At 43.4% G+C, this 144,179-nt stretch overlaps 2 protein-coding genes across 2 annotated transcripts; both read left to right on the plus strand.

Annotated features, from left to right (window-relative positions):
- The first annotated feature begins 32,348 nt into the window (after positions 1 to 32,348).
- On the plus strand, positions 32,349 to 95,507 carry LOC145342348 (uncharacterized). Its single transcript, XM_080187856.1, has 16 exons — positions 32,349 to 32,550; positions 46,139 to 46,235; positions 50,434 to 50,650; positions 64,636 to 64,778; positions 68,719 to 68,869; positions 70,247 to 70,293; positions 72,271 to 72,458; positions 75,066 to 75,152; positions 77,890 to 78,018; positions 79,787 to 79,900; positions 83,423 to 83,542; positions 85,324 to 85,645; positions 86,614 to 86,674; positions 88,311 to 88,495; positions 91,276 to 91,367; positions 93,988 to 95,507. Exons 1-16 carry the CDS (start codon positions 32,368 to 32,370, stop codon positions 94,084 to 94,086), a joined length of 2,235 nt encoding a protein of 744 aa, XP_080043982.1. The 5' UTR covers positions 32,349 to 32,367; the 3' UTR covers positions 94,087 to 95,507.
- Positions 95,508 to 123,253: 27,746 nt separating this feature from the next.
- On the plus strand, positions 123,254 to 136,942 carry ube2a (ubiquitin-conjugating enzyme E2A (RAD6 homolog)). Its single transcript, XM_080187857.1, has 6 exons — positions 123,254 to 123,435; positions 123,665 to 123,745; positions 124,144 to 124,169; positions 128,694 to 128,783; positions 130,614 to 130,702; positions 135,831 to 136,942. Exons 1-6 carry the CDS (start codon positions 123,392 to 123,394, stop codon positions 135,957 to 135,959), a joined length of 459 nt encoding a protein of 152 aa, XP_080043983.1. The 5' UTR covers positions 123,254 to 123,391; the 3' UTR covers positions 135,960 to 136,942.
- The last annotated feature ends 7,237 nt before the right edge of the window (positions 136,943 to 144,179 follow it).

The raw sequence follows: 144,179 nt of genomic DNA on the forward strand, positions 1-144,179 counted from the left end.
TTGGATAGACATATGGATAATATTGGAATAGTTTAGGTTAGAGGGTCATTAGATTGGTTCCACTGGTCGGCGCAACATCGAGGGCCAAAGGGCCTGTACTGCGCTGTAATGTTCTATGGTGGTGGGCAATTGGTTAATCCACTAATATCCCCACTCTCAATAATGGATGAGCCCAGCACATCAATGCAGAAGAGAATGCTGAAGCAGTCACAACAATCTTCAGCCATCTCAGCTTTCTGCGGAGGTCCCCAGCATCACAGATTCTAGTCTTCAGCTAATTTGATTTAATCCACATAAGAACATAAGAAATAGGAGCAGGAGTAGGCCATCTGGCCCTTCGAGCCTGCCCCGCCGTTCAATAAGATCATGGCTGATCTGTCGTGGCTCAGTTCCACATTCCTGCCCTCTCCCCATAACCCTTAATCCCCTCTCTTATCAAAAACCCATCAACCCGCTTCTTAAAAATATTTAGCGAGGCAGCCTCCACCACTTCAACGGGCAGAGAATTCCAGAGATTCACCACCCTTTGAGTGAAGAAATTCTTCCTCAACTCCGTTCTAAACCGCCCCCCCTTTTATCTTGAGGCTGTGTCCCCTAGTCCTACCGTCCTTTCTGAGCGGGAAGAGTCTCTCCACCTCTATCCTATCCATCCCATTCATCATCTTATACATCTCAATGAGACCTCCCCTCATTCTTCTAAACTCTAACGAGTACAAGCCTAGTTTATTCAGCCTCTCCTCATAGCTCAACCCCCTCAACTCCGGCATCAGCCTAGTAAACCTCCTCATGATATCAAGAAACAGCTTGAATGCACTGGATACTGCTCTGACAATATTCCAGCATCAGGACTGAAGACTTGTGTTCCAGAACTTGCCATGCCCCTAGCCAAGCTGTTCCAGTACAGCTGCAACACTGGCATCTACCCAGCAATGTGGAAAATTGCCCAGGGATGTCCTGTACACAAAAAGCAGGATAAGCCAACCCAGTCACAACACTCTGCTCTCAATCATCAGTAAAGTGATGGGAGATGTTATCAACAGCACTAACAAGTGGTACTTACTCAGCAATAACCTGCTCACTCATACTCAGTTTCGGTTCCAGCAGTGCCACTCAGCTCCTGACCTCATTATAACCTTGGACAAAGGAATTTCAGAGGTGAGAGTGATTGCCCTTGACATCAAGGCAGCATTTGACCGAGTGTGGCATCAATGAGCCTGAGCAAAACTGGAGTCAATGGGAATCAGGGAAAACGCTTCACTGGGTATGGACTCATACCCAGTACAAATAAAGGTGGTTGTTAGAGATCAGTCACCTCAGCTCCAGGACATCACAGCAGGAGTTCCTCAGGGTTAATGACCTAGGCCCAACATCTTCAGCTGCTTCATTGATGACCTTGCCTCCATCACAAGGTCAGAAGTGAGGATATTCATAAGAACATAAGAAATAGGAGCAGGAGTAGGCTGAATGCACAATGTTCACTGCCATTCATGACTCCTCAGATATTGAAGCAGTCCATGTGTAAATGCATCAAGACCTGGACAAGATCCAGGCTTGGGCTGACAAGTGGCAAGTAACAATCACACCACGCAATGACCATCTCCAACAAGAGAGGATCTAACATCACCCCTTGACATTCAATGTCATTACCATCACTGAATTCCCCACTATCAACAAGCTGGGGATTACCATTCCCCAAAAACTGAACAGAACTAGCCACATAAATACTGTGGCTGGAAGAACAAGTCTAAAGCTTGAAAATGTGTGGCAATTAGCTCACTTTCTGACTCGCCAAAACCTGTCAACCATTTACAAGGCACATGTCAGAAGTGTGATTAAATACTCTCCACTTGCCTGGATGAGTGCGGTTCCAACAACACTCAAGAAGCTTGACATCATCCATGATAAGGCAGCCCACTTAACTGAGATCCCCTCCACAATATTGACTAATTCCACCACTGACACACACTGCCAGCAACGTGTACCATTTACAAGATGCACTACAGGAATTGAATAAGTCTCCTTAGACAACACCTTCCAAACCTAGGTCCACTACCATCTGGAAAGACAATGGGTGCAGATGCATAGGAACACCACCACTTGGAAGTTCCCCTCCAAACCACCCACCACCCTGACTTGGAAATATATCGCCATTCCTTCACTGTCATTGGGTCAAAATCCTGGAAGTCCCTCCCAAAAGCACTGTGAGTGTACCTACATCACCAGGGCTGCAGCAGTTCAAAACAGTAGCTCACCACCATCTTCTCAAGGGCAATTAGGGATGGGGGAATAAACGTTGGCCTACGTAACAAAACCCACATCCCTTGAATGCTTAAAGAAAGACTTCCCTGTATCTCAGTTTTGATGTGAAAGATGCAGTATTCAAAACAGAACAGGAGAACAGGTATTTATCCCTTAACCAACATTGCTGAGAAGAGATTACCCCATTGCTGTTCAAATATTAGGTTCCAAGTTTGCTTACAACACTTCCAAAGTACTTCCTCGGCCGTGAAGCTTTTTGAGATGACCTGAGCTCAGTGAATGGCTCTATCTCGATGCAGTTTCTTAACTAAATTAATTATTTGCCTTTAAGTCGTCTGACAGTTGAAGTTCTTTGAATAGGCTAGTTCTTCAGCAAAAATTGCTATTTAATCAATAGGGTTTGGGTTTACCCTAATGTCTCAGCAACTTGTGTCAGCTACACTGTCAGCCCTCTCAAGTTGTAAGAAACTGAATGAGGATTTAATTCCCTGTATCCCTGACCTCTTGCAGATATATGAGCTTTCTGACAGGGTGAGGAATTGTCTCTTCGGCAGGACACGATTGGCAATGGTTAGGTGAAGAATATATGGTATCAGAAGCTGAGAAGTGAATGTCTAAAGGTTGTTTTTATTGTCCAGGGACCCGAGGAAAATTTTCTGATCCAAGCTGAATACTGCTTCAAAAATGAATAACTTAATTGCTTTTTACAGGACAGCATTCAGACTTGGTGAGGCCCTAAGCTTCATAAAGCTTGGAGACCCCTTGTTAAAAGGTTACACCAAAAGGTCTCACAAAGGTGCGTACCAAAACAGGACCTTGGGTCACCACAACAAAATTAAAAACATAATTATACCTTTTAATTATTTAATAGCATGGTATTTAAAGTGAAACGTACAGATTATTTTCGAATGAATGCATTTACTGATTACGTATTTATTATTTGGCTGGCTTAATCTCTTTCATAGATTATAATACAGTATACCCTGGAAACAATACTTAAATGTCATTTTAAAATAATTTTAAGATGCATTAATATATATACAAAATGCTGACAAAATAAGTAATCAGGATCACGTTTATTAATATAAGTAATAATGAAATTGTTTGCAAAATCAGAAAACTGATATTAGATACAATTTAAAACATTTTCTTTCTTGATTTCTCAAAAGCAAAATCATGAATTATGTCCTCAAATGATATGCTACACAGCTTATCGCTTTGTATGCACGTGATACTAAGTGCAGACAGTTTGTCTTGAGACATGGTTGCTCTCAGTTCATTTTTGATTCTCTTTAGCTGTGAAAATGACCTTTCTCCTGAACAATTTGTTATCATCAGACATAAGAATAGTTGTAATATTGCTTCCACATTAGGAAAAACTAAATTAATCTTGTCTTGGGAGATGATTTGATACAGATCTTTGTGGCAAATTTGTTCTTTTCCTGGATAATTCTGCTTGACACAAGCATGGAAGTGCTTCAGTTCCCCAATCATATATTTCACCATTAACTTTTCTGGACTGAGAAAGACTTTTTGAACAAGATCTATCTTGATTTTTGAATGACCGCTTTGAGTATTCAAATGGGCCGTTGCAGTGTTGACACTCTGAAGGACCCTTAAGAATCCAGTATGAGAGTTCATCCTCAATTAAGATACCCCATTGACCTACATCATTGAGTTTTGTGAATTTTGTGGTTTCAACTGTGGATGTCGGCTCTGCAATGCTCACATTTGCATCACTTCCAGTGTTTTCCTCAGCTGAGATTCCAGACACTGTTGTCTCAATAGCAGAGGCACGAGGCTGTGTTTGTTTTGGACTTTGCTGATCATTTTGTGTTTGTGGATCCTTATCTGTTTCTGGAGTAAAGCAACTGTCAACTTTTGGTAATTTTTTGAGTTGCTCTTCAAGCTGGTGCTTCCTTTCTCTTTTCTGGTATCTGCTCTTAAATGTTCTCTTCATTGTAAACCTTCTGAAATTTTGTGAGGCCCTAAGCTGTAGCTTGTTTAGCTTATGCCTAAATCTGGCACTGATAGTACTGATGGTGTGCAGTGGATACCAAGACCCTGATCTCTGGAATTCCCTCCGTAAACCTCTCGACCACAGACCCTTCCTTTGAGGTGCTCCTTAAAACCTTCCTGTCGGGCAAAGTTTTTGTTCACCCATCCAAGTATCCCTTTATGTGGTTCGGCATCTAATTTGGTTTGGGAGATTTTACGATCGTTAAAGGCACTTTACAAATGTTAGTTGTTGCTATTGACGAACTGTGTCTGGCCTCGGCATTCCAAGTTATTGCCCCCAAGTTCTGCCGTTGTCAATCAGACTTAGTTGTGGAATTGAATCCAGGCTCCTGTGCAGTTCTGAGTGCATGTTTCACAGGATAGAAGAATCATAGAATGGAATCATAGAATCCCTACACCATTCAATCCATTGAGCCTGCACCAACAACAATCCCACCCAGGCCCTATCCACTTACCCTGCCAATCCTGCTGACACTACAGGGCAATTTATCATGGCCAATCAACCTAACCTGCACATCTTTGGACTGTGAGAGGAAACTGGAACACCTGAAGGAAACCCACACAGATATGGGGAGAACGTGCAGACTCCACACACACAGTCACTCAAGGCCAAAATTGACCCGGGTCCCTGGTGCTGGGAGGCACCAATGCTAACCACTGTGCCACCATGCCATAGGAGGTGCCATCTTTGGGATGAATTGTTAAACTGGGGCCCTATTTGCTCTTTCAGTTGGGCATAAAAAACCCCTGGCAAGGGAGTTCTCAGGGAGTGGCATGGTGGCACAGTGGTTAGCAAGGAGATATGAGAAGTAGGTTATTTAGGAGTGAAATGAAAAAAAAAGGAGAAGGAAGACTTGTGTTTATAGAGTGCATTTCATGGCCACTGGATCTTTCAAAGCACTTTATTGCAGATGAAGTTCTTTTTGAAGTGCTGTCACTGTTGTGACGGAGGAAACACAGCAGATATCCTGTGCACAGGCAGCACGGTGGCACATGGACGACATGGTGGCACAGTGGTTAGCACTGCTGCCTCACAGCGCCAGGGTTCGATTCCCAGCTTGGGTCACTGTCTGTGCGGAGTCCCCCCATGTCTGCGTGCGTTTCCTCCAGATGCTCCAGATTAGAAGGGCGAAGAGAGGGCATGAAATGGCTTTGGCTGGTAGGATTAAGGAAAATCCAAAGGCATTTTATTCCTATATTAGGAGCAAGAGAGTAGTTAGAGGGAAAATTGGTCCTCTTAGGGACAAAAGTGGGGAGTCATGTATTGAGTCGGAGGGAATGGGGGAGCTCCTGAATGAATACTTTGCGTCGGTATTCACGAGGGAGAGGGGTTCAGAATCGTGCGGTCTCTTGGAGGGAGCTGAGGATCAGTTGCAGGAGATATCTATTACGAGGGAGGAAGTGCTAGGGCTTTTAGGTAGCGTAAGGACAGATAAAGCTCCGGGGCCTGATGGTATTTATCCCAGGCTGCTTAGGGAGGTGAAAGATGAAATTGCTGGGCCTCTGGCGCAAATCTTTGTCTCTTCTTTGGACACAGGTGAGGTCCCAAAAGACTGGAGGGTAGCAAATGTGGTCCCGTTGTTCAAAAAAGGTAGTAGGGATAACCCTGGAAATTATAGACCGGTGAGTTTGACATCGGTGGTAGGGAAATTAATGGAAAAAATACTTAGGGGTAGGATGTATGAGCATTTGGAGCGTTGCGATCTGATTAGGGATACGCAACATGGCTTTGTTAGAGGGAGGTCTTGCCTTACGAATCTGGTGGAATTCTTTGAGGAGGTGACAAAAACGGTTGACGATGGGAGAGCCGTTGATGTCATCTATATGGATTTCAGTAAGGCATTTGACAAAGTCCCTCATGGTAGGCTGGTAGAAAAGGTTAAGGCGCATGGGATATGAGGTCAGGTAGCTAGGTGGATTGAGAACTGGCTGGGCAATAGGAGACAGAGGGTAGTTGAGGAGGGGACCTTTTCGGGCTGGAGGCCAGTGACCAGTGGTGTGCCGCAGGGCTCAGTACTGGGACCTCTCCTCTTTGTAGTATACATAAATGACTTGGAAGGGAGCGTAGGTGGTGTGATCAGCAAGTTTGCAGATGACACCAAGATGGCAGGGTTGGCGGGTACTGAAGTGGAATGTCAGGTGATACAACAGGATATAGATAGGTTGGTGCATTGGGCAGATAGGTGGCAGATGGAATTTAATCCTGACAAATGCGAGGTGATGCATTTTGGAAGGAATAATGCAGAGAGGAGCTATGTGATAAAAGGTAGACCGATTAGGAGTATAGACATACAGAGGGACCTAGGAGTGCAGGTTCACAAATCCATGAAGGTTGCGACACAAGTGGAGAAAGTTGTTAGGAAGGCTTATGGAATGCTAGCCTTTATAGGAAGGGGTATAGAGTATAAAAGCTGCCGTCTAATGCTTCAGTTGTATAGAATGTTGGTTAGACCGCATTTGGAGTACTGCGTCCAGTTCTGGTCACCTTACTACCGGAAGGACGTGGAGGCTCTGGAGAGGGTTCAGAGGAGGTTTACCAGGATGTTGCCTGGCATGGAGGGGCTGGGGTACGAGGAAAGGTTGGAGAAACTGGGACTTTTCTCCTTGGAAAGACGGAGGTTGAGGGGGGACATGATAGAGGTATATAAGATACTGAAGGGAATAGATAGAGTCAATAGTGAGAGACTGTTCCCTAGACTGGGTACAAATACGAGAGGTCATGATTTAAGGGTGAGGGGGGAGAGGTATAACTTGGATGTGAGAGGAAGGTTCTTTACGCAGAGAGTTGTGGGGGTATGGAACGCGCTACCAAGTAGGGTGGTGGAGGCAGGAACGTTGGACTCGTTTAAGGTTCAGTTAGACAGACACATGAGTGAAACGAGGATGGAGGGTTATGGTAGGGTCTATTAAATAAGGTCAGAACCTCGGGAGACACCGGAAATGCAGGCTTGTAAGTTAACGTTTTTGTCTTTTTATTCCGCAGGTGGAGGTCCACCTCGTTGTCAAACGAGGGGCATGCACACGGTGGGTCGTGCATGGGCTGCTCTTGGAAGTTCCGGGAGTGGCCTAGTACTTCGTGTCGGTGTGTGTGCTTGATCCTGGACCGGTAGACGGGCGCCGCAACAGCTCAGTGACTAGCACTGCTGGCTGTGCAGATGCATGGATTTGGGCCTGTGTCTGTGGGAGTTTGCGCATTCTCCCTGTGGTTGCGTGGGTTTCCTCCGGGCGCTCCGGTTTCCTCCCACACCCCAAAGATGTGCTCTTAGGCTGATTGGTTTACCAAATTGACACTATTCTCCCCTGAATCTGGCTAAGTTAGGGGTTCCATTCGTAGACACGCAGGGTAGAATAGGTGTAGGAGGATGCGGCGGCGCGGGCTCGTTGGGCCGAAGGGCATGTTTCCCGTTCTTGGTTGTTCTTTGTTCTTTGTTCTTTGTATGCTCCGGTTTCCCCTCTCAGTCCGAAAGACATGCTGGTTCGGTGTATTGGCCATGCTAAATTCTCCCTCAGTGTACCCAAACGGGTGCTGGAGTGTGGCGACTAGGGGATTTTCACAGTAACTTCATTGCAGTGTTAATGTAAGCCTACTTGTGACAGTCATAATAAATAAAAAGCAATCTTTATCACTCAGTCCACATCACTAAGAGAGGTAACCTGTTCATTATCACACTCCCGTTTGTGGGTATTACTGTCTGCATTACAACAATGACTACACTTCAAGAAAAGTACTTCTCGGCTGCAAAGCACTTTGAAACAATCCGGGGTCGTGAAAGGTGCTATATAAATATAAGTTCTCTGTTTAACTTTAATGGTTGTGTTTTTAATAAGGAGCATTTCAATTAGATTAAGAATAAGAAGATATCCACATCCATAGGAAGTCCATCAGCAACAAAGTAAGTTAACCTTTAGCATATTGACCCTGATCAGTTCAGAAATTTTGACCCGGTCCATCTCTTTCTGTCATATAATTGCTGAGTATTTTCAGCATCAATTTGGTTCTCTAGATTTTCTGTTGGTCTTTATTTTTAATCAGATTCTATGTGGTGCTCATTGTTAACAACATTCCTTTGGCCTCTTGATGAACCCAGATAAAGTACAGATGGTAATGGCTCCTGACAGCTCTCAGCACTTGCAGGTTAATGCTCACATCTCCCTACATAGATCACCTCGCTAACAGGCAGCTAATGGAGACCGTCAGTGTTAATTTACAGACCGTTTTATTACTGATGTCCTGAACTGCAGACAATGTCAGAATGGGCAGAATTATCTTAATGTATCCATTGATGAATTAGCATAAGACTGATTTTCTTCCTCACTGACGCTGGACGCAAATAATGTTAATGGGAAGTGGGCTTATCAGCATTGCTGGTGGTAGTGTTAACGGCAGAAGGATTTAAACTGTCCAGGCAGTTCTTTGGAAAGGATTCGTAACAGACTAATGAAGCTTGTTTTTATAGTGGGCCTTTTGTGACCTCAGTACGTCTCGGTGAAGTCCTTTTGAAGTGTAGTCATTTATAATGTGGGAAACACAGTAGCCAATTTGTGCTTCCTACTGCCCTCCAAAGACTCAGTCTTCCTCCAGTTCTGCCGTCTGGTATATCCTGGATTTTCATTTACCCCACCATTGGTGGCCAAGCCTTTAGCTGCGGAGGTCCCAAATTCTGGAATTCTTTCTCTAAACATTACAGCTCTCCCCACCGCTCCCAAAGTTAAGACACTATCTCCTTGAGTTAGTGTTTCATCTATCCCAATGTCCCATTTTTTGACCTCAGTGTCAGATTTTGCTTGGTTACATTCCAGTGGAGTACCTTGGGACATTTTACTATATTAAAGACGCTATATAAATGTGAGTGGTGATTGTTGCAACAGGCAGGAAGAAACCTATCCCAGTGTTATTCTTCTAGGCCTGCAAACATACAGTGTGCATCTCTGAGTAACTAGTGAAACATGGGTTGATATTTGATTCATAGAATCCCTACAGTGCAGAAGGTGGCCATTCAGCCCATTGAGCCTGCACCAACAACTCAGGCCCGGATAGGGGTTACAGGGATACTGTAACCCCATGTACTTACCCTGCTAGGCCCCTGACACTAAGGAGCAATTTACCATGGCCAATCAACCTAACCTACACATCTTTGGAGTGTGGGAGGAAACCGGAGCACTCAGAGGAAACCCACACAGACGCACAGACAGTCACCCAAGGCTGGAATTAAATCCAGGTCCCTGGTGCTGTGAGGCAGCAGTGCTAGCCACTGTGCCACCGTGCTGCCCTTAGTGAGCATAAGAAAGTACTGGTGCTGTGTTGATTTATTTTTGTGAGAATCAACCTTTCGGTGAAAGGATTATTCTTCCCAAAAAGAGATTTTATCCATACAGATACATGTCAATACAATTTAAATGTGACATTATGTAAAGTGCATAACAGATCAATTTAGTTCAATATGTATATAGCATCTTTGTGCTTTACTGCACTTACAATGCATGTTGTATAGTTCTTTTAAACCATTTTCTGATGCATCATTCTGAGAGGTTTTACACCCATCTCCAGAAGCTCAGTGTACCATGGCAGGAGGGCTTTAGACTGTGGCCTTCCGCCATTGAGTTTTTGGTGTGTCCCTCGACATGTACTTCTGAACTTTAGAATGTCCAGACTGCAACATTTGTTCATGGACTGCTCTATGCACTGGGGAAACCAGCAAGTTTTGGGCAGAACAAAGAATGTATTTCACCCAAGTAATTGTCCACTCTGTGGAAAGGTCTAGTTTGTCGAGTTGACATTAATGAGGTCACCAAGGGCAGTAAGCCTGCCAGATTTTTCTCCTTCTCCTAGTTCAAGGACTCTCAAGGTACTTGTCAGGGTCCACGGGCAGCCAGACTTGGAATAGTTAATGATCATTGATTACACTACATGGGTGCTGCCTGCACATGCTCAGGCAGCTTTGAAATATTAAGAACTCCCAAAACACTTGTCTTTTTTTATTCATTCATGGGACACGGGCATTGTTGGCTGGCCAGCATTTAATGCCCATCCCTATTTGTCCAAGGGCAGTTGAGAGTCAGTCACATTGGTGTGGCTCTGAAGTCACATGTAGGCCAGACCAGGTAAGGACGGTGGATTTCCTTCCCTAAGGGAGAATTAGAAAACAAAATGTGACACCGAGCCACGTAAGGAGATATTGGAACAAAGCTTGGTCCAAGAGGGAGATTTTAAGGAGCGCCTTAAAGGGGGAAAGTGAGGGGGAGATGTTTAGGGATGGAATTCCTGAGATTAGAGCCTTTGAAACTGAAGGCACAGCTCGCAAAGGTGGAGTGATTAAAATCAAAGATGACAAGGGCAAAGGGTGAAGTTGCCACAGTCCCAGATGATCATAGGCTGCTCTCCTCTTTGAGGGGGAGAGCTGACTGGTGGTTATTTTAACCTGAGGGCCATCATACTTTGGGCGAGGTGCAAGAAGGTGGGCCTTTGTGATCAAGAGTACACAATTAGAGGAACACTTGTGGAGTTGTGGGGCTAAAGGAGATAAAAGATTTCTCCCCCAAAAATATACTTTCCCAGAAGATCACTTGATTTTCATAAATTTCATAGTTTCAAGTTTACTTATTGGTGTCACAAGTATATGAATCCATACAGTGCAGAAGGAGGCCATTCAATCCATCTAGTCTGCCCCGACTCTCTGACAGAGTATCTTACCCAGGCCCTCTCCTCCGTCCTATCCCTGTAATCCCACACATTTACCACGACCAATCCACCTAAGCCGCACATAGAATCGTAAAAAACCTAAAGCACAAACAGGCCCTTCGGCCCACAATTTGAGCCAATCTTATCTTTACCGACTAGGCTTGCCTATAACCCTCAATCCTATTAAGTCCCCTGTACTCATCCAGAAGTCTCTTAAAAGACCCTAACGATTTTGCCTCCACCACCACCGACGGCAGCTGATTCCACTCACCCACCACCCTCTGAGTGAAAAACTTACCGCTGACATCTCCTCTGTACCTACTCCCCACCACCCTAAACCTGTGTCCTCTTGTGGCAGCCATTTCAGCCCTGGGGAAAAACCTCTGAGAGTCCACCTGATCAATACCTCTCATCATCTTATACACCTCTATCAGGTCCCCTCTCATCCTTTGTCTCTCTAAGGAGAAAAGACCGAGCTCTCTCAACCTATCCTCATAAGGCATGCCACCCAATCCAGGCAACATCCTTGTAAATCTCCTCTGCACCCTTTCAATGGCTTCCACATCCTTCCTGTAATGAGGCGACCAGAACTGAGCACAGCCCTCCAAGTGGGGTCTGACCAGGATCTTATAAAGCTGCAGCATTATCTCCCGACTCCTAAACTCAATTCCTCGATTGATGAAGGCCAGTACACCATACGCCTTCTTAACCACATCCTCTACCTGCGAAGCCAATTTGAGCGTCCTATGAACCCGGACCCCAAAATCCTTCTGATCTTCCACACTGCCAAGAGTCTTACCCTTACATCTTGGGGCTATAATATATCTATAATATAGATATATATTATTGGGGCTATAATATATATATTTATATATATCTTACCCTTACATCTTGGGTTTGAAAATAGATAAGTCCCTTGGTCCGGATGGGATTTACCCTAGGATTCTCTGGGAGGCAAGAGAAGTGATTGCAGAGCCTCTGGCTCTGATCTTCAGGTCGTCGTTGGCCTCTGGTATAGTACTGGAAGATTGGAGGTTAGCGAATGTTGTCCCATTGTTTAAGAAGGGGAACAGAGACTTCCCCGGGAATTATAGACCGGTGAGTCTCACTTCTGTTGTGGGCAAGGTTTTAGAAAAAATTATTAGGGATAGGATTTATAGTTATTTGGAGAGTAATGAATTGATTGGAGATAGTCAGCATGGTTTTGTAGCGGGTAGGTCGTGCCTTACTAACCTTATTGAGTTTTTTTGAGAAAGTGACCAAAGAGGTGGATGGGGGTAAGGCAGTTGACGTGGTATATATGGATTTTAGTAAGGCGTTTGATAAGGTTCACCATGGTAGGCTTCTGCAGAAAATGCAGATGTATGGGATTGAGGGTAATCTAGGAAATTGGATCAGGAATTGGCTAGCAGATAGGAGACAGAGGGTGGTGGTTGATGGTAAATATTCATCATGGAGTTCGGTTACGAGTGGTGTACCTCAGGGATCTGTTTTGGGGCCACTGCTGTTTGTAATTTTTATTAATGATCTGGATGAGGGTATAGTTGGGTGGTTTAGTAAATTTGCTGATGACACCAAAGTCGGAGGTGTGGTAGATTGTGAGGAAGGGTGTCATAGTTTGCAGGAAGACTTGGACAGGTTGCAGCGCTGGGCCGAGAGGTGGCGGATGGAGTTTAATGTGGAGAAGTGTGAGGTAATTCACTTTGGTAGGAATAACAGATGTGTCGAGTATAGGGCTAACGGGAGGACTTTGAATAGTGTGGATGAACAGAGGGATCTAGGTGTATGTGTACATAGATCCCTGAAAGTTGGGAATCAAGTAGATAGGGTTGTTAAGAAGGCATACGGTGTCTTGGCGTTTATTGGTAGGGGGATTGAATTTAGGAGTCGCAACGTCATGTTGCAACTGTACACAACTCTGGTGCGGCCGCACTTGGAGTACTGTGTGCAGTTCTGGTCCCCACATTACAGGAAGGATGTGGAGGCTTTGGAGAGGGTGCAGAGGAGGTTTACCAGGATGTTGCCTGGTATGGAGGGGAGGTCCTATGAGGAGAGACTGAGGGATTTGGGATTGTTTTTGCTGGAAAGAAGGCGGCTAAGAAGGGATCTTATTGAAACATATAAGATGATTAGAGGTTTAGATAGGGTGGACAGTGATAGCCTTTTTCCTCGGATGGAGAAAGCTAGCACAAGGGGGCATGGCTTTAAATTAAGGGGGGGGGTAGTTATAGGACGGATGTCAGGGGTAGGTTCTTTACCCAGAGGGTGGTGAGGGATTGGAATGCCCTGCCTGCTGCAGTTGTAAATGCGCCTAGTTCGGGGGCATTTAAGAGATCTGTGGATAGGTTTATGGACGGAAAGGGATTGGTTTAGGTTAGTGGGTCATTGTTTTTTTTTAACTGGTCGGCGCAACATCGTGGGCCGAAGGGCCTGTTCTGCACTGTAATGTTCTATGTTCTATAATATAACACATAAAACTATGTTCCATACCAGTCCAAAACTGACATTTCGGAAAATGCAATACAGTTCAAGTTCTTTTCACACACTTACGGTCACATTAACATGTGACGCTAGCTTGGCAAGACAATGGGAGCAGCTTAGATCAGAAAGGGAGAGACTGGGGAAACTTTCCCTGATTATTTCGATTGTTCTAAGGTCACCCTGCTAACGTGGGTCGATAGTAGAGGCAGCATTTCCTTATATGGAGAGGCCAGCAATTTGCTTCAGTGAAGTCTGGGCTCCTCCTCTAGAATCAGCTGTGTTGTATTTGGTGACTGTTGACATGGCAACGAGCTGTGTAACCAGCTGACTGTTCTGGGGCAGGGGGAGCTCGCTCAACTCGTTTCCATTCCCCTGTTATCCAAAAAAACACAAATAGGGGAGAAAATACAGCCCCTCCCTGTGATTCATTTCACTGACCCCCACCCCAGAACTGAAAAAAAAAAGCAGTGAGGTGAATTTAAACTTATGCAGAACCTTCCCACACTGAGAATTCCAACCTCCATTTTATAACAAAGGCACTGGACAAGGTGCAAAAACAAAAAAGGGTTTGGGAAGGATTGTAACCAGAATTGACTGCTTAGAAAAGACGGAGCTACTGGAGCGGGGCAGGTATACTGGGCTGAATGTTATCGCCCGCTGAGAGGTTCCGGAAGCCGGATCAGCGGGTGACTGGGGGCCCCTGGCCTGCTGTGTCCAGCTCTGCTCTGCTGCCTCCCCCCAAAGGCTGATGCTCCCCGGTAGAGGATGGCAGCCGCTTCCCCGAGCTCTCGCTCCAGTCTCCAGGTTGGCAGCTCGCCAGCGCCACCTCTAGCGGTGGCCACTTCTGAGACTGCAGGGCAGGCAGCTTCACTCCAAGGTGCTCTTACAGAGGAGGTAAGGGCTGACTCTAACTCTTCAAAGCCCCTCTGCCACTCTCATCAATTTTGCTTCCAATTTCCATTCTTGTGTTCATTTGGCCCATCTCTGGTATTTTCCTTTCCCTTCCTTGAGTTCTTTTTTACATTTCTGGGCATAGACTTATATCACTGACTAGCGCAGCTATTTTGATACATTTCCTCCCCCCATGTTTCTTGTAAGGATGTAATTCCACTTTCCAAGTTTCGCCATCATTGTCAAATTTGTTCTGGTCATGGAATTAACACATCAAATATATCTTCCATTTTCAAATGAGGAGCCTCTCCGTAGAATCATAGAATCCCTACAGTGCAGAAGGAGGCCATTTGGCCCATCCATTCTGCACTGACTGTCTGACAGACCATTGTACCCAGGCCTACTCCCTGCCCTATCTCCGTAACTCCACAAATTTATCCCTAATCTACACATCTTTGGACACTAAGGGACAATCTAGCATAACCGATCCATCTAACCTGCACATCTTTGGAGTGTGGGAGGAAACCAATGTATCCGGAGGAAATCCATGCAGACACGGGGAGAACATGCAAATTCCACACAGACAGTCATCCAAGGCACATCCAAGGCTTGTGTTTGGTACAGACTCAATGGGCCGAAGGGTCTCTTTCTGCACTGTAGAGTTCTATGATTCTAAGACTGGGACTGACCTGGATCCCTGGCACTCCGATGCAGCAGTGCTAACCACTGTGCCACCATGTCACCCATAAAGTAGTAGGAAGTAGTATTCCATATGGATCAACATTGTGACCATTCCATCCATGTTTTACCTTAATGGTTTGGACATGAGGACAAAAAACTCACCGATACACAGTGGCAACAATGAATACCATTTACAAGATGCACTGCAGGATCTCACTGAACTTCCTGAGGCAGCACCTTCCAAACCACGACCACTACCATCTAAAGTGACAAGAGCAGCAGATACCTGGGAACACCACCACCTGCAAGTTCCCCTCCAAGCCAATATCCCGACTTGGAAAGATATCATTGTTCTTTCACTGTTGCTGGATCAGAATCTTGGAACACTTTCCCTAACAGTACGGTGGGTGTACCTAAACCACAGGGACTGCAGTGATTCATGAAGGCAGCTAACTACCACCTTTTCATAGAATCCCTACAGTAGGGAAGGAGGCCATTCGGTCCATCAAGTCTGTACCGACCACAATCCATTCAGGCCCTATTTCCGTAATCCCTCATATTTACCCTGCTAATTCCCCTGACACTAGGGTTAACTTAGCGTGGCCAATCAACCTAACCCACACATCTTGGGCTGTGGGAGGAAAGCGGAGCACCCGGAGGAAACCCACACAGACACGGGGAAAATGTGCAAATTCGACACAGACAGTGGCTCGAGGCCGGAATTGAACTCGGGTTCCTGGCGCTGTGTGGCTGCAGTGCTAACTGCTGTGCCACTGTGCCGTCCTTTTCAAGGACAACTATGTATGGACAATAAATGCTCACAGACTATAAATGAAGAGGAAAAAAACATACAGGTTAGCAAATAAATTTAAAAGGCACTCCCATTGCTTGGAGTGTAAAATTCAAAAGTAGTGAAGCTATGTTAAAGTTGTCAAAGAACCAAGTCAGGTTGCACATAGAGTATTGTACTGTTCTTAGGCCACTGTTCTTTAAGTGCAGGATACAGTCCTGGTCTCCATACAAGATGGACATGGGAGCACTGGAGAAAGTGCAGAGCAGATTTACAAGGATTGTATGACAACTGAGAAAAAAAAGATCGGGAAAGAGTGAACAGGTTGGGGCATTCCTCTTGGGCGCCGTACTTACGCAAGGATATTTTGGCCTTGGAGGGAGTGCAGAGGAGGTTTACTAGGCTGATGCCGGAGTTGAGGGGGTTGAGCTATGAGGAGAGGCTGAATAAACTAGGCTTGTACTCGTTAGAGTTTAGAAGAATGAGGGGAGATCTCATTGAGACGTATAAGATGATGAATGGGATGGATAGGATAGAGGTGGAGAGAATCTTCCCGCTCAGAAAGGACAATAGGACTAGGGGGCACAGCCTCAAGATAAAGGGGGGGGCGGTTTAGAACGGAGTTGAGGAAGAACTTCTTTACTCAAAGGGTGGTGAATCTCTGGAATTCTCTGCCCGTTGAAGTGGTGGAGGCTGCCTCGCTAAATATTTTTAAGACGCGGGTTGATGGGTTTTTGATAAGAGAGGGGATTAAGGGTTATGGGGAGAGGGCGGGAAAGTGGAACTGAACCACGACAGATCAGCCATGATCTTATTGAATGGCGGGGCAGGCTCGAAGGGCTAGATGGCCTACTCCTGCTCCTATTTCTTATGTTCTTATGTTCTCTTGAACAGGTTGGATGGAATAGATGTGGAGAGAATTCTTCCACTTGAGGTAAAATCCAAATCAGGGGTCATAAATACACATAAAGTTATTTTGAATTCAAAAAGCAAATTAGGGGAGTTACTTTTCATCAGCTAGTGGTTGGTGTTTCATCAGAAGTAACTCTTCAAATGCAGACAATAAAAATAGAACAAAACTTACTCCAACTTATAAATCAAAGAAAGAGTTTAATAAAGAAACATTTATATATCCAATTTAATCCAATCAAAATCCAATTCAAAGCCTTATCAAGTGAGACATTCCAGGACCAAGCTGAAAGACAGATTGGCCACTTCCTGTCCTGGGATTGATCTCCATAGTCCAGGGTGATGGGAGCAGGCATTGCACCTCCTCCAAGGCTTGATCTTGTTTGCATCTTAGCCAAAAGGCTTCGATGCTGCTTTAAAAAATTGCTTCAAATGAAGCCTCAGTGTAACCTCATGACTTCAACCAAGTGCAAGATGTTAATATTGCATTTGATCTTAACCAAAAGAAACATCATTACTCCAAACTTGGGGCCACACCATGGGCCACTCCAAGCTCCCTATAATTCCAAACAGGTTCTTATTTGTAGTGAGTCAGCTATTACATCATTCTGCAATTGGTTCCATAATTGACTAGGTCAGCTGACTCTAGGACACATTACATCCAATACAAAGTTGTCACTAGTTGCATTTTAATAGTTGGAATGTTGTGGTGATTGTCCATTTAAGGGCAACATAGCAGAGTTACCTGGCTTGAAGGACAAATTGGGACTGAGAGTGGATATTATAAAGACCACAAAGGCCATGAGGAATCATTAGTAGATCCCCTCATCGGCTTCGTGGAGTAGGAGCTGCCTTATTGAGTAAATAGAGGCTTGCCTTGTGGAAGCAGCCAGCGGGGATTTTTAAGCCTGGAAGTGAAGCTTCTAGTAATTTTCCAGAGGTATTGCTTCAAAGTGGCAAGGAAAATCCTTACGCAATCTAAGTTCTTGACTAGGTTGTGGAAATGAGCCGAGCACTGAGAATGTGGACCACTTCTTAATGAAATGTTGCGTGACAGATTGGTATGTGGCCTAAATGACCTAACCATCCAAAATAAGTTGTTGGCATAACTCAATTTAGACTTTAAAAAGGCTATAGAGATAGCCTTGTCACCTGAGAATGCAGTAAAAGGGGCTCAGGAGCTACAAGGGGCACCAGGCAGCAATGTCTTCAAACTAGGGGAGGAACTTCATACAATCAGTCCTCAGTGGAGTGTGCTTGTGTCAATCAGGTGGTTAAAAGGCCCCATTTAATATAGGAATCTTAATGTTACCACCAGATAGTCAAGGAAAGGCAGTGACGATCCCAAGAGTGTTAAAATAACATACTGCAGAAAAGTATAGTTGCCAGATGACAGATTATTGCAAGCATTGTCAAAGGACACAGCCACAGCGATGTTTCAGCAGCAGGCACAGCTGCCCAGAAAGAAAGCCGAGGCTGGTACCTGAATATACCATGCAGATATCCCCCTCTTCCAGAACCAGGGACGCTACAGTTGAATCATATTGTAACAATGAAAGCTGACCCGATAATGGTGGACTTACTAGTAAATGACCATCCCTTGAAGATGGAGGTGGACATGGGAGCTTCATTCTCTGTTATCAGAGAACGGACTTACAAGCACCTTCAATAAGGCATCCATCTCCTGAGGTTAGAAGGTATCAAGGCCAAACTAGTCATGTACGTGAGGGAAGCTTTACAAGTAAAAGGCACCACAATGACCCCAGTGACTTATAGCCAGTAATCAGCTTGTTTCCCACTCATTGTTGTGTGGGGGCATGGATCAAGCCTTATGGGGAGAGATTGCCTCCAGCAGATTCAGCTAAACTGGTTAGAGATCTTCATGCTAGGAGGACTGCACTGAAGTTATCAGTAGATACCCTGGAGTTTTTCAGGAAGGCCTGAGGAAAATAGAAGAAACCCAAGACCAAAATTTATGTTGATGCTAATGCTAAATCTCGGTATTTCAGAGCCAGATCAGTCCCTTACTCCCTGCTGATGAAGGTGGAAATTGAACTAAGGTGCCTAAAAGTTTAGGTATATAAGGCTTGTGCAATTTGTAGAATGTGTTGCATTCATAATTCCTGTTCTTAAGCCGGACAAACCTGTTTATCTTTGTGGGGACCATAAACTGACATCAATTGGGTCTCCAAACTCAGTAGATACCCCATGCCCTGGACTGAAGATTTGTACACTAAGTTAACAGTTAGCAACATGTTCTCCAAGTTGGACATGAGCCATGCCTCTCTTCAACTTAAACTGGATGAGTCCTCCCAGAAATATGTGATAATCAACACGTATAATAGACTCTACGAGAATACCCATTTGCCCTTTGGAGTCATGTCAACGTGTGCCATCTTCCAAAGAGAACACTCTTCAAGGGCTATCCAAGGTAACAGTATAATTAATTGATGTCTTGATCACAGGGGCTTCTTCTAGATTGGTCAGGTGACTAATCTAGAAGAAGTGTTGCAGAGAATTTTCAGAGTGGAGTTTACTTGAAGATGGAGAAATGCACTTTCCGAGCGGCTAATGTAACCTATTCAGGCTACCAAGTAGATAGCAAGAGGTGACATTCAATAGAGGATAAGGTAAAGGCCATCAAGGCAGCACCAACTCCAAGGAATACCCTGGAGACAAAATTCTTCCTGGAGTTTGTCAGTTATTACAGAAAATCTATCCCAAATTTGTCTTCTATGCTGGCCCCTGTGCAGTCCCGGATTTAGACTTGTTGAGACCCTGAGCTGTAGCTTGTTTAGCTTATGCCTAATTCCAGCACTGCCCCTTGCATATCCTACTACAGAAATACCAGAGCTGTTTCTGGGAAACTCCAAAGGCAGAGGCTTTTTCTGAAGTTAAATGCCAATTACTTTCATCTAACTCACTGGCCCATTTTGACCCTAAGAGAGAACTTATTTTAACCAGTGATACTTCCCCGTTCAGGGTTAGTGTGGTGCTGTTACATTGCTGGAAAGGTGGGATGAAACAGCCCATCGTGATTACCTCCTTCCGGATGCAGAGCCAAGGTGTTCTGAAATTCTGAAGGAAAGATTGGTGGTCATATCTGGTGTGAAGTTCCATCAGTATATCTATGGTCAACATTTTTTTATAATTACCAACCAAAGAGGACAAAGCAATTCCCCCCATAGCCTCAGTTCAGATACTGCCCTGGGCCTTGTAATTGGCAGACTATGAATATCTTCTGGGACCCAGATAGCCCACGCTGAGTCACCTTCTGTTGCTCACAAGCCTGGCTCCTTTACCAGCACTGGAAGAAGTTGTGATGACTCTGAACTTTTTGGGGACCTTGCCACTGTTGGCAAGACAGATAAAAGCTTGGACCCAAAGAGACCTAACCTTATCCAAAATCAGGCAGATAATTCTATATGGTGGATTCCAAGCAGGATCCTCCAAAGAAATGAAACCCTACCTCACTAAGAAAGCTGAACTTAGTGTTGAGGATAGGATCATTCTTCGGGGGTTCAGAGTAATTGTTCTGCCCCCAGTGTGACATCCGAAACTGATTAATGGCTACCTGAGAGTATCAAAAATGAAAATGCTGCCTAGGAGTTATGTCTGGTGGCCCAGTCTTGACTTTGACATCACAGACTTGGTGAATCAACGTGACCTCTGCCAGGAAAATCAAAAAGTCCCTCCTTGAGCCTCCCTAAACCCATGGGAGTGGCTTGGTAGGCCCCTGAGGTTCTAATCTCTACTTTAAATTTGCCATGATGGGATTTGGATTCATGTTGGAGGATCATTAGTCCAATGCTCCCAATTACGAGTCCAGTAACGTTATCCCCCACAATGTTACACTGTAAGCCTCCCCACCCCAACCCACCCACTAGTGCAGCGTAAACACCAGCCCCACTGATTGATTTGGCTGGATGTTCTGTTCCTGTGAATTTTGTGGAGTGCTATGTAAGTTGATATCAAACATCTCAGCCTTTATTTTTCAACATTGATCCCTAAGCTTGCACAGAAAAATAAGAATTTGAAAAAATTGAGTGATTTATTACTAATTTAACTGACGCTGTAAAATGTTATGTAACTTCACTAATTCCTCTTGATAATAATCAATTCTCATGGTATGACTGTCATGTTATGTTGTGCTTTTGCTGTACCTTGTTAATTCTCAGATACTTTTGACCAGTTTGCTTACTCCAAGGTTTTACCCCACTGCCCTTATTTGCAAGGTGGCCAAAGGACAAACACAAGTAAAGGTTCAACACGTTTATTAATACTAACACTATTACCCCTTAAATTACCCACATAAAACAAAAGGATTTTTTTTCCAAAAGTACACTTTATTCATAAAAATCTCAAATAAACCATTGCAAATCTACATGTCTTTGAATTGCAAACAGTGCGAAATTAAAACTTTTTACAGTTCTACACAAATTACAGTCATAACATTTCAAAACTTAAAACTATATACACGCCTCAAAAATTACTGTGTGCTGTTATTGCTCAGCTTGGCACACAGTTACGCAGGTCGAGGGTATTCTGCAGTTCCCGGGCCTTCGGTCTGCCTCCGTTAAAAGGTCTTACAGCGTGGCCTTTCCCCATTGTGCCTTTGCAGCGGCTGCCCCAAGCTTCAGCGCGTCCCTCAGCACGTAGTCCTGGACCTTGGAATGTGCCAGTCTGCAACACTCGGTCAAAGACAGTTCTTTCAACTGGAAGATCAGCAAGTTTCGGGTGGACCAAAGTGCGTCCTTCACCGAGTTGATGACCTTCCAGCAGCGGTTGATATTTGTCTTGGTGTGCGTCCCCGGAAGCAGCCCGTAGAGCACAGAGTCCTGCGACACCGAACTGCTCAGGACGAACCTCGACAAATACCACCGCATCTCACTCCAGACTTTCGTTGCAAAGGCACATTCCACAAGGAGGTGTGCGACCATCTCATCAGCCCCGCAGCCGCTTCGAGGACAGCGTGTGGTGGTGTTGAGACCTCGAGCGTGCATGAAGGATCTGACGGGGAGTGCCCTTCTCACCACCAGCCAACCTAGATCTTGGTGCTTGTTTGTGAGTTCTGGTGATGAGGCGTTCTGCCAGATGACACTGACAGCCTGCTCAGGGAACCATCTGACAGGATCCGCCGTCTCCTTTTCTCTCAGGACCCCAAGGACGTTACGCGCTGACCACTGCTTAATCGCCATGTGGTCAAAGGTGTGTTTGCAGAAAAATTTCTCCACGAAGGACAGGTGCTGCGGTACAGTCCAACTACTCGGAGTGTTCTGCGGCAGTGTGGCCAGACCCATCCTTCGCAACACTTGGGACAGGTAGAACCTCAACATAAAACAAGAGGATACTCCAGATTCAAGTATACTACCCGCAGAGATGGTTTGGTAAACTGCTGCTTGATTCTCTGACTCCCTCTGTTCTGTCGTCACGAAGGTTAGTCTCAATGGCAGCTTCTTCCTTCCTTCCTTCTTTGGTCAGTCTTCCAGACGGTCAAGGTCATCTCTTTTGTCGAGTCTTTGCTCCTGGTGTGTCTGAAATGTGTCCCTTTATCCCCCTGCCTGCTTGCCTTTCCAGAAACTTCTCTGGCTTCTAAGAACATAAGAACATAAGAAATAGGAGCAGGAGTAGGCCATCTAGCCCTTCGAGCCTGCCCCGCCATTCAATAAGATCATGGCTGATCTGTCGTGGCTCAGTTCCACATTCCCGCCCTCTCCCCATAACCCTTAATCCCCTCTCTTATCAAAAACCCATCAACCCGCTTCTTAAAAATATTTAGCGAGGCAGCCTCCACCACTTCAACAGGCAAAGAATTCCAGAGATTCACCACCTTTGAGTGAAGAAGTTCCTCCTCAACTCCATTCTAAGCCGCCCCCCCTTTATCTTGAGGATGTGTCCCCTAGTCCTACTATCCTTTCTGAGCGGGAAGAGCCTCTCCACCTCTATCCTATCCATCCCATTCATCATCTTATACGTCTCAATGAGATCTCCCCTCATTCTTCTAAACTCTAACGAGTACAAGCCTAGTTTATTCAGCCTCTCCTCATAGCTCAACCCCCTCAACTCCGGCATCAGCCTAGTAAACCTCCTCTGCACTCCCTCCAAGGTCAAAATATCCTTGCGTAAGTGCGGCGACCGAAACTGCACACAGTACTCCAGCTGCGGCCTCACCAATGCCCTATACAGCCGCAGCAAGACCTCCCTACTTTTATATTCAATTCCCCTCGCTATGAAGGCCAGCATCCCATTCGCCTTCCTGACCACCTGCTGCACCTGCAGGCTGGGTTTTTGCGACTCATGCACAAGGACCCCCAGGTCCCTCTGCACCGTCGCATGCTGCAGTCTGGCCAATGAGATCCCAGGAGAGGGTTCCAGTACACAGTGGGTTTCTTGATGTCTGCCTGACAGGGTCCGCCCCCAGGTGTCCATCTCCATGCTGCTGCTTACATGTAACCTGTTATCAGATAAGGTAACTGCAGGAACTCTCGGTGACAGAGAGTTTGGCCCAATTTGGTCTTCTAACAATCGGCTGGTGCCTTTCAACGGGGTCCAATGATCTCCTGCTAAGTATCAGTAGAGTGCAATGACCTTTGATGGGTGATTGATGGGTCAGGCCCAGACACGTTTGTGTATTTGAACAATTGGCCCACCCGAGGTTTGACTGTGTTTGATTTTAATATGCCCAATTCTTTAATTTAGGATGTCCAATTTAATCAGCCTTAAAACTAGGCCCTGATTATATTACCACATTTCAGTAGATGGGGACTCTATGTTTAGTTATTAGTCATTCAGTCAATTAACCTATCAAACAACATTCATGTTTCGTAGTTTGTGACTTGCCTGAAGCACCTCTAGGCCTTGTGATCTTTTTTCCATCGTTCTTATCCACGAGCGATCATTTCACTCAATAGCAGCTGCTTAAGCCACTCGAGCCTTGCTGTGAGGGTGCCCCCAGCTGGACACAGGCTATCACAGATTTTATTTCTGACAGGGCTGCCGCTTCTTCTCCTTGATGTACAGAGCCCTCTTATGGCAAAAATGTTGCCTTCTATCTCGCTCCTGACTTTCCCAAGTGCTCAACGTTGGACCTTTGGCCCAACTGATCAATGCTGCTGTATATGCTCCCACAGTCCACATAATGCCACACCCACCATTCATCTAACACTGTCACTATATCCTTCTCTTTCTTTCTCCCTCATGTCACCTTCCACTAAAATGCATTGACGCTGTTTGCCTCGATTACTCGGCTCTTTTGGGTAAAGAAGTTTCCCCGATTGAATTTGTTGGTTACTGTCTTATATTTCTGACCTCTGGCTTTCGTCTCCTCAAAAAATGGAAACATTTTTCTTCTGCCTACATAACCAGTCCTTTTCTTAATACTAAACACCTCTATCAGGTCACCTTCTCTTTACGAGAGAAAAAAATCCCCAACCTGTTCAGCCTTTCCAGATAAGCATATCCATTTTGCTCTGGTCTCATCCTGGTCAATTATTTTTTGCACCTTCTTCATTGCCTCTACACCCTTTTTATTTTTCAGATACCAGAACTGTTTCCTGTACTTGACTTGTGGTCTAACCAAGGTTCGATACACATTTAGCACTTATTTTTTTCTTCTCTGCCACTAATCTCTCCACCGGAACGTTCTGCAGTCTAACTGCAGGACAGCAGCAGGAAATAAAAACACAGAGAAACGCTGGAAAAGCTCAGCAGGTCTGACAGCATCGGTGGAGAGAGAATAGAGCCAACTTTTCGAGTCTGGGTGGCCCTTCGTCTGAGCTCAGGAATAGCCTGTGAACTGTGAAAACACAGGCCACACCAATTAAAAGGGCAGCGAGGGAAATTCAGATGACAAAAAGAATACACCCACAAACCTGAAATATAAACAGAAAACGCTAAAGTACACGGCAGGTTCATCAGTATTTGAAAAGATCAAAGATGAATTAGTGCTAGTGTCTTCTCCTTTGCTCAATGCTAACTAGCAAGATACATTCCCAAGGCTACTGATCACACTCCAGCATTGACCACTGCTCATTCATAAGTTTCACATCCATTAGATTTGATCCTGTGTTTGCCTAATGGGGACATCTAGCAGGGGAGATCTTTCTTCTCACTTATATAGGTCTTCCAAGCAGGCAATGTTTGTACCCTTATTATCCCCCTTGCTGAGAAGAACAGCAAAAGCAGCATGCATGGGAGATCGAAGTTGCCCTGGTTTATATGTATCAGCTGTGACTCACTTCCTCGGTCTGTCTGGGTCAAAAGGTTGTGGGTTCAATTTCCGCTCCAGAGACTTGAGGCCAAAGTCAAGGCTGATGCTCCAGTGCAGTACTGAGAGAGTGCTACACTGTTGGAGGTACCACCTTTTGTATGAGGCATTAAAGCAAGGCCCCATGTGTGCCCTCTCAAGTGGATGTAAAGTTAAAATAAACTTTATTCATTAGTCACAAGTAGGCTTACATTAACACTGCAATGAAGTTACTGTGAAAATCCCCTCGTCGCCACGCTCTGATGCCTGTTCAGATACACTGAGGCAGAATTTAGCATGGCCAATGCACCTAACCAGCATATCTTTGGACTGTGGAGGGAAACTGGAGCACCAAGAGGAAACCCATGCAGACATGGGGAGAATGTGCAGAATCCGCACAGACAGTGACTCAAGCAGGGAATCGAATCCGTATCCCCGGTTCTCTGAGGCAGCAGAGCTAACCATTGTGCCAGCAAGCTGCCCCGAGGATCCCTATTTTAAATTTTCCCTGGTGTCCTGGCCAATATTTATTCATCAACTATCGTCACTGAACCATTCTCACAGTTGTGTTTGTGCAGGGTTGCTGTGTGAAAATTGGCTGCTGTGTTTCAGCGACCAGATTTCAAAAGTACTTCACTGGTTGTGAAGTACTTTGGAACACCGTGAGTTCATGAAAGGTATTATATGAATGCAAGTTGTTATTGCTTTCTGTGGATCAATTATCCCTGAATCGCTTCAATGAACAACTGCGGCAAATGGAAGAATGATTCTTGCTGAATTCTCTGACTGCCGTACAAGTGCAAATGCATGCAGCCAAAAAGCAGTGGTGGCCATGTTGCGACATCGGTACACTACGTAATGCAAACAGCTTTCAGGAGAAATTGACCTCCACTGAGGGAGCAATAGTAGAGGAGGGTAATCATTGTAGAACAGAGGCAGAATGAAATGAACTATAAAAGCCCAGAGTTAGTCATTAACCCAACTTCCAGGACGGGAAGAAGTGGAACCAATTGTATACTCTTACTTATTTACACTAGAGACTGTTCAGAAATATAACTCAGAAAAGTACACATTTGTTTTCCCAATTTCTCCTGCTGATTGTCCGAAGTAAGTACAACACCAGCTATTTTTAAATTCATTCATGAGATGTTGGTGTCCCTGGCTAGGCCAGCATTTATGGCCCATCCGTAATTGTCCTTGAGAAGGTGGTGGTGAACAACTGCAGTCCCTGTGTTGTAGGTACACCCACAGTGCTGTTAGGGAGGGTATTTCAAAATTTTGACCCAGTGAGAGTGATGAAATGGCGATACATTTCCAAGTCAGGATAGTGTGTGCCTTGGAGGGGAGTTTGTGGGTGGTGGAACATCCATGTGTTTGATTGTTCTTCTAGATGGTAGCGGTCATCAAGTTTGGAAGGTGTTGTCTAAGGAGCCTGGAGAGCAGAATGCACATTATTGGATAGAAATTTTAAGGCCAATCTGTTTGTCACATGATTACTACTAAAGGACATTTAAATGGAGCTATAACAACAACAATAACATTGACTTGTGCTTATAAAATAAATACAGAGTACAGCTACAATACTTGTACCAGTGTGACAATGTGGAAAATTGCCCAGGTATGTCCTTATGATTTGATTTGATTTATTATTGTCACATGTATTAACATACAGTGAAAAATATTGTTTCTTGCACGCGACACAGGCAAAACATACTGTTCATAGAGAAGGAAACAAGAGCGTGCAGAATGTAGTGTTACAGTCATAGCTAGGGTGTAGAGAAAGATCAACTTAATGCAAGGTAAGTCCATTCAAAAGTCTGACAGCAGCAGGGAAGAATGATTACTGTCCTCAAAAAGCAGGACGAATCCAACTTGGCCAATTACCTCTCATTAGTGTACTCTTGATCATCAGTAAAGTGATGGAGGGGGTCATCAACAGTGCTACCAAGCAGCATTTACTCAGTAATAACCTGCTTACCAATGCTCAGCTTGGTTCCTCAGGGTCACACAGCTCCTGACCCTATTACAATCTCACTCCAAACATGGACAAAAGAACTAAACTCAAGAGATAAATAGAAGAGTGACACCAAGGGAACATTTGATCGAGAGTATCCTAAAGGAATCCTAGCAAAACTTGAGTCAGTGGGAATCATTGGATAAATTCTTCAGTGGTTGGAAACGGTTGTGGTGACTGAAGGCCAATCATCCATTCCCAGGACATCGCTGCAGGAAATCTTCAGAGTAGCGCCTTCTTCACCTGCTTCATCAATGATCTTCCTTCCATCATAAAGTCATAAGTGGGGATACTCTTCAATCACACAATGCTCAGTATTACTCATGACTCCTCAGATACCATGTCCATATGCAGTGAGATCTGGACATTGTATTTCAAAATTGTACTCTGTCCGTGTTTCTAGGAGAAATCCCATGCTCCTGACAAGTGACCCTTTCTGTCATGTCATCATGTGACTACTCGGTCCACATGTTTAGGTGGCACAGCTGGTGGCATGAGATGTAACAGTGTGCACAAATGGAAAATGTGTGCAAACCATTTTGTATCACACAAATGAAACAAGCTAGCGATAAATAATTATTTACATCCAGTGATGTACGGCTTAAACTGTTGCAGCTGGTAAATGCTGGGCTTATCCTTACAACATTATTTTGAACAAGGGCGCTATATCTGCAATTCTCCAATCCTCTGACACCTCCCCTGAGTCTGAGGAAGACTGGAATATTAGGGCCAGTGGCCCTCACTTCCTTCATTATCCTGGGATGCATGACAACCTATCCCAGTGCCTTGTCAACTTTAAACAATCACAATTTATCCAATGTCTCCTTATCTATTTTGAACCCTTCTTGTGACAGATCTTTTCTCCTCGAAAAACTGCAGCAGGCGACGGTGCAGAGGGACCTCGGGGACCTTGTGCATGAGTTGCAAAAACCCAGCTTGCAGGTGCAGCAGGTGGTCAGGAAGGCAAATGGGATGCTGGCCTTCATCACGAGGGGGATTGAATATAAAAGTAGGGAGGTCTTGCTGCGGCTGTATAGGGCATTAGTGAGGCCGCAGCTGGAGTAGTGTGTGCAGTTTTGGGCGTCGTACTTACGCAAGGATATTTTGGCCTTGGAGGGAGTGCAGAGGAGGTTTACTAGGCTGATGCCGGAGTTGAGGGGGTTGAGCTATGAGGAGAGGCTGAATAAATTAGGCTTGTACTCGTTAGAGTTTAGAAGAATGAGGGGAGATCTCATTGAGACGTATAAGATGATGAATGGGATGGATAGGATAGAGGTGGAGAGACTCTTCCCGCTCAGAAAGGATAGTAGGACTAGGGGGCACAGCCTCAAGATAAAGGGGGGGCGGTTTAGAACGGAGTTGAGGAGGAACTTCTTCACTCAAAGGGTGGTGAATCTCTGGAATTCTCTGCCCGTTGAAGTGGTGGAGGCTGCCTCGCTAAATATTTTTAAGATGCGGGTTGATGGGTTTTTGATATGAGAGGGGATTAAGGGTTATGGGGAGAGGGCGGGAATGTGGAACTGAGCCACGACAGATCAGCCATGATCTTATTGAATGGCGGGGCAGGCTCGAAGGGCTAGATGGCCTACTCCTGCTCCTATTTCTTATGTTCTTATGTTTATGTTCTATGTCACCGCGGCCTGGGTAGCATCCGCTTCCTTGGTAAAGACAGATGCAAATAATTTGTTTAACTCTTCAGCCGCACCCCTACCTCCAGGTGTAAATCCTCTTTTTGGTCTCTAATTGAATTCTTAACAAACACAGGAGGCTGTTGGAAAGTGAAAACTTCAATTAGGTATGAACTGAACAAAATAGTCTACATTTTAAGTGTACCTACGATGAGGACCAATTGTCAGTGCCATTTGCTTTTCTAGATGGTGGTTCTGTTAGAATCTATTTAATGAATATTGAACTCCGAGTACTTGAAGGTAATAAGGTGAACTTGTGCTGGATGTTGACTTGTTAATTATAACCAATTGTATATAAGGAAGAGTCCAGCAGTACTGACTGTCTGGTGTGTTGGAGCGGATTCAGCAGACTTGAAAATAAACCTGAATAAGGTAAAGGCTAGCATTGGATTCATTCTCCTATGATAGACTTGTTCAACCTTTTCGCTCCAGCGACCAGATTTACTTAGTTTTTTTCTTACTCAATGGCCAATGAGCAGATTTTGAAAAGATAACGTTTGGCAAAATGATAGAATTCCTGAAAAAGTTAAGGTTTTAAGGAAAGAAAACAATTTCTGAATAAATGTAATGCAATGTTGTAGCAATTAATTGTGGAGTTAAAAAAGATTAAGCAATAACAATTATCAGAATGTTGGTGGGTCAGTGTATGTGGGTGGGAGAGTGTGATTGCATGCCTGCTTATGTGACAGAGTGAATGAAAAGACTGAGACTGGGCGTAAGGCAGGCTCTCACCCACACAGTAACTCTTTTTCTCACACATGCCATCACTATCTCTCTCACACACACACACTTTCTCTCACACACTTACTCACTCTCTCACACTTTTGGAAAAAAGATACAAAATTTTGAGATCATGTACCAACCAACATAAGAACAGCTTCTTCTGTATGGATCCACCCTACATTAAGTTGATCTTGCTCTACGCCCAATCTGCGACTGCAACACTACATTCTGCACTCTATCCTTTCCTTCTCTGCATACTGTATGCTTTGTATGAATAGAGTGCAAGAAACAATACTTTTCACAGTGTACCAATACATGTGACAATAATAAATCAAATCTCTCTCTCACTCACTCATAGTCACTCTCTCACACACAAAGTCTCCCTCTCTCACTTACGCATACTTACTCATTCAGCTTAAAATTATGCAACCACGTTTACTTCTTACTTCCTCCAGGAATTCTCTGATAACATTTCACAAACTTAAAGTTATTCAAGATTGGTCTAGGAAGCTATTCAGTTTAAGAGCAATTGGGGAATGGCAACAAATGCTGGCCTTGTGGCGACACCCATATCCCATCAAAGAATGTTTTAAATAATCCAACTGGATGTTACAACACTGCTGCCTCACAGCACCAGGAAGCTGAGTTCAATTCTAGCCTTGAGTCACTGTGTGGAGTTTGACATTGTGCCCGTGTCTGTGTGGGTTTCCTCCTACACTCCAAAAATGTGCAGATTAGATGGATTGGCCATGCCAAATTGTCCCTTATTGTCTCAAGATGTATCGGTTAGGTGGACTAGCCATGGGAAATGTGTGGGGTTAAAGAGATAGGATGCGGGGAGTGGGCCTGGGTAAGATGCTCTGTTAGAGAGTCAGTACAGACTCGATGGGCTGAATTGGCCTCCTTCCATCCCTCATCAATCTGCGCACAGCAAGCTCCCATAATCAGCAAGGAGGTACTGACCCTAGATTTGACACCCAGTTGCAGGACAAACATTAGTTAGTGAGGAGAACCCAGAACATTGCAACTGTGCTGAGAGGGACTGAGAGAAAAATGTGAACAGATTGAATGAGGCTGATACTGAGAAATACTTGCACCCTCAAAATGTTTTACCCCACAGGGAGTTGTCAGCCACTTTTCCTGTGTTGTTTCTGAACAGAGTTGGAAGACAGGATGTTCTCAGTTGTGACTGGATGTATTTCTGGAGATTTGTTACCAGTGGCCCCAGTCCAGCAGATTTTGATTTTTCTGGAACACTTTCAGAACTCCCGAGTAAATGTCAGTCTGGGAGTCTGTCTGGGGAACTGCAGGCACATCATTCTGTAACTGATGGACAGTAGAGAGATTGGAATGTATGACCTACACCAGAAAGATATCGACAAGTTCCTAGTTATTTAGTTGAATATCATATTACAATGTGAAGAGGATATTTTTAGAATCATAGAAAAAACTACAGCACAAACAGGCCCTTTGGCCCACAAGTTGCGCCGATCTTATCTCTTAGCTTTTATTGGTAGAGGGATTGAATTTCAGAGCCGTGAGGTCATGTTGCAACTGTACAAAACTCTGGTGCAGCCGCACCTGGAGTATTGTGTACAGTTCTGGTTGCCGCATTATAAAAAGATGTGGAGGCATTGGAAAGGGTGCAGAGGAGGTTTACCAGGATGTTGCCTGGTATGGTGGGAAGGTCTTTTGAGGAAAGGCTGAGGGACTTGAGGTTGTTTTTGTTAGAAAGAAGAAAGTTGAGAGGTGACCTAATTGAGGGATGCAAGATGATCAGAGGGTTAGATAGGGTGGATAGTGAGAGCCTTTTTCCTCGGATTGTGATGGCTAACACGAGGGGACATAGCTTTAAATTACGGGGTGGTAATTATAGGACGGATGTCAGAGGTAGGCTCTTTACTCGGAGGGTAGTAAGGACGTGGAATGCCCTGCCTGCAGCAGTTGTGGACTCGCCAACTTTAAGGGCGTTCAAATGGTCAGTGGATAGGCATATGGATAACATTGGAATAGTTTAGGTTAGAGGGTCATTGGATTGGTTCCACGGGTCAGCGCAACATTAAGGGCTGAAGGGCCTGTACTGCGCTGTAATGTTCTATGTTCTACCAACTAGGCTTACCTATAACTCTCAACCCTATTAAGTCCCCTGTACTCATCCAGAAGTCTCTTAAAAGACCCTAACAATTTTGCCTCCACCACCACTGACGGCAGCCGATTCCACTCACCCACCACCCTCTGAGTGGAAAAACTTAACCCTGACATCTCCTCTGTACCTACTCCCCAGCACCTTAAACCTGTGTCCTCTTGTGGCAGCCATTTCAACCCTGGGGAAAAGCCTCTGAGAATCCACCAGATCAATACCTCTCATCATCTTATACACCTCTACCAGGTCCCCTCTCATCCTTTGTCTCTCTAAGGAGAAAAGATAGAGCTCTCTCAAGCTATCCTCATAAGGCATGCCACCCAATCCAGGCAACATCTTTATAAATCTCCTCTGCACCCTTTCAATAGCTTCCACATCCCTCCTGTAACGAGGCAACCAGAACTGAGCACAGTTCTCCAAGTGGGGTCTGACCAGGGTCTTATAAAGCTGCAGCATTACTTCCCGACTCCTAAACTCAATCCCTCGACTGATGAAGGCCAGTACACCATACGCCTTCTTAACCACATCCTCTACCTCCGAGGCTGATTTGAGAGTCCTATGAACCCAGACCCCAAGATCCTTCTGATCTTTCACACTGCTAAAAGTCTTACCCTTAATATCCCATTTGACCTGCCAAAATGTACCACCATGAAGTCCAGAGATAGAGTCCATTTTTGTCTTGTTTCTGCCTCTAAAATGTGGTTACTTTACTTTTGATAAAAATGACTCCCCTGCCGAGTGTTTTGTAACAGTCAGCCAATGGGGCATGTGCTTTTCCTTTGGGAGAGGAGGTGCCGGATGCTTTCTCCTCCCCTCTGCTCTGCTTTTCTGATTCAGTCTCAGTCATGTCCCCGGCACAGTGGCTGCTGCTCGGATTTCTCTTTGTCGTCTCTCTCTACTGGGACGGCAGCTTGCTGCTGCCGCTGCTTCTCTGGTGGTGTCTGGGTGCTCGGGACTCTGAGCAAAGCCGGGACGAACGGGACCAGGGGCCGGATCCCCTCCAGCAGCACTTACCAGCGAGGGAAGCGGTGAGTCCACAGCGCATCCGTCTGTTGCTCAATGGCAGAGGCATCCGGGGCATGGGAGCAGCGAGCTGGAGACAGAAATACACACAATTAGGCTTATTTCCCCCTCTTTCAAAACCTCCACTGCTTAGGACTTGCCAGCCGCAGACTGTATTAATGGTTCAGAGCTTCCGTCTATTTATAGTGTTCACTGTTATCTCCTGGCAGGGTTTTTGCACGATGTGGCTATGCCGGCGTTGGACTGGCGTAAACACAGTAAAAAGTCTGACAACACCAGGTTTTAGTCCAACCTATTTATTTGATAATATACTATATTATATTATCAAATAATATAGTATATTATCAAATAAACTATATTATATTATCAAATAATATAGTATATTATCAAATAAATAGGTAGGACTAAAACCTGGTGTTGTCAGACTTTTTACAGGGTTTTTGCAAGCAGTATTGACTCTATGCCAGTCTGGATTTATATTTCAGGTTAGGGTTAAGACTGGAGTTCGTGGTGTTGGAATTGGTGCTGGTGTTAAGCCATTGGGTGCTAGGGGCTGCTGGGGATAGGAATGAGGGTTGGGGTTAGTGTTTGAGACTCGTTCTGCCTGTCTGAAGGAACGACCCACCTCCTGCCACTCTCCCCTCTTCCTTTCAGATAATGATCCTATTCCCTCTGGAATGCCCCTACTACACTCTCAGGGGGTGCATCGCAGATCCCAACCACTTGCTGCCGTTTTCAAAGAAAACTCTTGATTTATTATTGAAGTAGAGGTGCTGGTGTTGGACTGGGGTAAACACAGCAAGAAGTCTCACAATGCCAGGTTAAAGTCCAACAGGTTTATTTGGAATCAGGAGCTTTAGGAGCAAACATCTCACTCATCAGATGAAGGGACAGTGCTCTGAAAGCTCATGATTCCAAATAAACCTGTTAGACTTTAACCTGGTGTTGTGATTTATTATTGTCAGGTGTATTGGGATTTGGTGAAAAATATTGTTTCTTGCATGCTCTACAGGCAAAGTATACTGTTCATCGAGTACACAAAGCAGAAGAAAAGGAGAAGGTGCTGAATATAGTGTTACAGCCAGAGATAGGGTGTTGTGAAAGATCAGCTGAATCTCAGGTGGGTCCTTTCAAAAGTCTGATGGCAGCAGGGAAGAAGCTGTTCTTGAGTCGGTTGGCACGTGACCTCAGATCTTTGTATCTTTTTCTCGACGGCAGAGAGTATATCCAGGGTTCGTGGGATCCTTGATAACACTGGATGCTTTCGGTTTATCCCCATATTGCTAATTACCTTAAACCTGTGCCCTCTGAGCTTCAAGCCTCCCACCAATGGGAACAGCATCTCCCTATCTACTCTGTCTGGACCCCTCACGATTTTGAACATCTCTATCAAACCTCACCTCAACCTTCTATTCCAAGGAGAACAGGCCCAGCTTCTCCAATCCATCTACATAACTGAAGTGCCCCATCCCTGGAACCGTTCTGGTGAATCTTTTCTGCACTTTCTCTGATGCTTTCACATCCTTCCGAAAGGCTTAAGGAAGAATGATTTCCCCACGCTGGATGCAGTATTCCATTATTTTATGCAGGTCTAACATTAACTTCCTTACTTTTGTACTCTATGTCTCTATTAATAAAGCCTTCTTCAACGCTCTTTCCAATTGTCCTGCCACCTTCAATGATTACAAAGAACTGTATGGCACAGGAACAGGGCCTTTGGCCCACCAAGTCTGTGCCAATACAGATGTCTCTCCAATCTGATATTTTCTTGCCTCAACATGATCTATATCTCTCTATTCCCTGCATTTTCATGTATCTATCCAGATACCACTAGAACTTTGTTGTAGAATCTGCTTCTGGCAGTTACATAACAACCTCCTTTGGCACGGCGTTCCAGGCATTCACCCACCCTCTGTTTGAAAAACTTGCCCCTTACATCTCTTTTCAACTCCCCACCACCCCCCCACTCTCACTTTCAACCTACGTCCTTGACCTGTCAGCCCTGGGAAAAAGACTCAAGACTATCCACTCTATCCAAGCCCGTCATAATCTTGTAAACCTCTATTAGATCCCCCGTCATCCTCCAAAGCTCCAGTGAAAACAATCCAAGTTTGTTCAGCCTTTCTTCATAGTCCATATTCTCCAAACTAGACAACAGCCTGGTAAATCTCTTCTGCACCCTTTCCAATGCATCAATATTCTCCCGTAGTGCAGTGACCAGAACTGTACATGATACACATGTACATGTGGCATAACCAAAGTCTTATACAGCTGCAACATTTTCCCATTCTTACACTCAGCAACCCAACAGATGAAGGCCATAATGCCGTATGCCGCCTTGACCACCTTGTCCATCTGAGTTGCCACCTTCAGAGAACTGTGAATCTGCATGCCTAGGTCCCTCTGTACGCTAATATTTCTAAAGGCTCTACCATTTACTATAAGACTTTCCTTCTGCGGTAGACTTCTACAATGAATTGTGTCTATATCACGTATATCCAGCTCCTTCTCCTCCTACAGCCATCCTTTAGATTCATTCCCTTTTGCTCCTCCTTGTTCTTCCAACCAAAATTAATCACTTCTCTGTGTTAAATTTCATCCATTGCTTCTCTGCCCATTGAGCCTACCTATCTATCTTTTTGAAGTTCTACACTATCCTTAGATTCTCAGGATTCCTACAGTACAGAAGGAGGTTATTTAGCCTATCAAGCCTGCACCAACAACAATCCCGCCCAGACCATATCAACATAACTCCACTAATCCTCCTGACACTGAGGGGCAATTTAACATGGCCAATCAATTTAATCCGCACGTATTTGGACTGTAGGAGGAAACCGGAATACCCAGGGCGAACCCACACAGACATGAGGAGAACATGCAAACCCCACGTAGTCACTCAAGGCCAGAATTGAACCTGGGCCCCTGGCACTGAGGTTTCAGTACTAACCACTGTTCCACATGCATCCTTCTCACAGTTCACAATATTTCCAAATTCTGAAGTCATTCCCTGTACACGGAGGTTTAGGCCACTAATATATATCAGGGAAAGGCAGGTTTCTAATACTAACCCCCAAGGGAAGTCTTATAAATCTTCCTCTAGCCTGAAATCCAACCAATAACCACTACTCTCTGCTTCCTACCACTTGGACAATTTTATATTGATGTTGCTACTGTCCCTTTTATTCCATGAGCTCTAATCTCGCTCATAATAACACTGCTTTCCTGTTCTTTTGTTCTCAAATCCCTCTACAGCCTCTGGTTATCTGAGTGATCACCTGCAGCTTTTATGTCTCACCTGCCAATTTTCTTTCAACTGATGCTGTTTGTTCCCCTATCCTCCCTCTTTCATGCCCTATCCATAACCCTAGTCTTGCTCTTTGGAACTCCCCTAAATCCATTTTCTTGCCACTTGTATTAATCCCCCTTGGCCATCTGCCCCCTTGACAATCTGCCTCCACCCTTTATTGTTCTCATCTGCCACTTGGTGTTAATACTCTCTTGTGTTTAAAACACTTGGATATGTTCTGTGTGAATAAGGCTGACAAGTATAATAAGTACAAATTGTTCTACTTAAACGTTTTTGCCAATTACCATTCAGAGGTTAAGTGTTATGTGATTTGCCTGTTTGTGACTCTTTATTCCAGTAAATAGCAAGTGAAAGTATTGTTCAACTGGGAATTCCCATGTCGAAATTGTGTTCAGTAATTGTCACATCTCAGCTGTTTGTCTGTCTGTCTGTCAATTGCCTACTTTTCATGGCAAAATGTTAACACAGTACTTACATTTCTTTAAACAGTTCCCTTTTAAGTCTGCCAATAAGTGTCGTTTTTTTAATGGCCAGAGTAGACAGTAAAATGTCACGTTATCAATTATATCAGCTGATGGTGATATATATCAAAATGATATTTGATTGACTCAACTTTATTGCAAACATTATAATTCAGCTTGTTCATTCATTTTTCACTTTTTTAGTGCTTTATTTTTATTTTGCACTGATTTTGTCTATTTATCCTTAAAAATATTAGAAAGGACAGCAGGACTAGAGGGCACAGCCTCAAGATAAGGGGGGGGGGGCAGTTTAGATCTGAGATGAGGAGGAACTTCTTCTCTCAAAGGGTGGTGAATCTCTGGAATTCTCTGTCTGTTAAAGTGGTGGAGGCTACCTCACTAAATATATTTAAGTCACAGGGTAGATAGGTTTCTGATAGACAGGGGAATTAAGGGTTATGGGGAGAAAGCGGGAAAGTGGAACTGATCCACTTCAGATCAGCCATGATCTTATTGAATGGCGGGGCAGGCTCGAAGGGCTAGATGGCCTACTCCTGCTCCTATTTCTTATGTTCTTATATCATTCATTTAACCTGTATTGACAAAGTGTCCAGCCCTTGGTCATCTCATCAGCTTAGTTACTTTTAAAAGATGCGGGCTGGGTTTGAAAATTATCAGCATTATAGTTTTAAAGTTTATTTGTTAGTGTCACAAGGAGGCTTACATTAACACTGCAATGAGGTTACTGTGAAAATCCTCTCTTCAGATAACCAGAGGCTGTAAGAGGGATTTGAGAACAAAGGAACAGGAAAGCAGTGATGTTATGAGCAAGGTTAGAGCTCATGGAATAAAAGGGACCGTAGCAACATCAATACAAAATTGTCTGAGTGATAGGAAGCAGAGAGTAGTGGCACTTGTTTGTGTTCACTGAGGGAGAATTTAACATGGCCAATGCACCTAACCAGCACGTCTTTTGGACTGTGGGAGGAAACTGGAGCACCTGGAGGAAACCCACGCAGACACTGGGCGAATGTGCAAACTTCACAGAGACAGTGACCCAAGACGGGAATCGGACCCGGGTCCCTTGCTCTGTGAGGCAGCAGTGCTAACCACCATGCCGCCCCTATAAGAACATATGTAAACTTTCCAAGGGTAATATTCTTGTAAGTGACAAGAAGCCAGCTAGTTTATGATACGCAAAGGAGTGAGACAAGGCTATTCTTTTCCAAATCGCATCCAACGTTACATGAAGTCTTCCAAATCCACCACTTCCATACTGCGTTGTTTACCAATCCCTGTGCCTCTGGGAAGCCCCTTATATGTTGTTGAAATTGAAAATGCCCATGTGTTCCAGTCTTTCATTGTAACTCATCCTTCTGCTGTTCTAATCTAATCCTGTGATCCTTCTCTACATCACCATCACTGTGGGTCTTGTCCTTTTTTTTTGGAAGCGGGGGAGGAGCGGGGGCTGGGGGAGAGACAGACAGAGTGTCGCGGCAAAGAAGCTGAATGTACTTCCCAAGATGCAGCCTGAACGCAGCAGAACTTCCTCTGGCCTATACTGAACAAATTTAAAATTAGAATGGCTTTAGCACGCAAGCTCCCATCCAGCTTTTTGACAACAATGCAGTAATGTTTCAGTACAATTTTGGAGTGTCAGTTTAGATTATGCACTTAAATCTTGTTGTCCAGCTCAAAGTCCTAATCTTGTGATCTGAGGATGAATGTATAGCACTTGCATCCAGTAGTTCGTTCTTCTATTTGCTTGGAGGATTGATGTTTCAGCGTCTGGTCATGTTAAACATCTACTAATAACTTGGCCTGTTTCAACTTCATACTTAGCTATGAAATGTTTGGCCTCATTAGTTCTGAACAGTATCAAACACAGTCCTGTAAAGTAGGACTGCACGATTTATGTGGGCCATGTGCATCTTGCCAGTCCACACACATTCAAGGTGATTTTGTTCCGTTTACGTCTACTGTGACTACTTTGATATGATGGGAAATGTTTATACTGGGATGCCTAGTTTGGCTATGCATTTGATAGCTTCCTGAGACACTGAAGTGGGGAAAAAAAATGAGTTGTTTCCCACAACAGACCTAACAGACTAAAGATGTACAGGTTAGTTTGATTGGCCATGCTAAGTTGTCCCTTAATGTCAGGGGGATTAGCGGGGTAAATGCGTGGTGTTACAGGGATAGGGTCTGGGTGGGATTGTCGCTGCCGGCTCGATGGGCCAAATGGCCTCCTTCTGTACTGTGGGGATTTTATGATTCTAGGTCTGGAGACTCTATACAATCACACTACTTCATTTCCATTTACGGTGCAGGTGGCTACATTGTCCATGTCCTATGTAGACTCAGCAACCAAAGATTGTAAATAGCAGAAAAAGCTCACTTGAGGCACATTTTTTTAGATTAAGTTGAAATGTTTTTGGGGTGAGGAAGCACTCCAGCCCTTGTGGTGCCCATCCATCACACAATATTAATTGCACAATTCATTATCCAGTTCAGTGTTCCTTTCCACCTGCAGACACTATTGTTAATTGAAGAAATTAATGTTCAGAGATAGTAAAACTGTTGGTTAAAATATAGCAAAATCATAAAAACACAAGCAGTGAAAGAAGGCAGGAGAATCAGCATTTCAGCCAGTGGCATTCAGAGAGCTGTCACAGATACGATGAGCCAAGTGGCCTCCCTCTGCACAATACAAATGAGTTAGGAGCAGGAGTAGGCCACCCGGCCCCTCGAGCCTGCTTCGCCATTCGATATGATCATGGCTGATCTGATTGGGACTTCACCCCACATTCCTGCCAATCCTCAATAACCTTTCACCCCCTTGTTAATCAAGAATCGATCGAGCTCTGTCTTAAAGATATTCAAGAACTCTGCTTCAACCACCTTCCAAGAGAAACTTTCTCCTCATCTCTGTCTTAAATAAGTAACCCCTTATTTTTAAACAGTTCTAAGTTCCTGGGGCGGTACAGTGGTACAGTGGTGCAGTGGTAAGCACTGCTGTCTCACAGCACCAGGGACCCCAGTTCGATTCCTGGCTTGGGTCGCTGTCTGTGTGGAGACTCCACGTTCTCCCCATGTCTGCGTAGGATTCCTCTGGGTGCTCCGGTTTCCTCCCACAGTCCAAAAGACGTGCTAAATTCTCCCTCAGTGTACCTGAATAGGTGCCAGAATGTGGTGGCTAGGGGATTTTCACAGTCACTTCATTGCAGTGTTAACGTAAGCCTATTTGTGAAAAATAAATAAAAAATATTCTCTCCACATCCATCCTGTCAAGATCCCTCAGGATATTGTATATTTCAATAAAGTCGCCTTTCACTCTTAATTCCAATGAATACAAGCCCAACCTGTCCAACTTTTCCTCACAGGACAACCTGCCCATTCCTAGTATTAGTCCAGTAAACCTTCTCTGAACTGCTTCCAATGCATTTACATCTTTCTTTTAAATAAGGAGACCAATTCTGTACACAGTATTCCAGATGTGTCTCACTGCTGCCCTGTACAAATGAGGTAAAAAGTCTGACAACACCTGGTTTTAGTCCAACCAATTTATTTGATAGTAAACGCACAAGCTTTCGGGTTAGTCCCTTCGTGAGGTGAATGGAGAGTTCTGGCCTCAGACAGAGCTGTGCTTTATATGCTCTGTCTGAGGCCAGAACTCTCCATTCACCTGACGAAGGGACTAACCCGAAAGCTTGTGCATTTACTATCAAATAAATCGGTTGGACTAAAACCAGGTGTTGTCAGACTTTTTACTGTGTTTACCCCAGTCCAACACTGGCACATCCACATCATCTGTACAAATGAAGCATAACCTCCTACTTTTGTAATCAACTTCCTCTTGCAATAAACAGTAGCTTTCTATTAGCCTTCCTAATTACTTTCTGTAAATGTATTCTAGCTTTTTTGTGGTTTACAATGACTTTGTGAAACCATTGGACAAAGTAGTTTAGATGTTTATTTTGAGTTTAAACTTTTGCTGGTTTTTATTTGAAGTCTGAAGGAAGAGTTTTTTTGGTTCTGAGGTCAGTTCTCGTGTCCTTTGTCAGAACTTAGTATCAGAATGACTGGGTATGTGTAACAGTCTAGTCACTCCTATATTTCCCGTTGTTCCTGAGGCTGACTATTTAAAGTAGAATGTTGGTAACTGTCATGTTATGTCGTAATTCTATTCTCCCTTTTTTAAACAAGGGCGACACTGTAGTTAGCCCTGCTGCCTCACAGCCCCAGGATCAATTCTGCCCTCGGATTATTGTCTATGCAGAGTTTGCACGTTCTCCATGTCTGTGTGGGTTTCTTCTGGGTGCTCCGATTTCCTCCCACAGTCCAAAGTTGTGCGTGTTAGGTTAATTGGCCATGCTAAATGGACACCAGTGTCAGGGAGATTAGCAGGGTACACGTAGAGGGTTACAGGAATCATGCCTGGGTGGGATTGTTGTTGGTGCAGACTTGATGGGCTGAATGGCCTTATTCTGAACTGCAGGGATTTATGATAACAATGGATTTTACAAATGCTACCTTATTGCCCCCCAGTAGCTAAGTTACAGTAGAGATGCTTAACATTCTCAAGGCAACATGTACAACAGTTAAATTCACACTGGGGATAAACTTGTTTTTTTCCAATGTGCCTTATTTCTGTGTCTTCCCCACAGTTGTACTTGACTTGAGAAGCTGTTCCCATAATCAATTTTCCTGACTTTTTATATGCAGTAATTTAGACTTTATACATGCTATAAACTCCATTGTCGATGAGTTGGAGGGAGAGGAACCATATCAAAGGTAGTCAGTAGCATAGTATTCATTGCAACATTTTTATCAGATTAAGGCAGTCATGAAAGCTATGTACAGAAAGAGGGTGGGCCATTTTCACAAGATCTTCAGGAATGTGGGCAAAGATGGAGGCTTGTGATGAAGCAGCGAAGCTTGCTGCTAACTTCTAAGGAAGTCATCTGTAAAGATCTAACAATCTCTGTGACGTGAATGTTCTCTTTTCCGGTGTTACTTTCATGTTTGGTGCTAAGTCAAGGGGACCTCCAGATGTCCAGCAACAATGGTGCCACCAAGCAGACATTGAAATATTCTCATGGGCAGCGAATCAGGAAACACAATGCACTACCTCTTCTTTTTTACAGATTGCAAAATAAATAATTGGGATATGTACATGAGATCTTGCGGCACTGAGTTACATGCCTGTCTTGAACAGAAGTTCCGGGTTCAAATTCCACCCCAGGACTTGGTGTCCAAGGGTAGTGCGGCCAACCAAGTTGTGAATTAATCTGCAAATCCTTTCAATATATTCCGATGACAGGTGGTAACAGTGGGAGAGATTCATGATTAACCATGTGCTGGAAGGATATTGGAGCTTTGTCCATCACGATCCGTAACTCTCGACTACAACATGCTTGTAAAAGTAAATGTTGCGGCAACAACTTGAACTCCTTGAGGAACCAGTTCTGGAAGGCTGGTGTAGATTAGATTGGTGCCAACAGCACAGGTTTCGATCACCATTCTGGCTAGCTGGACTTGGGACCTGCCTCCTTGACCTACCACTGGTGGAGAACATGGTTGAACACAAAGAAATCCCACAACATTGGTTTAAAGTCCAAACAGGTTTATTTGTAGCAAACGCCGCAAGCTTTCGGGAGAGCCTGTCCCTTCGTCAGGTGGCTAGGAGTTCTGGTCGTAAAAATGACACAAAGACAAAACTTGATGCCTGTGTCGATGTGCGCGACCTATATGATCCTGATCCATATCAGGACAACATGGTTGGTCACGTCTGCCTTTGGGCAGATTCCTGAAGAAGAAGATGACTCTTGGGATTAAGGTAGAAGCTGAAATGTGAACAAGCTTCAATTTTAGTTTAAACATGCAGAATATTTTAATGTCAAAATGGAATAACTTGACATTAAAATCGTTTTTCAGGCCAAATTCTTTTTCTTGCGTATTTCTGAACTTTGCGTGCAGTAAGAACCCATGTATAACTTTCCACGCAAGATTACTTGCGTGAAAAAGCAAGTTGTCACTAATTCAATAACTGTACTTGGAGAGAACTTGAACAAGGCAATAGGGCTGTGGGCCAGGTACAGGATGGTGGGTTAGAAAAGGCACCTGGGTTTAGCATGGACAAGATGGGCCAAATGGTGGCATCCTGTGTTATAACCTTTCAGTACTGACTGTGGGTTTCCACAGAATTTAACGCACCTCCAGACTGGCTAAATTTGCTATCCGTTTCTAAAGAGAACTGACGGTGAATACCCACAGCCTCACTGCTGTTATCACCTCAATATAGGTTGTTAACCTTTTATATTGACTTTGCCTTTGGCACATCCTTCGTGTGAAAGGCTGCTGCTATTGTACTATATTCACTTGATGTTCTTTTACATTGATATTTAAACTGGAGATCTTGCCATCAGGAATGCCTATCTCTTTTCCTGAAGTGAAACTGAAAGTTGAGATTGACTATAATATTCATCTCCTTACTGTGCCTTATCTTTGAGGGGGATGATTTGAGGATAGTATGTGAAGTAACACAAGTGCAATAGAAGTATCCTGAACTGATAAAGGTAACGCCCCTTTTATACTATTCAGCTCCTTCCATTGCGTCGGATTAGTAATGAGTTTCACCTTCTGTTGTATCTAAGCTGCATCATTTATAATGTGAGATGATTCAGCAACAACATAAAGCTTCACTTTCATGTTTACAAGTAGTTATTTAGTAGAAAGGAGCCTGAGTATTGAAAAAAAAATGTTTTTGGTGAAGCTTTTTCATCTTGCATTCATCAGGATACTCACAAGAGCACAATGCAAGGGAAATCAGCTGGATGGGAAGAAAGTGCTCATTGGCAAGTGGGCTCTGGTAGAGGCCTTGCCATGGAGAATGCACCAGGGCACAGTTAACTGCCAAGTTTTTGTTTAACTTTCCTGGTACATTCTCCAAAGCAATGCCCCTCCATTATCAGTAGCCACTTGCCAACCAATCAGCACCCTCTTCTCATGTTGTATAAATGATTGTATCCTTAGAGATTTGTTATTCTTGTGATTCTGGCCTGATGAGTATAAGACAATAAGCTCCAATAGCCTGTCATTTTTTTTAAGCAGTTCACCGGTTATGTACTACCGAGGCACACCACAGTGGTTAGCACTGCTGCCTCACGGCACCAATGACCCAGGTTCAATGCTAGCCTTGGGTCACTGTCTTGTGTGGAGTTTGCACATTCTCTCTCCATGTCTACGTAACTTTCCCCTGGGTGCTCCAGTTTCCTTCCACAGCCCAAAGATGTGCAGGTTAGCTGGACTGGCCATGCTGAATTGCTTCTTCATGTCAGGGAGATTATCAGGGTAAATACGTGAGGTCACGCGGATAGGGCCTGGGTGGGATTGTTGATGCAGGCTTAATGGGCCGAATGGCCTCCTTCTGCACTGTAGAGATTCTATAATTCTATGATTCTATTCAAGTGACTATCATTTTGTGCTCTTTCGTCATCCTTGTAAATCTGTTGGATCTAATGGCCATCTGTAGATATTAGAAGTTCCACTTGATCACATTTTGTTTCACTAGAAACTTGGCGCACTCTGACCTGTTTGCAGATGTTACTTACATCTTCTGATATATTTATCTTTTAGAAGCATCCATCATGGTGTGTGGTGATGACTCAGTGATAGGATGTTGGAACTTTTCTTCCGAAGTAATCATTAAGCTGGTTTTCGCATGAGGCATTTTCCTCCTTAACTCAGCTAATACAAAGACTCAGAGACAGTATTCTTACTAAAGGCGTTCTTTTATTTTCCAAGCCTGGCTCAACACAGTGAGGGAGGGTGATTTTGGTGGTGATCCAAAACCATCTAAAAGTACATCACTTTCAGTATTACAATTATATAATTTTCAAAAGTCACTTGCCTGCCCTCTGTGCTCACAGGAAAAGGATCTGGGTGTACAGGTACACAGGTCACTGAAAGTGGCTACACAGGTGGAGAAGGTAGTCAAGAAGGCATATGGCATACTTGTCTTCATCGGCCGGGGCACTGAGTTTAAAAATTGGCAAGTCATGTTGCAGCTTTATAGAACCTTAGTTAGGCCACGCTTGGAATATAATGTTCAATTCTGGTCACCACACTACCAAAAGGATGTACCCTTTGGAGAGGGTACAGACAAGATGTACTAGGATGTTGCCTGGTATGGAGGGCATTAGCTATGAGGAGAGGTTGGAGAAACTTGGTTTGCCCTCACTAGAGCAACAGAAGTTGAGGGGAGACCTGATAGAAGTCTACAAGATTATGAGAGGCATGGACAGAATGGGTAGTCAAAGCTTTTTCCCAGGGTGGAAGAGTCAATTACTAGGGGGCATAAGATGCGAGGGGCAAGGTTTAAAGGAGATGTACGAGGCAGATTTTTTTACACAGAGAATAGTGGGTGCCTGGAACTCGTTGCCGGGGGAGCTAGTGGAAGCGGATACAATAGTGACATTTAAGGGATGTCTTGACAAGTATATGAATAGGATGGGAATAGAGGGATATGGTCCCCGGAAGGGCAGGGCATTTTAGTTCAGTTGGGCAGCATGGTTGGTGCAGGCTTGGAGGGCCGAAGGGCCTGTTCCTGTGCTGTAATTTTCTTTGTTCTTTGCTTTTTCCCTCTTTACGTGGTTAGAACGTTTCTCTTCTCTCTCCAGATTGGAGTTCTTTCTGAACTGTCAGGACTGTATTGTATTACTACAGGAATTTCTCCCAACTTTCTCTAGTTTCCAGTACATGAACAAGTTGTCATCTACTAGGATCCATTCTGGTCCAGACCTGGATAAGTACCCCAGCTACAATATCCAGGGTCAGCGTCAAACAAAAATAAACTCAAACACCAGGCAAATTGCAATTCTGGTAAAAGATCATTAACCTGTATCGTTAACTCTGATTCTCTGCGTTGCCAGCCAGATCCGCAGATTATTTCCACCATTTTCTGTTTTCGGATTGCTCGGATTTGCAGTATTCTGCTTTTGTCTCATTGCTTAATGTAACAGGTTGGACTTTTGGTGTTGAAGTGTTCTTACTGTGCGCACCCCAGTCCAACGCCGACATCTCCGTGCCTTCTGCGACACGATTTATCTCATTACCCCAGGGGGGTGTCTCAGAGGCTGAATTTGGCCATTGCTTTTGGAATTTCCTAATAACTAAGATGCAGGCAAAATATTCAACTTCAGCTACAGGGAAGCTTCCTGTAGTAATTTTTAATGTTGAATACTGAAGTTTATCGTTAAAATTGTTAAGCTTTTCAATTGTTGCAGAAGACAGAGCCTAAAAATAGGGTGTCATCCATTTACGATGGGGATGAGGAGAATTTTTTTCCCTCGAGGGTTGCGTGTGTTTGGAACTCTTTGTTGTTGTTTTAGTTAAAATGGAGTAAGATGGCAGTGATTTTATAATACTTGTTATTTGATGAATAGCAGCTTTGGGAAAACCAAGCAATTTGACTGATGAACATGACTAATCTGAGTGTGGCTTCAACTGAACGTTCTCGCCAGTCACTGATACCATTTGACTCCCTCGAATCTATCTCATGCTTTTAAATTATTCAATGGCCTTACCTGCACTGCTGTCTGGAAGAGAGTTCCAAACACATGCAACCCTCGAGGAAAAAAATTCTCCTCGTCGCCATCTTAAATGGATGACTCCCCTTTTTTAGACTCTGTCTTCCCTAGTTCTGGTCTCTCCTACAAGGGGAAACATCCTTTCAGCATCCACCCCGTCAAATCCCCTCAGGATCTTCTGTTTCAAGTAACATGCAGTATCAGAATTATAATCTCATAACAAATTTCTACACAGGAAATAAACCAACCTAACAATAATCTGGATACAGCTGATGGAAAAGTACAGAATTCAGTAGAGCCTGATTCACCCCTTCGTCAGTCCCTAAGGAAAGGTAAATATTCAAATTACTAACTTTGTATTTGTTGCAAGCGAGATGGTTTGTCATCTAATGTAAACGTGGACCTATATTCACCATCATAGGGTCAAAATCCTGGAACTCCCTCCCTCACGGGGGTGGCACAGTGGTTAGCACAAATGCCTCACAGCGCCAGGGACCCGGGTTCGATTCCCTGCTTGGGTCACTTTCGTTGCAGAGTCTGCACATTCTCTCCGTGTGGGTTTCCTCCCACAGTCCGAAAGACTTGCTGGTTAGGTGCATTGGCCGTGCTAAATTCTCCCTCAGTGTACCCAAACAGGCGTCAGAGTCTGGCAACTAGGGGATTTTCACAATAACTTCATTGCAGCGTTAATGTAAGCCTATTTGTGACACTAATCATTAAACAGCACCTACATCACAGGCTGCAGCAGAACAAGAAGGTAGCTCACTATCTTCTCAAAGGCAATTAAGGATGAGCAACAAAGGTTGACCCAAACAGTAATGCCCATTTCCTCGGAACAAAAAAAAATCCTGCCTACCTACTATTTATCTAACGTGGATTGTGAGAACCACCAGCCTTTGATGTTTTTGTGTTTTTTTTTTTAATGATCAACTTGTGTACAGTGAAACAATAGAAAATAAGTTGATGTTATGGGCTGAGGCTTCCGCATTTCTGATCTCAGTCATTTTCTGCCAATTAATATGAATGGAGATGACATCCAGGAGTCTAGATGTGAAACACTGGACTGGATCACGAGTGTATCACTGCCAGAACCTCAATTAAAAATTATGCATTCTAAAATCTGGGAGGAAACCACTGGAAGATTATTTTACCTTGATTCCCAATTTATAAATTTCTGAATCTTGCAAATTTTGAATTTGAGTTGCTGTCTGCTGGATACCGGTCTGTTGGGAGCTGGCTGTCTTGGTACTATGTATAAAATTTTGAATGTCATCTTCTCCTCACTGCTGGTGTGGGACTTGTTGTGGAAGAAAATTAACTTTGCTGTTGTAACTTAAGGGGTTAAATGCTGAGAGCTGCAGATGCTAAAAAAAATGCAGAAAAGAAAATCATGAGACTAGCAGATGCTGAAGCCTGCAGAGAGGAAAAACATGAGGCCAGCAGACACCCAAGGCCTCCAGCCCAGATAGCAAGCCACCTGGCCTTAGGAAAGAGATATACAAATAAACTACCATTCTTTTAAGCATAACCCTACATTAGAAGTAGAAATAATAAGATGTTGTAAGACCAAGGACACACAAGATAAGCCTTGGACATGTATACCTAATTTACAGGACAATGATTAAACAGTTAGCTGAGATAATAAGAATAGTAGAGTGTATTGTAATAAGTACGAAAACATGTTTATTTCACTGTATAAATATAGCGCGGGTTACTCAAAAAATCAGAGTTCAGTCTTGGTGTTGACTGGAGTGGACTCTCCGTGATATCACGCCCAATAAACTCTCCCGAAGCTTGACTCTGAAAGTCTCTGCCTGAGTTATTCTGAGTTTAAGGGTTTTCCTCGACACTTGTACAAAAATCACATCTTCAAACTTTCATGAAAACTGTACAGGGATTTGAACCATGCGTTCAAAGTGAAATAGTCCTTTTCTTCAGTGGATTAGTTCTTTTTTTAATCGGCCAACAAGATTTAACCAGGATTGACAAGAGACATAGAAGGTGTCTTCACAGGCCTAACCAATTCCGTATCTTGCTAATTTACCTGCTGTCCATGTTTGCTCTGCATTCTCTTCATTGTCTTTGTCCACACACAAGACTTTGCAAGTTTGATATGTATGCATGTATAGGCAATTCTCACTGAAACCTTGTGCACTGGCAGCGGAAATAGATTTCCAGGTGGAGAATGAGAAACATTCTATTTTCTCGTCTATTAAATATTATTAAACAACATTGCCATTTAAAAAAAATGAACAAACATTCTTCTATAAAATTAAATCCAAGCTACTTAAAGGGATTAGCTAGATGTTCTAATTAAGAGTATGCAAATCATAAAGTGTTTACGTTACGGGAGACCATTTGATCCCTGTGCCAGTATTTTATGATCTCGCCTGCCCAAGGCTTGTAAGATCCTGCCTGAGGCCAATGGAGAATGCTGCTCTGCGAGCCTCACCCATCCTGATTCCGAGGTGCCAGGCAGTAAAATTCTGGCCTTGATGTCCATGCTGATTCTCTACAAGAACAATTCACTGATCACACTTCCCTTCTCCCTGTAGATGTAATCTAGAATTAAAAGTCTAATGATGCCCATCAGACCATTGGCGATTTGTAGTAAAGACCCATCTTGTTCACTAATATCCTTTAGGAATGGAAATCTGCCGTTCTTACCTGATCTGGCTGACATGTGACTCCAGAGCCATAGCAATGTGGTTGATTCTTGACTCTTAAATACATTCTGAAGTAGCGTGGCAGCCACCCACTTCAAGGGCAGTTAGGGGTGGAAAACAAATGCTGGCCCAGCCAGCAATGTCCACATCCTGTGAATGAAACCTAACTGTAGTTCCTCATCCCTGGAACCATTCTCATCTCTCCTGCATCGTCTCTGTAGCCTTCATATCTTTTTGAAGTATGGTACTCAGTTTTGGACATACTTATCCAGTTGAGGCTGAAATAATGTTTCATAAAGATTCAACTCTGCCTCGATAATAAAAGCCAGGACCTTTTTAACCAATTTCTCAACCTTCCCTTTAACAATTGTACCCTTTATTTTATTTGCCTGTCCTCATTCTTCCAACCAAAATGTATCACTTCACACTTGTTTGCACTAAATTCCTCTGCCGTGTGTCTGTCCATCCCAGTGGCCTGTCTAAGCCCTCTTAATGTCTACATTATATTTGTCACAATTCAAAATAGCACCAACTTTTGTGTCATCTGGAAGTTTTGAAATTTGTGTCCTGCACACTCGGGTCTTGGGATCAGAAAAAGCAGTCGTCTTAGTGGGAACCCCACCGTAGACCTTCCTCCAATCTTAAAAGCTGTCTTTCATCCTGTTTCCTGTCACTTAGCCAACTTTGAGTCCGTGTTGCCATGGAGTTTTCTGACCAAGCCTATTGCGTGGCACTTGATTGTCTTTTGGATGTTCATGTACACCTTAACAACTCCGATCTCCAGTCACCTCATCAAAAAACTCAATAATTAAATGAGATTTGCCTTTTACATGTATCAGCCAGTTTTCCTTTAATTAATCCACATTTGTCAAGGTGACTGTCCCAGATCATCTTTTCTAAAAGCTTTCCCACTGCTGAGGTTAAATCAACTGGCCTATAGACTGATCTTATTCTTTTTGGACCATGGTTGTAACATTTGCAATTCTCAGCTCTCTGGTGCCAAGGAGAATTGGAGGATTATGGCAAGTCTTTCCACTATTTCTCCTCTTTCTTCCCTTGGATGCACCCGCTGTGGTGCCTTATCAATTTTGTTATTAGGCTATCTAGTATCTTCTCTAGTGTTTAGCTCATCTGGTATCTCAGCTATCAACTACTATGACTTTGACAACACCTCTTCCTTGGCAAAGACAGCTGCAAAGCAGCTCAGCCATGCCCTCCAACTCTATGTAAATCTCACTTTTTTGTCTCTAATTGGCCCTACCCCTTTTTAAATTATTCATTCCTGGGATATAGGTGACTTGGACAGGGCCAGTGTTTATTGCTAATTGCATTTGAACTGAGTGGTGTGCTAGGCCATTTCAGAAGGGATAGTTAAGAGTTACCACATCACACTCTGCCCTCAGAATGAGGCCAAAAGAGATCGAGAAAATCTAAAAGGAGGAAAAAGAATAGTCAACCACATTGCTGTAGATCTGGAGTCATACATTGACCAGACCAGGTAAAGATGACAGATTTCCTTCCTTAAGGGATATTAGTGAACCAGATGGGTTTTTACAACAATTAATATTGGTTTCATTGGACTTTTAATTCCAGATTTTTATTGAATTCAAATTTCACCATCTGCCATGGTGGGATTTGAACCCGGGTCCCCAGAGCATTACCCTGGGTCTCTAGATTACTAGTGCAGTGCTAATACCACTAGACAACCACCTCCCCTTTTACCACTGTTTTATATGCCAATGGAAGAATTTGAGAATTCCTTTAGAATAGCAGCAGGGTCAACCTTTTTGTGTGGTTTCACTCAACCATTTCCTAACTGTTGTTTTGCGAATGGATTGTCTTATTGTATTTTTATATCTTTTAGTGTTTGAATGTGGTTACTCCGAGTACATCTCGTTGTGGTACAATCCACCTGAACCTCAGGAAGCTCAGCCACTCCACCAGGTTCTGCTTGATGAGTTTAACTTGGCAGTGGATCATGTGGTCGGGATATTAAGCCAACTGGACGTCACCAGGATAGAACTTGGGTTGATTCGAATCCTTACTGTCCATGTGCAAGCTGTCAAGAAGGAAAGGAAGAGGTATGTTTTGTTTTTAATCCAATGCTTAAGAATGGAACTTTTAACTAAAATAGAGCTATCATCTAGAACAATTAACATCACCTAGAATTTAACCACTTGGTTGAATTCCTGAACATCCACAAGAAGGTAAAATATCTCTTTCAGAAATGTATTTCTCACTCTGATCGGCAGGACTCTGTCAGGAGATGAACTTTCATGGTCTTCTAAATGTTTCTAGAAGGGTGAGACAGCATTTTGGCCTTCCTCAAAAATTTATCTTACCAAACAGATGTTGACAGAGATAATATTTCTCAGGAAGTGGGAGGGATACCAAATTTATACAATTTTCTAGGTCTCAAGGCTCACACAGTCTACTAATGTAAACATTGCAACCACTGTCTTGGTCTGGTGCCAAGGAGGCCACTCGGCCAACACTAACTCTCAGAGGGGAGTACGGTAGGATGAGAGAAGAATTGGCGAATGTGGACTGGGGGAGCGCGTTGGAAGGTAGGTCTGCTGAGGAGCAGTGGAGGATCTTTAAGGAGATCTTTCTTGGTGCTCAGCAGAAATTTATTCCGATGGTCAAAAAGGACCGTAGGAAGAGAGGTAATAAGCCGTGGATAACGAAGGAGGTGAAGGAAAGTGTTAAATTAAAAGCGGAGGCGTTTAGAGTAGCTAAGAGTAGTGGGCGAGAAGAGGATTGGGAGAGGTTTAAATGTCAACAAAGATTGACAAAGAAGTTGATAAAGAAGGGTAGGAGAAACTATGAAGCTGGGCTAGCGCTTAATATAAAAAAGGATAGCAAGAGTTTTTATAAATATATAAAAAGGAAGAGGCTGGCCAGGGTGAACGTTGGTCCCTTAGAGGATGAGAAGGGGGACTTTGTGGTAGGGGATGGGGAAATGGCTGAGGTCTTGAATAACTTTTTTGTTTCGGTCTTCACGGAGGAGGACGTGAATAATTTGCCGGATGTTAGAGATGGAAAGGTGGTAGGACTGGAGAGTCTCAATGACATTACTGTTACTAGAGAGGTGGTGCCCGACAGACTGGAGGGGGCTGATTGTGGACAAGTCCCCAGGACCGGATGGAATGCATCCGAGGGTCCTGAAAGAAATGGCGGAGGTGATAGTGGATGCCTTGGTGGTTATTTTCCAGACGTCGCTGGATTCCGGGGAAGTGCCGGAAGATTGGAAAACGGCTAATGTTACGCCGTTGTTTAAGAAGGGTGCCAGGCAAAAGGCGGGGAATTATAGGCCTGTTAGTTTAACGTCTGTTGTAGGTAAAATGTTAGAATCCGTCATCAAGGAGGAAATAGCGAGGCATCTTGAGGGGAACTGCTTGATAGAGCAGACGCAGCACGGTTTCGTTAAAGGGAAGTCGTGTCTGACAAATTTACTGGAGTTCTATGAGGATGTGTCTAGGGCGGTGGATAGAGGAGAGCCGGTGGATGTGGTCTTTCTTGATTTTCAGAAGGCGTTTGACAAGGTACCTCACAAGAGGTTATTGCAGAAGGTCAGGGGGCATGGAGTTGGGGGTAGGGTGTTAGCGTGGATAGAGGACTGGTTGTCAAATAGGAGGCAGAGAGTGGGGGTCAACGGGTGCTATTCGGATTGGCGGTTGGTGACTAGTGGAGTGCCCCAGGGGTCGGTGCTGGGGCCTCAGCTATTTACCATTTATATAGATGATCTGGAGGAGGGAACCGAGCGTAGGGTGTCGAAATTTGCTGATGACACCAAAATTGGTGGAAAGGCAAATTGTGCGGAGGGTGGTGAGAGTCTACAGAAGGATCTAGATAGGCTGGGCGAATGGGCCAGGAAATGGCAAATGGAATTTAATGTTGGCAAGTGCAAGGTGGTCCACTTTGGTAGGAATAAGAACATAAGAACATAAGAAATAGGAGCAGAAGTAGGCCATCTGGCCCTTCGAGCCTGCCCCGCCATTCAATAAGATCATGGCTGATCTGTCGTGGCTCAGTTCCACTTTCCCGCCCTCTCCCCATAACCCTTAATCCCTTCTCTTATCAAAAACCCATCAACCCGCTTCTTAAAAATATTTAGCGAGGCAGCCTCCACCACTTCAACGGGCAGAGAATTCCAGAGATTCACCACCCTTTGAGTGAAGAAGTTCCTCCTCAACTCCGTTCTGAACCGCCCCCCCTTTATCTTGAGGCTGTGCCCCCTAGTCCTACTGTCTTTTTTGAGCGGGAAGAGTCTTTCCACCTCTATCCTATCCATCCCATTCATCATCTTATACGTCTCAATGAGATCTCCCCTCATTCTTCTAAACTCTAACGAGTACAAGCCTAGTTTATTCAGCCTCTCCTCATAGCTCAACCCCCTCAACTCCGGTATCAGCCTAGTAAACCTCCTCTGCACTCCCTCCAAGGCCAAAATATCCTTGCGCAGGTGCGGCGCCCAAAACTGCACACAGTACTCCAGCTGCGGCCTCACCAATGCCCTATACAGCTGCAGCAAGACCTCCCTACTTTTATATTCAATCCCCCTCGCTATGAAGGCCAGCATCCCATTCGCCTTCCTGACCACCTGCTGCACCTGCACGCTGGGTTTTTGCGACTCATGCACAAGGACCCCGAGGTCCCTCTGCACCGTCGCCTGCTGCAGTTTTTCGCCACGTAAGTAATAGTCCTTCCTACCATTCTTCCTACCAAAGTGGACCACCTCACACTTGCCAACATTAAATTCCATTTGCCATTTCCTGGCCCATTCGCCCAGCCTATCTAGATCCTTCTGCAGACTCTCCACACCCTCCGCACAATTTGCCTTTCCCCCAATCTTGGTGTCATCAGCAAATTTCGACACCCTACACTCGGTTCCCTCCTCCAGATCATCTATATAAATGGTAAATAGCTGAGGCCCCAGCACCGACCCCTGGGGCACCCCACTAGTCACCAACCGCCAATCCGAATAGCACCCATTGACCCCCACTCTCTGCCTCCTATTTGACAACCAATCCTCTATCCACGCTAACACCCTACCCCCAACTCCATGTCCTCTGACCTTCTGCAGTAACCTCTTGTGAGGTACCTTATCAAACGCCTTCTGAAAATCCAGAAAGACCACATCCACCGGCTCTCCTCTATCCACCGCCCTAGACACATCCTCATAGAACTCCAGTAAATTTGTCAGACACGACTTCCCTTTAATGAAACCGTGTTGCGTCTGCCCTATCAAGCAATTCCCTTCAAGATGCCTCGCAATTTCCTCCTTAATGACGGATTCTAACATTTTACCTACCACAGACGTTAAACTAACCGGCCTGTAATTCCCCGCCTTTTGCCTGGCACCCTTCTTAAACAACGGCGTAACATTAGCCGTTTTCCAATCCTCCGGCACTTCCCCGGAATCCAGCGACGTCTGGAAAATAACCACCAAGGCATCCACTATCACCTCCGCCATTTCTTTCAGAACCCTCGGATGCATTCCATCCGGTCCTGGGGACTTGTCCACAATCAGCCCCTCCAGTCTGTTGCGCACCACCTCTCTAGTAACAGTAATGTCATTAAGACCCTCCAGTCCTACCACCTTTCCATCGCTAACACCCGGCAAATTATTCACGTCCTCCTCCGTGAAGACAGAAACAAAAAAGTTATTCAAGACCTTAGCCATATCCCCATCCCCTACCACTAGGTCCCCTTTCTCATCCGCTAAGGGACCAACGTTCACCCTAGCCAGCCTCTTCCTTTTTATATATTTATAAAAACTCTTGCTATCCTTTTTTATATTAAGCGCTAGCCCAGCTTCATAGCTTCTTCTACCCTCCTTTATCAACTTTTTTGTCAATCTTTGTTGACATTTAAACCTCTCCCAATCCTCTTCTCGCCCACTGCTCTTAGCTACTCTAAATTCCTCCGCTTTTAATTTAACACTTTCCTTCACCTCCTTCGTTATCCACGGCTTATTACCTCTCTTCCTACTGTCCTTTTTAACCATCGGAATAAATTTCTGCTGAGCACCAAGAAAGATCTCCTTAAAGATCCTCCACTGCTCCTCAGCAGACCTACCTTCCAACGCGCTCCCCCAGTCCACATTCGCCAATTCTTCTCTCATCCTACCATACTCCCCTCTATTCAAACAAAGGACACGTGTCCGGGAACCCACTTTCTCCTCCTCCATCTGCAACAGAAACTCCACCATACAATGATCACTCTCTCCAAGAGGATCCTTCACCTCAAGGTCCCTAATTCTACCCGCCTCATTACATAGCTCCAGATCCAAGATAGCTCGCTCCCTCGTCGGCTCCAACACACACTGTTCCAGGAAACTATCCCGGCAGCATTCCAAGAACTCCTCCTCGAGCCCACCTCGTCCAACATGGGTCGACCAATCAATATGCAGATTGAAATCCCCCATAACTACTGCCGTCCCATTCCTGCACGCCGCACTTATTTGCGCGTTAACAGCCCGCCCCACCTCCAGATCATTATTCGGGGGCCTATAGACGACACCCACCAGCGTCTTCCTCCCTTTGCTGTTCCTAATCTCCACCCACAACGATTCCACTTTCTGCTCTTTGGCTCCGATATCATCCCTTGCTACCACCTTGATGCTGTCCTTAATCAGCAGAGCTACGCCACCCCCTCTTTCCTCCTGCCTATCCTTCCTAAACACTTGATAGCCCTGTACATTCATCTCCCAGTCCCTGTCACCTTGCAGCCACGTCTCTGTAATGGCCACCAGATCGTATCCATTTGTGTCGATCTGCGCCACCAGCTCATCCACTTTATTCCGAATGCTTCGTGCATTCAGATAAAGCGCTTTCATCCCAGCCTTCTTCTGGACCCTATTTGCCGTAACGCCACCACTTGGGACATCCTCAGCCTCTTCCCTTACCTGTACCCTATCCTTAACTGTAGACCTCCTAACATCACCTACCCTCACACCCTCCCCCCCCCTAATTAGTTTAAAGCCCTGTCTACAGTCCTCTTTACTCGATTCGCCAGCACTCTGGTCCCAGCACGATTCAGACCAACCCCATCCCGCCCGAACAAGTCCCACCTACCCCAATACTGGTGCCAATGCCCCATAAATTCGAACCCATTCCTCCCACACCAATCTCTGAGCCACCCATTCACTTCCTTTATCCTGTCAACCCTACGCCCGTCCGCACTCGGTTCAGGCAGTAGCCCAGAGAAGACCACCTTGTCGGTTCTACTTTTTAATTCCATTCCCAGCTTCTCATACTCCCTCCCCAGATCCTCAGTCCGCACTTTGCCTACGTCGCTGGCACCCACATGTACCACCACAACTGGGTTCTCACCCTCCCACTCCAGATTCCTCTGCAGCCCAGCTGCGACATCCTGTACCCGAGCACCAGGCAGACAACACACCCTTCTGTGCACTTTGTCATTGTGACAAAGGACAGTGTCAATACCCTTCACCCCACTATCCCCAATCACTACTACGTTCCTTTTCCCCTTCTCTTTGCCTATGTCCTGCTGCATCACTGTACCGTGTGCAGTTTGCTCACCAACCTCACCTGCCTCGTCCTCTTCCAGAGTGGAAGCAAGAACCTCAAACCTGTTATGCAGATTAAGAGGCTGAGGCCTCCGCTCCTCACCCCCCTTCCTCCTCCCAGCAGCCCCCTTTTGTTCCTGACCCTTAGATTTAGACAGTCTAGAGGGGGTGGATGTCACTTGCACCCCATTGACAATGACACCCTCTCTCCCCCTGATGAGCCTCAGTGTCTGTAGCTCAGAGGCCAGCTCATCCACCTTGAGCTGGAGCTCCTCCAGCAACCTGCACTTACTGCAGACATGGTCTCTGGGAAGGACCCTGGGGTCCACCAGTTCCCACATCATACAGGAACCGCACATCACATGTCCCTCCATTATTCAATATAATTTGTTGTGGGAAAAATTTTTTCCTTGTTTTTTGCTGTAGTAGTTTTGAAAAAAAAAAAATTTTTTTTTTTCCTTGTTCTTTCCACCTGGCCTTTTTACCTTCCAGCCCTTTTTGATATTAAGCCCTAATAGCTCACTCTGCTTCCCTCTCACTCCGCTGCCCGCTCCGACGCTGCCCGCTATCTACACCAGGCCTCCTTTTAAACTTGGCGCTGATTTAAAGCTGATGGGCCACAACTGCCTGATAATCACTCCCTCACAATTCTTAAAGCAGTAAATACAATAAGTAAATGCTTTAAACAGTTCTACAAAGAACAAAGTGCTTTAAACTTATTTTAAACAGGTTTTTAACAGGTAAAGTCTTAGCTTTCTCTCTGATGCTCCTTCCTCGTCTGCTCCAGCAAACAATGTAAGGCTTCACCGTGTGGACACTTGATAATTAAAGCTGATGGGCCACAACTGCCTGATAATCACTCCCTCACAATTCTTAAAGCAGTAAATACAATAAGTAAATGCTTTAAACAGTTCTACAAAGAACAAAGTGCTTTAAACTTATTTTAAACAGGTTTTTAACAGGTAAAGTCTTAGCTTTCTCTCTGATGCTCCTTCCTCGTCTGCTCCAGCAAACAATGTAAGGCTTCACCGTGTGGACACTTGATAATTAAAGCTGATGGGCCACAACTGCCTGATAATCACTCCCTCACAATTCTTAAAGCAGTAAATACAATAAGTAAATGCTTTAAACAGTTCTACAAAGAACAAAGTGCTTTAAACTTATTTTAAACAGGTTTTTAACAGGTAAAGTCTTAGCTTTCTCTCTGATGCTCCTTCCTCGTCTGCTCCAGCAAACAATAATGGTAGGAAGGATTATTACTTACGTGGAGAAAAACTGCAGCAGGTGACGGTGCAGAGGGACCTCGGGGTCCTTGTGCATGAGTCGCAAAAACCCAGCTTGCAGGTGCAGCAGGTGGTCAGGAAGGCGAATGGGATGCTGGCCTTCATCGCGAGGGGGATTGAATATAAAAGTAGGGAGGTCTTGCTGCGGCTGTATAGGGCATTGGTGAGGCCGCAGCTGGAGTACTGTGTGCAGTTTTGGGCGCCGTACTTACGCAAGGATATTTTGGCCTTGGAGGGAGTGCAGAGGAGGTTTACTAGGCTGATGCCGGAGTTGAGGGGGTTGAGCTATGAGGAGAGGCTGAATAAATTAGGCTTGTACTCGTTAGAGTTTAGAAGAATGAGGGGAGATCTCATTGAGACGTATAAGATGATGAATGGGATGGATAGGATAGAGGTGGAGAGACTCTTCCCGCTCAGAAAGGACAGTAGGACTAGGGGGCACAGCCTCAAGATAAAGGGGGGGTTGCGGTTTAGCACGGAGTTGAGGAAGAACTTCTTCACTCAAAGGGTGGTGAATCTCTGGAATTCTCTGCCTGTTGAAGTGGTGGAGGCTGCCTCGTTAAATATTTTTAAGACGCGGGTTGATGGGTTTTTGATAAGAGATGGAATTAAGGGTTATGGGGAGAGGGCGGGAATGTGGAACTGATCCACGACAGATCAGCCATGATCTTATTGAATGGCGGGGCAGGCTCGAAGGGCCAGATGGCCTACTCCTGCTCCTATTTCTTATGTTCTTATGTTCTAACTCTCCAATAGAGTATCTTACCCAAGGCTGGAATTGAACCTGGTTCTCTAGAGCTGTGAGGCAGCAGCACTAACCACTGTGCCAAGGGCTTGCTTCCAATGGTGGTATCATCGTCACCACTATAAAGTAAACCTGCCAAAGCTAATGAAGACACTAAGGCTCCCCCTTTGGTGCTGATTTTCCAGGGTGCTTCTGATTTCTTTGTGCTAACGGCATAAAGTCAGCAACACACAGATCATGACTGGCTGGTGGATTGAGCGTTGGGATGGATTGAATTGGGATGTGCTGACAAAAGTTCCAAATTTGACTGGTCTCACTCATGTTTCTGTTGCTTTGTTCTTATGGATAATCCCTCATCTTCCCCCATCCTCAGTAAATACTGGCCACGAGTGTCCATTGCCCTTTGCGTTTCATCCAGATGGCTCTTTATGTGCCATAAAGACCAGCGGTTTTCCTATAGGGAGCAACGCAGGTGTAGTCATATAGAACTTGAGAGAACCTTGGTTAAATTCCCCTTCACTTGCCTAAGGGGAACTGAGACCTGTTTAAATTTCTTAGTAATACGAGGACTGCTTCTCTACATCAATATATTCTAAGCCTTGCAAGTTATTAAATCTGGGGATAATCTCTCAAACAGTCATTGGATAGGCACATGGAGCACATAATGATAGGGAATGGGATAGCTTGATCTTGGGTTTGGACATAGCTCGGCACAACATCGAGGGCCAAAGGTCCTGTACTGTGCTGTACTGTTCTATGTTCTATAAATACTCCTTTTCTGCAATGAACTCCACCATGTGACTTTGCAAATGAGCAACCACTACATCAGTGAGTCAAAATCCACCACACATAGAAACCCTACAATACAGAAAGAGGCCATTCGGCTCATCGAGTCTGCACCAACCACAATCCCACCCAAGCCCTACCCCTCTATCCATACATATTTTACCCACTAATCTTCTTACCTGTGCATCTATGGTCAATTTAGCACAGCCAATCAACCTAACCTGCACATCTTTGGAGCACCTAGAAGAAACCCACGCAGACACAAGGAGAATGTGCAAACTCCACACAGACAGTGACCCAAGCTGGGAATCGAGCCCAGATCCCTGGAGCTGTGAAGCAGCAATGCTAACCACTGTGCTACCATGCCACCCCTGCAACTTATTCAAATTCCCTGACACTAAACTCAAAGTGGCACATTCTCTCCTGCAGATTCAATGGACCAAGTTGTCTCCTTCTGCTCCTATAATCTTATGATCTTTTTGCATTGGTTTTCCGCATTGCTTGCCCACTCCATCATCCTTAAAGCTCCTTCTGTGTAAATCTACATCTGAGAACCCTTCTTCACCCATCCCCTATTGTTACTTTGCAAATTCTTTTCCTGTCTTTGGTTTTCATACTTGTGGTGCTGTCCACTGTCACGATGAGAAATTTAACCCGTGGTGGTATCTTCCAATCTTGAGAAGTGAAGTGGCTCAAGAAAAAAATGCTCTGAATACTGAATAAACAAAAAGTCTTCCTTCCCCGAATATTGCCAGGCCTGTATGTGTATATATATATATAATCTGATGCTAACACAACCACTAATGCCAAAAATTGATGACAGGAAGGCTATCGCAAGTGAGAACCTAAAAACTATCATTTTCACGAAAGAGGTAGTGTTGGGCAAGTTAATGGGGCTAAAAGTAGACAAGTCTTCTGGTCCTGATGGAATGCATCCCAGGGTACAAAAAGAGATAGCGGGGCAAATAGCAAATGCACTAGTGGTAATTTACCAAAATTCGCTGGACTCTGGGGTGGTTCCTGCAGATTGGAAAACAGCAAATGTGGTGCCACTGTTTAAAAAAGGAGGTAGAGAAAAGGCAGGTAACTATAGTCCACTTACCTTAACTTCTATGGTAGGGAAAATGCTTGAATCTATCATCAAGGAAGAAATAACGAGACATTTGGATTTAAATTGTCTCGTTGGGAAGATGCAGCATGGGCTCATGAAGGGCAGGTCATGTTTGACTAATTTGGTGGAATTCTTTGTCCACTGCACATGTAATGTTCACAATGGGAAACCTGTGGATGTGATGTATCTGGATTTCCAGAAGGCATTTAACAAGGTTAAGCACCAAAGACTGCTACATAAGATAAAGGTGCACAGCGTAATGTATTAGCATGGATAGAGGATTGGTTAACTAACAGAAACCAAAGTGGGGGTAAATGGGTGTTTTTCTGGTTGGCGATCAGTGACTAGTGGTGTGCCTCACAGATCAGTATCGGGACCACAATTGTTTACGATTTACGTAGATGATTTGGAGTTGGGGACCAAGTGTACTATGTCAAAGTTCGTAGATGACACTAAGATGAGTGGCAGAGCAAAGTGTGCAGAGAATGCTGAAAGTCTGCAAAGGGATATAGATCATTTAAGTGAGTGGGTGAGGATCTGGCAGATGGAGTACTATGTTGGTAAATGTGAGGTAATCCACTTTGGTAGGAATAACAGCAAAATGGACTCTTACTTAAATGGTAAAAGATTGCAGCATGCTGCTGTGCAGAAGACTTGGGTGTCCTTGTGCAAGAATCTCAAGGAGTTGGTTTGCAGGTGCAGCAGGTAATTAAGAAGGTAAATGGAATTTTGTCCTTCATTGCTAGAGGGATGGAGTTTAAAAACAGCCAGGTTATATTGCAGCTGTATAAGGTGCTGGTGAGGCCACATCTGGAGTACTGTTACAATTTTGGTCTCCTTACTTGAGAAAGGATATACTGGCACTGGAGGGGGTGCAGAGGAGATTCACTAGGTTGATTCTGGAGGTGAAAGGGTTGACTTATGAGGAGGGACTGAGTAGACTGGGGCTATACTCATTGGAATTCAGAAGAATGAGGGGAGATCTTATAGAAACATATAAGATTATGAGGAGAATAGATAAGATAGGAGCAGGGAAGTTGTTTCCACTGGCAGGTGAAACTAGAACTAGGGGATGTAGTCCTAAATCTGCTCCCCCTTATTTTGAGGCTGAGTTAAGGAGGAACTTCTTCACATGAAAGGTTGTGAATCTGTGGAATCCCCTGCCCAGTGAAGCAGTGGAGGCTACCTCATTGAATGTTTTTAAGGCAAGGACAGATAAATTTTTGAACAGTAAAGTAATTAAGGGTTTTGGTGACCGGGCAGGTAAGTGGAGCTGAGTCCGTGAAAAGATCAGCCATGATCTTATTGAATGGCGGAGCAGGCTCGAGGGGCCAGATGGCCTACTCCTGCTAACTCTTATGTTCTTATGTAACTAATGTCTTATTGTAAGTGGTTTGACCAACTGCGGTTTTTGCTATGATTCCAGCCCAGTTTTACTCTTAAGAAATTTAGTTCAGTGCAAGTTCTGACATGTGACTGAATTCACAATCCTCTACTGTTTCACAAGTTTAGAAACATGTTTTTTTTTCATTTCATCTGTTTACTAGCTGTGCCGGGGGAAAAAATTACATAAAGCACCAAGAAAAGCTTAAAAGGAATTACAACTTTTCAACTGAAGTTGAGCACCAGTCATTCAAATCTCTAATTTCCCGAGTAGAAAGTTGCATACAAGTGGATTTTATTTGCCATGTCAGTTACGACTCTCATCAACTTTTACAGATGCACCACAGAAAGCATTCTTTCTGGTTGTATCACAGCTTGGTATGGCCCTGCTCTGCCCAAGACCGCAAGAAACTACAAAAGGTCATGAGTGTAGCCCAATCCATCACTCAAACCAGTTTCCCATCCACTGACTCTGTCTGCACTTCCTGCTGCCTCAGAAAAGCAGCCAACATAATTAAGGACCCCACACACCCTGGACATTCTCCCTTCCAACTTCATCTGTCGGGGAGAAAGATGCAAAAGTCTGAGGTCACGTACCAACCAACTCAAGAACAGCTCCTTCCCTGCGGCTGTCAGACTTTTGAATGGACCTACCTTGCATTAAATTGATCTTTCTCTACATCCTAGATATGAGTGTAACACCACACTCTGCACTCTGTCCTTCCCTTCTATATGTATGGAATGCTTTGTATAGCGCACAAGAAACAATATTTTTCACTGTATCCTAACACGTGACAATAATAAATCAAATCAAATTCAAATCAAATAAGTGTCAATGCTCGGGTAACTTGTCCCTTGAGCTCACCTGACTGCTCGATTCCACTTACTTGTTCAATGTGTGCTTGCTTAACTCAGTGGAAGCACTCTAATTATGAATGTCCAGGACTGAAGCTCATAATGTGTATTGACATGGTGTAGTATCGAAAAAGCAAAGGTGCCAGCATTTGAATGAGATGTTAAACTGAGGCTCTGACTGCCTGTTTGAGTGGTGTAGTTGGACACTAGAATCTTTGGCACCAAAGAAGAGTAAAGGATTCATCAATTGTTTCTAGATTCCTAGCTCTCTGTATGACCGTTCAGTCTCACTCAAACGCTCTCTTACTAATCTTCGAATATTTTTCACTTCAGGTTATGGTCTGGAATGCACTGCCCTGAGATGGTTCAATAGTAATTATCTAAAGAATTATATTAAAAAGGAAAGTTTGCAGAACGATTGTTCTGCTAACCTTTTAGGCTGTGCAGTCCGAATCACAATTTTTTGTGTAAAACAAAGAATTCTCCTTGTGCAATCTAATTTCTCCAGTATGTGATGAAGGGCAGAATCTGCCTTTAATACTAAATCTGCTCACTTTGAGTCCAGGCATGAATCACAGCTAAACATAATTTGTTTTGCAACACATCGATACACAGTTTAATTCTTACTCATTCTTGGTTCTCAGTGTGGTTGTATAATTACAGCCCCCATTGCTACCACATACTGTGCTGAATCTTATTCCTGTACTATCAAAATAAGAAATATGTCTTTTTGTTTGTTCATTTGTGGGACATGGGCTTCGCTGGCTAGGCAGCATTTACTGTCCATCCCTGGTTACCCTTAGAGGGCAGCTGAGAGTCAACCACATTGCTGTGGCTCTGGAGTCACATGGAGGCCAGATCAGGTAAAGACAGCAGATTTCCTTCTCTAAAGGGCATTAGTGTACCAGATGGGTTTTTCCAACAATCGATAATGGTTTCATGGCCATCAGTAGATTCTTAATTCCCGATTTTTAAAAAAAATATATATTGAATTCAAATTCCACCATCTGCCGTGATGGGATCCGAACCCGAGTCCCTCGAACATTAATTGACTTTCTGGATTAATAGTCAAGTGATAATACCGGCAGGACATCGCCTAGTGGTATTATCACTTGACTATTAATTATTGTGAAATTGTATAATTCTTCACAATTATTAATTCAGGCTGATCAGAAATCCCATTTAGTTGTTAAATGAGTGATTATGGTTTTTGGCCCATAAATTGATTGATTACCTTTTGCATGAACCTGGCATTGAGTAAATTGTCCTTAACTGCCTCAATGCTCTTGGAAGGTGGCAGCTAGCATGGGAGTGCAGCTCTATATGTAGTTGTACTGTGTAGGACTTGTGTAGTATTTGCTTGTCTCGGTGGTTACAATTGATGGATCAGCCACTCAGGCTATGTGCTGTAAGACACTCTCACCCAAAGGGAGAGCGAGAGAAATTGTAGTAATGCCATTGGACTAGTAAGTCAGAGGCTGACACTAATGCTCTGAGGAAATAGGGTTGAATCTCCTAGAACACTTACAGTACCGAAGGAGGCCATTTGGCCCATTGAGTCTGTAGTGACCACATCCTACCCAAGCTCTATTCCCATAACGCCACACATTCACCCTGCTAATCCCTCTGACAATAGGGTCAATTTAGCATGGCCAATCAACCTAACCCGCACATCTTTGGACCGTGGGAAGAAACTGGAGCACCCGGAGGAAACCCACACAGACATGGGGAGAACGTGCACACTCCACACAGACAGTGACATGAGGCCAGGATTGAACCTAGATCCCTGGCACTGTGAGGCAGCAGTGCTAACCACTGTCACTGTGCTGTCCATCTCACCGTAGTGGCAGGCAACTGGTGGAATTTAATTTAAATTAATAAATCTGGAATATAGCCTCCTTAATGGTGACCATGACAGCCATCATTGATTGTCGTAAAAACCCATCTTTTAGAGAAGAAGTCTGCTGTCCTTACCTGGCCGATATGCGACAATATATAAACTGCTCCCTGAAATGGCCTTCCAAGCCACAGAGTTCAAGGATAATTAGGAACAAGCAACAAATGCTGTTAGCAAGGCCACAATCCATTAAAGAATAATAAAAATTGTCTCCTGCATAGTGAACAGAATCTTGGCTGATGTTCAAAGCAGCGAAATTAATATGGGTCAGAGATGGAAGTGGGAATTTGTTGGGTCTATTCAAAGCAATACCACAGGATTTAATATATCTAATCTCCGAAACCTCAATGGAGTGTGTCATTCTAAAACATGACATTGACTAAATACTAGATTTGCCACAAGTTACTGAATGATGTGACAAAATAAAACCATTATATTATATTGGAAAACTGATCAAAGTGTATTGTTGCAGAGAGAAGATCTTCCAAACCCGTCATGAAGAGGTGTATTTTCTGAGAAAGACTTCGGAAGCCCTGATATACAATCTACTTCCGGATTCGTTATGGAAACTGAACTGTTACCAGCACTTGCTGAAGGAAGTTATTGCATTGAAAGGCAGGTACCAGAACTGGCTGAGCTAAAGCCTGAAAGAAACTTCCAAGATGAGGTTCTCATTTAATATGTTTTGTAAAAGTGTGCATTGCTATCCTATCTTCAACTCTCTGTAAGCTTCAGCTCATCCAAAGCCCTGATATCCTAATCGTAACTCCCCTTTACCCATTGTCTCAGCGTTCAATGACCCACATGGAATCTTTGGATCTCTTACTGTGCTAAAGGCGCTAACAAATGCGTGTTGTTGTCCTTCAACTAAAAGTCATTAAGTCAAAGTTCAGTAACCTTCCAAATTTAGTGATAATTTTATTTTAGAATCATAGAATCCCTGAAGTGCAGGAGGAGACAATTCGGCTCACCAAGTCTGCACCGACCATAATCCCGCCCAGGCCCAATTCCTGCATATTTGCCCTGCTAATCCCCCTGACACTAGGGCCGATTTAGCATGGACAATCAACCTAACCCGCACATCTTTGGAGTGTGGGAGGAAACCGGAGTACCCGGACGGTGCTGGGGCCTCAGCTATTTACCATTTATATAGATGATCTGGAGGAGGGAACCGAGTGTATGGTGTCGAAATTTGCTGATGACACCAAGATTGGTGGAACAACAAATTGCGCGGAGGGTGTGGAGAGTCTGCAGAAGGATCTAGATAGGCTGGGCGAATGGGCCAGGAACTGGCAAATGGAATTTAATGTTGGCAAGTGCGAGGTGGTCCACTTTGGTAGGAATAATGGTAGGAAGGACTATTACTTACGTGGCAAAAAACTGCAGCAGGCGACGGTGCAGAGGGACCTCGGGGTCCTTGTGCATGAGTCGCAAAAACCCAGCTTGCAGGTGCAGCAGGTGGTCAGGAAGGCAAATGGGATGCTGACCTTCATAGCGAGGGGGATTGAATATAAAAGTAGGGAGGTCTTGCTGCGGCTGTATAGGGCATTGATGAGACCGCAGCTGGAGTACTGTGTGCAGTTTTGGTCGCCGTACTTACGCAAGGATATTTTGGCCTTGGAGGGAGTGCAGAGGAGGTTTACTAGGCTGATACCAGAGTTGAGGGGCTTGAGCTATGAGGAGAGGCTGAATAAACTAGGCTTGTACTCGTTAGAGTTTAGAAGAATGAGGAGAGATCTCATTGAGACATATAAGATGATGAATGGGATGGATAGGATAGAGGTGGAGAGACTCTTCCCGCTCAGAAAGGACAGTAGGACTAGGGGGCACAGCCTCAAGATAAAGGGGGGGGGTGGTTTAGAACGGAGTTAAGGAGGAACTTCTTCACTCAAAGGGTGGTGAATCTCTGGAATCCTCTGCCCGTTGAGGTGGTGGAGGCTGCTTCGCTAAATATTTTTAAGACGCGGGTTGATGGGTTTTTGATAAGCGAGGGGATTAAGGGTTATGGAGAGTGGGTGGGAATGTGGAACTGAACCACGATAGATCAGCCATGATCTTATTGAATGGCGGGGCAGGCTCGAAGGGCTAGATGGCCTACTCCTGCTCCTATTTCTTATGTTCTTATGAAACCCTTGAAGACCTTTGAAGAGAATGTACAAACTCCACAGTGACAGTGATCTGAGGCCAGAATTGAATCCGGATCCCTGGCGCTTTGAGGCAGCAGTGCTAACCACTACACCACCTAGCTGTCTCGAGAACACTCAGTAATTGTCCTACAGGTTTAAACACTCTATATATTTATATATATATTCTTTATAGCTGCTTTATATCATGCTTAGTTAACTTTTGGCATTCTGCGATTGCCCAGCCTAAGAGTAACCTTATTGGATTGACTGTTTGCAGGACAGTTATTTCAGGTTAAATCTGTTCTATTATGTTAGGGTATCAGATCAGGTCTAGTGTGAAGCCAGACTAACAGTTTTTTATTTTGGCATTAGTGTGAGGATTGGATTCTACAATTCAGGCACAATTCTATTGACAAGCTAGGAAGCTTTTATCAAACAAGCTTTATTTAACAACACAGTAGTTTTAACTATAACAAATGAATTAGCTTAACATTTAACAATTGTCGACTGTTGGAAAAACCCATCTGATTCACTAATGTCCTTTAGGGAAGGAAATCTGCTATTCTTACCTGGTCTGGCCTACATGTGACTCTGGAGCCACAGCAATGTGGTTGACTCTCAACTGCCCTCGGGCAACTAGGGATGGGCAATCAATTCTGAGACACCCATGTCTCATGAATAAAAAGAATCAGTTAGCAAAACACAGGTTTGTACTTGGGTTGCCAGCTCTGGAGTTCAAAGAAAACCTCCAGAGAGAGGGAGAAAGACATGTCTTGCTTCTTTCAGAACCAGACAGGAACTGTTTGTATTTTTAAAAATGAAACTATAAAACTGTCTTTCCTACAAGGTTAGCTCCTCCCATCAATCGCATGACTCTGTCTCTGTCAATAAACCTCATCAAAACTCTATTCTGAAACCCCAAGGAAAAACCAAGTAAACACAAATGCGTTAACTCTGTTTAGACAAACTAAAATGCAGTCTCAGCGTGAAGCTGCATGTTTTATTCAGACAAATCAACTCCTTGCAACAAAAGGCTGCTTCTTGCAAGAAACAAGCTTTAAGTATATTTCTTAAAGGCACGGTTTCACCACAGTAATCATCTGTAAGTTTACTGCGGGATTGGATACTGCCAGTGTAAGAAATTTACATGTTACGTGGATGTTCATATCACATTAACTCCAATGTCCTGCCAAAATTGGAGTCTCTTGTATGCTATAGAATGGGACAGACCAAAGATTGATAACCACGTTATCTCTGTACTCCAGCACAAGGCAGCCCTTTAGGGCAGCAGAGTGAACTAACTACAGGTGGTAAAATTCTATACGACACAATATTAACATTGTTACGATGCACTCTGATTTTAGAAACATTGGTAATGTTGTGCATATTTAACCTGAGGTTTTGTCAGAATCTATTGCTAATGGATTGGGTTGTAGAGGGAAGTTGTAATTTCAGATTTCCCTGGCAGCTTCTTGGTATAGGACAACTGTGACTTAAGTTAATCTTAGATTATTGCAAATTTTTGCATCCAACCAACTGAATTCCCTACCTCATGCTGTGCTGTTTAGATGTTGCACTGAGAGACATGGGCATGGCAGTGGTGGATTTTTAAGGTTTATGTTTAAATGTGTACAAAATAAGAGAATGGTACTGTAATGCATCAGGAGCAAAAGGAACTCTGGAATGAATACATGATTTGATTTATTGTCACGTTTCTTATGGCAACACAGACAAAAAAATATCATTCATAGAGTGTATGGGGAGAAGGAAAGGAGAGAGCACGGAATATAGTACTACAATCATAGCTAGGGTGTAGAAAAAGATTAGCTTAATATATGATAGTCCATTCAAAAGTGTGAAGACAGCTGAGAAGAAGCTGTTCTTTAGTCGGTTGGTACCCGTTCTCAGATTTTGTATCTTTTTCCCAACGGAAGAAGTTTGAAGAGAGAATGTCCGGGGTGCTCGATTATGCTGTTTGCTTTTCCAAGGCAGCAGAAAGTGTAGACAGTGCTAATGGATGGGAGGCTGGTTTGCGTGATGGACTGAGCTTTGTTCATGATCCTTTGTAATTTCTTGCAGTCTTCGTCAGAGTAAGAGCCATACTGAGCTGTGATACATCCAGAAAAGATGTTCTCTATGGCGCATCTGTATAGGTGGATACAGGAATTGGGAAAAACTAGTTGTGGGGATCCACTTTGGCTGTGCAGCCAAGCAAATTTCATTCTACAAGCTAACAAAGGACAGGCTGTGTCCATGGAATTGTACTCCAGCACAAGACAGCGCTTTAGAGCAACAGAGTGAAGTAATTGTGGGCGATTAAAATTGTATATGAGGCATTTTTAACATTGTCACGATACAATCTGATTTTAAACATTCATTGTCAAACCAATTTCTTTTCCCTAATCTTCCCCCTCACCCATCCCCAACAGTTTTGGAGGAAGTGATGAATACAGTCTCTGATGCTGACTTTATCAATCAGGCATTGATCAGATCTCTGGATGAAGATTCACCTGAAACCAAAGAAATGGAAGTTGTTCCAGAGGCTCCCCCAAAAACTGGGACGAATGAAGAAATCCGAAAGTGAGTAGCGATTTTCTAACTTCTCATTTGTTTTTCATTGAACTGTGACCCTACTTCCTGTTTGAGCTCTGACTCCACTTGTGAGGCCATGTTCTTGCCAGAGGGTTCAAGTTAGACTTGAATCAATCTTGGGCTCAGGCCCTGAATGAGGGTTTCTTTAAGGTTTGTCAGCTACCACAAGAATATTACAATAGGCTGTTAATTGTATGAAGAAGTTCCTGTTTATTTACAGGGAGCTGTGTCAATCTCAGTGCTTTACATGAGGTTCCTATCAGATTGCCATTACTTAAAGTAACTGTGATTTTTGAATTGTAGTTACATCAATATTGCTTGCACCTGACATTAACCCTTTACTATACAGCCATCAGACTCAAAGTTGGGAAGCTTAAGAGCTAGGGCCAAACCTGACCTCCCAAACATGTGGCGTTAGTGGATCAGGAGGGGCCACATTCGAGGAGCTCAGCCAGTTGTAGCCAGCTGATCGAACGATTCCATCTAGATTACACATTGAACCATGTGTTTGACTCTGCTATATGATGATTAAAGTCATTTAACTATTGGAGTTAGATTGTTGAAAGAAGTTTTTAAAGTTTATTTATTAGTGTCACAAGTAGGATTACATTAACCTTCACTGTACTACATTACATTCTCAATAATTTTGTCTTTTAAAAAGCGTCTGGACAGTTGCATGTGTAAGATGGGTAAAGAGGGGTATGGGCCAAATATGGGTGATTGGGACTAACTTAGGGGTTTTAAGAAAAAGGGTGGCATGAACAAGTTGGGCTGAATGGCCTATTTCCACGCTGTAAACTTCTATGACTCTAACACTGCATTGAAGTTACTGTGAAAACCCCCTAGTCACGGAACTCCTGTTCAGGTACACTGAGGGAGAATTTAGCAAGGCTAATGCACCTAACCAGCACAGCTTTTTGGACTGAGAGGAAACCGGAGCACCCTGAAGAAACCCATGCAGACGTGGAGAACGTGCAGATTTGCACAGACAGGGACCCAAATTGAGAATCGAACCCTGGTCCCTGGCTCTGGGGCAGCAGTGTTAACCACTGTCCCATCGTGCAACCCCAGAGTTAGAAGCAAGAAAGCTATTGCATTTATAGAGCACCTATCACAACCGTGTGGTGCTGCAAGTCATCTTGTAACAAATGAAGTGTTTTTACAATGTAGTCACTAATGTTGGAAATGTAACAGCTAATTTTTTGTGATGTTGATTGAAGGATGAATATTGGCCAAGATTCTGAACTCCTGTTATTCTTTGAAATAGTGCCATAGGACTTTTTTTTGTACGAAAGACAGATTTAATCATTATGTTTGTGCATTTCTTACCTGCAATGTTGAGATTTTATTGTTCTGTCCTTGCAGGAAGTGTAAAATTCCCAAGGAAATCAAGAAAAAGAAATCAAAGAAAAGTGAGTCATTCTCCTTAGAAACATCTTTGTGAATCTTAGTTTTACAGCTTTACCCTGTTGTGCCATTTGCATGATATATTTTGACTAGGTATTCCAATTCTCCTTTACTTTCTAGCATTCTGGAAGTCACGATAAAAGGTCCAGCACACACATCACAGCCTCCCTCTATATTCTACAATTATATCCTATTTTAATTTTCAAATTGTGGGGCGGCATGATGACACAGTGGATAGCACTGCTGCCTCATAGTCATTCACCTGAAGAAGGAGCGATATTCCGAAAGCTTGTGCTACCAAATAAACCTGTTGGATTTTAACCTGGTGTTGTGAGACTTCTTACTGTGCCTCACAGCAGCAAGGACCCAAGTTCGATTCCCAGCTTGGGTCACTGTCTGTGTGGAGTTTGCATGTTCTCCCTGTGTCTGTGTGGGTTTCCTCCAGGTGCTCCAGTTTCCTCTCTCCATCTGAAAGATGCACTAGTTAGGTGCGTTGACCTGAACAGTTCTGGAATGTGGCGACTAGGGGAATTTCACAGTAACTTCATTGCAGTATTAATATAAGCCTTACTTCTGACACTAGTAAATAAACTAAACTAAAAATCGTCTCTTACTTGTTGAAGGAAAGAGATGGTAGTATCCAAGTTGGGAAACTTGTCCTGGCAGATTGGAAAATAACAAATATAATATCTGGAAAGTAGGAAACTGTAGGCGAGTTAGTTTAATATCTGTCATAGGAGAAATGCTAGAATCCATTATTAAGAAAGTTTTTATATCAGAATGCTTAGACATTTCATAATGTGATCAGAGTCAACATGGCTCTGTGGGAAATTATGTTAAACTATCTTCTTAGTTTTTCGTGAAATTGCATAAAGGGGAACCTGTAGATGTGGTGAATTCAAATTTTCAAAAGATTTAATACGATGTCACATCAAAGGTTATTACGCAAGATAAGAGCACGTGGTATAGGGGTAACATGTTAACATGGACAAAGGATTGGTTAGTTAACAGGATGTGGAGTAGAGGTAAACTGGCCTTTTTGGTTTGGAGTGCCACAGGGATCACTGCTGGGGAACTATTTGCAATCTATTACAATGACTTGGATATAGGGAATGAATCTATGATAGCTAAATTTACTGATGACACCGAGATAGGTAGGAAAGATAAGTTGTCAAGAGGAGGTAAAGTCTGTAAAAGCACATTGACGGGCTAAATGAGTGGGCAAATATAATATAATGGAATATAATGTGAACATATCCATTTTGGTAGGAAGATTAGATAAACAGTATAGTATATAAATGGAAAGACATTGCAGAACTCGAGTACTGAGGGATCTGGATGTCCTTGTACATGAATCACAAAGAGTAAACATGAAGATATGGCAAGTGATTAGGAATGCCAACTTTTTATTGAAAGGAATATAAAGATTGAGAAGTTTTACTGAAGCTGTACAGGTCTTGGTGAGACCACATCTGAAATACTGTGCATTGATTGTGGTCTTATTTGAAAAATGATACAATTGCAAAAGAACCAGTTCAGAGAAGATTCATTTCGCCTATTCTTGGGATGAGAGGCTTATGTGTGATTATGCTGCCGTGACACTGTTTGTAGTATTTTCCCACTGTAATTTTTTTTTTAACAAGTCTACAACTCCACAGTGGCTGTCCTCCTGGGAGCTACATTAGAAGTGCCAGCCAGCCTGCACTCTCCCCAGTAGCACTGAGCCTTTCCCAGCATGTGCTTCATGCTAGCTGCCCAATAATTGTCCAGACAATGTGAAATCACATTACGGTGTACTCACAGCTGGAAGCAAAATGTGCCAGTTTCTGAGCTGGCCGAGTGTGCATGTCCATCAGGCAAAAAATGCAGGCCAATTTTCTGTTTGTATTGTACAGATCTCCAGTTTGCATTGTACAATTCTCTTGTTATAATAAGGAATTGTTCATTGTTTTCTTGTTGTTTGTTTTTACTTTTGATTGGAGGAGTTCAAAAAATTTTCAACATATTCAAGAAAAAGAAGAAGAATGCTGAAACCAAGCCAATGTTAGACGACCACAAGGATGATGTTGATGGTCAGTTAGTTCTTGAATTTAGAAATGGTTCCCCCAGTGAAATGGACAACCAAGCGATAGATTCTGCGGAAGAAGAAGATTTAAATTCCTCAAGTGAGGTCTGTTGCAAATCCTTTTAAAACTAGCTGATAATTGTAGAGTAGTGTCTATTATCTTGTTTTCCCTTTGACTAGATTTTTGAATTAAAACTTTAAGTTTTTTGTCCTGCAAGATCTTGTTGGGAGGAGTATTTGTATCAAAATCTAAATGGAATGGAAGGGGCACTGTCTCCCTTTGCAAATTTACACTTTTTGACACTTTTTTAGTTGGGGATGGTTTATTTTAAGTGGCCATTTTCACAGTGCAGGATAATTGACGTCCAGTTCTGGAAATCATTCATGGAAGCCTAGGACCATTTGATACTGCCAACAACTTTGATGTTCTACAAAGCTTCCAGTGATGGAATATTTAGCAATACTTATACCTAAGATGCAGAACATCTACTGATTGGACCTGAATATGATCCTCAAGATCATGTCCAACAGTAATCAAAGAAGAGGCCAGTTGGCCCGTCAAGTCTGCACTAACTCTCTGACAGAGTACCTCACCAAGGCCTATCCCTGTAACCCCACACAATTCCCATGGCTAATCCATCTAACCTACACATCCTGCAATGCATGGCCAATCTACCTAAACTGCACATCTTTGGACTGTGGGAGGAAACAGGAGCAACTGGAGGAAACCCAAGCAGTTACGAGAAGAATGTGCTTTGCAGGGTCACCCAGGGCCGGAATCAAACCCGGGTCCCTGGAGCTGTGAGGTAGCAGTACTAACCATAGAAATCCTGTAGTGCAAAGAGAGGCCATTCAGCCCATTGAGTCTGCGCCAACCACAATCCCACCCAGGCCCTACTCCCACATCCCTACACATTTACCCACAAATTCCTCTAACCTATGCGTCTCAGGACACTAATGGGCAATTTTAGCATGGCCAGTCAATCTGACCACACGTCTTTGGACTATGGGAGGAATCCAGAGCACCTGGAGGAAACCCACACGAGGAGAATGTGCAAACTCCACACAGACAGTGACCCGAGCTGGAAATCGAACCCAGGTCCCTGGAGCTGTGAAGCAGCAGTGCTAACCGCTGTGCCACCGTGGCTTTATTGTCTGTGCAACGAAAGATGCACAGAGGTAAATCAGAAGAGTGACTGTTGCTGCTTAAACCAGAAATCCTAGATCAATATTAGAAAGACGTAGCTATGAAATATCAGTTTCAGTCCATCACCCCCCCCCCGCCCCCATACTTTCCCAGCAAATCTTGTGAGCAATAGGTTTAACTGTAGAGTTAATCACCGGCTTTGACAGAGTTACAGAAATGTGCATTTGTTTTAATCTCTGATTCTACCGCTTAACACTTCAAAAGAATTTTAAACTATTGTGTTCCCAAGCAACTGCAAGGAAGTGACTTATGAGCAATTGATTTTGTTATAGATACTATGTATATAGTTGTATGTATATTTTGTTATTGTAGTGTCCCCTGTCCCTGAGCCTGAATCATCTTGGTTCAAGTCCTACCCCAAGACATGATGGTCAAGGGAGGTATGTTCAGAATGAGACTCCACAGGCTGAGTATCAATCTGTGAACCCTTTTTCAATCCACAGCAGTAACTAGCAGTAAGAGTGGGAGAGAATCCTGCTGGCCGTGTGATGGAAAGAATGTTGATAAATGGATAGTGAATCTAAAGCCTCCCCAGATTACAACATTCATGTAAATAGTGCATGTTGCCACAGCAAATTGGACTCTGAGTTAACTGTACACACCACCACAACTTGTCCATAGAGTCATAGAATCCCAGAGTGCAGAAGGAGGCCATTTGGCCCATCGAGTCTGCACCAACCACAAACCCACCCAGGCCCTATCCCTTAACCCCAAGTATTACCCTGCTTGTCCCCATGACACTAAGGGGTGATTTTTACTATGGCCAATCAATCTAACCCACACATCTTTGGACTGCGGGAGGAAACTGGAGCACCCAGGGGAAACCCACGGGGAGAACATGCAGACTCCACACAGACACCCAAGGCTGGAATTGAACCCTGGTGCTGTGAGGCAGCAGTGCTAACCACCGTGTAACTTTGTTGTCAAAACTAATTCAGTCTGGTCACCAGATGAAAGTTTACTTTGGGTTACAAAGCATAATCCCTGATTTTTGCGGTGGAAATGAAGGATTATCCATATTCAGCCACTGATTAGTTTGGAGATAGTTTTGAAACAAAACATCTTGGATTGATGAACTGATTACTAGCTCTGCACCGAGCACCAAGCATGCAAGAATAACATGTAATAAAGTAGTGAAAATAACAGTTTAACACAGTCATTGCATGAGCAGTGGTGATTGGATTCATATAGTGGCAAGTCCCATTTTATTGGGAGATGAGGTAATTCCATTCCTGATTAGAGCATTCCCTGCTCCAGTTCCTAATTAAGAATTGATTTACAATCTTGGTCAACCCACTATCAGATTTTGGCTGCGAGGATGTCTTTGTCTTTTTGACTTTTCTATTTTGTGAAATAGAGAGGAATCCAGGAGATCTTGCTTCCAGTAATGTCCTGTGGTTGGGTTTGTGATCTCTGTTCAGTCCTCCTCATAATGACACAGCTCACATTGTTCACTCTGTGGTGATGTAATGCTGACTATGTTGCTGTACGTTTTTTCATTCTAGATGCCGGAATGGATGAAAGAAAATATTCTTATTTCCCCTGAAAATGAAAGATCGTCATTAAGAAATTGTAAGATAACTGTTTCAGAGGTATGTTGTTAGTTTTTCTTTCTTGAAGACGGCCTGTGGATATTTTGCAGCCTCGGTCCTGAGTGTTCCTGTTTAATATTGTAATATCATAGAATCACTTTATTTCACACAATTCTTTATCCTCAAAGGGAAGGGTGTGTCAGTGCTAAGGAACAGACCAATCTTCAACATTGGCCACCTAAATATAAGGTACAGTACTGGACAGTCCGATACAATGGAGTTCTGATATGGAGATGCTGGTGTTGGACTGGGGTAAACACAGTAAGAAGTCTCACAACACCAGGCTAAAGTCCAACAGGTTTATTTGGTAGCAAAAGCCACTAGCTTTCAGAGCGCTGCTCCTTCGTCAGGTGAGTGGGAGATCTATTCACAAACAGGGCATATAAAGACACAAACTCAATTTACAGAATAATGATTGGAATGCGCGTCTTTACAGCTAATCAAGTCTTAAAGGTACAGTCAAGGCTTGCAGTGGGGGTGAATGGCCAGAGAGTTCCAGCCATCATCTTTCTATCTCTCTGCTTCTTAAAGACACAGGCTGGAATTTTACTACCCCCCCGCCACGAGAATCAGAGTGGGCGAAGGGGGGACAATGGAAAGGCCTGTGGACCTCGGGTGGAATTTTAGGGTTTTGGAATGAGCAAGGCTGTGAAATCTCACCCACTAATCTTTTTGACCAAGGGTGCAAGTTTACCAAAAAAATTCCAAGTGCCGAACAAGTGAGAAAATGGGAGTTTCAGACCTGTTTTTTGAGCAAGTTTGAAAATGCAATCTTATGATATAATGTCTCTTCTTGACAGCAGTGAGATTCTCACCAGTGGGTGAGAGTGGAGCCTAAGCTTACCTGTGAAGGTGGCTGCAGACAGCTCAGGGCATCATTACGCAGGTGCCTTGATCTCCCATCATTGGCAGCACTGTCACCCCACCTCCCCCCCCCCCCCCCCCCCCCCCCCGACCCAAACCCCACCGTCGCTGCTTGGCTTGCCGACATATCGGGGCCCTCCCAATGAGTCCCCCTGCCATGACCCCCCCTCTGCAGCCATTCATTCCCTGTGCCAGACTCCCCCTGCCAATTGCTCACTCTCTGTGTCGATGTTCTCTCCACCACCACCCCCACCCCAACCCTCTGATCACTCCCCGCTGCCAATCACCCGCTACCTGCAGAGCTCCTTCTCCCCACCTGCAGATCTCTTCACCCCCAGTCAGGCTCCATTCCCATTCAGTCCCCACCCCTTTGGCATTGCACCTGGCACTGTTATGGTGCCTGGTGGGCAGTGCCAGGCTGGCATTATCCCATGGGCACTGCTCAGCCCTGTCCAGGAGCACTGTTCTTCAATGGCCTCCTTTCTACCACTCTGATGAGGCCATCATGCCTGGTCTCCACTGATGGAGACCAGCTGTGATTCTCGCCAGTGAGGAGGTAAGTGTATGTGAGCCTGGATGATACCATTTGGGACTCGCTACTGACATGCACATTATTTAAATCGGCTTCAAGTGTTTTCTGGGCACAAAGCCAATCTCACCGGCATAATTTGGTTAGGAAGATGCTTGCGACAAAAAAGGGTGCCAGCTGGATTTTTAGCCTCGTACCCAATCTTACCAGTTCATCATGATGAGGTTAAACCCGATGTGTTTCATAATCTACTGTGATATGTCTGTATGGCTCAGTAACAAATTTTGTTTGCTCAAACTCCAGTAAAGTGCTTTGGGATGTTTCACTTTGTTAAAGGTGCCATATAAGTGCAAGTTGCTGAACTGAAGATCTGCCTTGGTCGTGCTATATGTCTGTATACTCTGCGAAGGGTTGTAGGGAAATGCAGACTGAAACCTGTGAAGAGTTATTTGGCCTCAGTTGCACTTTACCCTTCACATAAGTGGTCATTTTTCACTGGGCTTAGGCAGTGTGGATCTGTAGATTATTGTGCAGGGCGATCACAGCTGAGCTAAACCTGCCCTTAACCAATTGGGAGATGCCTCATAGTGCTAATGTCACTGGATTATTAATCTGACTGATGGACACACACAAATTCAAATACTAACCGGACAGATGGTGGAATTAACAAATCTGAATAAATGGAGTGGATAATCAGAAGCTTTTTCCAAGGTTGGAAAGTCAGTTACTAGGGGGCACAAGTTTAAGGTGCGAGGGACAAGGTTTAAAGGAGATGTGCAAGGCAGATTTTTTTACACAGATTAGTGGGTGCCTGGATCTCATTGCCAGGGGAGGTAGTGGAAGTAGAAACGGTAGTGACTTTTAAGGGGCGTTTTGACAAATACGTGAGTAGGATGGGAATAGAGGGATATGGTCCCCGGAAGGGTAGGTGGTTTTAGTTCAGTTGGGCAGCACGGTTGGTGCAGGCTTGGAGGGCCAAAGGGCCTGTTCCAGTGCAGCAATTTTCTTTGAAATATGAAGTAGCCTCAGTGACAGTGACCATGAAACTATCATCAATTGAATCCATTTGCTTCAGTAATATTCTTTAGAGGAGAATTTCCACCATCCTTCCCTGGTGTGGCCTACATGTGACTCCAGTCCCCCAGCTATGTGGTGGACCTTAACTGCCCTCTGGAATGACCCAACAAGCCACCCAGTTCAAGGGCAATTAGAGATGAACAACAATTGCTGGCCATGCCACATCCCATGTAAGAATTGAGAAAAATAATTCCCATTGGAATCAGCACTGTCTGATTATCATGGGCAGAGGAATATTCTGAGACAATAATCTTGCATCTTTTGCAGATATCCTGGGGAAAAATGGAGGATCCCTCTTGTAAAATAGACATTGAAAGCCTCAAAGCTGCAGAGGACTGCTGGTCCGTTGAGAGAAAATACCATGAATTTGAGGAGCTTCAGAAAGAGCTGAGTAAGGTAACCAGCTTCTTGCATCTAAAAGTCGAGAACTTTTCATTCTCAGAAGATGTTCTGTTAATGAAAGTCACGTTGAAACTTAGAAATATTGAAATCGTCTGTGGCCAGTTTAGAAATTTCAACTTATTCGCTGTCAGAGTGGAGAATCAAAGCTTCTCTCCATTGATGTGTTCGGTGGGCAGCACAGTGGTTAGCACTGCTACCTCACAGCACCAAGGCCCCGCGTTCAATTCCCGGCTTGGGTCACTGTCTGTGTGGAGTTTGCACAGTCTCCCTGTGTCTGTGTGAGTTTTCTTCGGGTGTTCCAGTTTCCTCCCACAGTCCAAAGATGTGTGGGTTAGGTGGATTGGCCATGTTAAATTGCCCCTTAATGTCAGGGGGACTGGCCAGGATAAAAGCATGGGGTTATGGAGAAACGGCCCTGGGTAGGATTGTAGTCAGTGCAGACTCGATGGGCCAAATAGCCGCCTGCTGCACTGTAGGGATTCTATGATCCTCTTCTGATCTTTGCTCTGCTTCATAAATTTAATCTTTGCTCCCATCAGCGCTCTGAGTTCACGCAGAGCTACAAATCAATGAATGCTGTTGGCCTCGTCTAGCATTCCCCTTGACCGTCTTCTCCGCTCAATCCTCATGAACTGAGGTGGTGAATATTGGCAGAGTACAAGGGAAGAGCCAAAGTCAAAGGTTGGAGAGCAGAGGTCAATGTCTAGATTTTGGCACAGCCACAAAGCTAGCTTCCAAAGCCATGATGACCATTGTGGCCCAGTGTGCTAGCTGCTGGCCTTATAATATCATGGTGCACGATAATCACAGAGGAGGACATCAGTTAACAGCACAATGCTGCAGATTCTGATGATCTCATTCCCAGAGTAACCTTTGTGTTGTCGACCACTTGCTCACTCAGTTCTATTCATTACAGAATTGTTACGGCACAGAAAGAGGCCATTCGGCCCATTTTTGTCTTCACTGACTTTCCGAATGAGCAACTTGCCAAATGACATTCCCCCTTCTTCTTTCTACAACCATGTACGTTCTTCCTTTTCAGATAACAGTTTAATTGCTTCAATTGAACCTGCCTCCACCACCACTCAGGCAGAAAATTCCAGACCCCAACCACTTGCTGCGTAACCAATGTTTCCCCTCGCATCTCTTTTTTGTTTTTATTTTTACTTTGAATCTGTGCCCTTTCAATCGCGACTGTTTCTCAAGTGGCAACAGTTTCTCCTTATCTACTCTATCCACACCCCCTTGATTTTGAACATCTCTGTCAAATCTCCCCTTTACGTTCTCCTCTGTAAGGACTCCAATCATCTCTGGAACCATTCTGGTGAATGCATTTTTTGCATTCTCTCCAATGTCTTCACATCCATCCTAAAGGGCAGAGTCCAGAACTGGACACAGTATTCCAGCTGAGGCTGAACTAGTGACTTATATTAGTTCAGCGTGACCTCCTTGCTCTTGTACTCTGTGCTCCTACTAACAATGCACACAGTAACCTGGGCTTTGTCAGAGACTTTCACGTCATCAGTCTGGGCTGCAATTGAACCCAATTTGCAGAATGAAAAAGATAATGGGTGGAATTTTCCTGTCCGGTAGTAGGTGGGAGGGTGGGACGGGGATGGGAAGATGGACCATGTAAAGGTCCGTTGACCTCGGGTGGGATTTTCTGATCTTGGGGTGAACGTGGCTGGAAAATCCCGCCCAGAAAATTCCACCCAATGTTCTGATCCATTATCCTACCAAACCCATGGTTCTTGTTTTTCAGACGGTCAGTTCTTTAGCTGAAACAAAGCTGCCATCAGTCAATATCACCTCATCTGACAAGATCAGCGATGAACAGAAGGAAGACATTAAAAGTCAACTGAATGAGTTTTTAAAGGTTAGAGAATCAAATGCTTGGTAATTCTTTGTATCGTGCAGATTGTTTAAATGAACAGCTTGACTAAGAATAGTTTTGATGCAGGTTTTTTTTTTATGACTCTCAGGTTTCTAGATTGTGTTTGAGAGTTCTTTCTGGAATTTCGCATGGGCTCAGAACTGCACTGTGGACAAACAGGAATGAGTGACTCAATGCAAAATAATCTTTATTAAATGTTATTAGTAATAAAAGGAAGCAAAAGCTGTGTATGAAAAAAAAAGACATATTTTGTAGCACAAATGGCATCCCCAAATTAGTCTGTCTGAGACAGTTCCCTAACATGGTAAAACTCACCTTACTTTGTACATTACCAGACTTCTGAATAACCTTGCGTGAGTATGGACTCTCCAGTCAGTCATTCTGTCAACGTCCTTTCTTCCATCATTTTCAGTGGTTGAATGTCCCACTGCAGATGCTTTGCTCCCTTAAGTTCAATTTCTGGCTCCAATCCAGCTGCCTGAGACCTCTATCCAGGTTTTTTCAAAACAAGACGCTGTCCAAATCACGCTGGTTACTCATATTTAAGAGTCTTCATTTAAAATGGTTACTCTCTTTAAGGAGAAATGAACTCCTGCACTCTGTCATTATACAATGGACGTGAATTCTAATTATGACCAGACCAGGAATATCTGCACGGAGCACCAGACACAAACTGTTTATTCCTGAAACAACGAGCATTTAAATAGTGCCATTAGTGTGTTACAATGACTCAGTGCGTATGACAGGAGCAAAAAGAGACAATAGGTTCTCGTCAACATTTTCTCTCAAGCACTGTGAAGCTTACAGACTTTGCAGGGTTCAGTCGTACTCGGGCTGGTTACAAATCTCTTCCCACATTCCATCAGTTGATTTAAGCTGTCCATCAATCAAACTCCATCTCCTGATTCCACACCATTGTTGACCACCCCACGTCCAAGGTCATCCATTGTTCTGCCTTGTACGTCAAAGGTCAGTCAATGCAGTACAAATTGATTTCTGTAAAATAATAGAAAACAACTTTTATTTTGGCAAATCTAGCTTGAAAAGGGAAAATAACAGTAGTTTTGATATAAAAACAGATGTGAACATGGCCTGTCCAGTTTGAAAACAGAGCCCTGAGGGGAAAAAAAAATACGTCCATAGTTAAAAGCAAATTACTGCAGATGCTGGAATCTGAAACCAAAAGAAAAAATGTTGGAAAATCTCAGCAGGTCTGGCAGCATCTGTAAGGAGAGAAAGGAGCTGACATTTCGAGTCCAGATCACTCTTGGTCAAAGTCTATAGTTAATAGCAGTACTGATCACTGTTGATTTAATTGTTTGACTCAATCAAAGCGCAATCCACTTAATTTGTGGACCTTGACTCAAAACTAACTTTTAGAAACTTAATACAGGTTCCCTTAAAATCAAGAGCAAAGCAAAAATAAAATGCAAAAATATAAAATTCCAAAATTAGATTGCAGGGCTACACTTAGGAATCTTTAACTCAATCATAAACAGCTTATTAGAGGAGGTCAAGAAATAATTGCCATGGTTATTGCTAAATAAATGAAGCACAAGAAATTCAAATGTTGAGATGCTTTCACATTTTAAATCTCCAGCTGATGCCAACTCACCATCTTTTACCTCTTGTCTCATGCTGTAAAGCGGATTTTTTATTGCCGCCATTTTAATTTGGATTCTGAGAAACTGGTTTCTTTAAGTCAGCTCTCTGATCCTGCTGGTCGACCTGTAGGCCTACAACAACTGGGGTAAGGGAAGCAGTTTCAGGAGCATGAATGCTGGGTTTCTACTCATAGAAGCCACTCTCCTGAAATCTAAATTGCAACCGGGACAATATTTGTAAGAGCGACATAAGCATTTATTTTCATTTTACATTTCTATAATTCTAATCATGGAAATTGGCATCTGCATGTCCATCTCTAAGAGTTTGCATTTCACATTATGATGCCTTTTCTCAAGGGAAGGAACATAGACCGATCGGAAAAAGCTGATCAATTATCCCTTTACTTCCTTTTGTTGGTCCTGGATTCTGCCTGGTGGGTGTCATTTTAAGAAGTTTCCTAAAGCTTCCTACATCGACCAAGCTCTTGATCATCTGTCCCAATAACACTTATGTGGCTCAGTGTCAAAATTTGTCTGTTTTTGCCCCTGTCATATGCGTTGAGTCATTGTAAGGCACAAATGGCACTTTTTAAATCTCGTTGTTTCAGGAATAAACAGTTTGTGTCTGGTGCTCTGTGCAGATATTCCTGGTCTGGTCATAATTAGAATTCACGTCCATTGCATAATGACAGAGTGCAGGAGTTCATTTCTCCGTAAATAGAGTAACCATTTTAAATGAAGACTCTTAAATTATGAGTAACCAGCGTGATTTGGGCAGGCTGAGTGTGTGGGTATCTGCATGGCAGCTGCAGTGTAATGTGGATAAATGTGAGTTTATCCACTTTGGTAGCAATAATAGGAAGACAGATTATTACTCGAATTGGTATAAGTTGAGAGAAATGGATACTCAACGCGACCTTGGTGTCCTCGTGCATCAGTCGCTGAAAGTGAGCGCGCAGGTAAAGCAGACAATAAAGAAGGCAAATGGTATGTTGGCCTTCATAGTGAGAAGATTTGAGTATAGGGATAAGGATGTTTTGCTGCAATTGTATAGGATATTAATGAGGCCATGCCTGGAGTATTGTGTGCAGTTCTGGTGTCCTTATCTGAAAAAGGATGCCCTTGCTGTAGAGGGAGTACAGCGAATGTTTACCAGGCTGATTCTTGGGATGGTAGGTCTGTCATATGAGAGACTAAGTTGGTTAGGATTGTATTCACTGTAGTTTAGAAGAGCGAGAGGGGATATTTTCAAAACTTATAAAATTCTAACAGGGTTAGACAGGATGGGGGAGTCCAGAACTTAGGGGTCATAGTTTGAGGATAAGGGGTAAACCATTTAGAACTGAGGTGAAGAGAAATTTCTTCACCCAGAGGGTGGCGAACATGTGGAATTCACTACCACAGAAAGTAGTAAAGGCCAAAATTTTGTCTGATTTCAAGAAGAAATTAGATATAGTTCTTGGAGCTAAAGGAATCAAGGGATATGGGGGGAAAGGGGGGGAATCAGGATGTTGAATTCGATGATCAGCCATGTTAATGAAAGGTGGAGCAGGCTCGAAGGGCCTACTCCAGTTTCTATGTAAATGAAGACTCTTAAATGGCGTATCAATTTTAAATGGAGTTTGGGACAGTAGGATAGATTATTTTGGGATGCGGAGTAGCAGTTTGATGCCTGTTTGTTTAGACCATTCATTTTCATCTCTAGGCAAGTGGCTTAAGGCAGCCAGATACCAAAGCATCTCTCTCCCTCCCTCTTCACATCAGATTTTGCTGCGTGGTTAATCACCGTGTTGTGATTAAACTCTACGTTACAAAGGTGGTTTCATCTTGAGAAGCCCTTCTCTAGGTAAAAATAATAGTTAAAATACACCGTTGAAACCAAGTGCTTTTTCTCTTGCAGAAGCTGGTTTCTGAAGAATCCATCTTGAGTATTGAAAATACGCTTAACTTCTTCTCGGCCAATGATCAGATTCGAGAGTACTGGGGGCTGTTAACATCGCTGTTTGCCGAGGAAGATGCGGTGAGTGCGCTTGATGCAGGGTGAACAAGTGCAAACAAGTTACTTTTATTTGAGAAAGAGAAACTTCAGCAGTTTGCGCACAGTGAAAATTAACACCCCTGACTTTGCGTTTATCATTCTCACTCTCAGAGTGAGTCTTCTCTCGCGTGTTGAAACAAATCTGGGCATGAGATCTCAGGATGACCTGTGTGTGCGGGTGTGTGATTCTTTAGCCCATCCCCAACCCTTTAACCTCTTTCAGCACTATGTGCATCTCTGCTCCTCCAATTCCAGGCTCTACAGCGCTCCCGATTTTACATCACTCCAACATTGCCACAGTCCTGAGTTTTGGAATTCCCTTCCTTTCCTCTTTAAGACACTCTTTAAATCAATAAAAAGTGTCAATAATGGTGATCTTTAAAGCCATCAGGCTCACTAACTGAGGAAGATGTGCTGTTCTTACCTGGTCTGGCTACACAGGATGATAGACCCACACCAATGTGATTGAATCTCAAACGCTCTTTGAAATGGCCTCGCAAGCCATTGTAGCCAAGATAATAGTTCATCATCACCTTCCTGAGAGTAATATTTGCCGGCTTTGCCAGTGACACCCACATCCTATGAATTAATTTTATAAAATCAGCTGATCAAAAGGGGATCTGGGTCACAACAGTAGCAAGTGATTAAAGGAGGGGGTGGGCAAAGGGATTTAAGTGGGAAGTTCTGCAGCATGGAGGTCTAGGCCATTGAAGGTACAGGTACCAGTGTTTGGGGGATGCAGCAGAGATTAGAATCAAAGGATCTGAGAGTTTTGGGGCTGTGGGTTGAAGGGTTGCTGAAGGTCACTTTGACACAATGTAAAACATCCCCAAGGCACTGCCTTCACTGACAACAAAGAAAATTTGACACCAAGCCTCATGAGGAGATATTGGGACAAGGGGCCAAGAGATTAGTCAAATTTAAATGCTAGTTGTTTCAGGAATAAACAGTTTGTGTTTGGTACTCCATGCAGATATTCCTGGGCTGCTCATATATGGAGCCTTAAAAGGAGGAGAGATAATTTAAAAAGTGGAGAAGTTTGAGGAAGGAATTCCAGAGTTTAGGGCGTAGGCAGATGTCACCATGATTGGAGCAACAAAGTTTGGGGGTGGACCAGTCAGAGGAATGCAGACATTGAGGAGATTTATAGGGCTGAGGCAGGATAGATAGGGGAGGTCAAGGAAAGGCCTTTCATACAGTAGAGCTTGACAGATCTTAAGTGGTTATTTAACTTACAACTTCACCCCCCCCGCCACCCCCCACCACCCCCAGCTGAAGATTCAGATCAGCCATGATCTTACTGAATGGCGGGGCAGGCTCGAAGGGCTAGATGGCCTACTCCTGCTCCTGTTTCTTATGTTCTTATTCCACTGATGGGGAAGGCCAGAAAGTTCAGCCCACTGTGGGGTGGTACAGTCGTTAGCTGCTACCTCACAGTGCCAGGGACCTGTGTTCACTTCCGGCCTCGGGTCACTGTCTATTCTGTCTGTGTTTGCATGGATTTCCTCTGGTGCTCCAATTTCCTCCCACAATCCAAAGATGTGCAGGTTAGGTTGATTGGCCGTGCTCAATTGCCCATTAGTGTTTGGGGATTAGCAGGGAAAAACATGGGGTTACAGGGATCGGGTTGGGGAAAGGGATTGTTGTCGGTGCAGGCTCGATGGGCCAAATGGCCTCCTTCGGTATTGTAGGGATTCTAATGCAAGACCTTCCTTAGGTTGTGTAAGATAATGTCCGATTCTTCACGTACCTGTGTGTCATAGGAAACTGACGCAGACAGTGATGCCTCAGAAGAACCATATGACACGAATGTAGGGGAAACTGAACCTGTGGAAAAGAATCCAGAAATCAGGGAGACTCTGAACAGGCACTCTGCAGAATTAAAACCTTCTGAAACAATTAATGGAAACGAGGAGTCCGATTATGGCTTCCAAAGCCTGCTAGACTCTTCAGAAACTAAAGACGCAACCAGAATCGGTGGCAGAAAAAGGAAAAGCGCTCAGAAAAAGGTTGAAAGCATTCCAGAGGAGCCAGAATGTATTACAAATCATATTCACGAACTCTTGACAGAATTACTTTGTACAGGTAAATTCTTTCCCCTTTTAAACTTATGGCCTCTAGTTCTCAGTTCCCCATCCCTAGGAAAATGATTGTGTGCTTTCACCTATGTGTGCCTCTCATGATCTTGTATACCTCTATAAGATCAACCCCCCCAGTCCAAAGAACACCAAAGAAAAAGGTCCTAGCCTGTTCAATCTCTCCCTGTAACTCAGTCCATTGAGTCTTGGCAACATCCTAGTAAATCTCTTCTGCACTCTCTCCAGTTTAATAACATGTTTCTTACAGCAAGGCAACCAAAACTGAATGCAATACTCCAGGTGCAGCCTCACCAACGTCCGGGATATCTGCAACATAACTTCCCAACTTCTATACTCAATGCCCTGACTGATGAAGGCCAGCATGCTAAAAACCTTCTTCACTGCCCTATCCACCTGTGACTCCAATTTTAGAGTAATGTACACTTGAACGCCAAGGTATTCCACGACATTCCCTAAGGTCCAACCTTTCACCACGAAAGCCCTACCTTGATTTGCCTTTCCAAAACGTAACACCTCACACTTATCTGTATTGAACTCCATTTGCCATTTCTCGGCCCATTCCCCCAGCTGATCAAGATCCAACTGCAATTTTTGATAATCTTTCTCACTGTCTACAATACCGCCTATTTTAGTGTCATCTTCAAACTTACTGATCATGCCTTGGACATTCTCATCCAAATCATTGAAACTGATAACAGGAACGGGCCCAGCACTGACCCTTGAGAAGCTTTCAGAAGGGAAATGGATATTTACTTGGAAAGCGAAAAATTGCAAGTCAGTGGCAAAGGATTGGAAGAATAACTTGTTAGCTCTTTCATAGTTGGCACCACAATGGGCCAAATGTCCTCCTTTGGTCATGTACACTTTTCTAATTAATTACAGTTAATATATCAGTGATATTGTGCAATGGAACCTCCCAATTGTTTTACTGATAAATGTATCTTTCTGTTGCAGATCGTTTCAATCGTAAATTACTCTTACAAGTGCTAAAGATGTTTCTGCCAATGGTGAGAAAGTAAGTGGCTTATGATTAATACATTGAAAAGTTGACCAACAGCAGGTTCGGGTGCAAGACCGATGAAATATTTTGTTTGCAAACTGCAGACCTCTTTAGTTCACTGAATTCTGGTGCAGTCTTAACTTGATCGTCCCTACTTTCCAAAGTTTCCCATCTCTCATCATTGCCACTGATCTGGGTTCCCTCTTAACTCTGGCGGTGAGGGGGTGGTGGTGGTGATGGGGGAAGGGTGCAGAAAGCCTAAGATTAATTAAGGCTCGGCTATCCATCCATTGAACTGGTATGAGGAGAGCCACGTTACAACTGGCACCAATGGTGACCCACATTATGACCAGTAAACCCCAGTATAGCTGACCAGGATAGATGGAGAGAGTTGACTGGAGGCTCATGTGGATCACCAACACTGCACGCATCAGTTGGACAAAAATGGCCTGTTCGTTCTGCACCTTCAGTGTAAAACCTAGGGTGGGATTTTCCAGCCACACTTGCCCCAAGGCCAGAAAATCCCACCCAAGGTCAACAGACCTTTGCATGGTCTGTGTTCCACCCATTATGATTCCTGTCCTAGGGCAAGATTTTACAGCCTTGCTCGTCCTGAAACTGTAAAATCCTATCTGAGGTCAAAGGACTTTTGCATAGTCCACCCCCCACCGCTCCAATTCCCATGATGGACAGGACAGTAAAACTCCAGCCCTAATCTCTGAATGGACCTCTGTTGTAGAACTCTTGTGGTCCACTATGTCAGGGCTCCGATGTGCAGCGCCTGAAATGCTCCGTAAGTTGCTGTAGGAGGATAATGAACCTTGCTCCTTGCCTGTTTAATCGCCATGATATTTTATGCTGCAAGTTAGTAAAAGTGCGAGCCGATAACATGGCCCTGATGGGAACAATACATCTGGGGCCTGAGTGCACTGTACAACTGTGTGCAGCTTGAACAATCAGATCATAGAGGGACAAAGCAGGTACAGAAGAGAAAGAGAAGAAAGGAAAGTTTGGACTAAGTGAAAGGAGATACAGAAAGGAAAAGCTTATTTTTAATTACATTTTTAAAATCTCCAAGTAAAACCTGATGGAATGAGACTCCACAATTTTTTAGTCAGGTTTCAATACCAAGAGTTCATTGGCAGCAATCAACATTTAACATGTTGTTACAAGAGTTTTAACAGCTAATCTAACTATAACAAAATATGCTCGGACTTTAAATGGCTCAAAGACGGGTTCCTCCGTTACTTCAGAGCAGCTGCAACCTCCTGTCATGAGTGTAGTTTGCACTAATATGCAACTTCGTATCACTCAGTGTTGAGGCAGACAGTGAGATGCCGTTCTTGCAAAGCTAATGATGAAAGAACACAACCTGGACAACAATTTTGGATTTCTGCATTTCATCGCACATCTGTCCATGCCTGACATTAGCGTAGTTAGTGCCGTTACCTCAGTGTTCATTTCACAGCAAATTGTGACCCATTATGTTTGTGCTTGCAAGTAATGTGCAAAATAAGCAAATTATTACTGTATTTTTCATACAATATATCAGCTCGGTTGTTGATTTATTATAGTTGAGATCTACCCTTTGAACAATAACTCCTTTCAGATAAGTTAAATTGACATCATCAAATTGTATTTCTTTTTACAGCAGGCTTCAAAAAAAACTAGATCAGTTCTTCAGTGAAGAACAGATCATTGTGTACATAGATAAACTAAGGGATACATTATGGCCCAATGGAAAGCCAGCAGAGCCACTCCCAGAACGATCAAATGAAGAAAAGACCTCTGCTAAAGAAAGGGCTGAAGAATTACTAGAGAGAAAAATTTCAGAAGGTTAGCAATGAAGAATTTAATCATTTTTTTTGCTCCTTCCAATCTTTTTTTTAAAATCTTCCTCCTATAATCCACTGAGAGACCGGGTCCATGACTATTACCCCAAGACTCTACCAATCTTGTTGTTAAATCAGATCATAGCATTGATCATGATAAAGTGAGCAGAGGACAATATGATCTCTTGGATAGATTTTGAACAATAAGGGAGGGGAAATTGATGGTAACAGGGGATGGGTGGGTGAAAAAAATCAGCCTGGGCCATTTGTTTTTTTTGGGCATGTTTTCGCTGACTTAGTGTCGGCTAAACCTCAATTTTTTGTTAAAAATTTTGAATTGTTCACATAGCGCAGTATGTCTGATTGTTAGATAGGCTCATTCCTTTGCATGAGTGTAGTGTGCAAGTTCTTCCCTCAGTCTTCCCCATGTTGCTCCCTCTGTCAAGGAAGAGCTGAAGATGCAAGGATAGTTGAACATTGGAAGGTGGCTAAGTGCTGTTCAGTGAGGTATTTATAAGGGTGACCCGTTTATCACCATTGAGTTCTTTTGGGTGGGGAATAAATGTGTTTTCTGGTTGTTCTGGGGGATGTAATAGAAAGACTCAGTGGTTCTATATTTTTATTTTACTAACCAGGTATCTGAATGGTAGAGAGCACTGGCTTTTCACTTCTACAGCCAAGGTTCTCAATCAATTTAGACAAGTTGGACCGAAGTCTCTCGACTCAAAGGGAATCAGAGATGTGTTGAGTTCCTAGTTGGTTCTGTGCAGTACACCACGTCATCGTTACAGGGAATTTACAGCACACAACCAATCCATTTGGCCCACGGGATTGTGATGACCCTTCGTGGGTGAAAAATCTGTACTCTTCTTTAGAATGGTCAGGCTATGTTTTCCTGAGGGTTGGAACTGAGACGTATTAGTCGGAGCAGAGTGAAGGAACTGGCTAACTTCTGGCAATCTCAGCAGAGCGCCACGTGCTGCCTGCAGACAACCCAGTTAGTGGGAGAGAAGTATTCAATAATATTCCCAACCTCACCTTTCCCACACCACAGCATTTTCCAAACCCTTCCTAAAATTATCTCATCATCAAATCTTTTGAGATCGTGAATTTATGGAAATGGCACAGTGTGACAATCAGGATTTGATCTCTACATTGGGGATAATATTCAATTCTTGCTGAGTTGAATTGTTCCTGAATATTTCAAGTGAAGCATCGTTTTCAAAGACACTGGACTGACACTAGGCACGGTGGCTCAGCGGTTAGCACTGCTGCCTCTCAGCGCCAGGGACCCAGGTTCAATTCCCAGCTTGGGTCACTGTTTGTGTGGAGTTTGCACATTCTCCCCGTGTCGGTGTGGGTTTCCTTCGGGTGCTCCAGTTTCGTCCCACAGTCCCAGGATGTGCAGGTTAGGTGGATTGACCATGGCAAATTGCCTCTTCGTATCGGGGGGTTAGCAGGGTAAATACACGGGGTTACGGGGACAGGGTCAGAGTGGAATTATTGTCGGTGCATACTTAATGGGCCGAATGGCCTCCTTCTGCACTGTAGGATTCGATGAAAGTGAGCCACACGGAATGGGGCAGGTTGGACAGAGTTTTCTTGATTGCTTTGAGAAACACAAGAGTTTAGACTCTGACTCCTGTGTGCACAACAGATTTCCCACCCCAGAGGTTAGTATGATCAACAGATTGGCTTCCAGTTAGGCCAGGGGCTCTTGGGAAGGGACCACAAGCTGAAGTAAGTCGACTGCTGCTGCTAGTGAGAGTACCACTGGGGAGGCTGGCTTCATTCCCCACCCAGCTGGAGCAGGTCAATCCCTGACCCAAGGTGATGGTAGGGAGTGGGTAGATTTACGATGAGAGTTTGTGGGGATTGAAAGAAAACACTTCGGTGCAGGGTGAAGCAGTTCTCCCCTTCCTTCAGCTATTCATTTCTCAGGGCCTGTTCAAGCTGCCAGCCAGAGTTAAAGCTGTAAAAACAGGTTAATTCTGTGCCACCAATCCCATTAAAACGATTCATTGACCAGCCAGCCGCCTTGAAATGAGTTGGCTGCCAACTCCTTATCCCAAATTTATTAAAGCCTGAAGTAGTTGGGTTGAGGTTGGGTTTGGAACGTCTTGCATTCAGCAGCACAAACACAGGAATGCTAAATTTCAGGCACTGGCAACAATTTAGGCTACAGAAGAAAAGGTTGCTGATTGGTTGAGAAGTGAACTTTGACCAGGCAGTGCTATGGAGAAAGCAATGGGGAACTAAAACTCCTCTTTTTCCCTATGGCAATGCTTCAGCCAATCGGTCTTGATTTGCCAGCCAATCGGTCTTGATTTGCCAGCCAATCGGTGTTGATTTGCCAACCAATCAGCAATCTTTTCGCCTGTAGTGTAAATTGTGAAATTCAGCATTCTTGCATTTGTCCTGATAAGTGCAAGGTGAAAAACTTCAGCAAACTGTTTCTCTTTTCAGTGACATTAAGGTGCTGGACTAACAAGCAACTGATCTAATATTTGTTGGGGATTAAGGTTCAGCCCATTCTTTTGTCAGTTAACAGTGCTTGACCATTGCAATGTTCTCGATCTGTTTATTAATCCTTATTATTATTTTCCCCTTTCCCAACAATTGTATGAACTTAACTCGTCCATTAAAGCATGTACATGTTTTCATTAACCAAAATACTGAAAGTTAACTGCATTATCTTAAATCAGAATGAAGGTCTGATATCCTTGTTTTTTTTTCTTGTTTGCAATTCCAGCTGGAAACTGACCATGTTTTGTTCAATTTCAGCTTTTAAATATGTTCCTATAGCTGATAAGGAACTTGTGAAAGTTTTGTTCCCCATGTTTCAAGATACAGAAATGAATAAGAGACTTGCATATGTAAGTACCACAACATGTTCTGTAGATGAGTTTATGCTTGCCTGTTGGTGTGGGTTTTGCAGAAATCTGGGGGCTTTGTGGAATCCAGCAGATGGCCTTTCTACTGTCCTCCAGCCCACCCCTGATTTGTCTGAAACTTTACTGGGGGAGGGGTTACCCACCAGCTCCTGAGCCCACTGAGACCTTTAGGTGGCTACTTCCCTCACCACAGTGGGGGGATATCCCCATTCAATGAGAAGCCTGGTAGTGGCAGGGGACACACCTATCAGGTCATCCCAACTCCCTTCATTTCCTCTCTGGCCCCCCTCACCAAGACGGCTGACCCCAGACTGATCTAGACCTTTATACCTGTTCAGAGCCACTGTAATCTCAGCAGCGGCCATTGTGACCATCAGGCACTATTGGGACTAAAGAGCTGCTGGCCATTCGATTGGCCAGACCTTCTCCCAAGCTAGGGGAGTGAGCCTCATCTTTAAAGCAGTAACATTGATGCTGGACAGCCAATGGAATCTTGCACCCGCACCCACCTCGCTCTCTCCTCCAGACGTTATGGTGCACCTACCCCAAGCTCTCCTCCCTCCAAACGTTTTAGCAAAGTGGTTGGGACAATGGAGATTTGTAAAATTCAGCCAACAGTCCCTGACTGGGACAGTTTCACAATGAACTGATGGATGGTCAGTTGTGAGTTTAAGCCCCAATGCAGGCATGAAGTAATTGCAGGCTGACACTCCCGTTATGTTCTGAGGGAGTGCTGCTCTGTCTGAAATATCATCCTTCAGTTAAGACAATAAACCTAAGGCCCCATGTGCCACTCCGGGTAAATGGAAAAGATCCGATGGTGCAATTGCAAAGAAATGCAGGGGAGTTCCCCGGGCGTCCTGACCAATGTTTATCACTGAGCCAACATCTTTAAAATAGACTATCCGGTTATTATCTCAATGTAGATTGAAAGCCCTGGCTATGTGCAAATTGGTTGCTGCATCTTCTGATTAATTAATGGACTGTGAAGCATTTAGAGATATATTTTAGTCATGAAATGTGCTATAGAGATGCACTGCCTTTCTTCAAACGACACCATCTAATCCATTTTCCTTTTGTAGTCATTTTTCTCCCAGTTCAAAAATTTGCTGTATTCTTGATCCAATTATACTGAAGGTAGTGTGAAGTATAACTTGTGATTAATTCCCCAGTCTTGCCTTCCTTTATAATGTGGTTCAAATAGAGTAAAGTCAAAATAGATTGAAAGGGTTAACAAGTGTCACTTGGGAGATACGGTGGTCCAACCGCCTCAACTGGAAAGGAGCCATTGCTGGATCTGGTGATGGGGAATGAGGTGGGTCAGTGGGGAAAACTCTTAGGGAAGAAGGCAGCACGGTGGCACAGTTGTTAGCACAGCTGCCTCACAACGCCAGGTTCGATTCCGGCCTTGGCTGACTGTCTGTCTGTGTGGAGTTTACACTTTCTCCAAGTATCTGCGTGGGCTTCCTGTGGGTGCTCCATTTTCCTTCCACCGTCTGAAGGATGTTCTTTTGGACAGTCAGTACAAACTCGATGGGCTGAATGGCATCCTTCTGCACTGTCGAAATTCTATGGGCGGGATGAGGATTTTGGGAATTGTGTTAAGCACAATAACCCAAAACTGAAATGTAGAGATGTGAAGATGGGTAAGTGTCATTTAATTTTAACATGATTACCTGTGGGAATTGGGAAGTATTTGTGAAGAAAGCTCTCTCGGATTAATGACTGACTGTTATCTGTAAGAGTGTTCACCGGGCCTCATCTTCAGAATTGAAAATTTTAATACTTCTTTAATAATAGAAGAATATTTCGAGACTAAAGATTCTTGGATCCAAATCCTCATGAAACAGGCTGAGAGTTTTGCCTGTGCCCAAGGGTTCTATGGCACATGTTGAGTCTTGTTCTAACTACAGGAAGCTAACTGTTGAATAGGAGAAGATTTTTATATTTAGTTTTTATCCACTCAATTGAGATTGCAGGAGATTTTTTTATTTATCTGCGCTCTATGTTCCTGACGATGATCATTTAGATTCTAGGTTCCACGGACCATCCCCATGATGCATTTCTAACAGCAAAACATTTTTCTCTTTTCTTTAAAAGCAAATCTTTAAAGTTGTTTTCAGCAGAGTCTTGCTTAAAAAGTTTGTCTCCAGGAACTGTCTTGGTTAACATCCTTTAATTAGGACATCCCAATAGAATCAAGGGACATTCATAGAATCCCTATGGTGCAGAAGATGGCCATTTGGCCCATTGAGTCTGCACCAATCACAATCCCACCCAGACCTATCCCTGTAACCCCATTTATTTACCCTGCTAATCCCCCTGACACTAAGGGGCAATTTAGCATGGGCAATCAACCTAACCAGCACATCCTTGGACTATGGGAAGAAACCAGAGGACCTGGAGGAAACCCACACAGACACGGGGAGAACATGCAGACTCCACACAGACAGTGACTGAAGGCCGGAATTGAACCCAGGTCCCTGGCACGATGCTAACCACTGTGCCACTCTGCTGCCCCATTCATTCAACTGTATTTCTATTCTGCTGTAAGGATGCTGGTTAATTAGACAGTGTTTTGTGTGTGTGTTTTTATTTGCAGAAAGTTTTGGTGTTTTTCCTGTTTGAAATCATCCCCGGAATAAAAAAATCGTGGATTAGTGATTCACTGCCTTGTTTGGAAAGATTAAATGCCGATTGAGTTTAGTGATAAAGCGCTTGTGAGGACAGCGAGTTGAGAAAATGCCTGGAACAAAATGACATTCATAAACAATCACAAAAATTGAGAATGTCTTGGGCGAAAAGCTAATCTGCAAACTGCAAGTTTCCTTCTTTGTTCCCCTCGCCACCTGGACAATGAAGCTGAAGAAGTGAGCTTGTGGGAATGGCAATGCTGTTTGCAATCATTGTGCATCAATAATCTACTTCTGTAACGTTCGGTGCCAGATATTGGTTGTTGCAGGTTGTGTTTTAAAGGCCTGTTTTTTTGCAGGATTGTCGATTATTCGCGATTTGCTTATTACCTCTCTGGCGTTGGCAGACAATCCACAAACTTGGTGTTTACATCAGGGATTACACAGTTGGATGTTTCCAATCGGTGAAATTGCACGTTCCTCTGATGGATTGAAACATGTGTGATTGGAGGTTGCAATGCCTCTGCCCTGAACTCGAGTCAGGACGTAACTCCCATTGATTTACTTCCTGGTTTTTTTTAAATACGGTATTTTTATACTCCTGTAAGTGCTTGGGACATTTTACTACCCAAAAAAGGACTATAGGAATTTTTTAAGAGCTGTTGAGGATTAGGAATCTGTTTATTTTTAAAATTCTAATCTATTCTCTGGATAATATTGCCTGGAGATGTAAGAAAAGATCTGCAATTGGGTTAGCAGCAGTGGGGTATTTCAAGTGAATTGACATTTGTAAGATTTGATTATAGTATATATTGTCAGTCCTGGGAATTGTATGCTCTGCAGGTCAGACAGAACCTGTCAATACTGTGAAGTTTATCTCTAATTTTATTTGTAATGATTTATTGGTATTTGTACATATAATCTTGTTAATTGTATTTGTTAAACGTGCTCCTCTGGCTAATTTTAAATTTCAATTTGGTTTGGTGATGAATCTCTAGTGTTCAAACTTCGCACCAGAGTCTTGATGTGTAATCTATGCTGATGTTACTGCAGGAGTGCTGCAGTGTCAGGAGTGCTGCAGTGTCAGAAGTGCTGTCTTTTGAGTGAGATTTTGAACTGCGGCCCTCAGGTGGATTCGAAAGAGTCCATGGCATTCTTTTGAGAAAAGCCGGAGAGATGTCCTGGGGCAATAATTGTCTTTCAGACAACAGCACAAAAACACCTTACCCTCCGGTCATATGGCTGTGCACAAATTGACTAGTCCTGCGTTTTCCAATACTAGAAATGACACTTTAATTAATTGGCTGCAAAATCCCATTAGGATGTCCTGAATTTACAAAAGCCGCTATGTAAATTCAAATGTATTGTTGCAATTTGCTAATCTGTGTTTAGCTTATGACTCTTTAATTGGATGTTTGGGATAACAGATGCCAATTTCATCCTTTCTATTATATTTTATAAAAATAAAACAACCAGGAAATGACCTGGGAGGAGGAACGGATATGCAGAGTGATTCTTAAATGGGGGGAGATTAGAAAGTGTGAATTATAATTTTTTTTAATTTATATGAGCTAAGATTAATGGGGTTTGCTTGTTTGCAATACCCCAAAAACAAGGTTCTGGAGACTTAACCATATGGCAAGAAAGAACACCTTAAATGATGAATTCAGAAAATGTATTAACCATTAAAAAGATAAAAAGCAAACTATCAATTAGCAGCAATTGGGTGATACAGTGGTGAGCTGCCTCACAACGCCAGGGACCCAGGTTCAGTTCCGGCCTTGGGTGACTGTCTGTCTGTGTGGAGTCTGCACCTTCTCCCTGTGTCTGCATATTTTTTAAATTATTCATTCATGGGACACGGGCGGCCCTGGCTGGCCAGCATTTGATGCCCATTCCTAGTCGCCCTTGAAACTGAGTGACTTGCTAAGCCATTTCAGAGGGCAGTAGAGAGTCAACCACATTGCTGTGGCTCTGGAGTCACACTTAGGCCAGACCAGGTAAGGGTGGCAGATTTCCTTCCCGAAAGGTCATTAATGAAGCAGATGGATTTTTCTGACCATCGACAATGGTTTTATGGTCATCAGTAGATTCTTAATTCCAGATTCCTTTCCTATTGAATTCAAATTCCACCATCTGCTTTGGTGGGATTTAAGTTAAAAGTTAAAGTTTATTTATTAGTCACATGTAGGCTAACATTAACACTGCAATGAAGTTACTCTGAAAATCCCCTAGTCGCCACACTCGGGCGTCTGTTCGGGCACACTGAGGGAGAAATTAGCTTGGCCAATCCGCCTAACTAGCACGTCTTTCAGACTGTGGGAGGAAACTGGAACACCAAGAGGAAACCCACACAGACAGTGACCCAAGCTGGGAATCAAATGCAGATCCCTGACACTGTGAGGTAGTAGTGGTGGTGGAGGCGAACTCGCTGGGGTCTTTTAAAAGACTTCTGGATGAGTATATGGGGTTTAATGAGATTGAGGGTTATAGATAGGTCTGTAGGTTGGTAGGTGATGATGTGATCGGCGCAACTTGTGGGCCGAAGGGCCTGTTTGTGCTGTAGTGTTCTATGTTCTATGTTCTATGCTCTATGCTAACCACCGTGGCACCATGCTGCCCCAAATTTGAACCCAGGTCCCCAGAATGTTAGATGAGTTTCTGGATTAATAGTCTAGCGATAATACATTGGACCATCACTTCCCTGCTCACTTATCAGTAGTGCGTAAACTCTGACATGGAATAAATATTTAGGCAGGGTGCTGGAATACTGTTGTATCCTATGTTACCACATAACAGCAAGTCTTGAACATTTACAAGAGAAGAACAAAACCTATTGTCCTGGATTTTGTGGTCAGTCGTAATGAACAGCTCAGCTTGCTGAAAGAATTTGTCGGTTTTTGAACGGCGATCGTGGTGATTAGAGAACCGTTTGGGCGTGATGTCCTCTACAAAGGATCTGGGACCTGAGTGAACATTACAATCAATGGTATGTCTCCTAAACTAATCAGATTGAAACATTCTGAATGAACAGAGCCTATACCAGGAAGTACAAATTGGAATATTTTAGAACAAAATTACGTACAGAATTGAAAATGGGATAAAAAGAGTGATGTAAGTTGTTTTTACAAGCTCCAACAACAATTAAAATCTGTGGGAATGATATCATATGCTTTTAGAGATACACGTTCAGTGCCAGAGAGATTCTTTGGCAGTAATTAAGACTTATAATGCTGTTAAAAATATGCACTCACATGAATGGAGAAGATCTAACTTTTGCTAATACATGGCTTTAGAAGACTTTCATGCACTTCATGTGTGTGAATGTTGAGTCTCGAGGACGTACCAATGTAGTGAAGATTATAGAGGAGCTTGGCAACTTAGGCAGAAACCTACGGATTTAACTCCTTGTGTGTGGGGCCCAAGGATTAGTTGTCCAGTTTACTCTATAAATGGAGCACAGTGCTTATTGTTACTTTTTCAAGCAAAATACAGGTGAATTGCTCACTATTATGCTTGCCGGACCTGCCTTGTTTAAAAGTGCCCTGATAGAAACAATTTTGTCTCAGAGGGTGGTCTGCCTAGTTGCAGAACATCAGCAGCTATGGTGGGGAGGGAGGGGCTGTGCCTTCCCATCATCCTTTTTAACCTGTTGAATTAGAAAGTCTGTTCTTAAAAGTTTAAGCCAAAGTTTCCAAACAATCAATTAAAAACCATTATTTGAAATAACCGCTTGTTGTAACGGGATCAATCAGGTTACCAACCAGACGTCTCCATATTTCCTGGCTCCCAAAGCTTGTATGAAGGCTAATGATAGATAACTGTCCTAAAAACTCAGCAATGAAACAAAAAACCTTTCTCCAGCTGCCACAGATTAATTTTGTTTCTTTTTAGCGATTGTTTTTCCACAGAAACTGCCAATACCCATCTCTTGGTGGCTGGACCTCTGGCAGAAATATCTTCTCATCAACAGACACTGATGAGATATGATTCTAAAGAACTAAGGGAAGTGCTTCCAAAGATCTTATGATGTGCTGCAGGTAAATTTGGTAAACTTAAAATGAATGGTAAGAAATATGAGATAATTAAATGTACTGGACAAATTTAATATTCATACTATATCCTTCCTTTTGAAATATGTTGGAGAAATTCATAGGAGGTTAGAGAAATTTCAAAATCAGGGATTTAAGTCATTAATAAAATACTAGCAATAAGTGAAATGACCTCAGATTAGACTTACAATCTAACAGGGGAACTGTCTATATGAAAACAGTATGAACATGGTAAGAAATTTAATCAAATATTAGATTTGAACAAGTATTTCTGATTTAAATACGTTTTTTAAAATGTTTTAGCTGCATGTTTGAAGTAACTATGCCCTTTAGCCAAAAGCTGGCTGCTGTGAGGAGTGACGGGATAAAGCCTTAGCAGACAGAACCACATTCTTTAGAACAATGAAACCACACAATGTGCAAGTTCTTATCAGCAAAAAGAAAGTTACAAGCAGTAAGGTTCTCAGAGCAGCTTATGGCAGACAAGGCAGGTCTTCTCAGATGTGAGAATGTACATCTGTCTGGCCCAGCTATTGACAAAGGCAAGAGGTGGTGAGAACATTAACTTTGACCTTTGAGGCTAAGTGTCAGGGTTGCTAGGCAATAGAGGAAGAAGCATCAGCAATGGAGAGAGGAAGCATCCGGATTTTACAGACCAGTGAAATCCCATGGTGTCAGAGGGTAGAATATAATTGGCTAAAGTACATAACAGGTATTAACAATGATTAATTTGTACTGAAAATGATTTGTAATGAACAGAAGACGGGAAAAAGTAAACTTGAGGAATGTATAATTGATCTGTCCAAAGTATTGTAACCTCAATGATATTGGAATACTTCAAGACCTTCTTTTCTAGTGAGGCTTTGAACTACCCAATGCTCATTCTCCCATCGACCGCTGGTCAATAAGTATACATCTTTAACCGGTATACTGACTTTCATGAGTCTTTGTATAGGCTGAAGTCTTTGGCGATACCTAGCCTCAAGAAAACCCCACAACAACTGTGTGCAAACTCCACACAGTCGTTCTCCTTGTGTCTGCGTGGGTTTCCTCCGGGTACTCCGGTTTCCTCCCACAGTCCAAAGATGTGCGGGTTAGGTTGATTGGCCATGCTAAGAAATTGCCCCTTAGTGTCCAGGGATGTGTAGGTTGGAGGGATTAGTGGGTATGAAATGTAGAGATATGGGGGTAGGGCCTGGGTGGGATTGTGTTTGGTGCAGACTCGATGGGCCGAAGGGCCTCTTTCTGTACTGTCGGGTTCTATGATTCTATGAACATCCTTTCGCGTGATTTTAAAAATTACTTTCAATGATCTGAGGTGTGTCTCCTATGTATGAATTATTATTTAACAGACGTATCCTATCTGATTTCCCCCCACACTGCTGCCAGTTATGTGACAGAGCAATTAAATACCTAGAGTTCAGTAATGTTCCTTCTCCCTTGCACTGAAGCTTTCCGTTATCACCACTGCTCCATCTAGTGGCTCAAACAAAAATAGTTATGACCTCACCTGATTTTGTGGGAGTGATGGTGCCAGCGACTTCCAGATCAGTGATTCTCACTTTGCACTATTGCACGATGGTCTGTAATCAATTAGAAATCACTGACCTGATGAAAATTTTTACACTGTTAATCCCAATGTAAAAAAGGCTGCATCTGTTGAATGAGGTATTACTGACTTTTTAACAGCAGACTAAGTTTGGAATTGCTGCTGAACAGCCTCAGTGGTCCAGATAAAATAATCTCATATTTGTAGAACATCAAAATTCCCCATTATGGGAATAACATCATGTTCTTTAAGTTAATTGTGTTTACAATACCTCAACCGCGATCTTAATCCCACGCATACGTCCCAATGTATTGAATTGAATAGATTTATTATTGTCACATGTTTTGGGATACAGTGAAAAGCGTTGTTTCTTGCAAGCTGTTACAGACAAAACATAAAATTCATAGAGTAAAAGATTGCATTTGAGGGTATGCTGGGGACAGCTCACAAGAAGTCACCACCCTCCGGTGCCATCTTGAAAAAAATTGTATTTAGCTCTCTGTGCTTCATTTCTAATTAAATTTTAGAATCAGTGCATTTTGCTTCCTGGTTTGCTGCCTGTGAGTATACATCAAGGTGATTGGCTGCTTGCCATATTATTGACATCACTGCCTGTGGACACTTGCAGCGAGCGGATGGTACCTTTGCTGCCAAAGTCAACGTATTTTTGGCTGGCTCACCACCTCCGCTGTGGCTCTGGTGATCCCATGATTTGGCACCAGGTTAAAGCGACCTTAAGGAAAGGAAGTATGCATGTCACAGGGATCACTGGCTGTTTGTGAACAGTTTTCTACAAAGTCAATAGTGAGAATTGTTGCTTCTACCACTGAACTTGAAAGCTCGGACGTTGAAGGCAAAGATGCTGAAACCATTTGCAGAACATTTGGCAATGCAGGCACAAATTGCACTCGACATTCTGCTAGTTTTACTAAGTGTTTGAATGAAAACTTAGTTACATGTCTCCAAATTTAAGACCTGGAGCCAAAGCTTAATGTTTTTTTCACTTTTTTAAAACCTTAGTGGGGTGGTGCAGTGGCACAGTGGTTTCACTGCTCCCTCACAGCACCAGGGATGCTGGTTCAATTCCAGCTTCGGGTGACTGTGCGGAGTTTGCACGTTCTCCCCGTGTCTGCGTGGGTTTCCTCTAGGTGCTCAGGTTTCCTCCCACAGTCCCAAGATGTGTAGGTTAGGTGGATTGGCAATGCTAAATTGTCCCCTAATGTCCAAAGGTGTGTAAATTAGACGGAGTAGCCATGGTAAATGTGTGGGACTATGAGGATAAGGTGAGGGAAAGGTCCTTGGTAAGATACTCTTGCAGAGAGCCGATGCAGAACCGATGGGCCGAATGACTCATTCTGCACTGTAGAGATTCTGTAGCCACAAACTGTCAAAATTCGTGGAACCTCCAAGTGGTGATTAATGTGATCTTGGGACGCACGGCCAGTTTTGTGGGTGGAGTCCTAACCACTGTATAAGAATATGCACTGGACGTAAAATGCGCTTCAAATTGTTTCATCTTTACGCAGGTTTGGTCAATTTTGGGTGAAAAATACAAACAATAACAGTCTGTGGATTCCAACATTAGCTTGGCAGATTGATATGCTACAGTGGGAATACTGCATTGCCTAGGTGCGTAAAGAATGTCTATTTTTGTTCAACGCTCAGGATCTGATTTGGTTTATCAGGAAACTGGGTCATGTCCTTGTTTCATTTTCAGTGATTCGCCTTGGGTTTCATACAGCTTCTAGTGTGACATTACAGACAGCAGCAGCATTTTGGGTTCAAATGATTAGAAAAACAACATTCAATTTCATCTGAAGGTCTTAGCTAATTTTGACAACGTTATTATAATAATCGAGGAACATGCACTCAGTCCATCTCAGTTAGTTGGCGCGTGTCACTGCGCACAGAGGCACAAGTGGGTCTACATAAGCATGTGACTTTGATGCAGGAGTAGGCCATTCAGCCCCTTGAACCTACTCTACCATTCAGTAAGGCTGATCTACTTCGAACTTCAACTCACATTCCAACCTACCAATAACCTTTTCATCCTCTTGTTAATCTACTCTGCCTTAAATATATTCAGCTGCTCCCGCTGTCCTTTGAGGAAGAGAGTTTCAGAAACCCACAACTCTCTGAGAGACAAACATTCTCCTCATCTGTGTCTCAAATGGCGTAAACAGCACCTTATTTTTAAACAGTGACCTCCTAGATACTCCCACAGCAGAAAACGCCCTTTCCACATTCACCCTGTTGCCTGGGTTTACCCAAGTTGAGGTTTCTAAAGTAAATGCATGATGTAATTGGAATCTATCCAATTCAGAGTGATAGAGTGGGAGATAAGTAAGGCCAAGAGGTTTACAGATTGTGACTGTGTACATTTCTGCTGCTGCTGCTGGTCTCCAGCACCTCATAATGCCCAATTTTGAGCTGATTTGATTTGATTTATTATTGGCACATGTATTAGTATACAGTGGAAATTATTGTTTCTTGTGCACTACCCCGTTTATAGAGTACATAAGGGAGAAGGAAAGGAGAGGGTGCAGAATGTAGTGTTACAGTCATAGCTAGGGTGCAGAGAAAGATCAACTTAATGAGGTAGGTCCATTCAAAAGTCTGATGGCAGCAGGGAAGAAGCTGTTCTTGAATCAGTTGGTATATGACCTCAAACTTTGTTTCCTGAAGGAAGAAGATGGAAAAGAGTATGTCAGGGGGTGGGTGGGGGTCCTCGATTATACTGGCCGCTTTTTTGAGGCAGCGGGAAGTGTAGACGGATTCAATGGATGGGAGGCTGGTTTGCGTGATGAATTGGGCTACATTCATGACCTTTTGTGGTTTCTTGTGGTCTTTGTTGGAGCAGGAGCCATACAAAGCTGTGATACAACCAGAAAGGATGCTTTCCATAGTGTATGTAAAAACTGGTCAGAGTCACAGCAGATATGCTGAACTTTCTTTGCCCCCAGAGAAAGTAGAGGTGTTGGTGGGCTGTCTTAACTATAGCATCGGTGTGGAGGGACAAGGACAGGTTGTTGGTGATCTGATCGCCTAGAAACTTTTGAACTTATCCCATTTAACATGGTGGTAGTGCCCCCAGTGGGAAGCTGGGTTTTGTCTACACAATGTGCAGTGGTCACTCCCACTCTCAGCAGGGCTGGAGAATCCCAGCTATGAGTGAGGTCAGAGAATTCTGGCCTATGTTTACTTGTTCTAATCATATTATGCTTTTCTAAGCGCATTGTAAACACTTCTTTAATAATAGATTCCAACATTTTCCCAGCAGCTGATGTTATCTCACCAGCCTGTAGTTCCCTGTTTTTTCTCTCCCTCCTTTAAAATTACCAACTTCCAATCTAGTGGAACCATTCCTGAATCTAAGGAATTCTGGAAAATCATAGCCAGCACCTCTACCATTTCTGTAGTTATCTCTTGGAACCCTTGCGTATAGACTATCAGGTCCTGGAGGTTTGTCAGACTTTAGTGTCTCAAGTTTTGTCAATACTTTTTCTCTGTAATATTGATTTCCTTAATTTCTTCATTCTTCTTTGGCCCCTAGTTTGCCATTTCTGGAATGAAGCTTATCTATTCTACTGTGAAGACAGAAACAAAGTATATGTATACTGATGGTGAACTATTATCTCAAACCATTGCAGTCTATATGATGTAGGTATATTCCTGTGCTGGTAGGAAGGGAGTTCCAAGATTTTGATCCAATGGCAGTGAAGGAATGATGATATAGTTCCAAAGCTGGATGCTGTTTGGCTTAGTGGGGAACTTGAAGGTGATCCCATGCGTCTGCTGCCTTGGTTTTTCAAGGTGGTAGAAATTGTGGGTTTGGAATATGCTGTCGAAAGAACCTTTGGTGAACTAGTACATTGCATGTTGCAAAACAATACAATACACTGTGTGGCGTCAGTGGAGGGAGTGAATGTTTAAGTTGGTGGATTAGGTGCTGGGTTGCTTTGTCCTGGATGGTTTTGAGATTCTTGAGTGTTGTTGGAGTTGGAACCATAGAGGCAAGCGGAGACTATTCCATTCCACTCCTCGTTTAATTATTTTAGAAGATGGACAGGTTTTGAGTTACTCACCTCAGAATTCCCAGCCTCTGGGCTGCTCTTGTGGCAAGAAGTCTCACAACACCGGGTTAAAGTCCAAGAGGTAGCAAAATCCACTAGCTTTCGGAGCACTGTCTCTTCGTCAGGTGAGTGGGAATTCTGTTCACAAACAGGGCATATAAAAACACAAACTCAATTTACAAAGTAATGATTGGAATGCAAGTTTTTACAGGTAATCAAGTCTTAAAGGGACAGACAATGTGAGTGGAGAGACCATTAAGCACAGATTAAAGAGATGTGTATTAGCTCCAGACAGCACAGTTAATGAGATTTTGCAAGCCCAGGCAAGTCATGGGGGTGACAAATAGTGTGACGTGAATCCAAGATCCCAGTTGAGGCTGTCCCCATGTGTGCAGAACTTGGCTATTAGTTTTTGCTCAGCGACTCTGGGCTGTCATGTGTTGTGAAGGCCACCTTGGAGAATGCTTACCCAAAGATGAGAGATCGAATGCCCATGACTACTGAAGTGTTCCCCAACAGGAAGAGAACAGTCTTGCCTGGTGATTGTCGAGCGGTGTTCATTCATCCGTTGTTGTAGTATCTGCATGGTCTCCCCATTGTACCATGCCTGGGGACATCCTTTCCTGCAGCAGATCAGGTAGACAACATTGACCAAGTTGCAAGTGCATGTATCATGTACCTGGTGGATGGTGCTCTCATGTGAGATGATGGCATCTGTGTCGATGATCCAGCACGTTTTGCAGAGGTTGCTGTGGCAGGGTTGTGTGGTGTTGTTCCAACGTGCCACAGCGAAAAACCGCACCAACCTCCTCAGAAGACAAACACGGGACACGATGGACAGAGTATCCTTTGTCGTCCAGTAATTCCCCAGAGCGGAGAAGCCACGTCATCTTCTCCTGAGCTTTCAACATGTCATTGATGAAGACGACCATCTCGCCAAAACTATCCCCACACCCCCGCTTCTTGCCTTCAAACAACTGCACAACCTCAAACAGACCATTGTCCACAGCAAACTACCCAGCCTTCAGGAGAACAGTGACCACGACATCTCCCACCATGAACCTTATAGTTATGCCCCCTAGTAACAGCTACATCCACCCAAGGAAATAGTCTCTGCACGTTCACTCTATCTATCCCCCTCATCATCTTATAAACCTCTATTAAGTCGCCTCTCATCCTCCTCCACTCCAAAAAGAAAAGCCCCAGCTCCCTCAACCTTCCCTCATAAGACCTACCCTCCAAACCAGGCGGCATTCTGGTAAATCTCCTCTGCGCTCTCCCCAATGCTTCCACATCCTTTTTATAGTGAGGTGATCAGAACTGCACAATATTCCAAATGTGGTCTCACCAAGGTCCGGTATAGTTGCAGCATAACCCCACAATTCTTAAACCCAAACCCCCGATCTTTCTCTACATCTTAGTGATGACTGTAACTACATTCTGCACTCTCTCCTTTCCTTCTCCATTTACTCTGTGAACAGTATGTTTTGTCCATATAGCACGCAAGAAACAATACTTTTCACTGTATCCCAAAACATGTTACAATAATAAATCAAATCAAATCAATCACATAAGAACCAGGTTATAACGATACCCCTAATTCCACATACTTCTATCGTTGCCAATAATTTTGAGCATGATCTTATCAAATATATCTTGGAATTTGAAAAATCGATAACATTCCTGACTCAGGCGGAATTTTACAGCCTCGCTTGTCTTGAAACCATAAAATCCTGCCTAAGGTCAATGGACCTTTCCATGTTCGCCCCTCACCCACTCCAATTCCTGTGAAGGGCAGGATGGTAAAATTCCAGCCGTAATCTTCAAACTGAGTGATCCAAGACCACCAACGTGAAACATTCACCCTGTGTTTCTCTCTCCTCTGATGCTGCGTGACCTGCTGAGTATTTCCAACGTTTATTGCAGGTGCCCAGCGCCTGCCTTTTGAACCCTTTATGCAGACTTGGTATCGCGATTGGACAATTCCTGGGTATTCCAGGGCACAGTTAGTAACTCAAGCTCGTGATTGGCTTCTTAACAGGACCCAAACACCCATCACTGAGCCCTAGATACTTTCTACTCAGCTTTACATAATCCTGTAAGCCTGTGCACAAACAGTTTTAGCCGGACGAGCAGTGACAAGCTGCTCTATGCTGGTACACAGCATCAGATCAGCTGATTAAATTTTAGCAGTACCCTGCTGGGGCCTCTTTTCCCAAGCTGCACCGACAGGGAGAGTGTGCACGCTCCAGATTCAGAAAATGGAAAATCTATCTCTGTGGATTTTAACTCAGTTTGGAAATTATTAAACACAAGATAGTCTTTGAGCATTTGCCTAAAGGTTGCTCAATTTCCATGAAAAAGTTGGGGGAATGTGGGGGTAGATCCCTCTCAATCAGAGGTCTGGAAACTCTGGTGATAGGTCAAAAATATCTCTGACAATTGTGCTTGCTTTATTTCATCAATGACTAAATTATGAGAAGCTTGAGTATGGTCATTGTCAAATTGGTACCTTGCCATGTCCAATTCATATCCCTTTCTTTGTCCTCCAGGCCATTCACATATGGAGCAAGAGTTGCTGACAGATGTGCCAGAAAGACTCCACAATAGAATATAGAACATTACAGCGCAGTACAGGCCCTTTGGCCCTCGATGTTGCGCCGACCAGTGGAACCAATCTAATGACCCTCTAACCTAAACTATTCCAATGTTATCCATATGCCTATCCACTGACCATCTGAACGCCCTTAAAGTTGGCGAATCCACAACTGCTACAGGCAGGGCATTCCACGCCCTTACTACCCTCTGAGTAAAGAAACTATCTTTGACATCTGTCCTATAATTACCACCCCTTAATTTACAGCTATGTCCTATTAGGTCACCTCTCAACCTCCTTCTTTCTAATGAAAACAACCTCAAGTCCCTCAGCCTTTCCTCATAAGACCTTCCCACCATACCAGGCAACATCCTGGTAAACCTCCTCTGCACCCTTTCCAATGCCTCCACATCCTTCTTATAATGCGGCGACCAGAACTGTACACAATAGCAGAGAGGATCGAAGAATCCAACTTGGTTATTAGTAAATTGGTGATGCAGGGAATTGCGAGAATGTCTGAAATGGAGACAGTGGCTGCCATTGGGAAGCCTGGCTTTCAAATGTGCCCATGCAGGGAAACTCTATCATGGTTCTGGGAGCGAGGGGAAGGGGTGAGAACAGAAGTGTGGGAAATGGTTGGACACAGTTGAGGGCCCAACAACCATAGCGTCCCTCACCTTCTCCTTGTCCTCACTTCCCCCTCCACCAGCCTCTGTATTCAAAGGATCATCCTCTACCCTTTCTACCAACTCCAGCATGATGCCACCAGCAAATACATCTCCCCCTCACCATCTCTGTTGGCATTTGATAGGGGCCATTCCCTCTGTGACAGCCTGGTCCATTCCTCTAACACCTCACCCACTTTTCCACGGAACTTTCCCATGCGATCGCAGAAAGTGTAAAACCTGCCCCTTTACCTCCCTCTCTCCCTCCGCACCATCCAAGGCCCCAAACATTCCTTCCAGGTGAAGCAGTAATTTACTTGCACTTCTTTCTTTTTAGTCTACAGCATTCGCCGCTCCCAATGCAGTCACCTCTACAGCAGGGAGATAAACACAAATTGGATGACTGCTTTGTGGAACACCTTCGCTCCATCCACAAGCATGACCTGACCTTTTGCCATCTCAATTCACCATCTTGTTCTCAATCTTCCTGTTATGTCTTTGGCCTGATACAACGCCCCAGTGATGCTCAATACAAACTGGAGGAATAACACCTCATCTTCATTAGGCTTTACAGACCATCAACTCTGTCCTCTGTTTTCTTTCTTTTTCCACACGTACTTCCCCCTAAAGGCCGGTGTGTAATTTGTTCCCATATTTTATTTTCAGTGAGTGTGACCGTTGTTCCACTATTAACACGTTCTGCCATTGAACCACAAAATCCTCACAGCACAAAGGAAACCATCTAGCCCATCGAGTCTGCACTGATGCACCTAAAGATCATCCCACCCAGCCCCCTGCCCCAACCCTACAATCCCACACACCTACCATGGCTAATCCACCCACCTTTCAACACTGAGGGGAAATTTAGCATGGCCAAATCACTTAACCTGCACATTTTTGGACTTATATGCCACTGTTAACCCTGCCTTAGTCTTTAACGCTATCATTACCACTCCCTTTGTCTTGTGTCCACGATACCTTTGTCATTTGTCCCTTCTAAGCTCCAATTAACCCTTCTATCTTGCTCCACCTGACACAACCTCTCCTAATGAGTACAATATCCATCATATTTCGCCCTCTCTGCTCTGAAGAAGAGTCATATGGACTCAAAATGTTAACTCTTTTTCCCCTCTCCAGCATTTCCTGTTTTTCTTCCACTCTTCACCTATTTCCCTCCCTGACGGCATTGCGTGGCAACCCACAGCACATGGACTGCAGCAATTCAAGAAGGCAGCTCACCACCACCTTCTCAAGGCTTGAACAATAATTGTTGGCCTAACCAGCGACACCCATGTCACACGAATGAATAAAACAAATCACTCTTTCATGCTTCAGTGTGAATATCAACACACAATAGGACTTGTTTGGTGGATGTATGAATGGTATCCAAGTGATTTAAGGGCTTTGAGGAGATCCCTGACATCCCAGGCGGTGAGATATACAGCTGGTCTAGCAATGATTTCCTCTTTTTATATTGTTCCTCTTTCTCCTCCTCTTCAATGTTCTTCCCCTCATCAGAAGATGCTCGATGAGCCACCTTGGTCATCCTCCACTTCTAATCTTGCTTGCATGTGACGCTGTGCAGGGCAGTGCACATCACTGTCATTCCGGAGTGTCTCGGAGGCAAATACTGAAGGGTGCTACTAAATGGCTTTGCTAATTAATGATCCGTGTCTCTTCTCTGTCTCTTCCAGCAAGTGGGTTACCTGCACCTAACCAAACACACCAAAAGGTGGAGATGGGTTAAGTGAAGCTTTAACTTTCTATAATTATTATTTCCCATCCAATCCCAACACTCATCCCACTACCCCCCTCATTTTTGGTACTTAAAATACACCCTCTCCCTTAATATCTGGTTCACGTTGTTGAAATTGTTTGCAGCACGACCTGAAAAATTGTCTTTTTCAACATGTGGTAGGTGATACATACCTTTTACATCTCCCTTTCCCCTCATCCATAGCTTAGAAAGAAATTAATTTTAAATTAGGGAGAGCTGTAATAATACAGCTAAAAGAATGTAAACTGATGATGAGGTTGGAGAGTTCAGATTGGATGAATGCATCTTGTTAAGTAAAAGAAGGTGTACAAACGGAATGACTAATCCTGAATTTACCACAGGTAAGGGATAGGGGCAGACATGAGGTAATAAAAAAGAAATTTGTTGTGTCAATCTATTTTTTGTGTATCCTTTCATGAGGTGTGGACATCTCTGGCAAGACCAGCAGTTTGTTCCATTCCTAATTACCCTGGAACTGAGTGTCAGTTAAGAGTTAACCACATTTCTGTGGGTTTGAAGTAACAATCCAGGTAAAAACGGCAGATTTCCTAATCTAAAAGGCTGTAGTAAACCAGATAGGTTTTTAATAACAAAAAATTATAGTTGTCATGGCCACCATTACTGAGACTAGCTTGATAGTCTATTGATAACCATGAAACCATTGTCGATTTTCAAAAAAACCCATCTGATTCACTAATATCCTTTAGGGAAGGAAATCTGTCATCCTTACCTGGTCTGGCCCACATGTGACTCCAGAGCCACAGTAGAGTGGTTGTCTGCCCTCTGAAATGGCCCAGCAACCCATTCAATTTCCAGGGCAATTGGGGATGGGCAATAAACATTAGCTGGCCAGTGACGCCCATGTCCCATGAATGAATAAAAAAAAATTTTAAGGGCAGTAATAATTACTGATAAGCATATTCTGATAAAGTTGAAACCACTCTGAGATGATAAGGCCCTGGTACTGGATGTATCCAAGTGTAAAGGGATTTCCAGGGGTTTCCCTCTGGTGCCATGTATTGAGCTGAACTCAGCTAATACAAAGACTCGCAAAAGACATTGTGCAGATAAAGACATTCTTTATTTGACCAATACACATTGGGAGAGAGACAGATGAGAGATTCCAATTTCTCTCTGATGTTACACATATCTCCCATCCAACCTGTCCTCCAAACTGGATGATCCAATGCATTAATACACATTATTTATCTTGGTCAGTAGCATTCTACCTTCTAACAGAACGGGGAATTCATTGGCTAACCAGACCCAGAAGTTCTTCCCCGCTCCCCCCACCATGGTCTAGCAACCTTACCTATGCAAATCCGGTAGGTTTAAGGATCACCCTCACCACCTGCAAACCATGGGAAGCTCCCCTTATCAGTAGAAGCTGAATATTTCTATTCACTGCAACTAGAAGCTAAATACCTCCATTCATTTTAAAACCTCGGTAGCTTGCAACTTACAAAGTGGTGAGTCTGCAATCTGATGTGGGGAAAATGTTTGTGGCTATGAGGCCACATCAGGACTTGTGGCTAAATGGAACTTGGTGAGGATGGTTATCTGGACCTGCAGCTTCAGGGTCTCCTACTAATAATAGAGAATATATTCTATACCTTATTGTTTCTAAAGAATGTGGCCTTGCCCGTCCAAACAGGCGAGGTTCCCAGAACAGAAATCTCCATTGGCCTTGGGTGGGATTTATGATCTTGTCTGGCCAGGCCATAATATCCCACTCTTTGGCGGACTTCACCGATTTCAGGGCGGACAAGGCTTACAGAATGGCATTTTCTGTTGGCTTTGAGCGGGATCTTACAAGGCTTTGGTTGGCGAGGCTGTAAAATTCCAGTATATATGTCCATATTGAAGAGGAGGTGATCAGGACATGTGGGGTTAAATAGTTTGGGAGGTTAGCCTAAGAAATGACAAATTAAATGACATCCAAAGTAATGCGATTAGAGACAAATAAACATTGGAACAATGAGCTTAGTGATGTTCACCTGCAAGATAGAGGACAGGGAAAAGATTTGGGTTATTGCTGCACAGACAACCTGCCATTGTGGCACTTGAGTGAAAAAGGCAAATAGGAGCTGGGCTGTAAAGCACATGAGCTAGAGCAGAAATCATAGGGTATAACATTGTGGCTATACACTTCAAAAGTAGTTAATTGGTAGTTTGGGAAAACCTTGGGAAAACTGAAGACTATGAAAGGTATTATACAGACTTTATATAGAAGCCATTTATTTTCAATGGGATATTTACTCATTGCCATCTGGTTACCACTTTACAGGAAGGGCTGTTATGTTACTGGGTCTGAGTCACCACCTGAGCTACAAGGAGAGCTTAAAGCAGTTGGATACCCTGCATCATGCCTGCTCTAATAAGGCTGGTTCAGTTAAATTTCTGGCCAATGATGATGGTGGGAGATTTGACGATTTAACTACCATTGAATGTCATGGGGAGATGGTTAGACATTCTGTCTGCCTGGAGGTAGTCATTGCTTGGCACATATGTGGCGTGAATGTTACTTCCCGCCCAAGCCTGAATACTGTCCAGAATGGCTGCATGTGAGCACAGAATATTTCACCGCCTAAGGAATCGGAAACACTGCGGAAGGTTGTGCAGTGAACATCCCCACTTCTGACCTTATGGTGAGGCAGCTGAGGATGGTTGGGCCTTGGATACCAACCTGAGGAACTCCCATAGCAATGTTCTAGGGCTGAGATAATTGGCCTCCAACAACCAGAATGGGAGTTGCTATGATCTCTGGAATTCAGCTTATTTTACCATGGGCTGGATTTTATATTTGCAAGGTGGGTGAGCCGCCCACGTTGTCCCCCAGTCTTCAGCACCCCACACATCACCAAATGCGGCATGATGACGTGTCTGCATTACCACATCACCCTCCCAAATTTCAAAGGTGAGTGGCCTTGGAATTTGGGGTGGCGTGGCGACACAGTGGTTAGTACCACTACCTCACAGCACCAGGGACTTGGGTTCGATTCCTGGCTTGGATCACTGTCTGTGTGGAGGCTGCATGTTCTCTTCGTGTCTGCGTGGATTTCCTCAGGGTGCTCTGGTTTCCTCCCATAGTCTGAAAGATGGTTAGATGCATTGGCCATGCTAAATTCTGAAATGACGAAGCGAACTCATTAACAACCCAATTTTCCACAGTTCTTCATTGCCTGTTGCTGTTTTTCAGATATTGGGCATGAAGGAAATTGGGAATATTTTACAGCAGATTCTGCTGGTGAAGGTGGGAGTGTTTGTTTGTTTCTTGTAATGACATTTTTAAAATCTGCTTTGTGCTGTTCACAAAAAGTAAACACTGATTCTGAGAGCAGAAGGTCTTTACAATTCTAGCCATGACTGAATTCCTGTTTGTGCCACTATTCCTCTGCTACATGACTGCTTCCCAATTGGGCATGGTGTCCCCAGTGCTCCTCTAATTGGCCTCTCTCCACTGGACAGCCACTACTGATTGGGTGCATAATGGAGGCAGGGTAGGAGTCAGTAGATCTGTCAGTTCCATTCCGCCTCTCCCAATCTGCCAAGTAAGGTAAAAATCCAGCCTTTTGATTGGACTAAAGTCGTCATGTGATCTAAAATTAACTGGTCCTGGCTAATCGTTGTCAATCAGGCCATTGGTGACACTTTCCGCCATTTTGCTGATGATTAAGGGGAGGCTAATGGGGCAGAAGCTTTTTGGGTTGAACTTGTCCTGCTCTTTGTCTTGGATAGTTTACCACTCTGGATGATAGATGCCAGTGTTTTACATTTACTGGAACAGCCTGATTATAGAGATTTACAGCATGGAAACAGGCCCTTCGGCCCAACTTGTCCATGCCACCCTTTTTTCTAAAACCTCTTAGCTAGTCCCAATTGCCTGCATTAGTCACAACTAGTTCTGGAGAACAGGTTTTCAGCAGTACAGCTGGGATGTTGTTGGGGCCTACGCACTTTGTGGTATCCAGGGAGTTCAGTTGTTTCTTGTTATCACTTAAAATGAATCAAATAGGTCTTCCTTAACTCCTCCACTGTTGCAAAACTGTCAAACTGCTTATTCAACATCCATTACTGGATGAGCAGAACTTGCTTCCAAGTAAACTTTGGGAAGACTGAAGCCATTCCAACACTAATTGCACCCATTTCCATCTCTGTAACATCATCCAGCTTGGCTTCTCCCTCAGCTTACTCACTGCTGAAATCTTCATCCCTGCCTTTGTTATCTCCAGACTTGACCATTCCAATGCATTTCTAGCTGACCTCTCACATTCCTTAAACTTGAGGACTTGGTATATGAGATCCACCTGGGAGGTAATTGCCAATCCCCAGGGGGATTTTAAGTGACAAGTTTTGTACAGAGGTCAACCAGTGATTTCCCATGCAAGTCCTGGGGCTTCTCACACTAGGCAACCCCAAAACCAGATGAAAATTCTCCAGCCCTGCCGCACGTGGTCAGGACAGGAGAGGCTCCATTAGCATCCTCAGCCTCAAAGCTGGGCTAGCTCAGCGCAAGCTCTGCCTGTCTCCTTACCTGTATCAAGTCCAGTTGATTTTTCACCCCTATGTCCACTGACCCCCATTGATTCCTGGTCAAGCAATGGTTTAATGTTAGAATTCTCATCCGCCCTTCAAACAGAATCACAAAACAGCAAAGCAAAGCCATTGAAATGGTTTAGAAAAGGGCTTACAAAGTCATTTTTTTTGCCCTAATTACCGTTGTTACTCAGAGACCTTACCCATTTGAGACAAATGCCATCAACTCTGCCGTTCTTTCACCAGGTCAATGCTGGTCACTACCTGTTAGCTGTTAAAATGTTTCACAGTGACCATCAGTTACAGAATTCAAATCAATTAACTGAATTAAGATATGTAAAATAGCAAGTCTTAAGAATTTTACAATGCCGTATTTCATTAATTGAATGAACAGACTCTAATAACTGTTAAACGTTGAAACTTGATAACGTCAAGACCCAAATCTGATGTTTAGTATGTTATTGTATTCTGTTTATTCTACCTTTCTTTTGTATTTTGCTTGGACTGATTGATTGTAAAACTTCTCTTAATTCAGCCCTTAAGGTAACAAGTTGATTCTTAAACCATGAATTGAAAAACATGAAATAGTTCTCAAATTCCCCCCCATGGTCTCACCCCTCCTCCAGCCCCATCCAATTTTGGCTTCATGGGCATCCCTGATTTAATTGCTCCACCATTAGTTATTTTACCTTCAGTTGCCTAGTTTTGGAATTCCCTCTCAGCAGCTTTCTGCTTTTCTCCTTTAAGATCCTCTCTAAGAACAAGTTTCTTGACCAAGCTTTTGGCCACCTGCCTGACTGATGTGCCTTAGACTCAAACTTTCCTTCAGGGCTCCTGTCAAGCACATTGGGATGCTTTACTACATTTAGAAGGCAGAATATAAGTACAACTTGTCATTACCAGGGATATCAGGAGGAGGATGATAAGACCATAACACATAGGAGCAGAATTAGGCCACTCAGCCCATCAAGTCTGCTCTGCCATTCAATCAAGGCTGATACTTTTCTCAATGTAAGAAGTCTCACAATACCATTTTAAAGTCCAACAGGTTTATTTGGTAGCACAAGTCACTAGCTTTCAGAGTGCTGCCTCTTCATCAGGTGGATGGGAGTCCTGTTCACAAACAGGACATATAAAGACACAAACTCAGTTTACAAAATAATGGTTGGAATGCGAGTCTTTACAGGTAATCAAGTCTTAAAGTTACAGACAATGTGAGTGAAGAGAGGGTTAAGTACAGGTTAAAGAGATGTATTGTCTCCAGACAGGACAGTTAGTGAGATTTTGCAAGCCCAGGCAAATCATAGGGGTTACAGATAATGTGACATGAACCCAAGATCCCGGTTGAGGTTGTCCTCATGTGCAGAACTTGGCTATCAGTCTCTGCTCAGCGACTCTGCACTGTCATGTGTCGTGAAGGCTGCCTTGGAGAACGTTTACCCAAAGATCAGAGGCCAAATGTCAATGATCGCTGAAGTGTTCCCCAACAGGAAGAGAACATTCTTGCCTGGTGATTGTCGAGCGACGTTCATTCATCCGTTGTCGTAACGTCTGCATGGTCTCCCCCATGTACCATGCCTCAGGACATCCCTTCCTGCAGCGTATCAGGTAGACAACATTGGCTGAGTTGCAAGTACGTGTACTGTGTACCTGGTGGATGGTGTTCTCACGTGAGATAACGGCATCCATGTCGCTAATCGGGCATGTCTTGCAGAGGTTGCTGTGGCAGAGTTGTGTGATCAAGAACCTATCTATCTCTGTCTTAAAGACACTCAATGACCTGATCTCCACAGCCTTCTGCAGCAAAGAATTCACCAGTCACAAGCTAAAGAAATTCCTCCTCATCTCTGTTTTGAAGGATCGTCCCTTTGGCCTGAGGTTGTGCCCTCTAGTTTTTCCTACTACTGGAAACATCCTCTCCACATCCACTCTAGCAAGGCCTCACAGTATCCTGTAAATTTCAATAAGATTGCCCCTTCATCCTTCTCAACTCCAAGTACGGTCTTCAACCGTTCCTCATATGACAAGCTCTTCATTCCAGGGATCATTCTTGTGAACCTCCCCTGAATTCTTCCCAAAGCCAGCACATCCTTCCTTAGCTATGGGGCCCAAAATTGCTCCCAATACTCCAGATAGGGTCTGACCAGAGCCTTATACAGCCTCAGGAATACATCCCTGCTCTTGTATCCTAGCCTCTTGACATGAATGCTAACATTGCACTTGCCTTCCTAACTGCTGACTGAACCTGCATGTTAACCTTAAGAGAATTTTGAACAATGACTCCCAAGTCCCTTTGCGTTTCTGATTTCCTAAGTATTTTCCCATTTAGAAAATAGTCTATGCCTCCATTCCGCCTTCCAAAGTGCATAACCTCACACTTTTCCACATTGTATACCATCTGCCACTTTTTTGCCCACTCTCCTAACCTGTCCAAGTCCTTCTGCAGCCCCCCAGCTTCCTCAATACTACCTGTCCCTCTACATACTAAGAGACAATCATGGTATCGATTATCCGCTCAGTACTTCTGGCTGAAGGTGGTTGCAAATATTTCAGTCTCGTCTTTTGTTCTCATGTGCTGGGCTAGTCCAACTTTGAGGCTGAGGATGCTCGTGGAACCTCACCAATTGTGACTAGATGTGGCAGGACTGGAGAATTTCATCTGATCCCTTGGTTTAGGTGTTGCTCCATGCCCGCTGGGCACCGCAGGGTCTGGGGTGCATTATTGACCCCTTCAGTCACATTTTGATTTGATGTTTTAAGTTTCCTTTTCATTTTGTCCTTTGTTCTGAGTGGTTCCCCTCCTTTTGGGAGCTGCCCCTTTTAATTTGTCCCTAAGTTAATTTGATTTAGCATATTTGGTTAGCCAAAGCGAAGGGTTTTGGGACTGCATAGTGTGGTGACCCCCAGGACTTGCGTGGGGAATCACTGATTGACTCCCTATAAGGCCATAAAAGACATGGATGCAGAATTAGGCCACTCGGCCCATCGAGATGCTCTTCCATTCAATCATGGCTGATTTTTTTTGTCATCCCCATTTGTCTGCCTTTTCCCCATAACCCCTGATTCCCTAATCAGTCAAAAACCTATCTATCTCTATCTTAAAGACACTCAATGATCTGGCCTCCACAGCCTTCTGCGGCAAAGAGTTCCACAGATTCACCACTCTCTGGCTGAAGAAATTCATCCTTATCTCTGTTTTAAAGGATCGTCCCTTTAGTCTGAGGTTGTGCCCTCTGGTTTTAATTTTTCCTACGAGTGGAAACATCCACTCCACGCCGACTCTATCCAGGCCTCGCGGTATCCTGTAAGTTTCAATAAGATCCCGCCCCCCGTCATCCTTCTAAACTCCAACAAATACAGACCCAGAGTCCTTGACTGTTCCTCACACTATAGAATTCATTAAATAGGACCTCCCTGAGGATTGGTACTTACCTCACAAGGTGGAGCTCATATACTGAGCCCTTTATAAAGCAGGCCCCTGAGTGGGTCCATTATTGCATTGTCCTGGTTGGAACCTGTTCATGTTCACCACAGGCTTGTGGTGTTGCTTTACTTTATTTTGGGCAATAAGGCACTGCCCCTTTACAGCTGACTCCTGGAATTATTATACTTAGTGCTATCTATAACATGCTGCTTTCACAGTTCAGCGTGCAGGTAGTCCTGTGCTGTAGCTTTACCAAGTTGGTACCTCAGTTTTATGTATGCCAGGTATGCCACAGTCAGTGAGGGGAAAGTGAGACAGAGTGAGAATATTTGGGAATTTGGTTCAAAGTGGGAATGCGGTGCATAGGGGAAATAAGTGCTTTAGGTAAGATTTACTGCAAGAAGTGCAACTTAGAATAGAGTACTGGGAGTTGGGTAATTAAGGGAGTTCGAGAATGAGGTGCTCTTTTGCTTTTTAATTTTCTCAGCCTTCAAGAAATGGTCTTTTTTTTGCTCCATGCAGGAGAACGAAACTAGTTATTTGATCAATATCTGGTTAGTGACTAATGTTTATTCAATGCCTCAGGTTCAAAATAGTCTAGCAACTGGTGACAAAGTTAATAAAACATACTAATACAAAAGTAAAATATATAATTGAATAAAATAATTACATAGTTAATTAGAACACATAATGGATTGCAAGGCAAATGATGTGTTGAGATGCAGCATGTGGGAGTTCCTGGATGTCAGTATGATCCAGGGCAAACATGTCTGTAGTAAATCTTTGCCGTAGAATCCCTACAGTACAGAAGGAGGTCATTCGGTCCATCAGGTCTGTACTAACCACAATCCCACCCATTCCTGTAACTCATGCATTTACATCGCTAATCCCCCTAATACTAGGGGCAATTTTGCATAGCCAATCAACCTAACCCGTACATCTTTGGACTGTGGGAGGAAACTGGAGGACCCCGAGAAAAGGGTAGAGGTAGAGAGATTCTTCCCGCTTAGAAAGGATAGCAGGACCCAGAGGGCACAACCTCAAGATAAGGGGGGGGACAGTTTAGATCGGAGTTGAGGAGGAACTTCTTCACTCAAAGGGTGGTGAATCTCTGGAATTCTCTGCCTGTTGAAGTGGTGGAGGCGACCTCGCTAAATATATTTAAGTCACAGGTAGATAGATTTCTGATAGACAAGGGAATTAAGGGTTATGGGGAGAAAGCGGGAAAGTGGAACTGATCCACTTCACATCAGCCATGATCTTATTGAATGGCGGGGCAGGCTCGAAGGGCTAGATGGCCTACTCCTGCTCCTATTTCTTTCTTATGTTCTTAAAACCCATGCAGATATGGGGGGAATGTGCAAATTCCATATAGACAGTGATCCAAGCTGGGAATCAAACCCGGGTTCCTGGAGCAGTGAGGCAGCAGTGCTAACCACTGTGCCACCATGCCTCCCTGTACAGTTCGAGCAACTTTGGCTCAGAGCTTATGAGCTGGAGGTTGAACTCCAGGCACTGCGACATATCAGGGAGGAGGAATGTTACTTGGATTCTTTGTGTCAGCAGGCGATCACACAGCTTAGGACAGAGTGTTGTGATTTGGTCAGTGGTGGGGACAGGAGAGTGTGACTATGAGTGAAGCAGCTAAGGGACTCTTACAAATGTCCAACAGGTTTTCCCATCTTGTTTGGATGAGAGTTGGGGCTGTGGGGTGAATGAGCTAACTGACTGTGGCACAAGAAGCCACTCAGGTGGGAAGAGAAGAAGGGAATGTTGTGGCAGTAGGGGATAGTATAGCCTAATATAGTATAGATAGGATTGACACTGTTCCCTGCAACAAAGAGCATGAATCCAGATTGCTGTGATACCTGCCTGGGTCCAGGACATTTGCTCAGGGCTGGAGAGTAACTTACAGTGGGAGGGGAAGGACCCAGTCATTGTGGTCCATGTGGGTACCAACAACATAAGTTGAACAAAGAAGGAAGTTCTGCATACTCAATATGAGGACCCAAATGTCAAAATTTATAATCTCTAGATTATTACCTGAGCAACATTCAAATTGGCATAGGACAAATCCGATTAGAGAGATGAATGTGTGCTTCAAGGACTGGTGTTGGAGAAGTGGGTTCCAGTTCCTGGGGCATTGGCACTGGGGAAAGTGGGATCTGTACCATTGGGATGGTCTACACCCAAACCATACTGTGACCGGTGTTGTTGCCAGCACATAACTGGGAAGTAGAGAAGTTTTCAAACTGAATAGTGGAAGCAAAGAATCAAATTTGCGAAGCTGAGATAAATCAAAGAGCGGACACAAGGCAAAAGAGAAAGGTGTTACAATAGGAAATGAAAAATAGACCGTGACAGGAAGGATTAGGAGAGGACAAATCTAACAGTAAATCAACAGATAAAACTAGAGGTTGTAAGACGAATAAAAGGCTAAAACTAACAGCTGTGTATCTGAATGCACATAGCTTTTGAAACAAAATGGGTGAACTGAGAGCACACATAGAAATAAATATGATTTAGTAGCAATTATGGATGGACGGCTGTAGAAGGACATGAATTGGGATCTAAATATTGAAGGGTATAGATATTTAAGAAGGAAAGGAAGTGAGTAAAAGCTAGAGGAAAGGCTCTATTGGTTAATGATGCTATTAACTTTATAGAGAGAGATTACCAAAATTCAGGAAACCAGGATGTGGCAATGTTTTGGGTAGAAATGAGAAATGGTAAAGGCAAGAAGTCATGTGTGGGAATTGTGTACAGGTCCAATAATTACCATAATCATATGGTAGGGTGAAACATAAAGGAAGAAATAATTGGAATTTGTCAGAAATGCATGGCGATAATCATGGAAGATTTTAATTGACATCTGGACTGGAAAGGTCAGATGGGCAAAGATAGCCTAGTTGAGGAGTTTTTTGAATGTTTTTGGGAGTTTCTTAGAACAGCCTATTCTGGAAACAATCTGGGAGCAAGCTATTCTAAACCTGATGTTGCACAACAAAGATAGGAATAATTAATGATCTCACTGAGGTAACAGTGATCATAATATTGAATTTTACATTCAATTTGAGGGAGAGAGGAATGGGTCTAAGACAGTTTTTAAACTTCAATAAGGGCAATAATGAGGGCATGAAAGCAGAGGTGGCTAAAGTGAATTGGATATTAGGTTAAGGGACTGTTCAATAGAGATGCAGTGGTAAACGTTTCATAAGAACGTAATATAAGAACATAAGAAATAGGAGCAGGAGTAGGCCATCTAGCCCTTTGAGCCTGCCCCCCCATTCAATAAGATCATGGCTGATCTGAAGTGGATCAGTTCCACTTTCCCGCTTTCTCCCCATAACCCTTAATTCCCTTGTCTATCAGAAACATATCTACCCATGACTTAAATATATTCAGTGAGGTAGCTTCCACCACTTCAATGGGCAGAGAATTCCAGAGACTCACTACCCTTTCAGTGAAGAAGTTCCTCCTCAACTCCAATCTAAACTGCCACCCACCCAATTTTGAGGCTGTGCCCTCTAGTTCTGCTATCCTTTCTAAGCTGGAAGAATCTCTCTACCTCTACTCTATCTATCCCTTCATTATCTTATATGTCTCTATAAGATCCCCCCTCAGCCTTCTAAACTCCAACGAGTACAGACCCAGTCTATTCAATCTCTCCTCATAGGCTAACCCCCTCATCTCCAGTATCAGCCTAACGAACCTTCTCTGCACTCCCTCCAAGGCCAATATATCCTTTCTCAAATGCGGCAACCAAAACTGCACACAGTACTCCAGTTGCGGCCTCACCAGTGCCCTGTACAGTTGCAGCAAGACCTCCCTGCTTTTATATTCTATCCCCCTCGCTATAAAGGCCAGCATTCTATTTGCCTTCTTGATCACCTGCTGCACCTGCAGACTGGGTTTTTGCAATTCGTGCACAAGGACCCCCAGGTCCCTCTGCACCGTAGCATGCTGCAGCTTTTCGCCCTTTAAATAATAATCCGTCCTACTATTATTTCTACCAAAGTGGATAACCTCACACTTGCTAACATTATACTCCATCTGCCAGGTCCTCGCCCACTTACTCAGGAGGTGTTTCGAGAATGCACAGAATAGATACATTGCAGTCAGTAAAAAAAAATCCACCATCCATGGTTAACTAGAAAGCTTAAAGCTAACAACAAACTTAAAGAAAAAATATATATTTGTGCTGAGGTTGCTGGCAGGGCAGAAGATCAGACAGAATATAAGGAACAGCAAAGGATGGCTAAAAGAGTAATAAGGTGGGGAAAATAGAGTATGAGAGAAAGCTTGCCAGAAATATAAAAACAGATAGTAAGAGATTTTATCAATTTTTTTTTGAAAGAGTTAACAATGTGAGCATTGGTGCTGTAGAAAGTGAATCTGGAGAATTGATAATGCAAACAAGGAGATGGAGATGAATTAAACAGCTGTTTTGCATCAGGTTTTGCTATAGAGGATACAATTAACATCCCAGAAGTAGCTATAAACCAGGAAATGGAAGGGAGGGAGGAACTCAATAAAATTACTGTCACCAGAGAAGTGGCACTGAGTAAATTGTTGGAGCTGTGAACTGGCAAGTGCTGGGTCCTGATGATTTCATCCTAAGGTTTTAAAATAAATTTCTAATGAGATTTTTGATGCATTGGTTTTAATTTTCCAAAACTCTCTAGATTAGGAACAGTCCCATTAGATTGTAAGACTGCAAATGTCATTCCATTATTCAAAAATGGAGGGAAACTGAAAGGGGGACACTACAGCCCATTTAGCTTAATATGTGTCATAGGGAAAATGTTTGAAGTCATTATTAAAAAAACTTATAGCAGGATACTTAGGCTCAATGTAATCAGGCAGGGTCAACATGGTGTTGTTTCAGTAACCCTAACCCTAACCCTAATCAGATGGGTTTTTAGTAACAATTTGATTGTTTCATGTTCATCATTACTGGAACTTTTAATTTCAGATTTATTTAATTGAACTTAAATCCCTCAATGGGATTTGATCTCACGTCAGGTTATTAGTCAAAGAACGTGTCAAAGTTCGCAGGTGACACTAAGATGAATTGTAGAGCAAAGTATACAGAGGATACGGAACATTTGCAAAAGGGTATAGATAGCTTAAGTGAGTGGCGAGGGTCTAGCAGATGGAGTACAATGTTGGTAAATGTGAGGTCGTCAATTTTGATAGAATAACAGCAAGATAGGCTGTTAGTTAAATGGTAAAAAAATTGCAGCATGCTGCTGTGCAGAGGGACCTAGGTGCCTTTGTGCATGAATCACAAAAAGTTGGTTTGCAGGTAATTAAGAAGGCAAATGGAATGTTGCCCTTCATTGCTAGAGAGATGGAGTTTAAAATAGTGAGGTTATGTTGCAGCTGTATAAGGTCACAGTTGAAGTACTGTGAATAGTTTTGATCTTATTTGAGGAAGGATATACTGGCACTGGAGGGGGTGCAGAGGAGATGCACAAGGTTGATTCCAGAATTTTGATGGTTGGTTTATGAGAGACTGAGTAAACTCATTGGAATTGAGAAAAACGTGGGGGTGGGGGGTGTGCGGGATCTTATCGAAACAAATAAGATAGAAACAGGGAAGTTGTTTCCACTGGCAAGTGAAACTAGAATGAGGGAACATAGCCTCAAAATAAGGGGAAGCAGATTTAGGACTGAGTTGAGGAGGAATTCCTTCACACAAAGGGTTGTGAATCTGTGGAACTCCCTGCCCAGTGAAGCAGTTGAGGCTATCTCACTGAATGTTTTTAGGGCAAAGATAGATTTTTGAACAGTAAAGGAATTGAGGGTTATCGTGAGCAGGCAGGTAAGTGGAGCTGACTCCACAAAAATATCAACCATGATCTTATTGACTGGCATAGCAGGCTCGAGGGACCCAATGGCCTACTCCTGCTCCTAGTTCTTATGCTCTTATTAACTTGTTTCCTGAATAGCAATAGTCTCTTCTGCACCTGCACATTCCTGTTTGGGTTTGTGCACGGTCTTGTTAGGAGGGGCTGTGTGAAGTTTCCAAGAGGAACAAGTTTCTCTTGGACTTCCAACATTAATCAGTGGGGTGGTTTCTGTCCCAAGCACGGGGTGCAGCAGGAACTGCTCTGAATGCAATAAACCGAATTAATGGCTTCCATTTCCCCCTCGCTATTTTTTGTAAAACCCGTTGCTGGTTGAAATGCAGAGAGTCGGTGAAAAGCGCATTAAGGTTAGAAGCAGGTTCTCTGTGTATGTTATTGCCCTGGAACAGTGTTGGAGAAGGGCCTGGGGCAGCTGAGATGACGAATCTATTTGTCAAGTTTCAGCCTTGGCTCACGTGACCGTCAACACTTCACCCAGTGGAAGGTACCATCCGAGCTGGGGGGGGGAAGTGGATTATAACAACCTGGCAAAAATTAAAAGCGCCGAATATCTTCCCGAGCGACGTGAAGAAGGAAATATCAGTAGATATTAATATTAATACTGTGTTGATAGGATTGTGTTTTGGACGGGTTGAAGTGAATATCAGCCCCCCTCACGCTCTTTGCCCCCCCCCTAGTGGTAGTGGGATGCTCCATGGAACGCTCGGCCAGCCGGATCGAACGTTCAGTAACAATATTCTTTGATACGTGTCGGGGCGAGTGTTGCAAAAGCTTCTGTGTTCCTTCCGCTCTTTATGTCCCTTTATTAACCCGCAAAGCGCGGCAGAGATGTCCACCCCAGCACGGAGGCGCCTAATGAGGGACTTTAAACGGTAGGAGAGGAGGTTGGGCAGGGGCAGGCATTTCATCACTACCACCACAAACACCCCCCCCCCCCCCCCCCAATTTAACATGGCGCTGCTTTGACTTTTAAATATGGAAACGCGAGCCGGGCCCTGATCAGGGGAGATGTGTTCACTTTGACTCGTGTGTGTGTGTGTGTGTTTTTTAATCCCTCTCTATTCCCCTTCTCCCCCCCCCCCCCCCTTCCCCGGATTTCAGATTGCAGGAGGATCCTCCAGCCGGTGTGAGTGGAGCGCCCTCGGAAAACAACATCATGGTGTGGAATGCAGTGATATTCGGGTGAGTGAGGACTTGTTTCCCTCCCTCTCTGGGTGGGATTGAGGCCTGGGGATAGTTTGCCTTGACTGGCCCACTATTTCCCGACGCCGATTGTCCCCCCAGGCCTAGCAATTATTCCCTTAACTTCCGTCTGTGCTGTAGCCAAATTGCTGAGGTGGAGTTTTCTCGTCTTCATTTAAATGATTATTATATACATTCCCTGCATTATTTAAAATGGGGGGGGGGGTGGTGCTCAGGATCTGATGGGAAGCTACATGACTCTGGTTGAAGTTCGCTACCTGTTAGATTAGTACATCCAGGCGCGTCGGTTCGACCTTTTAAGTAATGATGCGTGGGATCAGGATTTATTTGTAACAATTAATTATTATTTTTTCTTTATTCTCCACTATCCTGTACAGGCCGGAGGGAACCCCTTTTGAAGACGGTAAGTCAGCGTCCAAAAGAGACAAACTTGGCAAATATAATACTTTGAAGTCTGGTACAGTGCCTCCCTTTTCAGTCCATGTGTTTGGGGTGAGGGGACTCAGGATGGACATTGTGATCTGACACTAACGATGATAGGTAGAGACGAGAAGAAAGTCACTGACAATAAACGTACAGATTTTTTTTGAAGCGGCCACATTTCCTTTTTATAGAAATGATGACATTTGTTGTTCTTTGCGTCAGATCAAATTAGAAACTCCTATGTTTCCAAACAAAACCAATTCTGAACACTGACTTTGAGTTTATAGGGAAGAGCTTCCTGGTTTAAATGGATGGAAGGTAGTTTGCCAACTGCAAGTGTTTTTTTTTGCAAACGACCCTACTTTGAGATCATCACTGAGTATGGAAACCTAGGTCTGTTTGTAGCTGTGATTTTCCACTTGGGTAACACTTTTAGGTGTGAGATTTTACTTACTCGAAATTGGGTTGTAGTTGGTGACACATCATTACTCTCCTACATCCTTGTAAATTGACATTAGCAGAGCAAGTGGACTATAGAGAGATGTGGCATTCAAGCAAAAATGTAGAAGTGTTGTTTTTGACAATTGTCTATTCAAATGTGCAGATCACTTTACCCAAAAAAAATTAGTAGTGATCTGAGCATTGAAGTCAATGAAGTATAATCCTGTGGTTTTTTTTCTGTAACATTCTATAAATGTTGTAATTTGATATTGAGATGTGTGCTGTGATGCAGAGCACGGTACATTTGGCAGTACTGTTTGTGTTGCCGTGTTACAGTGTGTGCAACAAAATTGAACAGCAATTGAATATTCACCAATTGAAATTCAGGTAAGAATTTGTGAGTGTAAATGTTTCATTTAAACTACTGCGGAACCTGCTGATGGAGATGAAGGACTGAAAAGAAATCACTTATTTGACCAAAACAAAAGGCCATTCATTTTCAGGCTGGGATTTGGGTGTAAATCCGTGTGAATTGGTCATTTCATTAGATACATCAAAACAAATACTTCTGAAGTTTGAGTCTACGTTTAGACTAGGATGGGGTTAACTGTTTTGATTTTTTTGTTTTGTCAAGAGTCACCCAACTGTTGCAATACACCATGCCAGAAATTGATAGAACCTGGGTTTACACCTGCAGATCACAATCTACAGATCATAATACAATGAGCTCCAGATTTCACTTATGCCACTGTAGATATCGACTGGAAAGATGAGAGAGAAATATTGGAACCAGCAGTGCTTTTTTTTCTTATTTAGAGCTTTTTTTTCCACATGCTGCATGGAATTTGAAATAGTCATTCTCATTTCGGCATTTGCATGCTTCCGTTTGTTGGTGAACAAGAAAATAAGCATTCTGCAGCCAGGTGGGCAATGAACCTGTCCAGCAGAGAGCTGGGAGTACGGTTCTAAGGGAAGCCGTACTATGATTTGCACATGAAAGGGAAAAATGTGTGTGTCTGTGGACGTAGAGCTGGGAGAGGGATAAATTATATCTGCAGCACAAACAGGCCATTCAGCCAACTGGTCTGTGCTGATGTGTAGTATAAATCAGCCATCTGTTTTTTACCTCTCTCATTGGCATGCCCTTCTAATCCTTCCTTGTGCTAATCCAACTTCCCCTTCAATGCAGCTCTGCTTTTTACCTTAACTCACAACCACAATGAGTAGTTCCACTCTGAGCAAAGACTTCACTTTATTAGTGGCTTTCTCGTATTTCTAGCTCTAATTTTTGTAATTTGTGTGGAAACGTTTTTCTCCACATCTATCCCACAAACCCTTTTTATTATATCAAAAGATTTCAATCAGGTGACCCACCAGCTCTCTATCTTCTAGAGAAGAGAGACCCAGCCTGTTCCGACTTCCTTCCCAGTTATAACCTCACCTTTTTTCACTTTATCCAGTATCCTGTTTATAACACAGAGAGCAGAATTATGCACAGCACTCCAGTTGCGGTCTAGCAAAGGTTGTATGCAAATTGAACATGATTTCTCTGCTTTTCAATTCCATTCCTCTGTCTCCAATGCTTGGTTTACAGTTCTACCCAAGGACTGGCATAGGCAGCCACTCGGCCCATTATGCCTTCGGGGCTGTATGGTTGAATATCAGTAGATGGAAGGCAGGATTTTTTTTTCCTCCTATCCCTGAAGTTAGATCCTCACCAGGGAGCAAATGTTGGTACACTGGTAAAAATCATTCCTTTCCTATATATATATATATATGATTTAGTGGTGAATGTCAGCTAGCCACTTGAATAAAGGGGCAGTATTATTAAGTCAGATTCCAAACAACACCCAATATGCAGAGATTGATTTTTTTTTTTCATCAGAATGTCCAAACCTATGTTAAGGCAGGAAAGGATGAATGGCTTTTGGGCCAAGATATCAGAAGTCATTTATTCATTCTTCTGAATGGGGATGTCATTGGTAAGGCCAGCATTTGTCACCCATCCTGATTGCCCTTGAGAAAAGTACAGCACAGGAACAGGCCCTTTGGCTTTCCAATGCTGATTATGATGCCCTAACTAAATTTCCACTTTTACTTGGTTCATGTCACCCTATTTCCTCCCTATTCATGTACCCATCTAGATGCCTCTTAAATGTTCACGTGCCTGCTTCCACCATCTCCTCTGGCAGCGCGTTCCAGACAACCACCACTGTCTGTATGGAAAACACCTCCCCTAAACTTGCCTTCTCTTACCTTTTGAACCTGTCTCCCCTTGAAAAAAAGCCTCTGACTATCCATCCTGTCTATGCCTCTCATAATTATGTAGATCTCTATCAGGTCTCCCCTCAGCCTCTGTATTTCCAGTGAAAACAAACCTAGTTTATTCAACCTCGCTACACCATCTCTCCAAAATAAATGGGTAAACACTTCTGTTGCAAGAGTAAACAATGATTTGACAGGAACAGCAAGTCACCAATAAATGCCCGATTAAAGGTTTGTTTGAAATGTTCAGATGAATAACACCTAGCCTCAAAGGTGGTGGTGAGCCGTCACCTTGAACCATTGCAATCCATCCGGTGCAGGCCACAGTGCTGTAAGGAATGGAGTTCCAAATTAGGATGGGCTCAACTTCAGCTAACGCAGTAAAACTTGGGGCTCAGACAGTGGACTTGCATTGCAGGGCCAAGGCAAGAGGGTTGTTGGTTGCTGAGCTAGTTTTAGTTTATAAGATAAATCCAGAAAGATAATTCTGACTTGCATTCTGACCAGCTGCTGGAATTGTTCTAATTTCAAGGCCATAGTCATGAATATAGCATGGAAACAGGCCCTTTGGCCCAACTTGTCCATGTCGCCCTTTTTTTTTAAAACCCCTAAGTTAATCCCAGTTGTCCGCATTTGGCCCATATTCCTCTATACCCATCATACCCATGTAACTATCTAAATGCTTTTTAAAAGACAAAATTGCCTTTACTACTACTTCTGGCAGCTTGTTCCAGACACCTACCAGCCTCTGTGTGAAAAAATTACCCGTCTGGACACTTCTGTATCTCTCCCCTCTCACCTTAAACTATGCCCTCTAGTTTTAGACTCCCCTACCTTTGGGAAGAGATATTGACTATCTAGCTGATCTATGCCCCTCATTATTTTATAGGCCTCCATAACATCACCCCTCAGCCTCCTACGCTCCAGAGGAAAAAGTCTCATTCTATCCAGCTTCTCCTTATAACTCAATCCATCAAGTCCCAGTAGCATCCTAGTAAATTTTTTCTGCACTCTTTCTAATTTAATCATATCCTTTCTATAATAGTGTGCAATTCTGGTCACCCAGTATTCCAAGTGTGGCCTTACCAATGTCTTGTACAACGTCAGCAAGAGATTCCAATTCCTGTATTCGGTGTTCTGACTGATGAAACCAAGCATGACGAATGCTGCCTTCATCGCTCTATCCACCTGTGACTCCACTTTCAAGGAGCTATGAACCTGTACACCTAGATCTCTTTGTTCTGTAACTCTCCCCAACACCCTATTATTAATTGAGTAAGTCTTGCAGTGGTTGAATCTACCAAACTGCCCTTGTATTTGTCTAAATTAAACTCCATCTGCCATTCATCAACCCACTGGCCCAATTGATCTAGATCCCTTTGCAATTGGAGATCACTTTCTTCACTGAGTGCTATGCCACCAATCTTAGTGTCATCTGCAAACTTATATTCTCATCCAAATCATTGATCTAAATGACAAATAACAGTGGACCCAGCACAGGGTCACGGGGATCCCTGAGGCCCTCTGCTGGTCATGGTGAAGGGGCTTCACAGAGGCAGTGGGCTTTCTCCTTGCTCTTTCCTAGAACATGCATGTGCCCTTTTAGAATAACTTTTTATCTTGAGGATATGTTTGGCATGTCTTGAGATCTGAAAATACATTGCTCCTATGCAATTCAACTGAAGTATAGGATTTTTAAAAATTGTCAATAGCAAAAAGTTATGGACGGTTTTGAACAACTTTTATTCAGCACCAATAATGGATCCTGTCCCTCTTTTTTTTCTCTCTCTCATTCCAGGTACTTTTAAACTCACAATAGAATTCACAGAAGAATACCCAAACAAGCCACCCACAGTTAGATTTGTTTCAAAAATGTTTCACCCAAATGGTATGTGAATAAAATATGGTGTTTACTGGAATTAATTTACTTAAGATATAGTGTAATTAATTTTCTGATGGTAGAGAAAATTAGTGTGTGTACCTTGTACTTGAAAATGATGTCAACAGTGAAGGAAACAATGGTAGGTAGATGCAGACTGATACCTGTTATTATCTGTTACAACCATGGGGATGGTGTGTAGTAAGAATTCTGTTGATTCCTTTGCTGCTGTCTTTTTGTTTTTGGTCTTGTTTCCACACTGACATGGTAGCACAAAGCTCTTCTCCCCTCTCTCTTTTTAATCCATGTTCTCCAGGTATCATATTTATGTATCTTTACCATGTCCTTGAAAGTGCCATTATTGTCTCTTGTTCTCTTTTGCAAGTCACCAGCTCGCCATAAAAGCCCTAATAAACCACTGTACATTATAAGATGTCCAGCCTAGTTAACCTGAGGTTTGATGGCAGTGTCCCCAGTTCTGATGCTGTGAGCATGTTCCAGTACTTTGCTTTTAGAGAAAATTAACATGTTTTTGGAGGGGCAGTGGGGAGACACATTTTTGATTTCAGTCAGGGTGAAAAATGCTCATGTTAGAGAATGGAATATATATTTTCAAGCAGTGGATGTCTGTGTTAAGTCTGTCTAGGTTGAGTGTTGAATAAAACTTGTATTATCTGTGGTGTAGTTGTACCATGAGGTTGGTGCACCTCTCCGTATTGTAGCACAGACTTTCTTCCCATTTCCCATACTTGCCGTCCTGTGCGATGAGGGATGATTTTGGGCCATGTATTTGTATCCATTGAGTAGACTGACTAACGGATATTTTGTCCTTGGAATGTAAACTAGAGCTACTAAACGTTATGGTTTAAACCCGAATCTTTCTGGTCGGCATGGAAATGAGCACTTTACCAAGGGCTTGATGTTGAACAAACATACGTTTCTGAAGCCCATCTCTTCCAAGTTCAGGCACCACCTGGAAGGTGGAAGGAAATGGCAATAGGAAGTAACACACCTGTGCTATTTACCACCAGCTGGGAGTCTGAGAGACAATATTGTCTGAATGACAAGCGGGAGGAAAGAGTCCAGTCCCACAAAATTATCAAGTTAGGAATAGAATAAGTTCTAACTGTAAAATAAACCATCTGTAGCAATAATTTTCAGCCCCTATAATTGAGCTAATGGTCAACTCATTGTAATAGGGTCCACCAGGACTAAACATTCTTCATTAAAGACAATCAAACAAAATAGCACAAACAAAAATATATGACGTATTTTAAAAAATCTTTTAATGTGACCTTTTTTGCATGTTTGTGATGATGGCTGATCCGTCACCATACCCATCAGCACCTTTGTTTTCCTAAATTGTTTAATCCTTATTGTGACCCAGTATTTATTTATTTATTATTTCACTTGTACCAGACCCCTGAAATATTGCTTGACTTGACTTTAAGGTCAGCTTCAAAAGCAATAGTAGAGCGGTGTTTTGAGCAATGACCCAAACTTTTCAACACAGGAAATTCTGATGTCTGCGGATGAGCTGCATCGAAAGACAGATGGATTTTCATGTCTTCAGTACTGCTGCCAAAATGGATTTTTGCATTTTAATGTATAGGGAAAGGATGTTGTCCAGATTCAAGTCTGCATTGTATCCCCCTGTTGGCAGTAAATATTGTTGAATTATTAACTACCGGTGTTTTTGAGTATGTAGTTTTAATTTCAAAAGGTCCTGATTTTGAATTTATGAAGTACTCAACTGTTTAATGGTTGCCGTAGTTTAAAGAAGGGTGAAGTCTTGAATCAATTAGCATTGGGTATTTTAACATGTTGTATTTTCTGTAGTCTATGCAGATGGCAGTATATGTCTGGATATACTGCAGAATCGCTGGAGTCCAACTTATGATGTGTCTTCAATCTTAACATCTATACAGGTAATTATATCATGCTTAAGTTGCTCTTTTACCCCACTTAGGTTTTGAACATTGTTATGGAAGCCTGCTTCCAAGATTTTTCCCATTAATCTGTAGCTCACCATTTTGCAATGCATAAGATTCACCATTCCACTCCACCACCACCCCACAGTTCTTTGCCTTGTTAAGATGTATCTGCCTCTGTGTGCAGGCACACAATGTCCTGTTTAGACTAGAACTTACTGTATGGATGAAACTGCAGAAACAAATGCACGTTGTAACATTCTCTGGGACAACATGCCTAAAATTAGTGACCCAGTGCTGTTCCCTTTTTACGAGAAAAATTATTTCTTCTATCCTGTGGCACTATGGGCATTGACAATCTTTGTATCCCCAATCAAGTGACCATTTTATATTCCAATAATGTAATTTATTTATAACATTTGGGAAGGTACCCAACACAATAGTTCAAAGTTGACATTACATGAAAGGCAAAATGGATTGCTTTCAATATGGTATTTGGCATTCTGAGGTGCCTCACTTTACTTACAATTGCAGTTTATAATTGCACTATTCATTTCATGTCATCCATACAGTCTGAGGTGTTTTACATGGTTTCCATTCCTTTGGATATATTGTTGGTGGTGGCTTTTCCCCATTTGAGTGTTTGTGGTGACTGCCTTGCATTCTTCAGCACATACCTTGGAACATATGGGTCTTCAATACTTAGTCATTAGCAGCTTTTTGCGCTGGAAAAACAGCAAATTTCGGGTAGATCAGAGCATCATCCAACAAGTTGATGATTTTCCAGCAACAGTTGATGTTTATCTTGTTATGCATTCCTGGGAACAATCTGTAGAGCATAAGTTCTATGTTACAGAGCTGTCCGGATGACCCTGAAAACTACTGCATCTCTTTCCAGACCTGCTTTGCATATTTCAGAAGGACTAGCTGCAGTCTGTTCCTGCACTGCAGCTGTCTTCAGGGCAGAATGCAGAGGGACTAAGACTCAGGCCATGCAGGAAGGACTTGATGGAGACAGCACCATCATCTTAAATTCTAGCAATGGCGTATTCCCCAAATGACTTTGGCTGTCTCCTCAAGGAACCATCCAACAGGATCCACCATTTCCTTTTCTTTGAGGGCCTCAAGGGTGTTTGTGGAGCAATGCCAATGGTCAGAGGTGTTTTCCTGAATACAGGGCACATTTGGTATGACAGTGACTGATGTGCTCTGCAGCAATATCCTTCTTGACACAGGATGGATAAAATCTCAGCAAGTGACTTTGGTGTTTACGTACTGAGGTGAATACACAACTTGATGCAGCCTCATGTAAAGGTAACTATCAGGGTGAGGGCCATGTTGGATTGTTTTGTTGGGTACTTTTTGCCTAGAGATCTTAATATTCCTGTGGATGCTGTTTGTTCCTGATCTCCAGACAACGCAGAAGCTGGACCAGCTCATGAGTAGGGTATGGGTCAGACCTGTCTACATAAAGCAACACCCAGAATCCCTTGCATCTGATAACCAAGTTTTTTATTGCAGTGGAGAGGGAGCATGACTCTCAGGCTCAGTTGGCTACATGTTGCTTCCATGAACCATACCACTAGTATCTTCAGGTAGTCAGATGTGAAGGTGGAGGGAGAATAAAGGATCGGTTGACCCAGTTCGCAAAGAGAACAGCCTCGCTCTTGCTGTGATTTACTTTGGCTGCTGAGGCCAGTTCAGACTGGTTGCAGATACTCATCAGTCAGCAAATTGACAATGGATCTGATCAGAAGACTGCAACATTATCCAGGCCCTGGAAGGCTTTGACCCGAGTGCCTCTTCAGCCTGGGGTTGTTGCCCCTTGTGCCTGCCTCCTTCCTGATGGACTTGATGAAAGGTTTGCAGCACATGAATAAGATGGGGAGAAAAGGCAACCTGCCAGACTTCAGATTTGATCAGTGAGCTTTCTGATTCCCACGCCAATGGTTCAACCTGCATTACTGATGTTTGTGTAGAGCAGTTAGGTCCAATTGTGGATTCCCACCAGTGTGAAGCATGATAGGTTGAATAACAATCTGTGCAGTTTCTAATGCATGCTTTTCTTTCTCCTGAGCTGTGTGATGTTTATACAGGAAGTAGAACTCTTTTTTTCTATCTCAGCCAACTACATTATCCCAAATTAGGTATAGCATTACCAATCATAGAATCTATAGAAGAATGCTATTTGGCCCATTAGCCACAATCCCATCCGAACCCTATCCCCATAAGCCACCTGTTTACCCTAGCTAGACCCCCTGACACTAAGAGGCAATTTAACATGCCTAACCCGCACATCTTTGGACTGTGGGTGGAAATCGGAGCACCTGGAGAAAACCCACGCAGACATGGGAAGAACATGCAAACGCCACGCAGACAGTGACCCAAGCTGGAAATTGAGCCAGGTTCCTGGCATTGAGAGGCAGCAGTGCTAACCACAGGGCCATCCCATTAGTGAATTGCTTTCTGCTTTGTCCAGAGCTTCAGCCTCAGTGGAACATATCGCCCAAGTGTGGCACTTACATTCCCCATTATCGGTAAGACCAATCTCCAAGTGGATTGCCATTTAGTATTGGATTAAGGATAATTTATCATGTTGCGACCTATTCCTGCTAGTTACATGAGATTTGCCTTTGGATGGATCCTTTATAAAACTATTCCCACAAATTGCTAGACAATTTGCACTGTTAACCTCGCAAAACCTAAAGCTCCCCCTCAACCTCTTGTGCGTATCAACAAATTATTGAATTTGCCTCCAAATACAGTGACTGCAGTTTAAGGGTTGGTAATGTTGCAGTGAGCTTTTAATGTGATTTGTGGTCCTGACATTCTACTTCTGTGGAGCCACATAAAGGGGATAGCAAATCTGGACAATCTCTCCCACGGGTATTAAATTGTTAAAGGTTTTTTAAAAACAAAAATCAAACTTTTCTAGAAATTTTTTTTTCCCCTAATTTGATCTTCCAGACTCTCACCTCTGATCTACCCTTTTTTTTCCCCGTCTTTTGCTATTTCTTTTTGTCCATTACAAAGAAGGGCAATTGGATCTTGCATTCAGGATGCCCCTATCTCAGTGTCATGGCATTATCCATTTGCAGCACATTTGAAAGAAATCCAATTCACAGTACTTTCATTGAGATAAATCATTCCTACAGTTCCTAGGCCAAAGTAGTGACTCCATTCTAATTGTGATTAGAATATGCTTACATTGTATCATCAATTCTAGCTGGCATTGATGATTAAATCACGCTATAGTCAGTGGTTCTGAGCACTGATAGCCTGTTGGTTCAGTTAGGCAACTGATACACATCTGAAAGCTCTGAGCCCTAAATCAACTGAGAACTTGTTGTGATGAATGGATGATCTGATTTTGTGGTGTTTTACTTTTTCCTCACCGCCTCTGGTGATATGCCTACTTTTTCATTTGAATGTTGGACTTTAGTCATCGTTTGTGTATTTTTTTTCTCCTCTCTGAAGCCCACTTCCAGCTGGATAGTGGACAGAAGCAAGAAATTAGTTATCTCTATGTCAGAGAGCATTCTTTCTGGTTGTATCATGGCTTGGTATGGCTCCTGCTCTGCCCAAGACTGCAAGGAACGACAAAAGGTTGTGAATGTAGCCCAATCCATCTCGCAAACCAGCCTCCCATCCATTGACTCTGTCCACACTTCCCGCTGCCTCAGCAAAGTAGTCAGCATAATTTAGGACCCCACACACCTCGGACATTCTCTCTTCCACCTTCTGTCAGGAAAAAGATACAAAAGTCTGAGGTCATGTACTAACCGACTCAAGAACAGCTTCTTCCCTGCTGCTGTCATGAATGGACTTACCTTGCATTAAATTGATCTTACTCTACGCCCTAGCTATGAGTATAACACTACGTTCTGCACTCTTGCGTTTCCTTCTCTGAATGGTATGTTTTGTCTGTATAGTGCGCAAGAAACAATACTTTTCACTGTAAATACATGTGACAATAAATCAAATCACTCTTAAGCTGGGGCATCGGGGCTGGCTAATTGATCTCAATGGATGAAATGTTGAAGCACGCTCTACGTGAACAGTTGATTGAACCAGTAAATGTTTGAGCTGATTCAAGCCCAAATTATCACAGTCACTGGGAAATAGAGCCTGAAATATTATTCGACAGTTTGGCACAGGACCAGCTTAATTATGTAAGGATTTTTACTTTCAATTAGAGCTTAGTTGGCAGCAGGGAAGGATCACCGAGATTTATGCTCAGCAGAAGGAGTTTGTCTGTACTTTGAGGATAATGTACAATTCCCTGAAATCCAATACACTACTGTCCCAGATTATTGTCAGTTTGTAATGTGGGTTATTGCAAAGGTTCAGACTTTGTCTGTGAATGACCAGTGTCATGAATATTATCAGGGAAATTAGACTGCAGCAAGGGAATGATTGTCTTTATTGGATTTGAACCATGATCATAACTGTTAGAGGTAGACCGTTGAGGGGTGATGTCTTGAAGCCCTTCTTTGCATGAAAGGTGGTGGAAGTGCCCTCCAAAAAGCTTTTGAGGCTGGGAAGGTCAGTTGAGAATTGCCAAACTGTGACTGCTAAATATTTGTTAGGACCCACACATGTTTATGCCAGTGGCTTACGTTCATTGCTGCAAGATGCCCCCTTGACTAATGAGCTTCATGTTTTGGTGATAGAATCTACCTTGTACTGTTTGGAAACTGTGTGCAAGTATGTTTATTGAGTTTCATTCATGTTGCTGAAATGTCTGCAACTACATTTCTATATGGTTCCAGATTCTCATGTGCTGTTTTCCTCTCCCGTGGATAACTACCTATTCAGTCATTTACAGCATGAAGAGGCCATTGGATCCATGCAGGTTCCTCATTGTGCAATCCAATCAGCCCCACTCCCCTGGTCTGTCCCCATAGCCCCTTCAAGTAGACGACAAGCTCTAAGTCATCAGTCGCTGCATAATTTGGGAACTGAATGGGAGTAGGTGGTGGTGGGATGGGGGTCCGCATTGAAAGATAGGTAGATAATCTTAATGCTCCCATTTTAAAGGGAAATTGCAATGAGCTTTTTGTGTAACTACGTGTGATGAGTTGGCTGTTGTTAAATCTGTTTTTTTGTGTTTTTTTTTATATAGTCTTTATTGGATGAGCCAAATCCAAATAGTCCAGCCAACAGTCAGGCTGCACAGCTGTACCAGGAGAACAAACGGGAATATGAAAAGCGGGTATCTGCAATAGTGGAACAGAGCTGGCGGGATTGTTGACCCAGCCTAGTGCCTACGAACACTGTCAGGCCATGAAAATCATGAAGCATTTGAGTCCTTCTCGTTCTAGCATCATCGCATTATTTTGCAAGCTAAACTGCTACAATGCTGCCACCCGTCTGAAGCCTTTTTCCCTGGACGTTGAGTCAAAACACATGTTGAAGTGCATGCACTGTACCTGGGGCACTTGCCAAGGAATTTTTAATTTCATTTTCATCTTTGGTCATCCACCTTTCCTGATGGTTTTTCATAGTCTGTCTGGGCAGTATCAGGCACATAAAATAAAGGTGCGCTGTAACACATACAGTGTCATTTGCATTGCATATTTTGTGCAGCTTCTATATATAGCCCAGTGAATGGATTTTTCGAGGTTGGAAGAACACTGATCTGCCCCAACCAAAATCCATCATAACAGTGAGAAGTCTATAACTATAAATTACCAGTGGGTCAATTTCACTTCTGTTTATGCGACAGATGTGTGCCTCTTCTCTGAAGCCAGCACTGTAGTTCTTGGCCAGAAGAACTCTTACTAGAAGGTGCTAGTCTATATATTTAAAAAAAAAACAATTTTTGAACTTTTTGATAAAATGTCCGGGGTACTGGAGCTTAGCAGGGTGGTCACTCTTGTGACTGTGTTTCTAGTTCTCTGTAGTTCTGTTGTGAGTGTAGGTATGTGTGTGTGAGAGCTGTTGCTGCATGCTTTGTTTTACTTTCCTCAATTAAATGAAGTGCTTTTCACTTTGTCAAGAATTACAGCCATCAATAATCCCATTAGTTATGTTAGACCAAACTTGTATATTCAGATACCTAATGCAGTGATGTGGGATATGGGAAGAGACCCTGTACCTTGTATTGTCTGATGTTCTAAAGTACTTTTTTCTGCACATTAGTCTTTTGAAGTGACAGTATAACTTTGCACTATAGTAACCCATGTAAGAAACTGTACATTTTCTCACTACTTGTAAATAAAACTGCAACCTTAATATTGTGTCTTGTGTGACTAAACATTGGCTTACCTGCTCAGCCAGCTTCCATTTTGATAATTGACGCATACAATTATAAAATATAAATGAAAGGTTTAAGGGTGTTGAAGCCACAGATTTAGTTATTCTCTTGAAGTGTAAATGTCTCTAAGAGATTGCATTTCAGGCTGTATCTTGGTCTAACCTGTTTTATTTCAGATCTAGTGGGTAGTTTATGGTTGTACTTACGAGTGGTTACATTGGTGCTTAGTTCATAAGTCTGTCAATTATTTCTTGGGCAATTATGTTGTGAAGGTACTCAAAAGCCTCTTGTGCTCGATGTGGCCATCGCTGTTTGGAAATGACTCACTTATAGACTTTATAACCTTGGACTAGACATTTGTAATTTGCAGAAAAGGGTATGGGAACAATGTTTTATTTATCTAATTACAGACTTGAATGATGAGGATTGAATCTCAAGTTTGGTAATTTAGCCACTAAATCCCATATTCATTGGGGGATAAACACTAAGCTACCTCAAATATATTCTATGACTTGCACTTGAACAGGTTGTAGAATGATCAGTGTATCAGGATTTAAGGGACATGGAAATCCTTGAGACCATTTCACAAATTGTGCTTAAAACGTTCTGTGCTGCATTACAGGACTGAACCATTTTGATTTTGATAGATTCTGTCAGAAAGGAGAGCGTTAATATCGGCTTTTGGTCATTGGTTTTGTTGGGGAGGGATGTGATTCTCTTGGAATTCTTGTTTCTGTCTAATGCCTTTGCTCAAAAATGAATGTGTGGTTGTTGTGTGAGAATAGGTAGCTAAGATTGACACAATCAAATAGCCCATTTTCTGAGCTAGTTACTGAAGAAATAGTCACAGATGAATTATAGGGGATGCCAAAGCTAAAGACCATAAGAAATAGCAGTAAGCGAATTTGGCCTGTGAGCCTATTGTGCCATTTAATAGGATCGTGGCTAACCCAACACTCTTGTCTACTTTCCAGCCACTTGTTCGTAACCCTTGATTCCCTTACTAATCAAAAATCTATCTCGGCCATAAATTTACACTGATTCTGCCCCCACAGCTAATTCCTTTTCAGTCTTAGATTAGCACTCCTTTATTCTGAGACTGTCTCCTGGTTCTAGACTCACCCATGAGGGGAATCATCCTCAGTGTTTACTGTCAAGCCCCATAAGAATCCTTATGTTTCAATAAGATCACCTTCCAAATTCCAGTGAGTAGAGTCTTAATCTATTTAAGCTTTGCTCATAAGACAATGCCTCCATACCAGAGATCAACCTAGTGAACCTTCTTTTGAATTGCCTCCGACAAAATAATATCATGACCAAAACTGCTCACAATACTCCAGATGAGACCAGTACCTTGTACAGTTGAAGCAAAACTTCCCAACTCTTAAACTTCAATCTCTTTGAAATAAGGGTCAACATTCCATTAGCTTTCCTGATTACCTGGCTGTCAGACCCAGAATATATTTGAGTAAATGTCAGAAATGAGGACTGATTCTCACATATTTCTTTACATCTGTAATTTTCCAACTATTTGAGTGAGAGTGAAGTTCTGTGGGCATGCTAACCTCTATGAACTGTTGTGTTTTCCCAGCTATAGAGGCTTTGCATCAGGAGTGAAAATTTGTAAAGTAATATCCTCAATATTTCTATTGGTGTTATGGAAAAGCTGGTCTTTTTAAAAAAAAAACAACTGATGATGTTGTGCATAATGTCATTGCAACATAAATTTCCTCATGTTCCTCTGCCTCACCTAGACTTGCATCTATCAAGTAAAAGGTATACTTCACATTCATGTGTTAGAACTTAATTGGCCTATTTGGCAAGGTTATTAATATCCTCCTGTAATTTGTTGGAGCCCTTTTTAATATCACTATCTTCACTGCATCACTCAAAAATGCAAATTTTGAGATTGTATTTTTCATTCCAAAGTCTAAATTGTTATTAGACTTCGTCCAAGCACAGATTCTTACGGAAGATCACTTTCCATCTTCAACCACAGGGAGTAACTATCCTTTATTCCTATATGCTTTCTGTTTTGAAGGCAGCTAACAATGTATTCCACTAGGTGTTCCCTGATTCTTGTCTTTATTCTTTTCAGGGGAAGTGCCACCAGTAAGGCCACCTCTTGTCCATTCCCTAAATACTCTTGAACTCTGTGGTTTTGCAAGACCCTTGCAAAGTTAACCACTTAGCGGCTGCTGCCTGGAAGCATATGTAGGCCAAACAGATCAAGGACAGCAGATTTCCTTTAAAGATGGGTTTTGAACAATAATAATGTTATGGTCATGATTCATGAGATTAGTTTGATATTCCATAGTTATTAATTGAATTTAAGTTCTACCAGTATTAACTAGGGACTCTGGATTTTTTTGTACTCATTTGTGGGACATAGCCATCACTGGCTGGCCAGCATAGATTGCCCCTCTCTAGAGATCAGTTGGGAATCAACTACATTGCTGTACCTCTGTAGGCCAGGCCAAATAAGGATGGCAGATTTCCTTCCTTAAAGATCGTTAGTGAAGCAGATGGCTTTCTCTGCCAATTGTCAATGGTTTCATGACCACCAGTAGATCGTTAATTATGATTTTTTTTATATATAAGTGAATTCAAATTCCACCACCTGCTGTGTCAGGATTTGAACCTGGACCCTTGAACATTGGCTGAGTTTCTGGATTAACAGTATAGCGATAATATGATTTGGCTGTCACTTCCTCCCCAATGACACTACTACACCACCATCTGCTCCCCGCCCCCCTACAAATCACAGTCTTTGAGCTTATTCGTTGGTCTATAATGGAGCACTTCTTTTGAGGGGCTTTTGAAATTACAGATACATTAACTACTATCTAATTTCTCAGTTACCAATGCTCTTTCAAACATTATCCACTTCCCTTTAATTAGTATTATGAATTCTTCTCCCACTATCTGCTTAAATGACATTTTTATGATTTTTGATGCACACATTGATCAATGAAAATAGATTTCTCTATATACCTTCTTGAAACCCAATACCAACTTTGATTTATATAGAACGATTAACATAATAAACTGCTCCAAGGCATAAAGAAAAATTTGCCATTGAGTCACGTAAGGAGATATTAGAACTATTAACTAGGCTGAGTCAAAAGTGAGAAACATCTTAAACAACGATAGAATGATGGGAGAGGTTTGAGAGAGAATTCCAAACTTAAGTTCATTGTCTTTCTACAGTTTTTCATAGGATAGACAAGTATAAGTTGGAGTTAAGGGCAATGATAGATCAGAGAATTATGTTTCCCTTTTCAGTTCAGAGATCTAGAACATGATCCCCTGGAAAATGTTGAAGTAGGATTGAAACTTCCATTATTTTACATCAAAAAAAAGTCTGCAGGCTTTTATTATCCAACCCCAGTTACACTTGTGAGTAGGTTATTTGGCCCTTTGCACCTACCCCATTATTTGATAAGATCGTGGCTGATTTGATTGTGGTCTCACCTCCACTTTCCTGTCAGCCTCCCCCCCACCCCCCCCCCACCCCAAAATTCTAGACTTACTTGTCAATCAAAAATCAATCAAACTTAGACATTAATATTTTCAATGATCCAGCTTCCACTGCTTTCTGGAAAATAAAATTCTGCAGATTAAAGACCCTCTGATAGAAAAATTGCTCCCTCATCCCAGTCATAAAGGGAGACCTTTCATTTTTAAATTGTGTCCTCTAATTCTAGACTCACCCACAAAAGGAAACATCCTCCCAGCATCCACCCTGTCAAGTCCCCTCAGAATCTTTTATGTTTCAATCAGATCACCTCACAATCGTCTTCTAATAATATTCATGAATATAGACTCAACCTTTCCCCATAGGACAATGCCTTCATCCCAGCGATCAGTTGAATGAACTTTTTCTGAACTGTTTCTGATGCAATTATATCATTTTTCAAATAAGGAGACCAAAACTGTACACAGTACAAAACAGGAACTTCCTAACACCCTATACAGCAGATGCTATTGAATATGGACTCAACATATTAATGCATTTCTCTCTCCATAGATGCTACCAGACCTGCTGAGTTTATATCCAGCATTCTGTTTTTGTTTCAGATTTCCAACATCGCAGTATTGGCAAGGTTGCCAATCAAGTTGATCTTTACGTTGATGCGAGTTTCCTTAAATCATTTTGCAACAACCTCTAACACTGACGCAGTCCATGGCCCTATGTAACATGGCCTGGACAATGTTCAGGTTTGGGATGATAAGCAACAAGTAACATTCATGCCATACAATTTCCAAGTAGTAACCAGCTCCAACAAGCCATAACCTAACCATTTCCCCATGACGTTTATAAATATATAAAAAGGAAGAGGCTGGCTAGGGTGAACGTTGGTCCCTTAGCGGATGAGAAAGGGGACCTAGTGGTAGGGGATGGGGATATGGCTAAGGTCTTGAATAACTTTTTTGTTTCTGTCTTCACGGAGGAGGACGTGAATAATTTGCCGGGTGTTAGCGATGGAAAGGTGGTAGGACTGGAGGGTCTTAATGACATTACTGTTACTAGAGAGGTGGTGCGCGACAGACTGGAGGGGCTGATTGTGGACAAGTCCCCAGGACCGGATGGAATGCATCCGAGGGTTCTGAAAGAAATGGCGGAGGTGATAGTGGATGCCTTGGTGGTTATTTTCCAGACGTCGCTGGATTCCGGGGAAGTGCCGGAGGATTGGAAAACGGCTAATGTTACGCCGTTGTTTAAGAAGGGTGCCAGGCAAAAGGCGGGGAATTACAGGCCGGTTAGTTTAACGTCTGTGGTAGGTAAAATGTTAGAATCTGTCATTAAGGAGGAAATTGCGAGGCATCTTGAAGGGAATTGCTTGATAGGGCAGACGCAACACGGTTTCATTAAAGGGAAGTCGTGTCTGACAAATTTACTGGAGTTCTATGAGGATGTGTCTAGGGCGGTGGATAGAGGAGAGCCGGTGGATGTGGTCTTTCTGGATTTTCAGAAGGCGTTTGATAAGGTACCTCACAAGAGGTTACTGCAGAAGGTCAGGGGACATGGAGTTGGGGGTAGGGTGTTAGCGTGGATAGAGGATTGGTTGTCAAATAGGAGGCAGAGAGTGGGGGTCAATGGGTGCTATTCGGATTGGCGGTTGGTGACTAGTGGGGTGCCCCAGGGGTCGGTGCTGGGGCCTCAGCTATTTACCATTTATATAGATGATCTGGAGGAGGGAACCGAGTGTAGGGTGTCGAAATTTGCTGATGACACCAAGATTGGGGGAAAGGCAAATTGTGCGGAGGGTGTGGAGAGTCTGCAGAAGGATCTAGATAGGCTGGGCGAATGGGCCAGGAAATGGCAAATGGAATTTAATGTTGGCAAGTGTGAGGTGGTCCACTTTGGTAGGAAGAATGGTAGGAAGGACTATTACTTACGTGGCGAAAAACTGCAGCAGGCGACGGTGCAGAGGGACCTCGGGGTCCTTGTGCATGAGTCGCAAAAACCCAGCCTGCAAGTGCAGCAGGTGGTCAGGAAGGCGAATGGGATGCTGGCCTTCATAGCGAGGGGGATTGAATATAAAAGTAGGGAGGTCTTGCTGCAGCTGTATAGGGCATTGGTGAGGCCGCAGCTGGAGTACTGTGTGCAGTTTTGGGCGCCGCACCTGCGCAAGGATATTTTGGCCCTGGAGGGAGTGCAGAGGAGGTTTACTAGGCTGATACCGGAGTTGAGGGGGTTGAGCTATGAGGAGAGGCTGAATAAACTAGGCTTGTACTCGTTAGAGTTTAGAAGAATGAGGGGAGATCTCATTGAGACGTATAAGATGATGAATGGGATGGATAGGATAGAGGTGGAAAGACTCTTCCCGCTCAAAAAAGACAGTAGGACTAGGGGGCACAGCCTCAAGATAAAGGGGGGGGCGGTTCAGAACGGAGTTGAGGAGGAACTTCTTCACTCAAAGGGTGGTGAATCTCTGGAATTCTCTGCCCGTTGAAGTGGTGGAGGCTGCCTCGCTAAATATTTTTAAGAAGCGGGTTGATGGGTTTTTGATAAGAGAGGGGATTAAGGGTTATGGGGAGAGGGCGGGAAAGTGGAACTGAGCCACGACAGATCAGCCATGATCTTATTGAATGGCGGGGCAGGCTCGAAGGGCCAGATGGCCTACTCCTGCTCCTATTTCTTATGTTCTTATGTTCTTATGTTCTTATGACATATTTAAAACTTTGACCGATAACCAGTCAGGATCAGCTATGTTCTTATTGTCCATTATTAATTGGCCTTGAGAGGGTGCTAGTGAGTCACCTGCTTGACCCACTATATTCCACATACTGTAGATACACCCAGAGTACTGTTAGCTAGGGAGCTCAGAAGTTTGCTACAACGGCCATGAAGAAACAATATATTTCCAAGTCAAGGTGGTGTGTGACTCAGACGGGAATTTGCAAATGGTGATGGTGCCATGCATCTATTGCTTTATCCTTTGCGATGGTAACACTTGTGGGTTTGCAAGAAACTCTCAAAAGAGGTTGAGTGAGTTGCAATGCATTTTATAGATGCTACCACTGTACGCTTTTGGTTGTGAACATATAAGGTGGTGCATGAGCTGCCAATCAAGCAGACTGCTTTCTCCTGAAGGACATTGGGCATCTTGAATATTATTAGGGTAGCACCTATCCAAGCAAGTGGAGAGCATTCCATACTTGAAGATGGTGGAGAGGCTTTGGGGAGTCAGGTGATGAGTTACTCATCACGGAATTCCCAGCACCTGACCTGCTCTTGTAGCCACTGTATTTATATGATTGGTTCAATTAAGTATCTGGTCAATGATATTGCGTCCATATTCAATAGCATCTGCTGTATAGGGTGTTAGGAAGATCCTCTTTTGTACTTTAGTCTCCTTATTTGAAAAATGATAATGTTGATGGATTCCAGCTATTGGAGTGTTTTCTCCGCAATCGTTATTGACCTCAGTTTTGCCAGGGTTCCTTGCTCCTATTCTAGGTCAAATGCTGTCTTCATATTGAGAGCTGCTACTTCCATCTTTCCTTTGGCATATAGTCATGGGTCATGTCGGAATCCAAAAAGGCAGCAAGCAGCTCACTACTTGAAAAGGAACCTGTGGCAATGGCAGAGTAACGACCAAATTGCTCATGATTTCTCAGCAGAGACATAAGCATGACTTTAATGCTGATTAGTTGAAGTCCTGTTGTAGGTGCACCAAAAGCCATTGTCATCCAGAAAAAGCATAG

Source organism: Carcharhinus amblyrhynchos, chromosome 4 (genome assembly GCF_965287045.1).
Source record: "Carcharhinus amblyrhynchos chromosome 4, sCarAmb.v2.hapA, whole genome shotgun sequence".
NCBI classification, from domain to species: Eukaryota; Metazoa; Chordata; class Chondrichthyes; order Carcharhiniformes; family Carcharhinidae; genus Carcharhinus; species Carcharhinus amblyrhynchos.

What these genes read in the sequence shown, in the direction of transcription:
- LOC145342348 (XM_080187856.1), top strand. Translation starts at nt 32,368, where the DNA reads ATGTCCCCGGCACAGTGGCTGCTGCTCGGATTTCTCTTTGTCGTCTCT. An exon ending in GGAAGTTATTGCATTGAAAG is followed by an intron (nt 64,779 to 68,718) that starts GCAGGTACCAGA and finishes CATCCCCAACAG; the next exon opens with TTTTGGAGGAAGTGATGAAT. An exon ending in TGAATAAGAGACTTGCATAT is followed by an intron (nt 91,368 to 93,987) that starts GTAAGTACCACA and finishes TTTTATTTGCAG; the next exon opens with AAAGTTTTGGTGTTTTTCCT.
- ube2a (XM_080187857.1), top strand. Translation starts at nt 123,392, where the DNA reads ATGTCCACCCCAGCACGGAGGCGCCTAATGAGGGACTTTAAACG. An exon ending in TGGAATGCAGTGATATTCGG is followed by an intron (nt 123,746 to 124,143) that starts GTGAGTGAGGAC and finishes TATCCTGTACAG; the next exon opens with GCCGGAGGGAACCCCTTTTG. An exon ending in CAATCTTAACATCTATACAG is followed by an intron (nt 130,703 to 135,830) that starts GTAATTATATCA and finishes TTTTTTATATAG; the next exon opens with TCTTTATTGGATGAGCCAAA.